Source organism: Cololabis saira, chromosome 3 (assembly GCF_033807715.1).
Source record: "Cololabis saira isolate AMF1-May2022 chromosome 3, fColSai1.1, whole genome shotgun sequence".
NCBI lineage: Eukaryota > Metazoa > Chordata > Actinopteri > Beloniformes > Belonidae > Cololabis > Cololabis saira.
This window is the reverse complement of record NC_084589.1, coordinates 32288195-32430354: the sequence shown is the minus strand read 5'-3', so window position 1 is coordinate 32430354 and position 142160 is coordinate 32288195. Positions and strand designations below refer to the sequence as shown.

General features: G+C 40.2%; 3 protein-coding genes across 6 annotated transcripts; 2 read left to right on the top strand and 1 right to left on the bottom strand.

Moving 5' to 3' along the window:
• Positions 1-43782: 43782 nt before the first annotated feature.
• On the top strand, positions 43783-62767 carry thrap3a (thyroid hormone receptor associated protein 3a). 2 transcript variants are annotated; one of them, XM_061717265.1, is made up of 11 exons: positions 43783-44010; positions 48642-48786; positions 52902-53801; positions 54848-55534; positions 56716-56888; positions 57928-58039; positions 58362-58446; positions 60586-60767; positions 60864-61041; positions 61147-61290; positions 61433-62767. In XM_061717265.1, the coding sequence occupies exons 2-11, from the start codon at positions 48665-48667 to the stop codon at positions 61667-61669; spliced, it is 2820 nt and encodes a 939-aa protein (XP_061573249.1). In that variant the 5' UTR covers positions 43783-44010; positions 48642-48664; the 3' UTR covers positions 61670-62767. The 2 variants fall into 2 exon arrangements, with proteins under 2 accessions (XP_061573249.1, XP_061573250.1); XM_061717266.1 differs by lacking the exons at positions 43783-44010; positions 48642-48786 and adding an exon at positions 50480-50568.
• A 5792-nt stretch (positions 62768-68559) lies between these two features.
• sh3d21 (SH3 domain containing 21) lies at positions 68560-87900 on the top strand. The gene is made up of 17 exons (XM_061717264.1): positions 68560-68767; positions 70119-70276; positions 70367-70424; positions 73763-73872; positions 74281-74371; positions 74456-74517; positions 74602-74641; positions 75027-75121; positions 75785-75886; positions 76277-76328; positions 80847-80897; positions 80993-81110; positions 81864-82032; positions 82478-82558; positions 84905-85092; positions 87033-87096; positions 87254-87900. The coding sequence occupies exons 1-17, from the start codon at positions 68764-68766 to the stop codon at positions 87284-87286; spliced, it is 1476 nt and encodes a 491-aa protein (XP_061573248.1). The 5' UTR covers positions 68560-68763; the 3' UTR covers positions 87287-87900.
• Positions 87901-92550: 4650 nt separating this feature from the next.
• Positions 92551-111821, bottom strand: eva1ba (eva-1 homolog Ba (C. elegans)). Of its 3 annotated transcripts, none has more exons than XM_061717261.1 (4): positions 111513-111821; positions 97578-97739; positions 95468-95558; positions 92551-95378 (listed from the first exon to the last, which is right to left on the bottom strand). In XM_061717261.1, exons 3-4 carry the CDS (start codon positions 95532-95534, stop codon positions 94948-94950), a joined length of 498 nt encoding a protein of 165 aa, XP_061573245.1. In that variant the 5' UTR covers positions 95535-95558; positions 97578-97739; positions 111513-111821; the 3' UTR covers positions 92551-94947. The 3 variants fall into 3 exon arrangements, with proteins under 3 accessions (XP_061573245.1, XP_061573246.1, XP_061573247.1); XM_061717262.1 differs by lacking the exon at positions 111513-111821 and adding an exon at positions 99181-99253; XM_061717263.1 differs by lacking the exon at positions 97578-97739.
• Positions 111822-142160: the final 30339 nt, after the last annotated feature.

Sequence of the window (142160 nt, the reverse complement as noted above, 5' to 3'; positions counted from 1 at the left end):
TGTGGTCGTTTGGCTATATGTGGTCCTGCCTTTTGCTAGTAGATCCTCGTGATGTGTGAACTTCTTCAAAGGCAGCCCATAAACCTCGGTGAGGCCAAAGTCGTTACGTTAGATCCTATAAACAACATGTTTTTTCAGTGCTGCTGTGGAGGTAGGTATGACTGTATATGACTCAGTGGTGACAAGTGAAACAATCTCAATACATCCAGATCTCTATGGACTGACAGCCTCAGTGCGTCTTCCCCTGGGAACCGCCGAGCTCCCCAGCAAATGTCAGGGCAATCAGTCCACTTGTTAAAGTAATGTACAAGCTGGCACCGGGCTCCCGGGAGCCGGACCACAACTGTGGCGGGCGGATGAGGAGCTGGACAACAAACAACACCCTAGAGGTTTCACATTTAAACAGTCACACAAGCTTTGATTTCAAAGATCTGTTGTCTCATCTTTTTGAAGCGCGTACACTTGCTTGGGTCGCAGCAGATCAGCCAGTCAACACACAGATGACAGACATCTTCAATTTTGCCAGCTTGCAAGTCAGGTTATTTCAGTTCGCGGGATAAACAAGAATTAGTCCCCTATGAATACTGACTGCCAGCTATGGTGCTGGCCTTTGGATCACTTTCTTCACTAATCTTTCCATTTGAATGGGCAATTTTTAAAAAGCATGGTGTGGTCATGAGAAATAACGGAGCTGAAAGGTATAATGTGCAAAGTTGAGCCTTCCCTGCTTCAGTTTTTATCTAAGTTGGCTCAGCGGGTGCTGTCCCCTTTAAATATCACTATTGGGCCACCCGCATTGACCCTCTCCACTTGTGTGTGTCGCTGTTGCTGTGACACTGTCAAACACAGCCACGCCAGTAATCTCAACAAGCCCCCGCTGACCATTTTCTTTCCGCTGGATCTGCTCTTGAGATTTTCTCACATTTTTAATTTATAGTTGGGATTTTTTAAGCCTGAATCGGCAGACACAATATCGGAAATCTATCAAGAAAACATGAATTCCTCATAATAAAAATATTTTAAAAGTCTTCAGTAAAATGTTTAAGTTAAGGTTGTGATTGTGAAAAATGACACGGAGGTTTTGTTATCCTAAAGTTGCAGTGAGGACTGTGTAAAATACTAGGCTTTTCATAGTTATTTTATAAAATGTCATTTTGGTTTCTTTAATTGGTAAAATATTTGAATGTACTGTGAACTTTTGGTGTTCTTTAACCGTGGAAGTGTCTGTGTACGAAAGCAGGCGAGGGTGTTTGGGTGACACATGAGAGCAGCCGTTGGGACCTTGTAAAGCAGAGCGTGAGCGGGGGGGAGGGAGTGAAACTGCTGTCCACCCAGCAACAGTGGCCCTGAGGTGTCAGCGCAGTCACAGAGGAAGCATTTGGGTTGTGAAGGAAAGAAAAAAAACAAAAAAATTCCTGTTTCCCACCACAAAGGGCAAGTCCACCCCACTCGGCCTGTGTGATGGGAATCACTGAAAAAGATACTGAAAGTTTGAGCATATTTACATAAAGCGTGAGAGAAAACACCTGCAGTTCAGTTTTAAATTACGCTCACTTGTTTCACCCACATTTGCAAATCTATTAAAAGGCATAAAAAGCAATCCTGAGACACAATACTGAAAGGGTGAGTAACATTTCATTCACAACAGCTGTTTTGCTCAGAATTCAGGAGACACTTGATCTCCTCACATGGAAAAGTTTTTTAGAACTTTAAGTAGTTATATATTTGTTATTTTTCAGATTTTGTACTCTGGTGAAGACAGGAAACCATTGCAAGCTGTGTTCCCGAGACTTGCAAATGAATTGTTTCTTCCTCAGGTCACCAGAGAACTTGGTGGTCTCCGTGGTAACCATCTCTGAGATGAGGGCAGGGGACTGTTTGGGTCAAGAGACCAGCACGATGAAGCTGCCTCAGAGTATTTGGCGGATGCTTTACGCAACATTTAGTCAAGAGGTAACTGCTGGCGTATAATAATGTTCAGGTGAGAAATGTTTGCATGAATGCACCGGCCCAGTGGAAAAGTGAATTATGGGAAGACAGTCAAATGCCTGGGTCTTTAATGTTGTGGCTTATCCGTGCATTTCAGCGCCAGCCATCAACTGTTCGAATGACTCATCTGGCCCATCTGCCTGCCAGAAATCTCAATTCTTTTCCTCATCGATGCAAAGAATGAATCTGGTTCTTCTGCATTCCACGTTGATTTCCAGAGGACGGTGCCAACAGATGCAGCTGACGCTGCCTCTGGAAGCTATTGGATCGGCATGCACCCGAGCACAGAAACAAAGTATGTGAGCAGGCAGAGCGACATTGTGTTCTTAGGAGTGGAGACGCCAAAATATGAATATTGTCGATTTTGCAATAAAGATTGTACTGATTTGAAAAGTGTCTCTTGGATGCTCCTCTTTGGGTCAAGGCATAAAGCCCCGCCTTTCCACACTGCCATTGGTTTGGTATGTTCTAAACCAGTTGAAAGGGCTGTGAATGATTACAATCATTGGGGTTTTAGCAAAATATAAAAACAGGAGTGAGCAAAATGGCCAAAGAAATGAAGAACAAGAAAATAAACATTTTAATTCCAGATTTATTAAAAACACTAAAGTGGCCTAATCTGCTGGACACTTTTTGCTCCATTTTTACTGTGGGGTCATTAGGCCCAGCTGGTTCTCATTCTGAGAAGTGGAAAATCCCCCTTGGCGCATCATCGGGCTCATCCTTTTTTCAGTTTCTTGCTCTTTTTTTCTACTCACACGAGAGGAAATCAAGCTTGAATGTAGTGGCGGCTGTCTGGGACCTGTGTTTGTTGCTGCTGGGTGTGACGTGGCTGCATTTCTTTTTTTTTCTGCAAAGCTGGTTCAGGCCAGATGTCTGGTTTCGGGAGGTGTTCAACACTGACCCTGTTTGAACTCCGTCTTCAATGTATAAGGTTTCATTCATCTGGACTGAGCACTGCAAATTGCTTGTTAAAGAGCATCTTGATTATACATCTCCGACATAAACCTATAGCCTATAATCATTTCAAGGGCTGAAAGTGCAATTTAACTCAAGACAGATGTACAGAAAGATTAAAAATGAGAGGAAAAGAGGACGTTCGGAGAAGAAATATTGCTCAAACTTGAATCAGCAACAATTCTTAAATGAAAAACAACTTTGACATTGAGGGACAGATTTACTGTCACTTTCTAAACTGGAAAGTTACCATCTGAGTGTATTTTTTTTAAATAGCCGTGTTGCATAAGTGTTTATTCAATTATAAAATTTAGGGTCCAGATTATTTAAATGAATCATTTCAGAGTAGTAATGAATATTATGGGTTTCAAATTAGAGTTCACTGTGGCATTGTTTGCCACCTCAGGTTTTTCACTGGTTTCACTGGTTTTTCACTGTGATAGTTTGATAGTTACTGTGCAGAGGAAGGCCCAGGAGGAAAGAGGCTGCAAAAGAAGCAATTCTCCATTGGAGGAAATGTAATTGTAGTGCCAAGTGGAAGACACACAACAACTGCCACAACCTGGAATCTTAAACTAGAGGGGTCTACCAAAACGTCTTTTGATTATTTTTGTGTTATGTTCGTTTCAAGGAACACACTATTGTACTTGAGTGCAGACAAGTACTATGTTGCTGATGCTGTGATGTACCAGCAATTCTGTCAAAATTCAATTTCCTTCCATCCATCCATCCGTCCGTCCGTCCGTCCGTCCGTCCGTCCGTCCGTCCGTCCGTCCGTCCGTCCGTCCGTCCGTCCATCTATCCATCCATCCATCCAAACATCTGCCAATCAAGTTGTGGGTATACATCTAGTGCTACCCAATGAAACCGTAGAGAGACAGAACTGTGTCACAGCATGGGGCATGGTGGTGCAGCCGCTTCACACCTTCAAGGTCATGGGTTTAGCTCTCACATATGTGGGTGCGGAGGCCGTGTTTACTTCCCCCATGACTTTGGCACCAACACCCTGGGTGGGGTTGGCGAAAGGGCCTTGGGTAGCTAATGTGAGATACCCTCACAAAAACATGCAGCAGTCCTGGGCTACACACAAAATAAGTATATATGTATGTATATATATATATATATATATATATATATATATATATATATATATATATATAAAAGAAATGTCTAGAGGAAGACCACAGAGGAGCTGTAGTGAAAGAGGAAACAAAGTCAGTTGGTGTGAGATAAAAGCTTGTTTAGTAATGATTGAAAAGGTGGCTCGATGGATTTGGATTTTTATACATCATTTTTATGTTTTGCTTTTGTCTTGTTTTGTGACTCTTATTTGCATTGCAGCGGCTTTGGTCATTGCTGAAATGAAATCTTCGTCCCTGTGTTTGTTAATCGTCAAAGGACAACATCTGCAGAACCGGATTCTCCCATCAGAACTACTTTTGATTTGAAACCACATTCTAATTAACATAGTAAATCTCTACCCCTGAAAGATTGCTGTCTTATGGTGAACATGCAGTCACATACATTCAGGACAGATGGTAACAATATGGCAACCATCAAAATGTCAAACGTCAAACATTTAAGCTGTAATGTTTGTTCATGTTTTCCTCAACAGCCAACCAACCCTTCACTTTAATACTCAAAGTTTAAACCGTTTCAAAACGCCTACAAAACAACTATTTATGTCGATGCGTGACATTTTAAATTATTATCAAGCTCTGCATGTGGCAGGCTACTGTTTACACATAACTGTGGGTTTAATCTACATGAGCTGTTTTCCCCTACTTTTGCATTATGTTTGGTTACATTTAGGGAATTTAAACCACGTGGTTATGTTCAAGCACCAAACACAGTTGGTTAAGGTTTGGAAAACTCTACCCTTATAAAAGATGCTCACAATGTTTTCCAGATGTGAAAGATCTTTGCTGACATTGCACTGATTAACCATGTTAACCAGCCCAAAAGAAGCTTCACAGTTAATTCTGGGACACATATTTCTTTCCTTCTCCATCCTTCCAGACCAGCACTAATTAAAAATAAACAGCAGCTGTAGCTGCAGTACACCCACAAGGTCAAAAGATTATTGTCTGCACCCGTGAAAAAAGAAAAAAAGACTACCCTCATTTTTAGAAAGTAATCTGGCGGAGGACTTTATTTTGATGGAAACACCATCAGTAGTCCCTCAGCAGGACTCTGACCTGGTCATCTATTTGCTCTCCGTTTCTGTCAGCTCCTCCGCTCAGTCGAGCAGACCCAGCAGCTGACCCGAAGTCCACAAAAGCCGGTCTCTCCTGTTCCATTACACTTAAGACGTTAGACATTTCCTTGTATTGTAGAGAAATGTGCGGTAGTATACTGCCTAATCACTTCAAGTGACTTCAGCCTGCTCGGATTTAATGAGTCCTGCAGAGGTTTCTGTCCGTGCGCTTACATCGCCAAACAAGGAAATATGCAGGCCTTCAGGAAAGCAGTGGGGTTGGCATGGAGGAGATTAAGCTGGTCCTGGTTACTCAAAAGAAATGACTTTGGTCTTGAATTAGTTTCTCTCAAACTTGCATAACTCAGGTCTGTAAAAACAGTCAGTGCGGCCAAGATAGACTGCAGCGAGCCAGAGAAATGCTGCTTTTACCAACTCCACACATGAACCAGGCTGCGTGCTGAAGCAGAAGCTCGTCAGACTTTCTGCTGATTATTATCCAGGTCTTGAGAAGAAACAAAAAAAGAGCAGGCTGTAGCAATCTGATGGGAAAAGTGTTTGTCAACAGTTTTTTTTTGTTGAGGATGCACATTACGGTGAATTATAAAGAGGAGAACAATGTGTCACCATGTGTGGAATTCTCCCTTTAAAAAGAAAGAAAGAAAGAAAGAAAGAAAGAAAGAAAGAAAGAAAGAAAGAAAGAAAGAAAGAAAGAACCTCACAAATGTCTCATAATGCAAGGAAAGTATTGCAAGTTACACTTTTTTTTGATTTATGTTGAGTGAGGGATAAAAGAGTGGAAATATTAAACATATTTATTACAATTGTTACTAAACGACACTCTTAAAAGACACATAATAATGGAAAAACTTAACTGTGTAAGTGGGTGTCGGAAGTGACTACCAGCCTCGAAAAACTCTGTCAAACAAGTATATCTATTAAAACTCAGTAAATGTTCTGGATTTTCACTTTACTACACTGAGCTGGGCCTGTGACATCACAGAATACATCATACACCTGGCTCTTCCAAGTTTCTGCAAAAACCAGATGAGGGCAAGAATTCATACCTCAGTAATTTGGGGATTAATAAAGTATTTTTGAATTGAATTGAATATGTGTTTGCAGTAAAATGGCAAATTAAGTCTTCGCTCAAGCCTCATCTATTCCTGTTGGCTAGTTTGTGCTGAAAACTGGCATCTGATGGATATTTGATTTACTTTTCTGGGTTTTTCTGTGGGTTTATTTTAATGTTGTTTGATATTGGCCGGAAAAGCACTGTGGTCATTGATGATTGTTTTTAAATGTGCTTTATAAATAAATCTGACTTGACTTGAGTTAACGTCAAGCCTGAACCTGGTCCAGCTCCATGAGGATTGTAGACTCTGCAGGGGTACACAAAACTGGTACACAAACTGGAAACTGCAAGAAGGGAGTTCTTCCTCTTCATTTTTAACCTGCATTCCGTGCACACGCAGGACAAGGAGCCGACTCTTTGGAGATTCGATGCAATCCGGTGATTTTCTCAACTAGATAACTTGTTATAAATGAATACTTTATAATACTTTATAATATCATGCCTAATGGGACCACAATGAACCATCCATCCATCCATCCATCCATCCATCCATCCATCCATCCATCCATCCATCCATCCATCCATCCATCCATCCATCCATCCACCCACGGTTCACGACCATAGATAAGGGTAGGAATCTAGATTGACCAGTGAACGCAAAGCCGTGTCTTTTGGCTCAGCACATCTTCAGCACATCAGACCAGCACAGAAACTATTGAACATGAATTATTCGATTCACGTTTAATGATTATAACACTTTTTTTTATTATTTGGGTGTACTGTTTAAAAATAAACTTGAATTATATACGTGTATACTTCCTGTACAGCGTTTATAGATTGGTTCTATTTCAAATGACAGGAAAAAGACAACACCGAAGGATTCAGCCATCTTGCCTGGGAAGGACTTTGATTTATCAAATGTCGGGGCTGGTAGTATAACAAAGGGTTCATTTAATCACTGGCCAAGTATTTGTATTTATTCATTTTATTAGAAGTTCTTGTCCTTGGTCCAAATAGTTTTTCACAGACGTGATTCTGTCCAAATAACCATCTGGCATGTCCGTTCTGTGTTGTTTAGGAACCAGTTCAAATATCTTTACTCGTGTTTATTTGTATTGTGTTAACAAAAAAATAATTACAGCTCCTTTCTGTACAAAAGAGAACTGTCCTCCGTTTTTTTCTCTCCCCCAAGTTCCATAAAGAGACATGGGAAAGGGATGCAACAGAACCGAAAGTCCTCAACATGTGGTGTTCATCTGGTATGAAAAAGGCACTAAATCCACACTGTTGAAAAAAATGGGATCTCAGCATGCTGTAAGACGTGTGAGAGGACAAAACCCCCACAAAAAACTGAACTGCTGGATGGAAACTCAGATCTGGAGGTCCAGTGCCAGGGTACTTCTGACATGCACTTGCAAAAGCAACCAGCTTTGCACATAATGATCATAAAGACCAATTTCCCAAATCATTAATCATGTACAATGCTAAGGACAGTGAAACGATCTTAGACTTGTGCAACATGTCGAGTTTCAATAGGACAGAGGGGAAAATGTACCAGAACTGGAAGAAGACCAGAACCTGTTGTTGAATCTCCAAAAAAGCCAGATCCCTCCACACACAGTCTCTCAGTGACGGACTTTATTATATTCGAGCAGAACGAGGCAGGCAGCCATTGTACATTTTGGCTGCTCTTTGCCAAATACGATTTCACAAGCAGTGAAGATTTCTAACACAAGCTAAATCACGACTGGTAAAAATGATTTTCTTATGACGACTATATTAAGTCAGGAAACACGTGAGTGCTCTTGTGTGCAACGGCGGCAGGTGTGACACAATTTAAGAGGTGGCAAAGTCAGTGCCCTTCCAACAAACCTGTTGATTTCATCAGTCAAGCGTTTAGGTTGTTTACGAGCGGAACGATGTCAGAGTGCTGTGCGAGTTTGTGAAGGTGTGGTATGTCTGCATCGTTATTCTCTTGGATGTTCTGCTGACTGACAGCTCGCTGTCTTCCCCCCCTTCTATCGTTGTTCTCCGCAGCAGAAAGAGAGAGGAAACTGCAGATGCTCCTGGTGTGTGTTTGCGAGCTGGAAGATGCTGTGTGTGTCAACATGAGTACACAAGCGAGAGAGTGATGGAACATGGGGGGACAACGTGGCTGCTCGCAGCATGGAGTGTAAAAGAGCGTGTACGGACAGGCCGCGCATGTGTCTGCAGCGCAGATCAGACAGAGACGGGGGAAGGAGGGGAAATGCCGCTTAACTGAGGCCTGGACCTGCACCAGAAGTAAAAAACGCAGCACTGGATCCAGCGTCTCCGAGCCCCATGGAAACGTCTAACAGGACAGAAAAGAGCAGAGCAGAACAATGACTCCTTTCAAACAAAGGCAGTTTCCCTGGCACGAGGTCAAACGTGCCTAACAATAACAGAGATGACAGAAAAAACACAATAAAAACAGAGGAGAGCCTTATCTGTCTTATAGTTCACTGAAAAAGGAAACAAAAATAAAAGAAACACCTTTTAATCGTATAACCATGAAGGAGAAAACAAAATAATATTTGGGTAGAAGCTGACAGGCCTCACTTTTTCCTGGTGGAGTTGGTTTTCTTTCTTTTCTTTTTTATGATGTGGCAGAAACTGGAAATGTTTCCAGTTTCCACCTGAGTGAGAGTGGGAGAACTCCTTTGCCTTTCTTGCGCTCACCAGCTAGAGGGCTGTAAGGTAACGTTTTTTTGACTTAAAAACAAACAGATCTAACAGTTTGAAGGAAAAAGAACCTGCATGGGAATAGCTCCCAGATGCTTGCAGTAAATAGCAAACTTAGGTAAAGTAGGTGGAGGATGAAGTCACATATGATGCATATGCAATCACAACCGCAAACACCTTTACGCGTGTGTGCATTCAGTCGTGCAGATATTTGAGAAACTCCATTAGAACATTATGAAAATAGGTACAAGGTAAATATTTCTTTGAAAAGTAATAGCGAAGAACCAAGATTCTTTACATTCAGTGCAATTCAATTCAAAATACCTTCTTAATCCCTGAAGGCAAATTAATTTTATTATTATTTTATGTTTATTTGATATGGACATAGCAATTACATTGGACAAACCAGATGCATTGTTTAAGTGTTTTAGCACAAGTGCTAATTCGCAACACTTGTCCATAGGCAGCTTTTGAAAAGAATAGAGAGCAATAAAATATTAAGATAACAAGAATCGGAAAAAAATTAAAATAATAAAATAAAAAATGAAAAAACAAACAAAACAAATTGGAAAGGAAATCAAAGAAATACAAACAATTTTCAATTAGAAACATAAAAAGACAACAAAGCAACCAGTCAACAAGTTAAGAATAAATAAATTAATTAAATGAACACCAATTTAGATGATCAAATCTTTTAGGGCTTTTTAACCAACTAAAAACCGGTGCGAGTGCTCGTGCTGGTGCTTGGCCAGCAGCGGAGTCAGTTCCAAACAGGTTCTGTGAAGAACGGCCTGCTTTCCACTGGCCGGAGAGCACCGGAGAGCCAGGACCCTACATCATTTATTATTTCCCCAAAGCGGAAGCAGGAAATCCGTAAAATGACTGTGAAACCACTCAGAACAACAACGGAAAAGGAAACTTTTCTTTGAAGTCTGGAATGGACTTCGTGCAACTCTCTGCCATCGTGGTAGCCCCTTCAAATTCCTCTCGCACGCCAGCTGACGACCAGAGAGTAAGTAGACAATTTATGTCCTCTTCACTCCACTGCTTCTTCTCTAGATTAAACGGTTCTACTTTTTGCTGTTGTAACTAAACTAAACTGTCAGAGGTTGTTTAAATATGGCAGTTGTACTGTTTTTGGTTGGTTACAAAAATGCGGCCCTATGCCCATGATATATTGGTTCTTGGATCGAGCCCAGCAAGGTTTTTGGGCCAGTGTAGGACCTGTTTTTTTTTTTTTTTGGCACCTAGTTGGTGTGTTCCTTGATTGAAATGATTGAATAATTGAAAAGCAAAAAAACAAACAAAACAAAAACATCAAAGTTGCGCTGGAACCACATTGGTCGAAAAGCCCTATTACTCAAACAGGTATCTCAAAAAGTCCTTTTTATCCAGGTATGTTAGTTAGCACTGATGTCATAATCAATCTAAATAATTCATTGTAGTTATAGTTAAAGGTACAAGGAACACTCCATCATGTGAGAACAGCTTACCACAAATAATTACTATATAACTTGTTATCATTGGCTTAAAGAGACACATGAGGGCTATTTATCTGTCATTAGTGGAGTACGAGTGTGATCTATGCTCTTGATTAGATAGTAGAGATAAAAGCATGCAATTCTTTTCTAACACTTTGAGTAAGGTAAGAATTACATATATGTCCTTTATTTATTACAGTTTTCCTACGGTAAATATTAGGGTTACTGATGGATGTGAAATCATTTTACTTAATCTAGCCGAGCAAACAACTACAGCAATACTTTTTACCATTTATATCTAAAACTTTCAGGTGTTTACAAACAATTACATTTTGTATTCTGTTTTTTTCTTCTAAAACAACATTATTTGTGATGAATATTTTATCATCAAAACAAAAAAACAAATACAAACTCCCACTAATTTTTATTGGGATGATGCACACTTTGTTCAGAAGATTAGGATTGTGGAAGGTTTGATAGTTATTTTTGCCAAAACTTAGTTTGATGCATAAAACTGTTTTATTAAGCAATTGGTAAATATGCACATAGCTTATTAAAATGAATCTGGTCTATCATAAAAATCTCTCCATCTGTATTTTGTATATTTTCACAATGATTAGCGTGATTCATGTATATATGTATATACATATGTGTATGTATATATAGATAGATATATACTGATATATATATATATATATATATATATATATATATATATATATATATATATATATATATATATATATATATATATATACTGATATATACCATATATATATGTATATATATATATATATATATATATATATATATATATATATATATATGTATAAGGATATGTCCAGCCATTTTCCATATATATATATATATAATATATATAAATATATATAAATATATATATATATATATATATATATATATATATATATATATATATATATATATATATATATATATATATATACATACAAAGCCTGAGCAGAATTGAACAGTTTTCCCTTCCCTCTTCATTTGTAATCATGTACAGAACCACCTGAATCCTGGAGAGCTATCAGCTCACAAAAATGAGCTACATTGCAAATCATTTTGCAATGCCAGCACATCTGGATATTAATGCTGACTATCAGGGACTGCTTATATTTAATATGCGAATAACAATGACGATGTGAGTCATCATCCTAATTTTAAAACGTACAATTCCCAAGTTTGTTTTATTTTTATTTACAACTTACGTTGTAAACTGTACATAGAGAAAAGAACAAGTTCGCCTACAAAGAGTACTTGTTAACAGTGGGGGAGAATTACCTCAGTTTAGAAACATGCATGCAAGAAGGGAAATCAGGTCCGTTCAGACAGATCCGGGGAGAGAACGTGCACACAGTATGGGAGACAGAACCAATGGGATAATCCTGAGGAAGTTTTCATCGTCAGCCCTTATTTTATAAACTTTCACAATGTGTCAATTAGTGTAATTCATCTGAGGAACAGGTCCTTAGTTTGCAAATATTTCAGCCAAAAACAAAAATAAAGCTACATCACCTGACTGAGACAGAAAGAATATGCAATATATTCAAAACAGTTTCCATTATGTAAATCTGATTTCATCTTTATTTTCTCCTAAATAATCAAATACAATGTTGTTATTCAGTTTCTTTGTCAGTATGGTACCAAATGGCAACTATTGTAAAAAGGTTATTTCATCGTCAGTGGAGGTAGTGATTTCCTTTGATCGTACCAGCGTGAAACCGAGCCGTGCTGCTGAATACAAGACTGATGAATGAGCCGGTGCGGTGCTGAAATCCGATCCTCCTTTTTTTGGCTACGCCAAGATTAACACTGCCACAGATGTGTGTGAGGCGAGACTGTGGGAGAGGCAGGATTTGGTTTTAATTTGGGTTAAGCAGAAACACAATCTGGTTGTAGTTTTGTAAAGAGTGCGACTGTTGAGTGGTTTAGAGTGACTCATTTTAAATTAAGAGGATGCTTTAAAATCATTGTTTCTTAGAAGAAAAAAAAAGCACAAGGTTAACATCACTGAATAATGCTCAGGGATAAACTTCTGTGCTCTTTACGATCTTAATTCAGTTTAACGGTCTTAATGTTGCAATGTAGCAGAATTTATAAGCACAAAACTTTGTTTTCCACTTGGACGACTCAGCAGATATTCATAAAGGTGTAAGTGTTGAGCATAATTGCAGTCAGAGGTGATACGTCCACAGTTACATGGATTTCTACTCTTCTGCGCCGATGTACGACCACAGTTTTATTTTTGTTGCAGTATTGCATTGTGGGAAAATGAACAGCAAAAGAAAAGTGGACAGGTAGCTGCTTAACTCCATCCATCACTGTCAAGGCCTTTGTGGTGAGGACCCAGATGCAGGAGAGCGAGGCAGGAGTTTGCCACAAAAAGGGTTTATTCCAAAAGAAGCAAGAGGCAAAAAACCAAAATCAAAGCGCTGCTTGGCAGGATCAAAAAAACTAACAGGAACAGGGATAAAAAAACTAGAAGTCATGGAGCACATGGAGGGAAAACCAGTACGGACCAACAGGGAACCAGTGTTGCAAACTCCTCAGTAAGGAAAGTCGGTATTGGCTGTCCCAAAAGTCGCTAGAAGTCGCTAAATGACGTCATCGCCTAATTTGCATAATTGGCAATTTGCATATAACTGTAATGGACGCTGTAGGAGAGAGGAATGATGTCGTGGGAGAGACAAAAGTGAGTAAAAAACACCCTAAATATGTTTAGAACTACAAATGTACAAAAATAATTTCAACATTAACAACATTTAATGATTTCAATACTTTGTCTAGATCCACATTACACACATCAGTTTTGTCCTGTATTATTAAATGTTATAACAGCAAATTTAATCCAAAGATTGTTATGTAGGGTGAAATTGCTAGCTCTACAACCAACCTTCCTCCTTTATCCGGGCTTGGGACCGGCAAAGTGACCCAAAAGACGCACTCTTGCAGAGATTTTTTTTTTTTTCTTCAGTTTTTTGTTATTTGTTTTTTTTTTAGGGGGGTTTGTTTAGTTTTCGTTTATAACTTAATACTCCACTTACCTGTAGGAGCCTACAACAAGTCACAGTAAACCATGAACATAATTTGCAACAACAACAACATGTTTAACATTTTTTTGTATAGACGGTTTTAACTTGACAACATTAATAATCTAAATGGACCAAAAAGAGACAACAGAAAAAAACTGTCAGTGGCAAAGAAAATGATAACTAGTTTGGCCCTAATTCAGGTTCATTGTTTTTACAGGTTCCTCGGCCTCTCCACACACACGCGCACACACGCACACGCACACGCACACGCACACGCACACGCGCTGTCTCTGCGTCGATTTAACGCGGAACCATAAATCAGGCTTTACCCATTCATTTATGTGCGCTCGGCGCAGAGCGGAGCTCAGCGGCGGACGAGAGGCCGCCTGCCGCAGGGTTTGCGCTGGAACATTGTCTCCAAAACACCAGAAAAAGTCGCTAGATTTGTCGCTAGTCGCTTTTTTGAAAAAAAAGTCGCTATAGGGGTCTGAAAAGTCGCTAAATCTAGCGACAAAGTCGCTAAATTGGCAACACTGCAGGGAACAAGGGAATGACAAGACCAGATATACTCAGGGAATAACGAGACACAACGAGACACAGGTGCAGACAATCAGGGCAGATGGGACACAGGTGGGGCAAAACAGAAACTCAAAGACTGGGGGAGAGAAGTCTCAAACCCTGACAACTACAACCTTAAATCGGAAAAAAAACTGTGATTCTTAACATTTGAGGTGAGTTATTTCCTTGCAGGCACGATAAGCCGAAGATAGTTTTGTTTTCTTCCTCAGTAACAGCACATTTTGCTCTGAAGTCTCATCACAATGTGTCAGCATTAATCCTGTCGGGAGAGGCATATAAATAACCTTTCCCAAGAAGACAGTAATACCACCACAGAGGCTGTTTTTGGATTAGTTGCTCACAGCCGTCTGGATGGTCCTTTTCATCTTTGTGATGTTTCATCCAGATGTGTCTGAGCCAAGAAATGTTGAAACTGCCTCTGGACAAGGTTAGCTCAAGGTTTACTTTTTTGTACAGTAAAGAAAGGTTTTCAATTTTCAGTTTTCAGTGTTATTTGTTGATATAGTTACATAAAGATTTTCCCAAAGTAGTCTTGGCCTTAATCCATCCAGTATTTCTGTGAGAAATATTATTTTTCAACAGTGCGTTTTCCTTATCATGGTTTTGTAATCAAAGCAGAGATCTTCCGCCCATCTTTGCTCCCCAGAGACTCAGACCTCTCACGGACGCTCTTTCTGGACCTAATCCGGAGTACGGTTATCTATTGCTTTTTTTCTTTCACCCCGTTGCTAGCACAAAACTCCTGTAGCAGCTTTTTTTTTTCTAAAAATGTTACAGAATAATAATAAATAAATAAAATCCATCTTTATGCAGATGACACAGTTATTCATTCAATCGCCCCCTCTCTTTCCCAAGCCATCAATGATCTCCAGTCTGCTTTTGAACAGCTCCAGACATCACTGACTGAACTAAAGTTGGTCCTTAATGCCAAAAAGACTGTTGAAACTGTTGAAAGAGTACCATCATATAAATATCTGGGTATCTGCTTGGATGACAAACTGTCATTTTCAGAACATGTGTCTCATCTGCTAAAGAAACGCTGGGGAAATGCTGGGGTTTTATTATAGAAACAAAATTGTTTTAACATTGTTGCCAAGAAAAAACTGGTACAGGCAACTGTTTTAAGCACTCTGGACCACAGGGACATTATTTATATGCATGCTGCCTCCTCAACACTTCATTGCCTTGAAACAGTATATCACAGTGCTTTACGTTTTATTACTAACTCAGCGTTTAAGACACATCACTGCTCTCTATTCTCTGGTCTCCTGGCCCTCACTGACCCTGAGGAGACAACACCATTGGATTATTTTTATTTACAAAGCCATCCTGAATAAACTTCCCTCATATCTGTCCAACTTGTTGTCTCCAGCTCACAGTGTGTACAGCTCCCGCTCTTCCACAAGGAAGCTGTGTAAAGTCCCCAGGATTCATACAGAACTTGGCAAAGCAGCTTTCTCCTACGCTGCTCCTGGTCCTGGAACCACATTCAGAACTCTTTTCAACTTTCTGGACTCATCTCCTTGGGTGAATTCAAGGTTCTTCTTAAACAGAAACTAACAGAAATGTGCACCTGCTATTTTTAATGTAAGGTATTGTAATGTTGTTTGCACTGTGTTGTTATTGTTTTTGTTGCTGTTAAATTGATTTTATTTTAAAATTCCATGGCCCTCAACTCTGGAACTCTTTAGATAGGTCTCGTAAGTTTGCATCATCCTTAAAAATGTTTAGGACCAGCTTGGTGGGGTATCTCTTATCTAGGCCAAATTAATAGGCTATTGTAATTGAAATGAAATTGCCATTTTATGGATATTTTTTGTTTGTGTGTTTATTGTGTTTTTCTTTGTTTCTTTTACCTTTTCTTTTTTCCTTTCTTTTTTTCTATTGATTGATTTGTTTTTGTGATTTTGTATTGAGGGGGAGGATTTTTTATAAGCCCTTCAGGCTTCTTTTCCTCTCCTGCACAATTATTTGTCCTTGTATTGTTAATATAATTACTGTTTTATCATTGTGCATATGAATAAAATAAAATAAAATAAATAAAATGTGTTGTTATTGCACCAGTTAAGCCTCCTGGCCAGGTCTCCCTCGCAAAAGAGATTCAATCTCAAGGGATTTTCCTGGTAAAATAAAGGTTAATAAATAAAAAAAAAATTATAAATACAGGCCTAAAATGCGGAATTTGACAGATATTTACGAATTACGAGTTTTTTCATTCACCTATTTTTTTTCTTCTAGTTTTAAGTTGCACAAGGTTGTTTCAAATCAGTATAGTCATCTGATGGCACACGTTCAGAGGTTGGAGGTGTTGTAAAGGATGACTGGTGTATGTGTGACAGATATTTGAGCCTGGGGTTGTGTTGGGAGCATCAGTAGGGCGTTTTGACTTTGAAATGTTGAGGTTAAATCCATCTGCAGGATGGAATTTACAATGAGTGTGGTTACATGCACATCTAAATCAAGCTATTGGCAACAGTCTAGTTTAGGATTAAACTGGAGTTTCAGAGAAATCTCAGTATTCATGCGCGAGAATTGATCGATCGATTATTGAGTGAGGTGCATTCGGCTCTAGGTGGCCTCACACGGACTGGGCGTTGGCGTTCTTCTGGTACAATTAGTAAACAAGAGCCAAGAGGACAACAACATGCGAAAATATGGACGCTTACGATGCAGCAGCTCTGTACAGCCTGATCATGTTGCAGGTAAGATGCACACAAAGTCTCCCTCTTCTTCTGTTACCGTGTTGTTGTGATTCCGTGACTGTTGTTATTCCTGCACCCGCGGCTCGTCACTTCCGGAAGGGAGAGTCCCGGGGCAGTCAGTAGCTCGGCCAAGCCGAAATAACTCGAATTAGAACCGCATTATCTGGCACTAAAAGCCTGATCTCAAGAGCTTCAGTTCGGTTCGACAACAACCGGCTAAGGTGTATACATGGCTTTTAAAACTTCGATATCGGTAACAACTAAGGCAACAACTCGACTTTCTGTTAGTGCATGTAAATGTACTGAATTATGTATCTGAAAGGAAGTAAAACACAGGTTTGTTTTTTCTGAATCATTCTGAGAATTAATGTCCCCTAATTTTGATAATATTCAACTGTAAAATGTTTAAATGCTAAAATCTCGGTCAGAAACTGGTCAGAAAGATCTCTGCCAATGCCATACAGGAAAATCATATTAATAGTGTTTTTCTGAGCTGTTTAGATACATAGACAATAACTTTGCACAAAAGTGTGAGACAAAACTTTTTTTTAAATTAAAATCTCGATCTTTACTGTAAATAATTCATATTCCTCGTCAATTTTCAAAAACTTTTAAGTACTTCAGGATGCCCAAAAAACTGCCCGTCCAACCTGAAATACCATAACAAGATCAAAAGTTGAACTCGATATTCTTATCTTACTCTATGAAATTATCCAAAGACATCTTATCTTAAACAAAAGACACATATCTTAAAGCAGCATAAAGGAACTTTTGCCTTTTTTTTAAAAAAAAGCTCAGCTGATTCCCCTATAGTTGTAGAGGTTAAATCTCTTTTACAACACTGCAAGATTTAATCGTATTCAGTCTCTCTTGGCTACTCTCTCATTTTCTCTTCCATCATTACTTTCTTGAGTCTTTTAATCTTGTCTTCCTTGATTTTCTCTGTAGCTCTGTGAGTGAGTTTAATTATTTCCATGAGACCGTTCGCAGCTTCACAAGAGACGACCAGGGCGGGAATCCAGGGTTACTTTGGCTGATTTTCGCCAGTAGTAGTAGGAACGAGAGCTCGCCAAAGTCAGACAATGCGTCCTAACAATATTTGATTATTGCCTCAAATGAAATGAAAACAAATATTTTAACAAGGGAAAACAAAGGCTCCTGTGTGCTGCTTAAAAATGTCTATAAATAGGAGGAAACGTAGCAACGGTGCAATCTGGTGCACTAATTGTCCGACTGCGTTTTCATAAATATGGCTGCATAATAGTGGTCCATCTGATGCTAATTGTAATTTTAATCTGTTTTGTATGAATGGTAGGACTCTAAGAAACCATTATCTTCAGTGTGGGAGGGAAAAAAAACCCAGATGGGAATCTGACTCATCAGCAGTTAGTGGGAACAAATCCAGGAAAAGAACAGAACACCAAACAGAATTCCTCTTTGTTTGCCTCTCAAATGCTCTTCTTCTTTTTCCCTTTTGCCTTCCCTCAGTTAAAAATAGTTTTTATTATTGCGTTTTATAAGGTTAAAAGAGGTGCTAGGTTATCAGGAGCATTCAGAGCTGGTGCCACATCGGCTCCTGTTACCTATCCTCCATGTGAATACACGTTCTTCTTTTGCGGGCTGCATATTTTAAATAGTTGCCCTTATTTGACCAACAAATCCTGGCATTTTAGGATAGCTTTTCCATTCCCATAATATTGAAAGAGTTTTGATATCTCCGAAAATAGTGAACCCTTTGATCCACTGTATCAAAAGTTAAGACATTTGTGGCATTTTTATTTGAGGACAGTCACTCTGAAAAACTCATTTCCTTTAATTGGACATGTTTACGCATGATTTCTTTACTAATACAATCGTTTTACATGGTGTCAGGGTGATCTAACAGAAGCACAGGCTATTTCCTGCTTTACCACAACGCCTCAAATGAAGGCTCAGTAAAATTTGTTATGGGGACAAAAATATCCTGTACCTTGGCAAGTAAAAAAATATTAACGGATGGAAAATATTTCCCTCAGAACAACAGGATTTGATTTTCCATATTAAGTCTCACAGCCGTTCTGCATTTATCCGCAGCTGATTTGTTTGTGCATGATAGTTTGGCACACTTGGTTGACACTGATTTCCCCGCTGACTTTACCTATTAAATGATAAGCATCATGATCCTCCTCACGGGAGCCGTGGGACCTCAGTTACAGTTACAAGTCTACTCTTGTCTTGGTCGCATCAAAGATGGATAAGAATAGCTCATCTACACAAAGATGTACAGCACAGTAAGTGATTGATTGTGTTTTCATCATCAATATCGGGAGTGCACGACAAAATGCAAAAAGAAGAAATGGGAGTAAGAGAAAAAAAAAATTAGCATGCAATTTGTTGAAAACAACAATTTAACTGAAATGGGCTGTTCATTAGCTGATCAAAAGTTTAAGACCACAGCACAAGAAAGCCCTTAAATGCCCTCAAAACAGAAATTAAAGGGTAAAAAAAAAACACAGTAATGAGTAGCTACACCATTCTTGTTGATCCCTTCAAAAATGTGATTGATGCCAATGCGTCTAGAAGGCTAATGGGAAGGTTGTGCCAAGTGGTGAAGATGGCGTCACCGAAGGCTTCCACAGTCTGGAACTGATGTCCATCTTTGTAAACTTCCCTTCACCAAATGTTCTCAGTTGGATTTAGCTCAGGGGAACACGCAGGATGGTCCAAAAGAGTGACGTTATTCTCGTGGAAGAAGTCCTTTGTCAGGCGGGTATTGTGAACTGCAGCATTGTCTTGTTGAAACACCCAGTCATCCCCACACAGACGAGGGCCCTCAGTCATGAGCTGCAACATCTCCACATAGCCAGCTGCTGTTTGACGCCCTGCACTATCTGAAGCCTCATTGTTCCATTGAAAGAAAAAGCACCCCAGATCATGATGGTGTCCCCGCTACTGTGCCACATATAGAGAATATCCCAGGTGGCATCTCTTTGTCATGCCAGTAACGTTTTAAGCCATTTGGACCATCAAGGTTAGATTTTTTCTCATCGGAGAATAACACTGTGTGTATTACTTATTTATATTACTGTTTTACCCCCTTCCCTGTGTGTCTGTGTTGCTGCTACGTGAGTTTCCCCGTTGAGGGAGTAATAAAGGACTATTTTATCTTATCTTATTATTATTGCTTATTATCAAAAGTGGATAGTCTTTCCAGACTAATCTATCCAGCATTCTCCTTACCCATCTCAACAAGAATGACGAAACAATAAATCCAGTTAATTTTAGGTTCATATGGAGAAGTAGATGTCAATATATAAGAAAGATTAACATGGTAAAAAAATGTATTGTTCCTAATATGATTCCAAGTCATTCATTCATTCATTTGCAAGTCATTCAATAGTATTTTTATTGAAAAACAGAGTATTTAAAATAAAATAAGTCCCGTCAATTGACTCCTGGCTCCCGGCTCCGGGAGGCACCGAGGCTCGGCGCGTACCTCCGCCGGGGCTCCGCCGGGGCTCGGCCGGGGCTCGGCCGCCGGGGGTTGGCCGGGGCTCGGCGGCCGGGGCTCGCCATCCGCGGTACTCCCGGGGACTCTAGTCCCGCAGCACCAGTGAGTATTTTGACCGGAGAGATTATAAAATACCGGACTTCGGCATATTTTACCGGACAATGGAAACCCTGGGGGGAAGTTAAATATTGCATAAATATATGCACGGGGAACTTTCTCCAGGGGAGAGCAGCATAATCATGCCAGCTGGGATCAGACCGGGAACAGCGATACTAGCGGCCAGAGCGAGAACTGCAGGTCGCGTACGCGTTCAGTGTCTTTTTGAGAACGTGCACGTCGACGCGTCAAATGTACGCAGGATACGCAGGATACGCGTGACGTGACGTCACACGTATCCTGCGTCGCGCGTACGCGTTCTGAACGGCAAGTATATACAGCCCTTTACAATCCTTGCACTGTTATTCTGTTGAGTAATATAAATATTTTAAGTTTGATGAATGAAAACGTTTCCTCTGTGAATTTAGTGTCATTAAGATGTAGAATTGCTTGAGTAACTGGATTGTTGGGGGGTTAACCCCGCCACCCGTGAGACCAGAGGCCGACAAGGAAGAACCCGGAACCCAGGCCACCAGCAACCCCACAGAGGGGAACATCCCTAATTCAAATAAATTGATCAAATTTGCTTGGAGTCAAAGTTTGCATAAGTCTGTTGATGACCCCTTAATATGAACCAGGTGCTGGAGGAGGGAAACACCATGCAGGGCAGTGGCACTTGAGGACTGCAACTGAGAAACACTGCTATAAGCAACACCGGGTACAAAGGTAAACGGTATATGAAAGCAAATTAAAGGAGCCGGCTGTAAGAAATGGCTAAAACTGGTACTGCAGTCACTTTCAAAATATTGTTGAGCGGCGTGTACCCTCCCCCTCCTCCCCCCGACCAGAGGTTGCCAGGTAGGCTGCAGAATGCAGCAGGAACGTAAGCTTTTTTTTCATCCAACACGTTCGTAGCGGTTGCTGCGATAATTAGAGCCGAGCTGGCAACCCGGATGCCGAAACAATACTGACTTCGTGATTGGGAGATAGATGGAGGGTGGAGCTTCAGGCCAAAACAAAAAATGAAAACATCAACATCAGTTGAGGGCTGCAACTCCTCTTTTTAAACTGGAATATCCTGGCTTGAGTGCTGTTGTCAGTGACATAAGTATTTGAAATGAACATGATTTTTAAATGTCTGTTGACATATCGCTGTCATTTTATGATTCGTTTTATTATTGCTCTTACATACAGCTCCTTTAAATCACATACAGAAACGTTTTAAAGGGGACCTATTATGGCATCTAATACCTGTTTTAAACAGGCCTTGGATGTCTTAAAAACAAGCTTTTGATTGTTTTTGCTAAATAAATTTGAAATTCAGCCTCTGAGCCATGTCTTTATCTTCCCATTCTCTAACCTCATTATCAGTGTGGGATTCTGAGTGGGCGGGGAGGCTATGATAATGAGACACTGTGCTGATTGGCTGCCTGAATGACGTGATACACCGCTACGAAAAAAATGGGGGAAGCTCCGGCCGGCGGAGTTACCGTGTCCTAACTGCATGTAATGCGAGCAAGCGTCAGCGACAAAATCAATTCCATTTGCTTTATTTTCTATAGGACTGTCCTGGCTGCGAGCAACGCAGCACTGTGCAGCGCGCCGTTTAGAGCTGAACATTTGTTGGACGCCCTGCTTCTATTCTCTTCCTGTCACTCGTGTTGAAAGCCGATTGAAAGCGCTGTAGAAAACAGTTAGTTCCAGTTAGTTGAAATGAGAAGTTATCTCTATGATAGCTCCTCATTTCACTACAAGAACCTCAATAAAGTGGCAGCTGGCTGGAGGGAGATGGACAGAGAGCGTCAGATGTCACGCAGTGCGACGCGATAGTCGGACGCTCGCATGCAGTTACACGGTTTTATAGTTGTGGCCGTGGTTTGCATTTTGGTTACGTAACGAAAATGTGCAGAATCTGAACGGCTCGTAGAAGCCACATCACACTGGATGGCTCATCCGGGCGGCTGTACAGACACTGCAGAATTTGGTTGCTTTCCTCCTTCTCTGAGTTGGCTGACGGGAGACCACTTTATGTTAAAGCAAGAAAAAAACGTGTTTTTCATGATAGGTCCCCTTTAAGTTTGGTTTTAAAGAGTTTGGTTTTAAAGGTGGAGGTGGTGTCAGCTTCCTTAACCTAAATTGGACGTTGGTTTCATAGACAGGGCTGCCCCCGACTGAATCTGGGCCCTAAGTGAAATGTTATTTGGAGGCCCCCCGCCCCCGTACCTCTCCCCAAATGTATCATAGGTACAAAATGACAGTATAATAACATGCCATTTAACTTGACAACCTTTATCAATAATAACAAATGTACTCTAACTATAGATACAGTAGTTTGAGCTGAAATAAATAAATATATTAAATAAACTTCAACCTGAAATAAATAAATATTAAATTAAAAAAATTAACCTGAAATAAATACATATTGAATTAAAAACGTCAACCTGAAATAATAAATAAATAAAAAACTTAAAACAGAAATAAGTCACAAATAGCCATCACTCATCAAAAGAAAGTACTTCCACCACCTCAATCCCAAGAAAAACTGAAAAGCAGGTCTAGCAGGTTTGAAATCAGAGCTAAACCTTTTACAGATGTACACGTCTCCATTTTGTAAATGCACAAAACTCTTAATTTCTTAACAACATAAATTGACACAAAACTATAGCCAATATGTTAAACATTGGTAGCTTTTATACAACCAACGGGTAATTCTACCACTATTTTTCCACAGAGGTTGAAGGGCGTTAACAAGGCATTCAATCAATGTTCATCAAGGCCGCTGGTAAAACTAAATTCTCCAGTCTAGACACAGACTGGAGACAGAGATTCCTGTCTAATGACTGGCAGCTTACTGTAGGTGCTACAAGTTTTATTTCAACAACATACCCACCTTCAAGCGAGTTCCCTTGTGTTTTACCTTTCTTTTTTTCTCTTGCTTGCTCCAGATTCGTGATGTCTTTTGGACGACATGTTGAAATCTCACCTTCTGGAGCTCTGCAAGAGCCTGCCTGCACGCGCACCCCTCTGATTGGTCAGATGTCGAGTGCCACCAATCATTGAGCTTATGTGATACCGTGTAAATGTGTCCCCCTCGCGCTTTAGGAAGGCCCTGTCCACAGTAATGGTGACTGATAGCTGAAGGCCCGTCCTCCAAATCTACATTTATACTCCAGGAACTACGAGTAAACCTGCACTCTGAGAACGGACAGCTCTATTAGGAACATAAGGCAGTGTAAAGTCTTGCAAATATCGCAGAGCTAGGCCGTTTTGGGCTTCATACGTAAGTAATAGCATTTTGAATTGAATTCTAAGTTTTATGGCGAGCCAGTGGTTGAAGGCTAAAACAGGACAGAACAGGACAGTCTTTCTTGTTGATTGCTGTCAGCATTCACGCTGCTGAATTTTGGATCAGTTTTAAGATTTAATAATAGATCTATAAGGTTATTTTATTTCTAGAATGTTAATTAATAGGGGTGTAACAATATATCGTGTCACGAAATTTCGCGATACAAAAACGTCACAATACGTGTCGTGGAGGTGACAAAGTGTATCGCGATATTGGATTATTAATATTAATCTATTGTGTTGACTAGAAATGCGCATCAGACCGCGACCGCGGCCGCGACCGCATCTCGACCCGCGGACCAAAATCTCACTACGCTGAGAAGAAACTAGTCCCGTTTTGCGGTCCCGTTTTGAGCTCTGAACTTTTACTTATGTAAGGCTGGTGTAGAGTTAAGCCTTACCTTATTAAATTAAACCTTTTTCGGGTCGTGAGTATGATAAACACGGGGACAACTTCTGCTATGTTCCAGTCTACTTTAATGTCCCTCAACAGTGTAGGATTTTAGAGCATCAACACAGCACCTAGTGCTGTATCACTCCGCCCAATCTAAAACATATTAACAACTACAGATAAACTGACTAGTGTAATTATAGTCCCTGATTTACATCAGAATATAAAAGATATATTTATAAAATAATGAACCCTGAATTACCAAAATAAACTTCTTAACAAAAATAAATCTCCTTTACACTTATAAGGTGAGCATGAATCAATCTTTTTTATGATGTAAAATTGTATGTATTTATTTACTTTTATTTATTTAATTTTAGTTGTTAAATTAGAAAGAAAAAAGTCAAATCATACATGAGAGAAACTATTCAGTTTGTGGCAAAATATTTGTACTTGTATGAAACTGAAGATGCATAATGCAAACCTGACATTTACTTTTAGTTCAGTTTGTGGAAAATGGTTGGCCTGGCTTTCTCTTTAAAACTTAAACAGTTATAAAACATTACAAACTGTAACAATAGGGCAAATGCACAGCATTGTTTTGTATTTTGTGTCTTTCAAATAAAAGACAATTTTTTCCAGTCATATGTTCCTCATTCAAGGTTGTTAAAAAATACTGCTATAATATCGTATCGTATCGTTATCGTGACCTCAATATCGTGTATCGTACCGTATCGTGAGATTAGTGTATCGTTACACCCCTATTAATTAACCACATGTTCTTTAAAAGCCTTCCAACCTACCAAATGAGCGGATGGATCTAGACTTTCTTTAAATCATTCAGTTTCACTGTTTACTCCAAACCTGTTTAGTCACACAGACACTGCCAGTTCTTCTCCATGACACCCAGCCATGTGCCATTAAAGTGTGTGCTTTCCTTCTGTCGCTTCAAACCACATCCAGAGCCCCTGTTTTTCTGTCATCAGCAGAAAGCAAGAGGTTGTATAAGGCCAAGATGATTAAGCAACATTTACCATGAGGAGTAAATGGAGCCAACCATCACGGAATATATAATTTTTGCTTCATCAGTTTAGAAAATACTTACAGTAACTGGCAAACAAGAAGTTTATTTAGCAAGTTATTATTTAAACAGTGGGAGGAGCATGAAAGCAACACTCCCAGCATATTTGTTTTCTGTGCTGACTCAGTTTTGTTGACCTCATGCCAGTTTCATCTACGTTTGCTGTCAACAATGCAGGGTCTCGAACTGTAGCATCTTTATCCCACAATCCCCAAAGCAGGGCAGCTGCACATCTGCTGTACTGGCTTGCTTTTTAAGAGGACCGATCAGACGCTACACCAAAGACTCCAGAAAATGACAAGCCATTATAGTGTCAGTTAAAGTGGACCGTCAGCTCTGGTGTTTATGTGGTGTTTATGGGAACATTGTGTAGATGTAGCCTCGAGGTAACACACTCAACAAATCCAATCAGCTGACAGTAATGTCACTTATTGTGCTCTGGCGTATTCCTGCAAGTCCCTCAGCATCTTATTAGTGCCCCAGAGTTACAGAACTGGCTTGAGACCAGCTGGGCACTGGATCTAGTTTTTAAACTGGGGAGAAATGTGAATGAGTAAAATTTTCCATTTTTCACCAGCTACTATTTACATGTCTTGACACGCTTTTGAGAAGGGAGCTTTACTGTACCGGTAGTGCCATCCAGCAGGAAACAGTTAAAGGCTGTAGATTTTGGACGGAGCTCGGTGATGAGTGAGTGCCACGATATATATTTAAGGTGGACATGACTTGAAAGAAGCACGGCTGCGACGCAAACCTGTCCTCCCACAAACAAATGAGACATATGCAAATGAAATCGGCGATGCGTAAAGGGACAAATCTCACTTAAAGTTCGTGCTGAGAGATTTACTACATCATTTCCAGGCTCAGTGGGCACATAAAATCCGAGGCAGCTTTATTTTGGTGCTGAGAAGGCACCTGAGGTTTAGGCAGCTGAAATAAACCACACTTCTCGGCTCAGGTCACAGCCTGTTCTGGCTGCTGTGTGCAACATTCACACAGCCAAATTATTTGGAACAACCATAACTGACGACTAATGAGAGTGGAAAACAGCTAAATTGGTTTGAGGTGTTCTCATGTACACGCTGAGCACAAAAGGCAGTTTATGAGAAAATGTTTCAGCTAAATATAAGAACTACTTTTGAATGAATCTCAATGAATGTCATAACAAAAGGCATTACAGTTGTTTCTGCCTTCAAAGTATACTGTATAAGGGTATTTAGAAAATGAATCAGCATTGTGGGATGTAGTGATGTGTAAGCCGGTCCCCCAGAGACATCATTTGGGACTGGAATCAGCTGAATTACTATTCAGCTATAACTATTATGAACCAACAAATAATCTTTTTATTAAATATAATACCTTAAAATTCCATGATATAGTAGAGCAGAAAACTGTTTTATTTGCTTTTAAAGCCCAGCAGAAACTGCTTCCAAACTGCATTCAGGACCTGTTCCAGATGAAAGAAACCCGCTATGATCTGAGGGGGAAACTCATGTTTGAGATGACGACAGCAAGAACTAATATTAAAAAGAGATGTACATCAGTTAAGGCTAGAGAAATTTGGAATAGTTGTAATAACAACCTAAAAATGTGTCGCTCTATCGTCAAGTTTAAGAAATTGTTTAAAGAAAATATTGTAAATAAATATAAAACACTATAATTATAAAGTATACTATCAAAAACATTCTAGGATGTGAAATGTCAATTTTATATTTTGTCTTACTTATTTTTTTCTTCTTTATGTATTGTTTGTTTTCACTGAGTAAAAGCTAATGTCTCATATTTTTGCTGATCAAAAGAAAAAAGGGTAGGCACTATAAGCTACGGCTTCAGCCTACACCTTTTTCGGCAAAAGAAATGTTGTTTTTTCTTTCTTCCTTTTCATCTTGTTCTGTACAAGCCGAAATAAAGAAAGATTCATTCATTCATTCATTCATTCATTCAGAATTCAGCCTGGACAGGCTCCCAGTCCAGTGCCGGGCTCATACAGGCAGTTAGGTAGCCACCATCACACCTACAGCCAATAAGCTTTCGGCTTGTGGCAGGAAGTAGAAACACGTGGATAAAGCCCATCCAGACACAAGGAGAGAATGCAGACTTCCCAGTTTCAAAGCCAGAGGAAACTGAATCACTGAACCACAGTGTGTCAATATTGACACAATTCCCGGTCACTCCAACTGAGAATAAAGTTGTGTTTCCAGTCAGTGCTGAAAGTATGATAACATTTAATAGCACATGCTCATTTGGGTGATCTTCGATCGACCGCATCAAAGTCAACCATCTTCTGTAATATTGACCAATCATCTTCTGTAATGTTGATGTAAAGCAATTTGAATTACCTTGTGCTGAAATAAATAAACTTGCCTTGCCTTCTGTGTGTGACAGAATACTGAAACACTGCAGCTTTATAGGATGGTGTGATCAACTGAACGTGACTTAGTCTCAGAGAAAAGCTCTCAGATGCTGTGTCAGCCGACATGCATTTCATTTGTCTTTCATTGCCAGGAAGATTCTTCACTTTCAAGCAACTCAGCACTCGAGTCTTGACTAAGAATAAATGTGTTTCAGCTGTTAAAGACTTTTCAGATATAAAGACTTTTTCGAAATGGGGTGGAAAAAAAAAAAAAAAGTGAGTTTATGCTGAGGTTGTCTCTCTGACCTTTTTCTCATCCGCTCATTTCATGTGTAGCGCCTGTCAGCGAGGTGTGGAAGCTGCAGTGGCCAATCAGAGGTGAGGAATCACAGGGTGCTGCGTCATGAACAGCTTTGCAAAAGTCGGCACGGTCGAGCCAAAACTAGTTTGAACTTTTTTTCTTTTTACTTTTTCTTGCCACACGATTAAATGGATCCACATGTATATTCAGCTTTCTGGTCCAGTCCGGTGTTTAAGGTGAACATTGCAAATGCTTAGTTATTTCGTTTGTTTTAGGGCATCTGTCAAAATAGCAGATGCACAGTCGTGGGAAGTAGAAAGTATACTCACTTTCAAATTGAATGTTTTCTCTATCAGGAACTAATAATAATGATACATGTGCAGGCCTGGAAGAGAAGAAGGATCAAGACTATTGGCTATGCACACAATTGTTTCTCATCATGTCCTGATGTGAAAAGCCTTACAGCTGAAAGTGTGTACTTTCCTCTTTCTGACTGAACGGGGCATTTTGTTCCGTCTGGACAAAAGTAGAGTAAACAGGCTGTTTTCTCTTTCTCCCAAAAGTGACTCATTGTGGTCTTCCATAGGCATTCCTCTGCTGCCCTCCACTTCCTCCAAGCCAATTGCAGAACTAGTAAAAAAGCAGCGAAATCCCACTTTCGTTATTGTTCATTGATTCATGTGGAGTATGATGTTTTTGTTGCTGCGTGTTTACTTTCATAACAATGTTTATTCCTGATCTCCTTCAGGATAAGTTTTATATCAACTCGCACTACAAAGTGGTTTCTCATCAATAGGCATCTGCGTCTATTTAATGGACCAAAGACTCACTTGTATCCACTCCAAACTCCAAGGAGGACTTTTATGCTCAAGAAGTGTATTGTATGAGATCCAAAATACAGGGGTTAACATTATCCAGACTTTTCCATCAAATGTAGAAGTAATAAAATTACTTTCATCTTTGTCACGGTTATAGGCTTTTTTTTTTCTTCAGGATTCAGTAAGGATGTATTTGCACACTGAACAAGACTAAAAACTCTGTCAAACAGGTGTTTGTGGAACAATTGTGTTGTTTCACATGATGAAACAAAGATTAAACTAATTATTGAATCCAAACTGTATGTTGTAGAGCTGTTGTGGCTCTTCAATTAAACACACGAAGGGTCCACTGCATTTGCCGGTCATTAGGGGGGCAGCAGAAGTCTTATCAGGCTGTGATTTAGTCCCATGACTCTGTCTGAAGAGTGTCGCCCCAATTCACCTTCTCCGCTACAAGGCCAACCCAGATCAGGTAATAGCAATAGTCTGTTAGCTGTATCATCTGTTATAACCAACATCAAAACAAACCAGATTATCCTTAAATGAGACTTATTGTCCCTTCTTTGTCCAACGTGTGGTTTAGGTGCAGGTTCTCCTGTAGGTGAGGAGTAGGGTTGCCACCTTTCAGAAATAGAAATAAGGGACGCCCTGATTTCAGCAGCGCAGGAGCCAAAAAAAAGCCCCAAAACTTCTAAACTGCATAAAAAAGTGTTTATTTTATATGAAAAAACAAAATGCTTTGATTTAAAGTTTAAAGTGCTTTAATAGCATTGAACTTGCATGGCTGTACAGATAGCCAATCATACTAGTAACTGAAATAGCCTGCTATGCTACGTATGTAACATCAGCCCAGATGTAGAATATAGTTACAGGTGAAGAATATGTTGTAAAAGTTAATTTATTTCAATAATTCAACTAGAATAGGGTTTAAAAGTTAATTTATTTCAATAATTCAACTAGAATATGGTGTAAAAGTTAATTTATTTCAATAATTCAACTAGAAAATGGTGTAAAAGTTAATTTATTTCAATAATTCAACTAGAATATGGTGTAAAAGTTAATTAATTTCAATAATTCAACTAGAATATGGTGTAAAAGTAAATTAATTTCAATAATTCAACTAGAATATGGTGTAAAAGTTAATTAATTTCAATAATTCAACTAGAATATGGTGTAAAAGTTAATTTATTTCAATAATTCAACAGAATATGGTGTAAAAGTTCATTTATTTCAATAATTCAACTAGAATATGGTGTAAAAGTTAATTTATTTCAATAATTCAACTAGAAAATAGTGTAAAAGTTAATTTATTTCAATAATTCAACTAGAATATGGTGTAAAAGTTAATTAATTTCAATAATTCAACTAGAATATGGTGTAAAAGTTAATTAATTTCAATAATTCAACTAGAATATGGTGTAAAAGTTAATTAATTTCAATAATTCAACTAGAAAATAGTGTAAAAGTTAATTAATTTCAATAATTCAACTAGAATATGGTGTAAAAGTACATTTATTTCAATAATTCAACTAGAATATGGTGTAAAAGTTAATTAATTTCAATAATTCAACTAGAATATGGTGTAAAAGTTAATTAATTTCAATAATTCAACTAGAATATGGTGTAAAAGTTAATTAATTTCAATAATTCAACTAGAATATGGTGTAAAAGTTAATTTATTTCAATAATTCAACAGAATATGGTGTAAAAGTTAATTTATTTCAATAATTCAACTAGAATATGGTGTAAAAGTTAATTTATTTCAATAATTCAACTAGAAAATAGTGTAAAAGTTAATTTATTTCAATAATTCAACTAGAATATGGTGTAAAAGTTAATTAATTTCAATAATTTAACTAGAATATGGTGTAAAAGTAAATTTATTTCAATAATTCAACTAGAATATGGTGTAAAAGTTAATTAATTTAAATAATTCAACTATAATATACAGAGCGCAGCAGGTCCTGTTGTCCCGCCACAAAGATTTTGCTGGCCTTAATGTTTTCTGTGTTTTATTTTGTTCATTATTGTTAAATTTAGTGTTGATGTGTGTGTGACAGACGTGTGTATGGGGCGTTAATGAAAATACGGGACAAATTGCGTCCCGTATTAGTTCAATACGGGACGCAACATTTTTTTCTCAAATAAAGGACAATTCCGTATTTTACGGGACGGGTGGCAACCCTAGTGAGGAGAGGTTGTAAAGACAATGTTTCTTGCCATGGGGATGCTTTTACTATTAAATACTGATATGCTGAACTGAAAACATCAACTTCATTTAAATTCTGTAGTCACATAAGACCTTTTCAAGTTCCCACTGCTGACATGATTTTTATTTACATGATAGAAGAAATGATATATCTTGGAGGAATTAGAAAGACAGAATAAAGTAAAGAAGGTGGGGCAGCATCTCGGGTGTCAGGCCATTATATGCGGGTTTTACGATGAGGCTCCCCACTCTCCGTCTCCTGCTGCTTATCCTCTCAGTTTACCCGTGACCCACTGGAACGCTAACTGTAAGCGACACCGTTGACAGCCTGTAATACTGAGTGACAGCTTAGAAAGATGGGGCACCACGAGAGGCTGCAGATAGAAGGTGCACGGCGCGATGATGGGGCTGACAGGTTTGCATCTTTGTAAAATAAAACAAAGTATGCATACGGGTAAAAGCTAATCTCTCTCTCTCTCCTCGTGTGACTCACAAAAGTACCCTGTTGACTGCAACTTGGGAGAATTAAACTTGTAATCCATTTTACTGGAGTAACAACATGGCTAACGGTCCCTGAGCCGGGCTGTGGATGGCTCGGAGGTGAGTGGCAGCCTCAGCTGCTGTGTTTCATTGCACATCATCCTCTGGGCATCTCGCTGCCCGCAGGGATGACTCCTGTGGGTTTGAGCAAACACGGAAAGTAGCTTGAGTGTTTTTCATTGTGCACCATGAATACCCCTGTGCATTTCGCATTTCACAAACAAATGCATCCACATGTGCGGGAGTCACTCCCCAGCTGATGAGGGGTTGTGCACACGCCTGCAGCTTCAGATGTTTTTAAAGTTTCTTCCTGCAAAATAATTGAACGATTATTTATTAACGATTGTTCAGCATAACAAGCACTTCAAGCTCAGGTAGCGAGGCTCGCAGTTCTTTCCCACAGTGGGCTGATAGAATATCAAACTTACTGAGCGGTAACTCAGCAGAATGCAATCAACCCGTCAAAACCTGTTCCTTTATCTGTGAAGTGCTACGGGAGGTTTTACGTGAGTGTATATCACTTACTGGCCATTCATCTCTGCTTGTTTGTGTGGCCTCAACAACTGCTGTCTCTTCCTGCAGAGTTGAGTTACAAATGAACTTGTTATAAATCAAATCTCATTGGAGAGAGAAGTGCACCAGCAGCCAGCCCACTCGCTCCAGTGCTACTTGGCAGTTCGTGCCGGTCATGTATATGGCTTTCATTTTTAGCACTACATTTTCCAAATCCCCTGGTACTGATTCATCAAAACCTCATTCATGGAAACCTTGAGCCCCTGACCAACAGGCTTTGTCGTGAGGCAGATCAATCTTAGCTGTAACTTTAACTGAGTCAGCTGCAGGGTTGCATGTGTGAGCAACATGCATGGAGGGAGTTCCCCTCTCATAACAGTTGTGATGCATCATATGGGTCGTGTTTAGGTTTTCGCTCCTGGCATGAACTCGAGGTAAGGGCTTGAGAAGTAAACTTGGTAGAAAACAGCTCTGATGGGGAAAGATATAAAATGATTACTTATGTGCCTTTTTCTTGTGCTTTATTGCTCAATCTGGAGAGGAAATGGTGGAGTCCTAGAAGAGAATGTTCTAGAAAGATCTGATCTGAGGCCAGAAGAGTTTTAATTCCAAACACCAAATAAAAGGGGTGATGATGAGGGGGGGGCAGAGAAGTTAAACCAAGTTTTTTGACATGCGTCTACGTAGACTTGCTGCAGGAGCTTTTCAAGCTTCTGCCATGGGCTCCTTGTTAAAACATCGGGATGACTCATAATAAGAAAAAAGTTTGTTTTTATTTTTGTTCATTTTCTTTCCAACTGTTTTATCCTAATCTACAATGCAAAAAGAAAACTTTTATTTCCTGCTGCTCTGCTTTATAGGTAAAAAAATTGGTAAAAATTCTCCTGCTTTTTTATTGACCTCTCAAAGCCTTTCTTTGAAAACAAAAAGAACATCTAAATCTGACTGGTCAGAAGGTTTTTAATTCTTGTGTTCCGCTCAGAAGGAACAGTTTGCAGAAGTCGTAAAATAAGCTATTCTCTTAAATCCGTTTAAAGCCATTTTGGAAATAAACTTGAACTGTTGTTGCCACTTTTGCCGGTGTGTTTATTTTCATTTTTCAGTTTCATTGACCTTTGATCATCTTAAATACATTCTGATCACGATGACCAGACCCTCAGTCTATTTAAAGTATTGATATTACTAATAATATTACATTTAATATTATGACTGCATACATTTAATTGGTGTATCGGCAACATGCATTACATGGTTACGGTTGGAACGAAACATGAATGTGCAGAATCCTTGGGAAAGTAGCCGGAGCTTGGACTCTGCACCAGACATATGCTTTCAATGCAAAAATACATTTTTAGAACACACTGGCTTCATTGATATGAGTCATATTCTTCATGTTCTAGTGTTTATGTGGTCTAGTAGCTTCATTTAGTGCGACTTGCTCAGAAGAAAAGGTTGTAATGAAAAGCAGAGGGCTAATCCTCGATTTCAGTTCTTCTAAGATAAAGGTTACCACATTTCTCTGTGGTAACATGTTTTCTACTTCTCGAAATTGCAAATGAGAATTTATTACCTTAGACGCCCTGCCTAATCTCAGGCTTATGTTCTTTTTTTGGCATTTGCCCCTTGTAATGCGGGCTCCAGGGTATAATTTCACACTTTGGCATCTTAAAATATGGTTTTGAGGAAATTCTTTTTGTTAAAAAACAATTTAGGTTATAAAATGTTAATTTTATAACCATAATTCCAAATTTTAGCTTTAAAGAAGAATCTGCCCATCTCTTTTATCTCGTACAGGTTCTGCTGTGTTCAGGGACACGCTGACCTCTGTATTTGGTTCCACGGGGAGATCTGAGCTAAATTTTTATGACTTTTTGGCTCGACCAATCACATTAGGCTCCTGCTCATAATCAGAGCTCCCACTAAACCCCCTGAGCCAGCAGATCCTTCTTGGGTTCCCATCTTTCTCATCCATTACTGACGCAGGGTGTGATGGGTAAGCCTGGCGATCCAGGCCCCGCAGAAACATCAAGAAGGTGATAATAGGCTCTGGACGCGGGTCATGGAACCCTCCCGGGGTACGGGCAGCTGTCATGCCTACGTGTTCATCTTCTGAGACTCATTTAGGTCCGCTCTGCTGACAACAAAGAGGACGAGAAGGGTATCCATCTAATGCTGGAGGGGTTTCAGATAACCTGACGTTTATGACAGCAGTAAAGGACAGCACACGCGATGCATAGCGAGTGCCTTTTCACTTTACGGCTAAATATGATCGTTCATAATACGGAAAACTGGATGTGAAAGGATACACCCCGAAATTAAATGGACATTGTGCACCAAAATAAGATGATCGTAAACACCTCTCGCATTTGACAGTGATAGTAGTGTGGACGGATTTACAGTGGCTGAATAATACAGTAGATCTGTGCTCCATGTCACCAGGAGGAATTAGTTCATGGATACATCCAACAAGTTGCCAACACATGATCTGTTTTTCCTGAAAGAAGTGATGCAACTGCTGTTTTATATTCATCTGGTAACCTTTATTGACATGGTAAATTAATGGACTGTATTTAAAGGTATTACTTATAGGTGAACCATAGAATTTTAAGCAACTTTAACTTTTAACTCCACTATATTAATGAGCTACATGCTGTCATGTTGAACCATCACATACTGTGTCACTAAGGGTGTTTTCTAACCATTCCATTTTTTTGAGTCTCAACAGCCAAAATTCATATAAAATGCAATTTTTCCAAACTGCATTGAAACCACATATACAGATGTGGTTTCAAAAAGGATTGATGTAGGTGCATCTCAGTCTGAACAATCTGGTCCATTTTGGTTTGTTTACATCCTTTTTAAGTGAAATATTCAACCCTGGTTGAGTTGGCAAAACCTTGGTAGCAATGTAGGTAATAAATATTAATACCACAAGTTGCAGGAATCGCAGACATAAACTTGGACTTGGACATCATAAGACCTTTAAAACAAAACAGTGATCCGTTGAGTGATCAAGAACTGGCAAATATCAACATTTAAGAGCCAGGATCTACAAAGTAGTCCTGAAGCATGTTCTCTGAATACCAGTGGTTCGCATTTTCTTGACCACTTTTGGCTATATACATTAGATGTTTATCTTGATTGCCAATGTCTGATGATCGTAGGTTTAAAGGATCACCATCAAAGCCAGTTTGAATGTAAACTATTCTGGTACCACATTTAAAAGGCAACCACTCGCCCTGACTGAGGAGACACGCATGGAAAATAGAGAAAACAAGGCACTAGGATGACCAAATCTCTGCCATACTTTGTCTGATCAACTTCAAACTCGCTACAAACACTGACGACTCAGTAAATCCTGTGAGCTTCATTCAGATCAGTCAAACGGTACACGTACAGTACCTCTGCACTCGTACAGTACCTCTGCTCATATTCAAAGGTAAGGCATTAGTGTGGAAACAGTGGCTTTAGTTCTGGAAGAAGCACTGACTCAGAAGGTAAAGCTTAGTTAGAGTCCTTGTATATGAACCAGCAACCTCCCAATTCAAGTGTGCACACCATTTATGTACCAAAACTATCCCCGTTTGAGAAAGATGAACAGTGATAGTCTTCTTTAATGATTAGTTTGTTGGTTGCAAATTTGTGGTACAACTCTAGTTCTCTCAATAGACATTTGTCAATTCACATGAAAAGTTTCATGTGGTTTTCCTTTAGAGCAGTGTCTCCCGACCTGGGGTCCGGCCCCCCCTTGGGGGTCGCCTGAGATCTCTGGGGGGGCGCGAAACTTTGTCTGCTTTGAGGATATGCAGTTGTAAAAATTATATTTGCGCATGTTAAATAAATAAAAATCATAATAACACACCTAATGTAATACTGTAATCCAAGTCCGTATAAACCCACGTAGTATTTTAAAATGACCAAAATATGTTTCTAAGTAATTTAGCAGGATAAAAACTTAATAAATTATTATTATATCATTATTCAACATTTAATCATACTACTACTCTGACAGGTTGTTAAAGGAAAAATGTTAAAAAATTTGCTCTCATATTAAAAGAGACATTTTTCAGTCATTATTTTATGTCCTTGCAATTATTTTCTGTGCGTATTTTATACATTGGTGACACAAAATGAAGGTGAGAAAGACAAACTCATACTGTACGTAAACCAAAGAGAAATGTATCACAAAAACATAATTAATGTAAATTTTTTCAATTAAAGATTTTTAACGAATCACTAAACGTTAGAGCATAAATACTTTAATTAATCTGCAAGAATTGTCACAAGAACTATTTTTCTCCTGAAAAAAATACTTGAATCTTTGCTGTTTCAAACACATTCGGAGGCCGTTTAAAATCCAGTGTTTAGTGTTAAGAGGAGGAACATAAAAATGCCAGGTCGTAGACGCGGGAGAATGAGATAACCACTGAGCTGGGAACTAATGCACGATTTCACACAGACTCATCCTGTTTAGTCATACTGAATCTGTCCAAGTCTTTACACAAGCTGTGACTTTTTATTAGACACAGTGGAAAGCATTTGGTCAGTTGTACGGTGAGCAATTGTGAAAGTTTCAGTTTGAGAACAATTGGAGCTTTCTTCTTAAAAGATTACATGTGGAATCAGCCAGCAGGGTCATCATTAAGACGGGGAACTCTGCCCAGGAAGTAACCACAACCATATACAAAGGGATTTTATGTTACACTGAGGAAAAATTGCCTAACAAAAAAAAACAAACAAACTAAAGTGGGTTCTGAGAATTAAATCACCATCAGAACTATATTTCAATATTAATACCTACCTGCTATGGAACCAAAATTACTAAGAACCATTTACTTACTTGCCAACTTTACAGCGGCGTTGACAACGTGTGGTTTACAATTTTCCGAAGTGCACAACCCCCAGGGGGATTTGAAGTGCAGTTATTAGAACTAATTTGGAAGCTCTGTGTGTTCAGGCATGTCAGGCGAGGAGACGGACAGCTCCAACAGGTGGGGAGGATATAAAGGAGGCGTCGTCCTAACTCTTTTATCCAGGCACAGTGGTGTCAGAGGGATTGCCAAAAATAGCCCAGCTGGTGTGTGAACAAGGGCGATATGATGCAGAGCTGCTGTGAGAGATGGAGGGGAAGGGGCCTCGCTGCAGACCGCAGAGCCGACACAGGTCTGGCTTTCAGCACACACAGACTCAAGGTTGTTCATGGCAACGGGCAGGTTGTTGAAAATGTAAATACACGGATGAACCAAAGGCGTCATCTTTTGGCGTTCGACTGTGTCACTTTGCCAAAATAGGCTATGTAGTGTCTCGGAAATGTACAATATTTCCTCCGGCGTCAGCTGTTCGAGGCTCCTGCTGCAGCAAAATTAGACAAGGAGACCAAATTCTTAATCATTATTAAACATTTATGATGAAGAAATGATGAAGTTATCATAGAGAAGTTGGATGGGGAAGAGGTGAAAAAATCAACAAATATCTATCTATCTATCCATCTATCTATCTATGAATAACAAACAAACTAACAATAAAAGCCCTTCAAAACTAAAAACACGTCCTGTTTAAAATACTTTGCGAAAATAAACAACACTGATGCCTCTGTTCTTATCTGTATTTTCTGTATTTCTTGACTTTTTCTACGAAGTCACTTCCTGGAAGCTGTATTTTGAATTAATAAAATGAGCAGGGTGATGTAGGTGGCAGTGTCCCCGCACCGCTTAGGAACAGAGGCATTTACAATGCAAATAAACACGGATGTAGTTTATAGTTGGTGCATGTCGACAGACAGGGAGATAAGCGCCTAGATGCAACTTCTGTTGTAATACACGCTGTATAAATAACATTGAATTGAATATAGATTTCTGCTCGAGACATGTTTCCTCAACACCTGCGGCTACAAAAAAAAGGAAGCGTTCAACAGTTCGTATCCAATTTAGAAGAAGGAAAAAACAAACAGGGCCGAGGAGTGCTGAAGAGGGACAACAGTTCTGACCGAAATATCTGTTAAATTCAGCAGCTGAAAAGCAACTGTTAAACATCTTAATACTTTTATATGGCAGCTGTATTTAGGAAACCCTCATGTTGTCTCGTACGCTCTGATCCTCTGAGGTCTGTCCACAAATTTGCAATAATGCTGAGGTCGGGAGACTGTGGGAGCCGTGGAGCAACCTTCAGCTGCAATTCTTTATGTATTTTATTGTGACTTACAGTATGTTTGGGATCATATTTTGGTGTAGAAGCAATCCTCTTAGGACCGAATTATCTGGCACTAAAAGCTCGATCTCAAGAGCTTCAGTTGGGATTGACTTCAGTCCAACCGAGGTGTAAACATGGCTTTTAAAAATTCGATATCGGTCGGATTAAGGCAACAATTCGACTTTCTGTTAGTGCATGTAAACATACCGACTGTAGATAATATAACACTTACTTCACTTATTTATTTTTATACCTTTCGATAACTTTTTTTTTTAGTTGAGTGTTTGTTATGTTGTGTTTATTTATGGATGTCCATGTTTACGTTTATGGACATTGTGAGCTCAGAAAAATCAAGTCAAATTCCTTGTGTGTTCACAAACTTGGCCAATAAAACAGATTCTGATCTTCATCCATCTCCTTTGCAGACATTGTGATGCTTGCTTGCAGAATTTCTTGGCATTTCAAATCTGATCTTCCTGCTCCCAATGAAATTTGACATGTGCATACTGTATGTGATGACTGATCCATGCCCATGTTTAATAGTTAAAAATCCATTGTGCTCTACTCTGCCAGTTCTGCAGCCTCTTTTTCTCCAAATAAACGATTTTCCCCTCCATTTAGTCCAGTTTCAGCTCAAGTCTTTAAGCTCTAAATCAATTATCGGTTGAACATGCAGGAAAAGGTTTCTGGTGACTCAACGGCGAACAAAATCTTGCATCTTTGTCTTTTACATTCAAAAAGGGTTACAAAGCTCCTCTCCCGCCTCTAGACTTCAAACAAATCTCACTAATTTCTGTCAAAAAGGCACAGATCATTTCATCACTAACCGAGGAAATATCTACCGTACTTTAAAAAAAACACATTGCTGTCTACTTATATCCTTTCTCTTCTTCATGAAAATCTGCTTTTTTAATTAAATAATCAGATTACTTGATAGCTGCTGGACAAAGATCGAGTAATTACAAATCTTTTGATGGACATCATTAAAAAAAAAATTGATGACAAGCCATGCTCACCTCAGAACGTAAGTGTCTATGAACCTACTTTTATTTTAATGTTTAAATAAGGATTTTATTTTTATCATTAAAAAGGTTACGCATAGAACTTTGGGGGGGGGGGGGGGGCAAAAAAAAAAGCAAATAAATTACTTTTAAAAATGAATTTGTGCTCTAAAAAAACATTCAGAGAAACTGAGCTTTTGATTATAGCTTCATTTTCTTCTCCTACAAGATACAAGCGCTGTGGAGGACTAAGACTGAAGTTACTGTGACCTGGATGACTGAGGAACAGCCAATAAAAGTTATTTTTGTTTGAAAAGGGCAAGCAAATTAGATCCACTTCAGTAAGTCCACACAGGTTAATTGTTATTCACGTGAACTTTTTCCCAGTGGTATTTTTAATGTGGCTTTTAGGAATACTAACACCTTGTAAACGTTGTCTGGTTTATGTTAAGATTTTTTACGAGATCAAAAGTTCAAATACAGGAGTTATTTTTCCATCCCCGAAATCCTCAACTATGCATTTTATAGACACCATCGGCACGTGGCAAGATTTTTTCTTTTTTACATCTATGCCTTATTTATACAAAAAAGGGGTCATAAGATTATGCTTTCGACTTATAGGCCACTTTGGTCTTTGGATCCTTCTTCTGACCTGAGTGGGATTCAGGTCTGGATTCTAGCTGCAATACTTCGATTGAATTATATTTTTCTCTGCTGTTTTTATTTCTTGAACACCTTGGACATAGATATCTGATTATTCATGTATTTCTCCAGGGGCGGATCTACGGAAGGGCAGTTGCCCCCCTCACTCAAGAGCCTTGCCCCCCCACTTTAATGTTCTTAAAAAGATACTAAAAACAAAAGACTACTCTGCTTAAAAGTGCCCCAATGCATTGAAATAAGGCATGATTTTTCTTTTAAACTATAAAAGATCATCAATGCCAACACTAGACCTCCTACCACCCCTTTGCCCCCCCATGTAAAATAGACTGTGTTTCTCTAGCCATATGTTTCTTGTTGCAGAATTAAATGTCGTTGAGGGAAGGTTTTTATTTCTTATGCTTACCAATATTTTTTTTTATGTGAAAGACACATCGGATTGAAAAGTTTGGCAGATTTTGCATCTGATCATAATGGGTTAACACAGCATATCCGTACAGCACTTTCCAACACAGAACATTTTCTTGTTCATCCATTCAAATGCATATTATAATAAAAGTGTCATGGGAGATGGTACATGCCTCCTGGAGTAACTTGAAAGTCATAAAATATACATATAAGCATCCTTGATGTGTAAAATGGTCCGGGTGAACCTGTACCGACTAAATATTTAAGAGAGATGGATGGATCTAATGTTCCCACTTGCTTCGTCATAAATACAACTGCAATCTATTAGATACTCACACTAGTTGCCAGCCAGCGTTCCCTTCATCTGCTGCGATGAAAGACGCCACTGTAGGCTAACTCGAAACAGCTTGAGGCCCAGTCCTTTTCATAACTATTAATCACACGCCAACTTATTTTGAAATACTGTATATGCCAAGCCCCCAGCAAGAAATATTTCACACTTTTCCTGAGGGTATTCTTGAAGGTGGTAGCTTAAAAATCAGTTGTTAAACAGGTTTGGATGGATAGAGAGGTTTTTTTTTTCTTTTTTTCAGCAGTATAATGTATCCCTGCTAAATATAACATACTTTTCAGCAGCTGTTTCCTTAATTTATTACACAATGTCATCAAATGCATGAAATGGACGTGAGCATAAAATCTAAGCTAAGCAGCTGCAGATGGGGAGATGCTGCTGAAAGAGCAAAAAAGACAAGTGGGTGGATCTTGCATAAATGGACACTTTACCAGATAAATCTTTACAATTTGCTCAGCTCAAAATAATTGCACAGGACATCAATCTTACATTGTAATGCTGGGTTTTGGTTGATGTTATCAGAAATTGAGTACATTCAGTTCAACAATTATTTCTGAGGTCACAGTGAAAGAATTTGTTCCATAAAAGTTACAATGAGCTAAATTATAGTGTTAGAGAGCTTCTGTGTCTTTTATTGAAACAAGGTTTTCTTTGTTCTGGATGAAAATAGCATGAAGTAGATAGAAAATGAGACACTGTGAGAATGTAAGTGAAAAACTGTTTCAAATATAAATTATAATTTGACTGAAATGGATGGCTATTAACTGGGCTTCATTTTTACTTTGTTTAAAATGCCTCCAGAAGGCTTTTTGTTATGAATTGACGTTATACAACATTATTTGATTAAAAATCTACTTTTTTCTCTTTAAATTTTGATAAAAACTGAACCTGACCTGTCTTCCATAGAGGGACAATATTTTGAACAAAATGTGAATAAAGGGATACTATATTGTTGCAAACCATGAAACAGGTTGGCTATCCCCAATGCCAGAATGTCTTCTAAGTGTTTTGAGAGGGAATTGTAAAACTTATAAAGGAAATAGTAAAAGCCAGGCCTTCCAAACTAGTGAGACTGGTTGATTACTCTGCTGAAGGGAGTCCATGATGCTTCACTTAACATGATTTTCAAACATGGGATACGTGCTGGAGTTTTATCGTTGGAATGTTTTTTAGCTTTTAATACAATCTTATTTAGGCCAGACGGCCCCAAGAGCAGTTGGAGCCATAATCTTGTGAGCTGGATTCTTAGTTCGTAACTAACAGGACTGTGTACTGTCACCTACACAGTCAGGTGAAGAATTAGTTTTAATGGAGCAGTGAATACTACTTCCCATTGTATTGGAGCCCTGAGTATCGTATTTCATGTTTTAGTCGATTTTAAAGCTTTAATTAGTTATTGTTTTAACCTGCTTTAATGTTTGAGTCTACTCAAACTTTTCTACTTGTGTTCTCTTTAAGCTGGTATGCTGTGACATGGTACACGTCATCTGGCTGAATAATGAATCTGCCTGCAGTGTTTAGGGTGTGTGTGTGTTATTTTGAGTCAAAGTAAATGTGACAATTATGGCATGTCACATATGGAATGTGACAATTATGGATTTGTTTTTTTTCTTATTATCTATATTGTGCCATTATTTCGATATACAGGACTGTCTCAGAAAATTAGAATATTGTGATAAAGTTCTTTATTTGCTGTAATGCAATTAAAAAAACAAAAATGTCATACATTCTGGATTCATTACAAATCACCTGAAATATTGCAAGCTTTTTATTATTTTAATATTGCTGATTATGGCTTACAGTTTAAGATTAAGATTCCCAGAATATTCTAATTTTTTTAGATAGAATATTTGGGTTTTCTTAAGCTGTAAGCCATGATCAGCAATAATAAAATATATTAAAAGGCTTGCAATATTTCAGTTGATTTGTAATGAATCCAGAATGTATGACATTTTTGTCAGTCCTGTATATTGTAATAGTATTATTATTGGAAAAAAATATATGGCACCCATTCATGTGGATTCGTCACCCATGTGCCTGAGTATTAACCATTGTCAATGATCACACCAATTTATTATTCATCAGGTCAAAAGCACTCAAATTCATGGACCTGGTAGAACAGCAAACAGCTTTGCTTATGTTTAAAGCCAGAAAAAATGTACTTCCTCCCAACATACAAACCATGTTTAGAGAGAGAGAGGGGGGTTATGCCTTCAGAGGCCAATTCAACTGGAAACAACAGATCTGGAATACAGTTGCGAAAAGTCGGTGCATTTCTGTTTGTGGCGTGAGGTTATGGGATGCATTACGGGAAGAATTAAAATATAGCAAAAATGTGTTAAATTTAAAAAAAAGGTATAAAGGCATGATGATGGATAAGTACAGACTTGTTCCCGGGTAATGGAATGATGTCATAAAGAAAAGAAACAAAAGGATGGGTACATTGAGTATTATTTTGATAAACACTTAAGTAATCCTTTTTTTTAACATATGTGTGTACAGATACATGCATGTATGTAAGTGTAAGCATGTGTAGTGTACATATGTATGTGGATATGTAATGTGCTTGTATATATGTACATGTATTGATATAGGTGTAGGTACGTCATAAGCAGATAGGTATGCATGTATATGTGCATATGCTTTTTGTTGTTATTAGCTATTATTCATTTGTGTTTATGTCATATAAGGAAAATGTCTCAAACATGTCAGACAAAAGAATATTTTGAAATGTAAGAAGGGGGGGCATTCACAAGCCGAGGCTTCAGCCCTGACCCTTTGGTCCTAAGTGTTCATGCTTGGTGGTGACCAATAAATATCATTCATTCATTCATTCGTTCATTCATTCAACAACCCCCATAGTGCAAACACAGACCCCATGGACAGTCACACAAGAACAACCCAATTTCAGCCCATTTATATCTCAGATGGGCACCACATACAAATGTTAGCAGGGGCTTCTAAGCTTAATACTTAGATGGCAGGAAAGTTTAACAGATTTATCTTAGATTCTGTTTTTTGCAGAGGAAATGGTACAATGTTGCACTTTAAAACAGTTAAAAAAAACAACCCCAAAACATCTTAAAATACTACACTCAGCCTACTGTGCTGTAATATCCAACACAAACACATATTAAACGCCACAAGGACAGCATCATGCACAAAAAATATCCCCTGTCCGAATATGGTTCCTGCACGAGTGACAGACGCTAAAGAGTGGGATCTTTCTCCCTCTTGTATTTCTAGTTGCGCTTCTCTTCACTGTCTCAGATGCATAATAGGTGTTTGGAGCGACGGCGGTGAAGGCGGAAGGGAACATGAGCTTGAAACCAGCGCGGATCTGTCACACCCCTTTTCTCTGAACACCGCAGACCTTAACCGAGACACAAACACTCACACTGGCCGGTCCGAGCTACAACAGCGCGAAGGCACGAGCGAGCCGGGAGAAAAAAAGGCTCTATCTGATTTTTCCCACATCATTCCGGGGTCCCTGAATGTGACGCATTGACCGACAACGCCAACCGGTAAGTTGTTTATTTCTTCAGTTTTGACGATTTTATTTCTCATCTTTTTTTTTCTTTTGATAATAGTATTTAATTTGAGCTTACAGTCCACGAAATGAAAGTTTAACAGCATGTCGGAAAAATATATTTTGTATATATCATCCCATAATTGCTATTAGGACGTTACCTTGGACACATAATACAACCTTGTACAGTGTCAGCATCATTATAGAGGGGATTTATTCTTACGTGTCCTTATCTAAACGTGTCTTTTATTGGATTCCGTGTTCTCCCGATGCATCATGCACATGCAATGCATGCGGGGGACACTCCAGGATGATCCCCCCCATCAGGAACAACACAATTTGCTACAAGATTGTGCTATTCAGTAGTTCACATTTTGCCTAGATCCTGCATGTCTTTGATATATAGTTTTCCAATGTGCAACCTCAGACCACCAGGGGGTTTCAGTAAAAGGAGCTGTTTAATTTGACTATGACTGTTTTTTTGAGTGCTGTTTTTGGTGGTTTGTCCAATGAAAGTTGTGATTACAGGCTTCACTGACAGTAAACAACTAGAATCCCGAGTAAAGCCTGCCAGATCACACAGCTATAAGAATTTGCTCATTTGTGTGAGTCTCCTGGTCCAGCATGATTCTTATTCTGGGGACCACTTGATGGAAAAAGGGAGAAAAAAAGAGGAAAACGTTTGAAGACGTGATGGATCCTGTTTAGCTGGCTGTGGGATCCTGGTTGAGGTGGATCGTCATCAGTAAACACCCCCTGCACTAAAAGAGTACAGTGACACATGACAAAAGGGTGTGCCTATGTCAAAGAATACTGGCTCAAACTGGGGTTGCAATACAGCCCAGTTAGTTTTCTTTCCAGTTGTAACTGGGTCATCCACTTTGGGAACACATGTGGGATAACTTGACTTGAAAGTGAAAGTGGCAAGAACACTGTGACTATTATTTTGGGTGTCTACGGTACTTTGTTTTGTTTTCAACAACAGAGGGAAAGTTAACACCTGACTTTTTCCACGTGCTGTCATACCCCTCTCTCAACCGATTGAGCTACAGTAGTTTCTCCAGAGTAAGAATGAAAGTATTCTGATGATCCTGATGAGCAGCATTATTGAAAAAACTGTTAATGCAGCTTTACCCGGAGATGCCAAGCCACATAAAAAGCAAACAAAGATGTATTTTGGAAAAGCATACTAAAACCACAAGTCAGTATTTTACCAAGTTGTTCACAACAGACCAAAATAGAGAGGACCTTTAGCTGCCGAGCTGCCTCTTGTATGCTGGAGAGCTCCACGAATGCGGTGATGACAGACAGCTCCGAAGTATGTCGGTGAGAGGATGTCACTGTTGCGCTGCCATTTTCCAGCAGCTTTTTCACACATCACTGAAACTGTACAATGGCTGTTGTTAACTGGGCTGATTACCGTCATCAGAATGAAATTGGGACGTTACAAGTACCAGATCTTTCCAGAAGACAATTGTCTTGGATGAGGATAGTGAATTAGCAGTCAGCAGAAAGTCGACCGCAGCTTCCAAGATGAACGGTTGCTTGTCTGTCAATGTGGATGATTAGTTAATAATAATGTTGCAGGAAATCCCTGCGTGCAGTCAGTCCAGCAACGCCCTGATGACAAAAGTCGACTGTTTTGCAGCCAAATTCTCAGGATTTATTTTAGTGAAAACCCCTTTAAGGCGGCAGCTGGTTTTATCTTGTCTCTCACAGCACTGCAAGTAGCCTCGCTATCCATTAACTGCCTCAGCGTGCATGTGACACGTCACACGGGAATACTAAGGGGGCCTGCTACATTTCAGTAACCAAACATTTTGCCAGTTGACAGTTGCAGTGGCTTTTCCGAAATAGTGCCTGGGGTGTCCCAGGGGCACGTATAGATAGCAAGTGTGATTCCAGCTGCCACTGTGGCATCCCACTGTTAATGACAGGACGCCTGATTGAGTGGACTGTTTCTCCTCAAACACTTTGAGCTGTGGCTCGGGTTGCACGACTATTGTTGATCAGAGCTTCTTTTGCCGTTACATGAAATAAGCAGCTGATGAGGATTACGCAGCTGTCGTTGTCTGCCTTGAAGGCAGTCTTAATTATGTGCTTGAATACGTGCGATTGCATCCCACTGGACCGGCTCAGTAGCTGTTGTTCCGGTTCTCATTTAGGCCACGTTCACTAACCATACTCTGATCATATTTGCTTTTGTTTCCAGTTCTTCTGCTGCAGGCTGTAGACCTGCTTTTCAAGTTTTACATGTTATTCCTGGCAATACTATACTGTTCTTGTTTTTTTTGTTTGTTTGATTTTAATCTTATTTTTTCCAAATGTGGCAAGAAATTGTAAAACGTCAAATATGAGATAGTCTATTTTTGATTTAGCTTAAAACATATCCTTACCATGTGTCTCCTTATAACAGTATTCCACTCTCACATCACAAAGAAAGTAAAAATGTCAATATTTTGTCAGACTAAGAGCTGACAAAGTGCAGTTGCACCAATTATTACATCAGCGAGACATAAGTGACGATGGTGAAGCCTATGGGGTAAATGAGAAAATTAGTGGAAAATGAAGAAAGAAAACCGTCCTCGCAGATCCATGAACATTCGTGTAAATGTGTGTCAGTAGGCGCACTGGTGTGTGGAAATGCAGAAGCGGGTGATTAAAGACCGAGCTAGCCGCAGCCCTCGCTGAGAGGCTGAAATGTCAGTGATTAGGACAGCGACCACACAGCGAGGAGCAAAGACAGCTGCAGCCATAACCCGGCTCATTGTTCAATTCAACCAGTCAGAGGCTTGCACACTTCATCCTTATTCTTCTCACAAGTAATACACGAATAAAGCTCTTGTGTGTTCATAAAGCAGTCATAATGGTGGAGTATCTTTAGCTGAGCATACAGTAGCGCCTCGCCGCTGACGTCCATTCAGAACCTTCGAGGTTGCCTTTTCCAGCCAAATGAAAATATCTGAATCACACATGTTTATTTGAGCTATCTAATTACAGATGCTTCTACTAATTCAATATAATCCACTAAAATTCAATTTTTTTTCTCCTCATGAGCCGCCTGCAAAGTTAACATTGTCTGAAACATTACGTCAAAAAGCAACAAGCCGTCACAATTTAAAGAATCCCGTCTTTATTCACAGAGGGGCTGGAATCGGCTCCATTTGACTGCCAGTCTTGAAATGTGCACAGTAAGCTAAAGCGGCGGTCTGTTGAGGCTGGGTCTTCAGGAAATTATTCCCTGGAAGCCAAAAACAACAAGCCGCCTGGAACGAAGAAAGTGGGAAGTTCACAGAGCATGAGGAGGAGGAGGAGGAGGGGGCGGAGGAAAATTGATCTGCTCCAATTCTCTCCAAAATAGTAGCAGGGATGCAGACTGGGCCCACCATGTGCTGGGGTGTGCAGTGTTTGAAGTCTCTGTTACGTGTAGTCGGCAATTTCCTCCCTCCAACGTCCCCCAGGACGAGTCTCATGAGGAGAGATGCATGATTTAATCCCGGGGTTTCACATACTCACGTAGGATTGTATGTCACAGATAATGCCCTGTGGACCTTGGCGGTGACTAGATACTCATACTATACTATGCCAATAATTCAGTTTTGGGGTGTACAAGTGAGGCCCTGCAGGAGTTGAGAAGCTCCTCAGTTGAACTTTAAAGAACAGTATCAGGAGAGATCATTAACCACAAGTAAATGTCTTTCAGTTTGCCATTGGAATAGCTGAATGTCTTCTCGTTAATGTAATGGGGATGGGGAGGTTTAAACATTTACGTTTGGCCGAGTCAAGGTCGCGTTTTGTCAGAAAGTGACATAGTGAACGAAAAACACAAAACAGCACTGTTGCAGTTTAATGAACCGTGCTGCGCTGCTTCCACCTTTTACTCACTGAGCTGGAGCGAGCATTGAATATTTTGAGCAAAGGCATTTTTCGTAAATGAACATTACTTCTTCAAAATACTCAGTTCAGTTATTTTTGGTTTTACTGGAGCAAATCTGGTCACGTTAAACCATATTTTTCTTATTACAGTTGTCACTTTTCCATGACTAATCTCTTATTAAAAGATGCTTCATGCTGAAGCTAATATTTTGTCTCTTAGCACCCGGCTACTTATCTATAACCAGTTTTATATTTCCTGATTTCCTAAATATACAAAGGTCTGGGAAATATAAGAAAACTATGGTGCATGTTTGTTTTATTTTATTTTATTTGATTTCATTTCTATGCAGTCTCAAAAGCCAAGAAGTCAGATGGCTGACAGAAGACGGCCCTTTATGCAAATGACCAGGGACTAAATAAAAGTGCTTCTGTTGGGATGCCCTGCTCTGCACAGTGCCCTCTTCCTTGTTCACAGCTGTTGTCTTTCTTCACTCAACTCTGCCATCGGGTCCACTGTTGAACCGCATCTCGGATGGTTTATCTCGGCTGCAGATTTTTCCCACACCGGATTTTTTTTTTTTCAAACTCAAATTGGATGGAGCCAGTGCTTTGAATAGTTGAGCTGATAAACTTATTTTTTATTTTTTTCCTTTTTCTTTTTATTCAAACACATGTGCTGCTTGCTCTTGTACTCTTTTTTTTTTTCTTTTTTCAATCCTAACTGGACTTTACAACGCTTCTGTGTGACAGTTTGAGGTGGGCTGAATGCAGTGATGTCCAGATTCACTAAATCCACCTCGAGATCTCGCAGCCGCTCGAGATCCCGATCGAGGTCACGTTCGTCCTCTCGGTCCAGAAGTCGCTCCAGGTCCCGGTCCAGGAAGCATCGCTACAGGTACGAACAGTCGTCCTCTCCGGAGGATTTTTTTTCCTGTGTGTTTGTGGCTGAGATCAGATTTCTTTTATATCCGTAGAGAGTATTTTGCACACTTCCTTTTATAATACATTTACAAATCTGTGCTTTGAAAGCCCTAATTCAAATGACTGACTCCACGGTCACGATGAAATCCCCGTAGCAGGTGGTTCATTGAGCACACACATTGATCTTTCCCTGACATTTGCAAACCTCTTTTATCTGAATTCTTTGCAGTAAATTTTAACTCTTTGTGTACAGAGTGGATGTGGAAGTACACCTTGTTGTTATGCTTTTAATAGCTCATCCTGTTATCTGTGTATACTATGTCAGACCTTGTCTCTGCCTTCGGTGAGGCTGTGAATGGACAAAGCTGGGGTTGAGTTATATTGGATTCTAGTTTTTCCTGGACTCTGGAGTAAAGAGGAAATTGATTTGTTTGAGAAAGAGTTCAAATGATGGTCAGGGACTTCAGCAAAGCCAGGTTATATTAGAGGACTGTTTTCATCACTTGTGAAAACATTTAGCGTTTAGTTCACTTTAGGAACATCTCTAAATATTTATCAAGCTTTTAATCAAGAAGGCACAGCTTGTCCTTTGTTACTTCAGTAGAAAAAGCTCAGACTGAAGAGGGATATTTGTGCATTTGGAGGAAACGGTGAGACTCTGCTGATGTCTTTGCTGTTTCTGGCAGGGTGACTGTGGCATCGCAGTAAAATGGCAGGTTTGCTCGTTTCCTGGCAGAGCTGCAGAGCTTGTATTAAAATTAGCGTGAAGAAGACGCATGGAAGGAATCCTTTGGTTTACTCTTGTTGAACCCGCCTTGGTTTGTGTGGTACGAAAAGCCGGAACCAGAGAGGCATGAACGCACACATTTGCTTAGATTTAGGTCAACGGATATTTACATACCTGGGGGAGCAACAACTGCACATGAACACATACAAATGTTCTCTAGTCCTACAGCTCAAGTACAAGTTGGTCCCCAAAATACTGCCTGAGAAAGCAGTTTTTTTTAGTTTTTTTTGTTTACCTGATATTATTTTTTCTGTTACCACCTTTGACTGCAGTGACACAAGCTGCTGAGTAGACATATTAATAGATTGTCGAAGTTGGCGAGATGCAGTGAACAGTAAATTCTCTCTTCCCACTGTCACCATCTCATGCTTATTACAGTGTCACCTCGTCAGACATGAAATATGCCTCAGTCTGCATAGATTGGCAGCTTTCAGCGAGACAAAAACCTCAAGTGAGGGTTTTGCTTTCCCGGACATCACGCAAAGAAGCTAAAGAGTAGAGTAGCTTTGTGCAGTTTGGAATAAAGATAGACAAGCAAATCTATGCATTCATTTTCTCCACCTGCTTCATATTGCTCCGGGTGTTTTGGGGCTGTGGGAGGAAGCTTAAAGAGCCACAGAAATAACCTCCCCACACACACACTGGGAGATCATGCAAATGTTAACCAAGAACCGTCCTGCAGTGTCATGACATCACTTTCACGCTCTGCGGCCCTTCCAGAGGCAAAACACCAGTGATTTGTGTCTAAATCATCTCTGAGAACTCTTCTCCCCCTAATCCTTTCGAAGAGCTCTTGTAAGTGGCAAACATAGGGTCAAAGGATTCCAGTTTTTTTTTTTTCCGTCCATGTGACTCAGTGCTCCACCAGAGCTACTCAGAGCGTCTGTAGCTGCTGCTACAAGTGTGCAGTGTTGTTCAGTGCGCTGCCGTCTCTCAGTCGCTCTGTATTCCAATGAAAAAACACACTAGGTGAGTTATGTGCTGTCGTTTTTGGTCTACGTACGTGGTTTTGTGTGCTTGCATGTGCTGTGGCGGTGCTTTGCTCTGACTTTGCTTTGCTTTTCTCAGTTTATAATAGTGTTATTCAAGATTTCAAAAACTATGCATTTCTTTTTACAATTAAACTTCGGTGGCGTTTTATTTTCGGAGAGGATTTTAATAGGAAATATGACTTTTCTAGTTATAGAATTAATTCTTGTACAGCTCAGTTAGTTTGATGTCTGTTGTGAGTTTGTAGCGTCCCATCTTTCTAATCACATCAGCAGAGAGTTGTGGGGTTAGTGCTGAAAAGAGGACAGAATCAGCAGATTGATGTTGCAATTAAACGATTAATTTGTGGAAGAGAAGAGTTTAGTTTATGGTGATATAATGTGAAGTCTGTGTGTAAGGTCCTGGTTATGTAGAGCCCTGCTGCCTATACAAGGTATTATATAGGCAGCAGTGCAGCTGCGCCCCCGTGTGGTCGACTCTGATATTGCAACTTGGCTCAGCAGCACAATCTCTGCTTTTCTCCTTGCAGAACTCCTTTGTGGGCCTCTCAAACGTGGAAAGACATATGTTATGTACCATCTTTTTTCCCCTTCTGTAGCTGCTATATTTTCCCATAACGCACATTTTATGAGATGTATAATTCCTGTGTTTTCCTTTCCTATCTTGTTAAATAAGCACTAAAAGTTATTCAGAGGTTCTTTGACCAAACTTTACACTGCAGTTTTCATTTTTGGGACACGGTACGCCTCCCTATGGACGTGTTCAGGAGACATCATAACCAGATGCCAGATTACCTCCTCAACTGGCTTCTGTTGTTGTGGAGGATGAGCGACTCTGGGTCGAGTTGCATCTGAATGGCGGGATTTCTCACCCTCTCTCGGAGGGGAAGTCCAGCAACCCTTTGGAGGAATCTCATTTCAGCTGCTTCTATCTGCAGCCTCGCTCTTTTGGTTACTACCCATAGTTTGTGATCACAGGTGAGGGTTGGAGCGCAGCTCAACCAGTACACAGAACCATGTTCATTTGGCTCCATGGGGGATAGATGGTGGAAAAGTGCCATCTAACATGTTGGTTTCATTGTTGTTCAAATGATCTGGTTATTCACAGATCTTATATTTTTTAAACACTTTGACACTTTGTCCTCATCGAGTGGAGACGTTGTCTTTCTGAACAAGGCTGATATCACTTCAACATAAAAACTTTCACCAAAGTATAAAGATGATCCTTCATATACAGCAGGGATATTCAACTGGCGGCCCGCGGGCCACATGCGGCCCGCCAGGAGCTTTTATGTGGCCCCTGGTCATATTTAAAAAAAGGGGGTGTTTGTTGGAAAAAAATAAATAAAATAAAAAATAATTAATAATATTTTTATAACTGGCTACTATGGACTAAAATGGTTGTGCTCAATGCTTAATATAATATTCAAATAAGGAAATCTTGGTGGAAAGTGGTGCTTTGTCATTATGGCGTGTTTCATTAAAAGTAGGTCAATATCAATTTCATTAAGTTTGCACAATGCATGGTTTCAAAATGAACTTGCATTCAAAATAATATTTCTTTATCTGAATATTATATTTAACATTCACAATTACTAAATCTGGAGACAATTAATACATAATTCATATGTAAACTAGATATATTCAAATGTATAATACAAATGTATTTACATAAGTCTTCGTCTTTGAGTGCAAAATACATTTTGAAAACCCCCACATTTTCAAATTGTGCGGCCCTCTCCATACAGTCCTTTTGCAGATGTGGCCCCGGCCGAATCTAGTTGAATACCCCTGATATACAAGACTGTCTCAGAAAATTAGAATATTGTGATAAAGTTCTTTATTTTCTGTAATGCAATTAAAAAAACAAAAATGTCATACATTCTGGATTCATTACAAATCAACTGAAATATTGCAAGCCTTTTATTATTTTAATATTGCTGATTATGGTTTACAGTTTAAGATTAAGATTCCCAGATTATTCTAATTTTTTGAGATAGAATATTTGAGTTTTCTTAAGCTGTAAACCATGATCAGCAATATTAAAATAATAAAAGGCTTGCAATATTTCAGTTGATTTGTAATGAATCCAGAATGTATGACATTTTTGTTTTATTAATTGCATTACAGAAAATCACAATATTCTAATTTTCTGAGACAGTCCTGTAAATGAAAAACTAAAGAAAATGTTCTTTAAAAGTTGGGTTTAGGGACTCAGCTTAGGATTTTTTTTATTTTGTTGCAGTTTATACATATCTCTCTCTCTCTCTCTCTCTCTCTCTCCTTTTCCTGTATTTCTTTTTTCTTTCACAGCTCCAGGTCTCGGTCAAGATCTCATTCTCCTTTCTCCAACCGTGAAAAGAAATATCCGCGGGGATACCAGAACAGCAGCCGGGAGTTCCGGGGATACCACCGTGGCTTCCGGAGGCCCTACAACTTCAGGGGCCGAGGACGGGGCCAGTTTCCTCGCGGGCGCTATCAGCGTGGAGGTGGCGGCTACAACTACTACAACAACAACAACAACAACAACTACCGCCCCAACTGGAAAAACTACAAGCAGCATCCTCAAAAACAGCAGCAGCAGAAACGTCAGCAGCCGCAGCCACACCAGCGGCAGTACAACAGTTCACAAGGACAGTCGCAAAACCTGCGTAAATGCTCCGAGAGCCCCACTCAGGGCCACTCCCACCGCTCTGACAGATCCTCTTCCCCCTTGTCCAGACTCTCTCAGCATTCTTGCTCCTCATCACACTCCTCCTCCCCAAAATGTAGGCCAGCATCCGTGCTGGCCAACCCGGCCTCCAAAAATGTCATAGAGGACCAAGTGGCCTCAGCAGAAGTCCAGAAGGGAGGACGGGGAGACGAGGAGCCAACGGAGCCTGTTGATTTATTGGCAGGAAGTGAGAGGGAAGGTTCAGGCGGTGGGAAAACGGAGGGGAGCTGGCATGACCTGTCAGACTGCAGCAGTACTCCAAAGAAAAGCAGCCCCCTGGCCTCCGCTGTGACTGCCGGTCAGAGCAGCCAGAGTACAAGTCAGGCGAATCCTGCTAAACTCCCAAATGATGCGAGCAATGGCGCCCCCATGTGGCAGATGGCAGCAAGCAAAAAACCCTCACATGAAGGTCTGAATCCCATGCTGTCCAGCTTTGACTTTTTCTCTCCCGAGGAATGTCTGGATGGAGATAAAAAAGCAATCTCTATCGCCTTCAGGAAGTAAGGCCAATTTTATTCTTAATTTCTTCTTTTAAATCACAGTTTCTGTTTTTTTGTTTTTTTGCAAGGTTCAAGTCAAATATGGTTCTAATAACAGGGTGCACTCATTTTCCCAGATTTGGAATGATTGAAATGTACAATTCAAATTAAAATTCATTACAATTCATTATGATTTCATGAAGGGCTGTTCGATTGATCGATTTTAAATCGTAATCGCGATTATGTAATTAGAACGATGTTAAAACGGGAAAATCGTAAAATCGATTTTTCACTTTTTTTTTACACCTTGTCTGCACACATATTAATGATTGATACCATATTAATGATTGATGGAAATACCTCTCAATACCTGCGACAAGTGCCCCATCGGAGAGGCTCTTTAGTGTAGGAGGGGGCGTTGTAACATGCCACCGGGCATCCCTCAAGCCAGATGCGGTACACCGGCTCGTGTTCCTTGCAAAAAACTTGCAAATGTGAACAGTAAATGTAATGACTGACATTACACACCTCTACCTCCTTCATGGGTTGCATTATTATTTAGCATGCAAAGACCCAGTTTAGTTTAATTAGAAAATGTCTTGTTTTATTTAATTGGAAATATAACTTACTATATGTTTGCAAGTGCTGATTTTTTTTTTTTTTCCAGAGATAAAACTTTATATTTTATTATATTTTTTAAAACTTTTTTTCAACTTATTTTACAGAGTTTTGCACTTTATTCATTCATTTTTGGTTTAATAAGAGAAAAGTTTGCACTTAAAGCCCAATGGGGCAAATGTTCAATAAAAAAACAGCATATTTGAAATCATTTCTTTGCCTTTTGTCAATTCACAAAATAATCGTAATTGTAATCGAAAATCGGATTTTGAGAGAAAAAAATCGAGATTTTATTTTTGGGCAAAATCGAACAGCCCTAATTTCATGTCTTTGATGGGTAAAATTCTTAAATTTGACTATTTTAAAGAAGTCTTTACTCAAATGTTTACATTTTTCTCTATAGCAGCATGCTTTGTAAGATACAGCTCCTAATTTCTTTCATTATTTAGGTTTTTGGAAGAGGAAAATAAAAAATCTAACCCTGCCTGGGAAAACGCAATGAGCACAGATGCTAATGATGTGGATGTGGAGAAGGGGAAAGTAAACGGCAAAGCATCAGCAGCTGCGTCCGACCTGAGAAAGCACAGAGAGGAAAGTGAGGATGTGGTGTCTCTGAAGAGCTTCTTAAAAGCTTCCCCTTTTCTGTCGGCCGAGGAGGAGGAAGAGGAGGAGGTGGTCGCTAAGCCTCCTTCCAAATCACTCCACAAAGGCCGGCATAACGGTGAAGAGACCTCCAAGCCGAAGAGCAAGGTCACTCACTCGGCCAGAAAACTCTTTGAAGAGTGCTTTGCCAAGTGGCAGACTGCGGCGTACTCGCAGTTTGTGAATGGCGACCTTGACGCCGTGGGAGCGGAGGCGTATTTCAGTGGGAAGCAGGATAAAGCAGAGAGGAGCGCTGCTGCTCTTGCTAAGAAGGAGTTCACCAAGAAACTAGAAGAGCCGTCTGCAGACATGAGCAGTAAAGCAAGGAAGATGGCAACGAGTCCCTCCATCCCGGCCTTTACCTCAACAGTGAGGAGGAGCGGCGACAGAGAACTGCTGACGGTCGGAGGACAGGACACACCTCTCATGTCCTCAAGAAAAGACAAGGCAAAATTTAATGTCAAAATGGATTTCCTTGGAGACGGCCTGACTAGGTGGGTATCATTAATAATGATTTTCTTTAGCATTACTTTTTTTTTCCATTGGTTTCAATAACTAAAATGTTGTCTTTGTCCTATTTTTTTACATTTCATACAACATACTATTGTTTTGGGAGCAGGATTGTAATGCTAGTAGGAATGGGCGATATTTTACCGTTCACGATAAACCGTCAAAAATATTCCCCACGGTAAGAATTTGTCATCTCGCGGTAAAAATGATAAATTGAGGAAATGAGCCTGAAAGAAAGAAAGAAAGAAAGAAAGAAAGAAAGAAAGAAAGAAAGAAAGAAAGAAAGAAAGAAAGAAAGAAAGAAATGAGCCTGAAAGAAAGAAATGAGCCGGAAGTAAGGAAGGAAGGAAGGAAGGAAGGAAGGAAGGAAGGAAGGAAGGAAGGAAGGAAGGAAGGAAGGAAGGAAGGAAGGAAGGAAGGAAGGAAGGAAGGAAGGAAGGAAGGAAGGAAGGAAAGAAAGAAAGAAAGAAATGAGCCTGAAAGAAAGAAAGAAATGAGCCTGAAAGAAAGAAGAAAAGAAAGAAAGAAGGAAAGAAATGAGCCTGAAAGAAAGAAAGAGAAAGAAATTAGCCTGAAGTAAAGAAAGAAAGAAAGAAAGAAAGAAAGAAAGAAATTAGCCTGAAGGAAAGAAAGAAAGAAAGAAAGAAAGAAAGAAAGAAAGAAAGAAAGAAAGAAATTAGCCTGAAGGAAAGAAAGAAAGAAAGAAAGAAATGAGCCTGAAAGAAAGAAAGAAGAAAAGAAAGAAAGAAGGAAAGAAAGAAAGAAAGAAAGAAAGAAATTAGCCTGAAGGAAAGAAAGAAAGAAAGAAAGAAATGAGCCTGAAAGAAAGAAAGAAGAAAAGAAAGAAAGAAGGAAAGAAATTAGCCTGAAGTAAAGAAAGAAAGAAAGAAAGAAAGAAAGAAAGAAAGAAAGAAAGAAAGAAAGAAAGAAAGAAAGAAAGAAAGAAAGAAAGAAAGAAAGAAAGAAAGAAAGAAAGAAATTAGCCTGAAGGAAAGAAAGAGTATTTTTTTTATCGTCATTTTTATCGTTATCGGGATAAATGCCAGAAATTATCGTGATACATTTTTTAGTCCATACCGCCCATCCCTAAATGTTAGAGGAACATTTGACCCTCTCTGTCATGAAGAAGAGCACTGAACCAGAGAATGTGTGTTTGTCATTTCAGCACTTTGGACATTTTGGCCGAAGAGCGACAGTTGTGTCAGGACCTTGTGCAGTCCTCGAAAAAGAATCAGGAGTTTCGCTCCATCTTTCAGCACGTTCAGGCCCCTCAGTCGCAGAAGAGCCCGTCTGAGCTGTTTGCTCAGCACATCGTCGCCATCGTTCACCACGTTAAAGGTGAGTATCACTGCTCGGCCGGGGGACCTAGGGAGTAATTCAATTTCAAGTCAAATGGTGTCCATGGTAAAGTTGGATTAGTTACAGGTTGTGTTTGACTAGTTCCTGGTCGCTAGAGTAGGGGGCAATGAAGTGAACTCATCAGCAGAGTTTACCTTCAAATACAATTTGCAGACGGCACGGTGGCACAGCTGGTCCTGGGTTCAATTCTCGCGGGGGACACTGGGTGAGGTTGGCAAAGGGCCTTTCTGTGTGGAGTTTGCATGTTCTCCAAGTGTTCCCTTGGGTAGCTAATGTGAGCTACTCTCACAAAAACAGTCCTGTTTACTCCTCAAGTAAAGGAGGAGACTTGAGCTCAGAGCAGGGCCTCCCGGGGTTGGCAGAGGAGAGCAATGACCAGGACTGACTTAGGTAGCAGTCCTGGGGGGGAAAAAATGGGAAAAAATCAGGGATAAAAATATAAAAAAACAAATATGATTTGCATAGAAATTCTAGATTGTAGAAAATAACTTTTCATGGGAAGAATTCACAGGTGAGAAGTTCCTCTTCATATGTTTTTCTTAACAAGACTATAGTGAAAATATTTTTTTTTTCCCAACTGCATTCAGGTTCTTCAGGTAAAATTTCAATTTTATTCTCTCCAACTCCCATATATAATCCTGTTAATTGCTGCATAATTTTGCAACCCTAGCCGTTCCTTACGACACAATGTTTGATTTATTCACAAAGCGTTTCTTAGTAACAAATGAAGGCATCTGTTTTTGCAGAACCACACACCATGATGTTTCTGGCTCAGCCACTGGCTTTACCCAAAGTGAGCTTGAGTTGATTTTCCAATCCGCGTCGCGGATGCTTTTTTCAGGAAGAATAAGCAGCGGATTATAGCGTAATTTGGGAGGAATGTGTAACCACACAGAGGACACATTTTGTGATTATCAATTAGGGCACCGTTCTATGGATCGGTGCAGGACGCCAGGCAGTTGAAAAGTAACGTGCCGTTTCCACAGATTCAGTTATCTCTCATCATTTACCCTCCCAGCCCAGCACTTTCCGTCTTCTGGCACGACTTTAAACGAGCGATTCACCATGTACCAAAGACAAGCTGCAGAGAAGGAAATGATGAAGCCAAGAAAAAGCCCAGAGATACACAGGTAGAGTCGCCTATTGAGTGACCCTCTCACCTTCAGTGTGCTGTGGCTTCACGTCTTCTTTTAACAGCTTTCAGGTATTTCTTTCCCCTTTCCTTATCTGAAAAAACGCAGATTATCTTTTTTTAAATCTCATGCTTGGTGAAGGTCAGTTTTATTTTTTTCCCCCCTGCATTTGTTGTCTTTTTTTTTTCGCTTTTTTTCCCCATTTTGTGTTTGTTTTTCTCAAATTCAGTGTAGCTTACAGTCTTTGACACCTGCTTATTGTTTGCTTGTTTATTTGCCATCTTAATTCTCTTGTCTCGACTGTCTCCCTTTGTCACAGGCGAATTGACGTTTCACCAAGTGCTTTTAAGAAACACCCTCAACTTTTTGAGGGGATGAAAAGCTCAGAGGAAGGCACTTACAAGGTGACTGAACACTTTTCAGTATGACATGTGTTGGAAAGACAAACAACAAACAAGATGCCATTAGACTGCACTCTTTTAAGGCCCGTGGCTCTCTGCGAGTGGCAGCGGTCTAAGAAATGAAAAAAGAGGGCACTTTGACTTTGTTGTCTGGCCTATGTGGTGAATTGTCGGTATTGTGGGCACAAGCCTGACAGAGGCTAAAAAGAAAGACAAAAAAAAAAAATCAAATACGGTCAGAAAATGGAAGCATCTCAGACAAAGTTTGCCAAAGGACTCTAAACAAACATTTTTGTAAGTATTATCCACGAAAAAAACAAAGACAAAAGTTCAATAAGGAACATTTATAACCCAGTGCAAGCACGCCGTGCACATGTGCTTGTGTTTACATGCATAACACGCTGAGTCATGCCTCGTAGAGTTTCTTTCATTGTCGCAGCGAAACGAAGAGCAAACACAACCGACTGAGCTTCAGTCAGCATGAACAATCGTCATGCTCTGTTAGTCCTGACTGTTAAAGGCCTCGCTGCACGTTGTGCATGTCTTAACCAAATCCCCATTAAGCACATTTACACTGATATTTTTCAATCATTTCCCAAAGCATATCTCAAAGTTCACCGTCGCTGTAGCAGGATAAGCAAACGTACAATGAAACTTGTTTGACGCAGGAAACCGGTTAGAGAGGAGTGGGTTTTAAAAGTGTTGTGTCTTGAAAACTAAGTACACTTTGTTGACTACATTTGACATTCTGAAATGTGGAAACCAGCTGTTGGAGGGTTGTAACCCTTAAAATGATGCAACATTGGTGGCACTTGCTGCCTCAAGAGCTGGATTTTTATCCCACATTCAAAACCCTTCCTGAGCACAAAACTTTCCCCCTCTCCATGATTGGATGAAACCGTGTTTGTTATGGTTACAGGCAGTACTCGAGTTGAGGGGGGATGAGGGGGGATGAGGGGGGATGAGGGGGGATGGCATCCCCCCTGAAATAAAAACGGTCCAAATCATCCCCCCTGTAAAACTGCCATCCCCCCTTTCCATCCCTTATGCCATTTCATCAATGAATGTGGTTTTACTGCTATTTCAACATTTAGAGTCATCACCAGAAAAATAACGCCATAAAAATAACTTATTTGACAATTTTCACCTGTTTCAAGTACATTTTCACTTTAAATAAGTAGGAAAATCTGCCAATGGGACAAGATTTTATCTTCTTATTACAAGCAAAAAAATCTTGTTCCACTGGCAGATTTTTCTACTTATTTCAAGTGAAAATCTACTTGAAACAGGTGAAAATTGTTGTTTTTTCCAGTGATGATTCTTGTTTTAAGTGTAATGAGATTTTTTTTTTTACTAAAATGAGACATTTTAACTAGAAATAAGACAAATATTCTTGTTAAGATTTTGAGTTTTTGCAGTGATCCATTTTACTTATCCTGTGAAGGACAGAGTCATATTGATAAGTTCAGAAAACTGTTTTTTATTGTTGTGTTTTGATGTATTTGGTGTAAGCCCAGTGGATATTTAAAGCTTACAGAAGGCTGTATTTAACTGCTGCTATGTCATTCCTGCAGTATTCCTGCAGGTGTTTTGATCAGTGCTATTATTTGTAATATATTATATTATTTGTAATCAGCACAAATTATCTGTCCCTGTATGATAAAATCCACCATCCCCCCTGAATTCTTTTTACAACTCGAGTACTGGTTACAGGGGTGGGCTTTTAGAGCCAGAGCTGTGTATGAAAACATTTTTTCTTTTTTTCGTCTACAGCGTACTTTTGAAATGAACAGCTCATAGATGCGAGAAGATTTTTGCTGAATGTGACAACACGTGTTCTTGGTTAGGAATCACGTTAACTCGCATATGCTTTGGAGAATGGTTCAGAAAATACCACAAACAGATATGAGAAAAAGAAAGAAAAAAAGGTTCGGCCTTTTCAATGCATTGGAAAGTTCTCACCAGAGTGGCTCCATGTTGTTCAGGCCAGCTGGATGTCAGCAGATTTTTTTTTCCCCCCTTTTTCTCACAGAGCTCACTGTTTAATCTACAAACCAGCTTGGCTGAGAGCAGACTGATAGCATTTACATGCTAATCCAAAGTCTGTCCACGACGTTGTGTTCTGTGTTTTGGTTTGTTCAGGACGGCGGGGAAAAAGCGAAGGCTGACCCAATGGACCTCCGTTTGGACATTGAGCGTCGAAAAAAGTTTTCCACCTATGAAAGGGATTATAATCAAGAACGTGGAAGAGCTGTGGGGGAATCCTCCGATTTTAGTAGGGAGAGATCTGAGGAAAAGCTCTCCAAATATGGCAAGAAATCAAAGTATGTGTAATTGCTTTGTCTACAATTCTGTTAAATAATGCTGTCCACATATCTTGCAAAATAAGCATCTTGGCATGACTGAATTTGCATTTGCAGGGACAAGAAGCGCTCTCGCTCCAGTTCGTCCTCATCTTCCTCCTCATCCAAATCTCATAAAGATGAAAGCTCATTACGTGGCAAGTCTGAACCAAAAGATGAGGTGGCCGACAGGGCGAGGCCGGGTCAGAGGGAGCCACCAGCTCCAGCTGAGGGAGGATGGCCACATGGAGGATTTGTGAGTTCAAGCACACGTGTACTTTGGTTTTCACTGTTTTCCTCTGTGTCAGCTCATTCTCAGTTTCTTGTTTTTTTTGGGGCGTTTTTCTTTCTACAATTACAGCAAATACGAATCTCTGGAAGAAGCTGGAACAAAGATAACTTTCAGGGAAACAGTTCCCATAGCAACCCTCTGAATGTTGCGTCACAGCCCAAAAGTGCAGACTGGGACCCAGAGTTTACTCCCAAGAGCAAAAAATACTACTTGGTAGGGTTGTGTACTTTTGTGGGACTGCTTTTTATTTGCAAACTGATTAAAATGAATTATAGCATTTATGTCAGTTGAAATCACATGAAATCAGTCACTTTGTTGTTCTTCCTTGACGCATCTTTCCTTGTTAACTCTTCAGCACGATGACAGAGACAAAGAGCCTGAGTGCAAGTGGATGGACGGCCGAGGGCGAGGGCGGGGAAGCCTCCCGAGTGGAAGGGCACGATTCATAATCCGCAAAGCCACCGGCGGTGCCAGAATGAATAGCCCCAAATGGGCCCTCGATAAGTTCCAGGCCAATGGGGAGCAAGGTGGCAAGGAGGGAAGCGGCGCAAAGCAGGACCACAAGGAGCCGGAGATGGGTGGGGATACTTGAGCAGCGGAGCATGAAGGAATCTGCTGGAAATCTTAAGTCTTGTTCATCCACCACAGCGGATGCAGAAGTGGCGGTTGAAATGCTTTAATATTATTGTTTCAGTTTCAGAGCAGTTTTGACAACAATCGGGACTAGCAGAAAACACTTTTAAATGCCGCTTCCTATGAAACTTCAAAGGCTGTGCTACTTTTTGTTCTGTTTTTGCTTTTTTGTTTTGAATTGTTTCATGCAGCCTTTTCCATGACGGATGTTTTTCCCATCGAGGCGGTAAGAAGAGCGCTCCTCCGTAATGGCCCTGGTATTTTGAAGCAGCAAGAAATGTACTTCTCATTGTTAATCAACTAAGTTTGTGCCTTATACTTGTGGAAGAGAAGGATTCTCTGAAGTGTGGTCTCGTCTGGATGAAAACGATGGCAGGAACACTGTACTTCTACTAATTGTTGACACAAGCACAAAAAGATGACCCTGGTTTGACAACGGGACCAAACTCTGCCGGGTCGAAGGTCGCACTTGCTGTCCGTCGCTCCGCAGCATCCGATTGATAACACTAACTGGCAGCACAATTCATCTGTCTTAGGCTGACTACTCGTGCATTTAATTTGCTCATGAAACTTTTTTTGCCGTATCTTAGCTTGACCACAAATGCCACTAGAATGTATATGATTGGCAAACATGACACGTTTTTCCTGCATAGACATTCATTTTAGTTTTTGTGTCTGACTTTACTTTGAAAGAGGATTAGTGTTTGTTACCTTAGACTTTAATGTATTTTCTCTGTGTTTGCAAGATTTTAATCAGTTATAAAACATGAAAATATTGGGAAAAAAGCTTATTTTATATGGTAGTTTCCACAGAGATGAGAAAATGCTTGATGAGTGTGTGTATTCTGTGCTAAGCGTTCTTTTTTTTTAAGCCTGGGATAGAACTGGGTTACATCATTTGTTTGCCTCGTTGCTTGTAAATTAAAGGCCAAACAGACAGAGATTCCTGTTTTGATTGTTTAAAGATGAACTTTTGGGGGAATATTCCTTTTTTTTCCTGTTTAGTTGTCACTGTTTTCTAGACTGTAAATTAAAGAGACACAGGATATTTTGATAATTGTTTTCATGTGTCTTTCATTGAACTGGATCTATGTGATTTTTCAGACCAAAACAGATAACAAATATCAGTTGAGTGTTAACAGGTTCACAAGTTAATCATATATTGAGGTGAAAATGTGTATAGAAAGATAGATATTTATCTAAAAATGTGTGCATGAGTGGGTGATCATTAAAAATGAAGCTTAAAAGTCTCAGCTGGCAGTTTTCATGACTCCATTTAGATCCGTGTTTTTAGAGGTATAGCTAAGATCCGTATGAAGAGGAAAAGTAAAGCTACTAAACCTTGTTCATTTCAAACAGTTCAAATAAAGTCTCAATTAAATTCTACATGTTCCACCAAAAGTTGTTAATGTTTTAAATACTCTTTGGGGTGTCCGTGCTCTTTTACCTCTGCAGGAAGGTGAGAAGGTGCTACTTGCTTAGCTCATTAGATCACAGACATGAAACGATTCTTGTTTTCTTTACTTCGCTGCTTCTTACCAACTAAATACCTTCTTGGCCATAATGGCAACAAACTCTACAGAACAATGAACTGAAATAAACAAAAAGTTCCTTAAAGCTATGAACCTCCACTTTAATATAGGATGAATTACTATAATTTTTTATTTACATTTTCGGAAATATACAAAAAAAGTCAACCAAGCCAGAACCTCAGAACCCCCAAGTGTGCTTCATGGAGGTCTGTGAAGACAAATCAATAACTCCCTAACACATTTTCAAACGGTTTGGTTTCCTACAATGGCCCATCTTCATGATACGCGGTGCATTTTTCAAAGTGGTGGTCAATGTCAAAGTCCTCCCAGTTTTATTCTGACTCAGGATTATTTGCAGTTGCACTTTTTGTATATTTGGATCCATCTGCTAAAATGTTTAATTATGAACATTTTACATTAGAGTACTGAAACAAACAAAGATTGCACTGAAGACTGTTTAAGTTGTGCAAATATAAACCAGTCCAACGTTTGGACATGGGACAGTGTGTCCAAGCATTTGACTGGTAGTGTGTATATGCAAATATATATAAATATATATATATGACATTGAAATCTTAATGTTTTCATGTTTAGGACATGTTTAAAGGAGCATGAGGCTCCTTTTAAGAAATGAGACTCAATAGCGCTACCCTTCGCCACGACGGCCGTCGGGGGTACTGCAGCCAACAGCGAAGCCGGCACGAGAGAACGGGGAGAACGTGCATGACGTCACATCCGCAGGACAGCGCGGGAACTTCGGGCCCAGAATTGCAGCACATTTTGCAGCACACAGCCTGTTAGTACAGCGGATTACCAAAAAACTGTGCACTTTTTGAAAAAAGCATGAAACTTCTACCACTCTTAGATGATACCATGAGGTTTATTTTCAGATGTGGAGGACAGTCAGATCTGACCCCTGAGGCCCTGGAGAGGTCAAATTCAAAATGGCCACCAAAAATATTGACAAATGCTTAACTTCGGACCAAGCGCAGTAGAAGAACATTTAAGATGTCATTTCCCACTAATTTTCTAGGTGCCCATTCAGTTGGTGGGTTGGTTTTGAGACCAATAGAATTCAACAAAATTCCTTCAGATCAATGTCAAGGTCAATTTATCCAGACAAAGGGAGGCGAAAGACGGAGAAAGGTGGTTTATTTCCCAAATAATGAAAGTAACAAGTGATTTTTTTGATGATGACAAGAATTATTATAATAACTTATATTAATACAGCACCTGTCATAAAACCTACTGTAAGGTTGCATAATAATCAAACAAACAATCAATAATGGATCACATAATGGAAATCAAATTTCTTAGTCATGAAGGACTAAACCCTAACACAATCTCCCGAACAAAAACAGAGATCAGTACACGCAAGTGCAGCTTTGACACATGTGCACCGTCCAGTGCACCCTTTGCGGCAGTTACACCGGATCAGCTCATGGCAAGATTTTGATGCTTCAGGGAGAGCTGTCCAGAATGGCTGCCACCCAGTGGATTCTTTTCTCCAACCCCAGTCAGATGGGTCTGGGATGTTTGGATCCAAGACCAGTGACTGGTTCCATAGGTTGGCCTGAAAGCAAGTCCTCTTGATGTGCTCCTTGAGGGCTGCCTGGGTTGGAGGGATGTTCTCCAAAGTCCTGGACTTCTGGGAGAAAAGATATTTCCTGGCATCGTTTACCTCCATGCATGCACTGGTTCGGTCGTACATCAGCACCACAAATCGTTCGATCAGTGACCTTGATCCTTCACCCTCCCAGGCTGTCTTCTTTCCTCGGCCAGCAAATGCAGACACAGTGTCACACCCAGTGAAAGCATGAAAGACGGGGAGAGTCAGGCACTTGGCAGGAGTCATTGTGGCAACAATTTGGTGAATAGGAATGTACCTGAAGCTCGGTCCAACACCAAAGGCAACCCACAGCTCATCAGGAGCTATTTTGCTGAAAGAAGACACTGCCAATACAACCACGTCTGTATCAACTGTACGTATGGTCACCTTCTTACAACCCTTCTGCACAGCATCTGCCGCGTGCAGAAGTAGTCGAGTGTCAGCCTCCTCTTGCAGGCATGGGGCAAGGCAGGCCACACATGAGTCAGTAAGAGAGCAGAGCACTCCAGTTCCATCAGTTACATACAGTTCCTTGCCCTGTGCAACAGGCAGGCGAATGGCTTCTCGTGTCAGGAAAGAAAACAACTCTGTTTTGTTGTCATCGCATCGAAGGAAGTCCTTCCAGTTCTTGGGCATCGCATTAAGGGATGCCGCTCTTCTCCTCATGCCCTTCCCCCTTTTCTGCCTTGTTGAGGCTTTCAGACTGGCAGATAAGTATACATCCCAAACAAGGTCAACACGGGAGCTTACATCAAGTTGAGCAGAGATGTATGGTGCAAAAACAGTTTCACCATACTCTTGGAATGTTCTTGATGTATTTGGATTCAGCATTTGAACCACAGCTGCACCATCTAAAATAACTGCATCAGCCACGGGGACACTCTTGTTTTCGGGCAGATTTGACTCCAGACATCGAAGAAGATCAGCTTTAACCCCAAGCCGAAGTTTTCCTCCACTTGACAGAGCTGGGGGTGCTGCCGGGTTTTTCATGGGAAAAGAAATTGTTGATGTCGCCATCTCTTGTTTGACACGAGATGTACATCCTTGAAAAAAGACCACAGTCACTCTTCAGTGCAGCAAGTTGTGCCTTCTCTTTTGACTTGACCTTGACAGGTGGCCTGCTGAACAGTGGCAACTTGTTCTTTGGAAGAGGATGTGTGATAGGTGTTGTACACTTATCCAGCCTTTCAGTCACAAACTTAGGGCCTGATTTACTGCGAGGACTGCGCCTCTCAAATGCGCACAATAGCACATGCAATTCATTTAGTACTTTTGCCCTGATGAATAATCAATATGGGGCGTACCCGCCAGAAATCGCTAAATACTGGGAGGGGAAGATGCAAATTGGTCCATTTACCACGCGCAATGAGATTTACCAAGCCTGAAAGTTTTTGCGTGGATTGTGATTGCGTCTGTATTTAATACGTTCGAAAGGAAGGTGCTAATCTCCACATGCAAAAGGAGAAATATTTTATTTGAATGTTAAATCGAGTATTATTCAGCAAAAGGTTGCCACAGGAGGCACATTCATATTTGTATTTGTGATAATAAATAAATCACGTGTTTTCATGGAGAAAAAAGTGTTTCTTATTGTGCGCCTGTTCTGCAGTCATACCCCGGTGTTGTGCCGTATTCAGCCCCCCTGCCGTGAAAAGCACCCCCTCGTCTGACAAAAATTATATTCTCATTCCGTGTCATGTTCTGTTTAGCGTCCAGTTTTGTGTTAATGATTCATGTTGAAATGCGCTCATGGATTCCACAATAGTCATACTTCCCACAATCACAGTCACAGATAACAAGAATCGGGTAAATGGTTATTGATGTCATTAATTAATAGCCTGCTTACTGTGTTGTCTTCCATAATATTTGTAAATATATATAATATAAACTCCTAAGTATGTGTTTGTGTGAGTGTGTATATATAAATATATTGAAGTGTCAGTGTGCTGTTTTTTTTCTTGGTCTACTTATCATTGAATATACGAGGGGGTGCTTTTCACGGCAGGGGTGCTGAATACGGCACAACAATTTGCCTCTTCCACTAATATCTCTAACTCCAACTCGTCAAATTTCATTTTGCGCTTGCGACTTTATCCTGCATTCCATCCAGACTCTCCATGGTGCAAAGTTTGCGCCGCAAACCGTAAGACGCGCAACACCTCATTTAAATACTGCTGTTTGCACCTGTTATCAATTGCGCACGCAATCTTAGTTGATCACCCGCAAAACACACAACAACAGCACGTGCAAACTTTTTCAGTGCACACGCAATTTAGTACTCTTTATTTAGGATCTTAGTAAATCGGGCCCTTAGTGTACTGCTCCTCACCAAGGGTAGCAATTCCTCTTACAGTGTCAGCTATTTGGGTATCCACAATGTCTCTTGTGTCAATGACTAGAAGATCCTGGCTGTGTTCTAGAAAGGGATTCTATTCTATAGCATCTATTCTGGATGCTAGAAATAAAATCACTACACATCATCATAGTTAATAATAACAGATAGTAAAAAGTTATAGAACATTTTGGGGCACATGGATACAAATACATATTTATTGCGTTTTTACATTTTTTTTTTACCTTGACCTTAAATAAAATGCTTTTTCTTGAATTCTATTGGTCTCAAAGGTATCACCAGCTGACTGGGCACCCAAAAATCAGTAGGATATGACACCTTAAATGTTCTTCTACTGCGCTTGGTTCCAAAGTTAAGCATTTTTCAATATTCTTGGTGGCCATTTTGAATTTGACCTCTCCAGGGCCTCAGGGGTCAGATCTGACTATGTTCAAGGCAACGGACAGATACACTAGAGGGCTCATTCATTTTGGTTTGGAACGCTTCATCTGACATTATTACTAGAAAACTTAAAACATATACAAATTTTTTCATAAATCCTGCCTCAATCCTGCCTCATGCTCCTTTAAAATGAGGTTACAACAGTAATCAAAGCAGTTTTTTAGTTAGAATATAATACAGTTGGTTTATTTACCCGTCTGCTAACATTAATTTGATTAATGTCTTTTTGGTTCCTAACAAAAGTTTACACTCTTTAAATTATGAAAGGTTCCTTTTACACTGGAACGCTCCTTCATACCTGCTGATGATATTTTATAGATGTTTTTTATCCCACAACTATTCAGACAGGGACATGTGGGGCCGAGGATGAGGCCAGGCATTTTTTTTTTTTTTAAACATCAAACTACAGAACCATTTGAAATGGTTTATAGGAGTAGTCCCCAAACTTTTTTGGTCTTGTGACTCTCAGCAAGATGACATCTGCAGTTTTGCATCTCAAAAGGCTGGATGTGACATCTCCAAGGGCATGTTCATGCTCCAACACCAACCATGAATATTTGATCCTCCAGCGAACAGGCTATAAATTAAACATTCAAAATGACTGATTACTTAAGAGGGCAACAGTCAGGACTTTAAGCAGTCTTGTTTGAACAAGCCTTAATCTATCTTTTACAGCTTTTAAACACAATCAAGTTATTTGATGCTGTTAATATATATCCAGTAATTCATCAATAAAATGTCGTCATGCATTCTGACTTTTTGGCTGTGTTGTTTTGGCTCCTGCATTATTTTTGGTATCACAGTAGCTTATTGTGGCTTTTGTTTTCTCACTGCAAACCTGTCTTACCTGTTTGCCTCATTTTTTTCCCTTCCTCCTCGTGTCTTGCACTCTGTGACTCGTCCTCCTCCTTGCTTTGACTTGCCATGACTAGCCCCAGGAACAGTTTCTCAATGTTAATGTTTGACAAGCAGGAAGAAGGGCCTCGGTCTTCATATCGCTCAGTCAGACAGCACAACCGCACTCTTTCAGTTCTCCTTCTCCCCTGGACTTTCTTTGTTTCACCGTGAAGGATTTACACAGTCGATCTTGGGCAGGAGGAGGTATAAAAAAAAAGATCATGGGTGAGTCGTCATTACCAGGCTGATGGTGTTTCTTGGATATGTTGATCATCCATTGAATTCATTCTTTCATTTCTTTTTCTTGGAATTGTGACAAAACTTTAACCACAAGGAACAGCTGATGAGTGATGGCAGGAGTGTTTGTGTCAGACTGATCTGATCTGAAAGGTTTTTAGACAGTTGCCTACCGATCTTTTAGTCTGGCATGCAATTGAAGTTACGTATAATGCTTTGCATAGTGAGTCTAGATATATATTTATTTATTCTTACTAAGTATTCACACATGTATTTTCAGTAATTCAGAGCTCTTGGAGACCTCTATTGAGAGCTCCAGCTGGCTTTTCTTTTTTTTTTTTTTTTTTTTCAACTTTTTTGAAGTTTGATGCCTGTATGCAGTACTCGAGTTGTAAAAAAAAAATCAGGGGGGATGGTGGATTTTATCATATGGGGACAGATAATTTGTGCTGATTACAAATAATATAATATATTACAAATAATAGCAGTGACCAAAACACCTGCAGAAATACTGCAGGAATGACATAGCAGCAGTTAAATGCAGCCTTCTGTAAGCTTTAAATATCCACTGGGCTTACATCAAATACATCAAAACACAACAATAAAAAACAGTTTTCTGAACTTATCAATATGACTCTGTCCTTCACAGGATAAGTAAAATGGATCACTGCAAAAACTCAAAATCTTAACAAGAATATTTGTCTTATTTCTAGTTAAAAAAAATCTCATTACTCATAAAACAAGACTCATCACTGGAAAAAACAACAATTTTCACCTGTTTCAAGTAGATTTTCACTTAAAATATGTAGAAAAATCTGCCAATGGAACAATATTTTTTGCTTGTAATAAGAAGATACATTTTGTCCCACTGGCAGATTTTTCTACTTATTTCAAGAGAAAATTTACTTGAAACAGGTGAAAATTGTCAAATAAGATATTTTTCTGGTGTTATTTTTCTGGTGATGACTCTAAATGTTGAAATAGCAGTAAAACCACATTCATTGATGAAATTTCATAAGGGATGGAAAGGGGGGATGTCAGTTTTACAAGGGGGATGATTTTGACCGTTTTTATTTCAGGGGGGGATGCCGTCCCCCCTCATCCCCCCTCAACTTGAGTACTGCCTGTATGGTTGTCAGTGCAGCAGGAAAAGATGCTTTTAGGGCATGTAAGGGAGGATATAAGGAGGTTCTCTCAGTCCAAGTCCTTATCTTTCAGTTTAGCTTCCACTATTAAGAGGTTTGACTTGGTTTTTAAAGTGTCAGGACGCATCACTGGTGAGGCTGCAGCGTTTGTGCAAAGAAGTGAATTTTCTGCCCTATTTGTGGATGTGCTGCAGAGGTGCTGGTGCTGATCGACTTTGAGGGCAACATGAGCGACGAGCTCACAGTGAAGATGGGAGATGTGGTCAAAAACGTCACCAAGGCCAGCGAGGAGGGATGGCTGCAGGGGGACCTGCAGGGGAAAAGAGGCATCTTCCCTGCTAACTTTGTCAAGGTCCACCAGCAGTATGATTTAGTTTGCTGACTGTGGATTGTGGTTTTACACATGTGTGTTAATATGTCTTATTTGTGTTTTTTATCCTAGGAGGTGCCAGTGTATTTGATTGGAGGCAACATGCGGGAACCTCGAAGCTTGAGAAAAGGTACAATGCTACATTTAAATGTTAGATCTTTGGGATTTTTGGGAATCAAACTTTTCTTGTTTTTGACATTGAAATATTAGCCACATTTTGCCACTGTCGACCAATTTAAAGGGGACCTATTATGGCATTTAATGTATATTTTAAACAGGCCTTGAATGTCTTAAAAACAATCTAAAGCTGTTTTTTTCTACATAAAACAGAAATTCAGCCTGTGGGCCATGTCTCTAGTTTTACCGCTTCTAACCTCTTCTCTGTGAGTGATCCTGATGGGAGGGGAGGTTATTATAATGAGGCTCTGCCCTGATTGGCTGCTTGAATGACGTGTAGCAGGGGAGGGAACAAAGCCTCTCCGGGCTGAAGAGCCGGCTGCGTACACAAAGCGTGTCCGCTCCCTGGCATGGCGACAAAAAATAAATTCCATTGCTTTATTTTTTTGTATTAGACTGTCCTAACTGGCCGCGAGTTTAACGGTTTCAGTGTGGACAGAGAGCGTCCGATGTCACGCAGCTCGACGTGATAGTCGGACGCTCGCATTCAGTTACACGGTGTAAACGGATCTTAAAGCCTGAATTACGGTTCTGCGTTAAAGCGACGCATACCCTACGCCGTAGGCTCTGCGTTGGTGTAACGCGGAACCATAAATCAGCCTTTAGTTAGCTGAAGAGGGATCCGGGTCACCTCGTCTTCACACTAATTCACACAGGAAGATTTAATTTAATTCTAAACAGGTACACCTCAGTTATTTACTGCGATTCCTCATCATTTCATTTCTTATGTTACAAGACAAATGAATCATGTTAACTGTAAAGAAATCACAACACTGTATGTTCACAAATGGCAACTTTATTGTTAAACTTTATTGTTAAAAAAATAAAAGAACATAAGTTGTATATAAATAACATGTATGCACTATTGCTGGCTCAAGGAAGGACCGTGCGTCTTCTGAAGGTGTCGTTGAACAGCTTCAGGTGCTTGGAAGATTTGAAACCATAAACAGAAGAAAAATGTATTACTAATAGAGCTCCGGCTCCTGTTGCTGGGTCCGTACTGTGGGCACTGATCCTTTTATGAGGGTAAGTGTCGATGCAAAAACTGTCCCTCGCTGTGGAAACAGCCACACGATTCACCGCTTCCAAACAATGGCGGACGCTCCAGCCGGCGGAGTTAGATGTGGGCGTGGTTTCAGCAGCGGAGGCCGACCTATGGAAATCTGCTTCCGTCGTGACTCACGATGGGAGCAGATTCTGAACGGCTCGTAGAAGTCACATGACACTGGACGATTCAGCCGGGCGGGGTGTGCAGACCATGGATGTATTATATAACTGGATACAGGATCGAAAATGGCCGCCCATTCATTTCAATGGAGTTTGCTCACCCAGCGCATCCGCCGAAAAAATTTCTGACTTCCTGGTTTACTTCCTGGTACACGGGCCCATAGAGCATGCGCAGTTGAGTCACCTCCCATGATGCTCTGGGGCCTCCCATCATGCCCCGGGGCAATGTGAACGAGCGCTGCGCGCTCTGGACAAGCGCTGCGCGCTCATGAGTCCTTTAGACCGGTAATGATAGATGTACACAATGAAATTAGGGATTTATAGGGCAAATCAACCGATGCTGTTCTCAAAGTCATGGTTATAGACTATACATGGTTCATTTGTGTGTTTTTTTTAATTAAAGATAAAACGAGTCATTTTTATTTAAGATGAGACACCCCAGGTTAATAGGCTAAAATAGGGTAAAAATGTAAATAGCAGGTATCACCATGAAACTTCCCAAGTTTATTACTTACATTAAGACAAATATTTTTTGTATTACAAGTTTTGTCAAGTATTATGTTTAAATATGTCAAATATTATGTTTAAATGTGGTTAATTTGTGGAGTTTTATTTTTTTGAGTAAGGATAAAACGAGTCATCTTTATAAAAACAAACAAACAAAAAAAACACATGGGATTCCCCACAATAACACAAGCTGTCATATGCTATTTATCTATATACCTTTGGGTAAATCTTTTTGTCTATTAATGATCGTGCAGTCCGAATGTTAGGCGTAATTAACTTTGCATTTTCTCTGATTCTTTTACAGCTTCTGGGCTCACATTAAGTGTTATTCCTGCCTGATATCTTATTTTCACAAACCATACACCGTTGGCTACAACGGAAATGTTTAAGTACAAGAATGACAAACCATTATTATTCTTGCTATTAAACATTTCCGTCTGTGATCCCCCTGGTCAGTGACCTGAGCGTCCCACCTGAGCTCTGTGCCATAGCGCGCAGCTCCAGCTCAATGAATGACAGAGGGTCTCCTGCTCAGCTGCTGCTCAACACTGATCAGAGCAGCTCCCCCTCGTTTACTGAGGTTTTATTATAAACCCAATGTCTTTTGTCATGGAGAAAAAAAATTAAGAGACCACAAAAACACACCTTTGAGCCGTGTTTTCCACTTTTCTGAGTGATTATTCCGCCGAACGGCTTAGATTCAGCCATGCTCGTTCCCGAGACACACACGACCGCGCTTTGCGAGTGCACGGACAAAGCCGTGACGTCACGCCCAGAAAGAGACTTTTCTTTGACTTTTCTGGCCGTTATAAAACATTTTTGACGGATATAAAGTCCATGACTTAAAAATATAGAATACAAAGATTAGTAATTGCCGGTGATTACAGCTGGAGGTGTCCTGTGAACAGTTTTAGAGGCTTCTCTTTTACTATTGCGGTCTATGGGAAAAAAGCTTTCTGGGCCCCATGGGATTTTTTGTTGCAGTACCGCGGCTGGCCACTGGAAAAAATCGGCGTGCCTGCTGAGCGCGAGACTGGGGGCCTGGTGCAGACCCTGCAGAATTTCGTGACTTTCCATCTTTTCTGTGTTGGCAGGGTGAGGGGAGACCACTTTATATATGTTAAAACAAGAAAAAAACGTGTTTTTCATAATAGGTCCCCTTTAAAGGTAATCATGTCACATTTGATACAAAGAATAAATATCCCAATGAAAATAATTTGTTTATACTGGAATTTTTTTCAAAATAAACAACGGCATTGCTGTTAAAATCTATTCAAAACTGGTTGGATCTTGTATTGTAACTTTTATAATCTAAAATAAAAACAAAGAAGAGAAACAAAGAAGTGATCAAGTTTCTGCGGTACATGCATTCCCCCAGCGAGGGCGTACAGCCAGATGCTAATATACATTTATTAATACATTTACCACATCCATGCCACACAGAATTCAGCTGTACAATATGGAAACGTATCCGACAAACTGTAACTCTGAGGTGTTAGGTTGTGAGCTTTTTTCCTCTTTCTTGATGAATTTATTTCCTTTGCCTTTGTTTTACAGTAAAGAAAGCAATGCAGACGCGGAAATGCGAGGTGGCCTTTGCCTACAGTCGTCAGAATGAAGATGAGCTGGAGCTGGTGGTCGGAGAGACCGTTGAAATCATCAGAGAGGTACAGACGTGTGATTGTTCACGGATCCAGTGATTGTGTTAGAAGTCAGATAAGCAAAGACTGACTCAAAGACTTTATCTGCCAGAAAACTACAATGAGTTACTGACTGGAAGACCAAGCTTGTGCCAGAACGAACTCTCTGCAGAGGCATGAGGAAAAATACTTAACTACTGTTTACTGTAGCTGCCCAGGAAAAAAACCTGCCAGTTCCTGAAGCCAAAAGCCTAAATTAAATTCAAATCAGGGTGTGGGGGAACGTTGGCTCTGCCAAGCCTCATTGGTATTTATTTTTTGGTTTTTCTTCATATTAGGGGCCAAGCTTCTTCTCCAGACCTAATCCAGTTTTACTTAAATACATAATTGACCTAATTCTGTTTTCTCACACTTTTTTTTCCTTTAACATGACAGATTGAAGAGGGATGGTTGATGGGGTTGAAAAATGGCAAAGTGGGAGCATTTCCCTCAAATTTTGTCAATGAAATTTTTGTCTCCCCCAAAGGTTTGTGTTTAGTTCATTTTAAATCAGCTGTTCTTCCCTTTTTCCACACGCTCAAGGCTCACTTTGATCACTTGCTTCCAACAGATGCAAAGCACAGCGAGGCCAAGATGAGACCAAAACTGTCCCATGCCGTGTTCAGTAAGGGGGTACGTCGTTTGGCCATGAACTTCATCCAAACCTGAATGACGTGTCTTCTGTCTGACTTTAATGTTGCTTTCACTCCCACAAAGCTGTCCCAGAGAGCCAGCGTGAGGAACAAAGCCAAGAACAGTAAGTTTGCACATCTCTGAACTCTTTGCTCATATCACAGACAGACGGCATTCCATCACTGAAAACACTTTCTATTTTAGAAGCAGCAAGACGGGTTTGTTTACTGTTTATGTCGACAGTCAGTGTGTGAGCGGCGGTAGTTATTGTTCTTAAATCTGTACGGCTAAGGTGTGGTCAGATATGAATATGAAGATATGAGTTTTGGCTCAGAAAGAAGCAGTGTCAGGGTTAAAGGTTTGTAGCTTATCTCCAGTTACAATACCTGGGAATATGGCGGGTCCAGATGACATCATTAATCATTAGTGAATCCTCCTATTCCAATCACACGTGCAGTGTAACAGTTCCTGTTAAGTCAGTAAAAATGTCCTGTGTTTGATCACCTCAGCTGTGGAGTGCTGCCAAGTCATGTTTGACTATAAGCCCAAAGCAGAGGATGAGTTGGAACTGAACAAAGGAGACGTTGTCGTGATACTGAACAAGGTTTGAGCATCCTTTTGTGACATGATTTTTCACGTGCTTTTCTAACGTGTCATGCAGGTTTTTATTTTTTAATAGACATCCATTGACAGTAGGGCTGCATTGTAGCGTACTGCTCAACCGGACAAACCAGTTGTGTTCCTTTCAAGGAAAAAAAATGTGCCTCCGTTCACAAGATGTGTTAGCACAACTTTAGGATGTACTAACACGTAGATGTCACGCATAAGCTTAAGGACTCTTTGTTCCAAGTGTTTCTAAATTAAACACACAAAACAAGATGGAAATTAGTTGAAAAAAAAGAAACATACAGAATTTGGTGAATGTTTGTAGATGCATCGTACCACAGGTGCTTTCTATTGTCCATATCAGCTCTGTTTAGACAACATACGCTGCACCAGTTTGCACCACAGCACTGGAACTGCAGCCGCAAGAAATAAGACGACATTTAGGGAGATCATCAGCTTGAGAGAATGTGGCTCCATGAATTCGGCCTCTTTGCATTCAAACTTTCATGGTATGAACATGAGCAATTTCTCTGAAAGGATGATAATAAGGAAGCCATGTTACGCCTGACCTTTCTGCAACCTTTTCACTCAGCAATTTCACATCCCAGAGGACGGAGATATGTTGCAGCCTCTAATGTGACGCTTTAATCTCCATCTGAAGGAAACAGAAGATGATGGCTGGTGGGAGGGCGAGCTAAACGGTTGCCGCGGCTTCTTTCCTGACAACTTTGTCATGGTGATACCACAGATGGAAAGCGAGCAAGTGAGTGAACTAAAAAATGTCTGGGACTGAACCTTGTTGGGCTTGAGTTTGCACATCCGAGAGGACTTTGAGCATCCTGCTGCACCGCCATGAAACCGTGGGCATGCTTCACAGTAAATAACATCAACTTTTACTTTATAATCATTTAGAAATATTTTTGAAAATTAAAAATGATAATATTTTCTGTTGATTTCCAACTGGCTTGTGATGCTAACAAAAGTCTGCAGTTAGTATTCCATTATGACTCAGGCTTGTATTTCAGCGTCTTCTGTTTGGGAGTTACCCACTGAGAATTTCCCACAGTGGAAAGATTGCGTAGAGTAAAGTTGCCTTTAAAGCACAAGGGGATACACTCGCCAGCCTGCTTAAGTTGTTATTCTCCTCCTCTAGTCTGGCAGCACAAACCAACCGCCTGCACGCAGCAACAGCAACAAAGTCTCAGGTAAGAGAACATCATGTGTTTCGTATCAATAGAACGCAGCAGCAGCAGCAGCAGCAGCAGATCAGGTTGGACTGCTGGAGTCTTAGAGACTTGCCTCCAACTCATGCATGTGCTGACAATTTGGACTGTTAATGCAGATGTGTTAATGGGCAGCATGATTTGTTTATTTATTTGTTAGTCTTTTCAATGGCCTTCCTGTGGAACAGCCGAAACAACCTCAAACTCATACTTGGCTTTACTTTTTAAAATAGCTACATTTTTTACATTTCTTTTGTCTTTCTCCATTGTCTTCTGTGTTCTGGTGAGTAAAAGACAGGTTGAAACAGTATCATACCGGAGCATGAGCCAAAGAATTCAGCAGACACATATAACAAGCTAAGACGTAACAGATATCCATCATTTCACCAGAGAGAAGACTGTTTGCACTAAATGTGCAGACACCACAGGCACATAAGAGTTTCCGGAGCATGCATACTTTTTCCATAGAAGTTAACATGGAGAACCAACCAGCCTCTTCCTTTAGATTACCCATAACCTATGTAATGGTGTTGGTGTCACGGTTTCTGTTTAGTTCAAACAGAGATATCACAAGGTATTCATCTAATCACCATGCGGGAGGAAGTTGGACGTGCACACGTTCCCTGATCTGCAGCACGTGCTGAACATACTCAACTGAACCAGGACTGCAGTCTCTCAATGATTCATCATCAAAATAACAAAACCTTTGCAACATTGGTCCCGTTCAAATTCTTACAACATTCATTTTTAAATACAGTATTAAACAATCCTTAAAAATAATGAATGAAATGCTGTGTTTTACCCAAGTAAAGCTACAACAAAAGCGAATGTTTCCAACATATTTACATATGAAAAGGCTAGAAAGATGGTACAATTTCAAATTTTTTTAATCCTTATGTACTCTGTTTTATTGTGTGTTTTCAAATATGCACAGCAATGCACTTTGAAACACCAAGATGCAAAAAAACCTACTTTCGGCGTCTCACAGAGCAGGATGTGGGATGTTTAATCTCATGGGTGCCGTCTGTAGCAGCGGGCAACATCAACAAAAACTTTTCTCTAAAAGCTTTCACACTCTCAAGTTCTCTTCTTGGTGGCAAAGTCAAAATGAGCCTAGCTTGAACCTACCAGGGAGAGGAAAAGCTCATGCCGTATGTAGTGTCGACCCAGATTTTTATCTACATTGAACCGATCCGTTATCTGTTTTCTTAATGTCATAATTTGCAGTGCGGCATCACAAGAATTTCACAGGATGTCTCAGACTGTAGTGAGATGGGGGGGGTTAACTGGTCATGTGACACACTTCAGAAGTCTTGGAGGAAACAAAGGGGGGTTGTGGGGAGGGAGAGAGCACTCTGTCACAGAGATTTTTCACAACCAGCGAGGAACAGCACTTGAGCCACGGCTGGGTTTGCTAGAGAGGGAGTGTTGCACAATGCTCTGAGCACTCAAGGTAGGATTCTCCGTTATTCATCTCAGCTGACTGTTCTGAGGGTAACACAACCTAGTTTTCCCTTTGGTTTGGGGACAGCAGTGATACCTGTTACGATGATACTGATATTAATTTATTAAGTCTGTAATCAGGTTCTTCAATCTCATCTGCCTCAAGTAAACAGTTAACTTTCATGAATTCTAGTGATAACAAAGGACTTTCATAGGTTTTATTCTTCTCCACTATATCAAAACCATGACTCTTTTTCTTTCCAGTTGCGTTATGGTGCCATTTAAAAATAAAAATAGCTAAAATATCACAGGATAACGACCATATAAAAATGTCACCTAAAAGGAAAAATATCCCCTTAGTTCACAAGCTGAAATAATTTCCAGATGTTTCTATGACATGTCTCAATTCCCACAGAGACACATTACAACAGTTGCCATTTCTCTTTACAGCTCATTTCAGGTGGTTTGACTCTTTTGTGTGTAGAATGCAAAGATAAAGTTGGATGCAGTTTATATTCAGTAACCATTGGAGCAGGTAATATACTTGAAGCAGCAACATAAACTCGTCTGGAAGCTCACACTTGCACATTCATTACATAACTCACAATACAACACAGATATGCAACCTTCACACAAAATATCACTTTTTAAATCTTTTTTTTATTATTTGATTAAAATCCTAAACTAAAAAAGGGGTAAAAAAGAATGATGTGCCAAGTGCCCCCGTACTTCAATGACTTGTAGATCCACTTTTAGCAGCTTTAACTTGTAGTCGTTGCTTCCTGTATGACTTTATCAGTCTCTAACATCACTGGTTCATTCTTCTTTGCAACATTGTTTCAGTTCTTTGACGTTCTTGTGCATTTACTTTGTACGGCTGTCTTAAGGCCCTGCCATAGCATTTAAATCAGATTGAGCTCCAGACGTTAGTTAGACTATTCTAAAACCTTGGTGGTTTTTATTTTATTTTTGTTCCAGCCTTTCTGACCTAGATTTGCTAAATACAGAGTACATTCAGAGTGAGTTCACAGCACACCAGCTTTAATGTAGACAGGATATAGTGTTGTATACTCTGTATAACGTAGATAAACAGCAAGCCAAACTTGTGTTCACTAGCCAGGATCTGAGCGAATGGCTCCTTTTTTAGTCTCCTTGAGACAGCTTACGATTTAACAATATGGCTTGAAAAGGTTGAGTGAAACTGAAATACATAATGCAGAAGAGCAAAAAATATATACATTAGTTTGGTATTGGTAAAAATAAATCCATCAGGAAATGGCGCCAAAATAATACATTCAACTTAACCAAAAGTCACAGGATTATCAACAGTTATATCGATCCATTGGTGCGCTAAGTGGTTTGTTAATACACATGAATAGCGCGGCCCTGATATGCTAAATCGTTACAAAAAGCTAGCGGGATGCGTGGGCAAAGTCTATTTCCTGGCAATAAACATGCACTGAAAGACGATCTCTAACAGAGTTTATAAATATTAGTTAGTTATTTTTATTGCATTAGCTATTAAACACTAATTAAACTTACAGCATTGCTTTCAGAGGTTTGGGCAAGATATTAGACACAGGAGCAACTGGGACATGAGAAGACAGGGTTATATTAAAAAACGTTCTCTCTGTAAAGATGGAGTTGTGTTAATACGACACAACTCGAATGTACGGTACTCAATACGCCTGAAAACGTTGTAAAAAACATGCCGGGCCTGTTAGTGCTGCTGTGATTATATGATGGATACAAGTGAAAACAGCCGGCAAAACATTGGGTATTCACACTTACGCAGAAATCTGTAAACAGATAACTGCGAGTGACATGCATGATGCAAGTTTCTCAAAAGTTGCGTGAGCATAGTTAAAACGGACGAATTATTATGATTTTTTTTTAACCTTTTATCAAACACATTTTACTGAGGGCAGAACACAGGACGTCATAGTCAACTCAATGCACAGTTACTGTGGCTGCTAGACAACCCCACATATCATCATCCCTCCACCACCATGCTTGACTGAGGCCTTGAGTTGTTTCTGGGGAAATGCTGCATTTTATTCCCTTCAAACCTGTTGCTGAGCATTGGTGAACAATCTTGCTTACTGCCTTACTTTAAATTGTTTATGTGCAGTAACAATTCCTTCTCTAAGACAATTGCTTTTGCACTGCAGTTCCCTCCTGGCGTGCACAAAGCATTATTACGGATTAGAAAATGACCAAAATAGATTCTTTTATAGAGGTCTGCATGTGTTGAGGATCAGTTTACAAAGGGGCTGATCGTTGATGCCCTCCCTATGGCGTCATATGGCGTTAAATAGGGGATACTTTGTATTACCTCAGTTATTTTTTTTCCCCGTTTTTTTTCACGGTATTGCACGCTGAATAAAGTTGTTTGTTATTGCCCATCTGACATTGTAATTGTATTTGCATATACTAAGACCCACTATGATCAGATGACATGTATTAGGTTTACACACACACACAACTAATAATAAAAAGAGGGCATATATAATTTTATCATTGACTGTAAATGGTGATATAGATGAGGAGACACAATAATTCTACTCTGAACAAGCCTGTGATGAAACAAACGCCTCAAATCTGAATGTTTAACTGAATAAGATATTTTCAAGCCCAAGCGGCCCCAAAGTGACGGGTGTTTTACTTTAATTTAAAAGGTTTTGAGACAGTCATCACCTCAGCATATGTTCTCAAGACAAGTGTACGTTGCTCTCATACTCCACATCATGCACAAATCCTCGTCACCCTCTCCAAATAAAAGACTGAACTGTAAGTGAGGCTGTTTGGAGCAATGTCAGAAGAGAATATCTCTGATGAAATAGTTGGTATAACCCCATAAAGCATACTATAACCTCCTTAGCGCTGTTCAAAAGACTGATACGTGCACATTGAGAGGATCTTCAAAGCAACCGCTTACAAAAGAACGTGCTCAGTTGAAGAATCAATGTCAGTGCGGAGCTTCACTGCTTTGCTTTATGTTGTACGTGTTATGACACCCACTTTCAGCTTTTGGTCCTTTCTTTCTTGTTATTTCAGTAAACACAGAAGCTTCGATGATGGAGAAAGGTGGTCCAACGAAGACAAAAGGTACAGATGGATCTGTATTTTCTTTATTTTTATTATACTTATTTGTGCTCATTCCTCGTAACAATGTTTTTGAGCAATATCTTTTTGTTTTACAGATGACAAACAAGAGCCTAAAGATCTGAGAAGCAACCCTCCAACCAAAGTCAAGTTGCCAATCATTAATAAGCCCAGTCCACCTCCAGTCAAAGATAAACCTAACCGGATTTTACCAAAGTGAGTGACCCCCCCCCCCAAAAAAAAACCTCCAAAAGAATCTCCATTGTTTTCACTCATTACTAATCTCAGCGCAAAACCGCTAGAGAGGCCTGGTGGGATGAATAGATTGAAGAAATGTCAGGAACACCTTCTTTCCTTTGGTATGGTACCAGAAACCGAGCCTTTAAATGTTAAAGGTTTTGGTCGGCGCCACTTGTTGTCATGGCACCCTTAAAGAAGAATGCCAGGATGCCTGACATTTAGTAGCCAGTGGAAACTCTGGGATGAGTCAGATCAGACCGAAACAGATGAAAGCAGCCCATTTCCTGTTTCCTGAGCAAAGTACACACAAACAGTCACACACACTGAAACAAGAAGGCAAGCATCCCTCTCTCAACGAGGTTCCTGCTTTTAAAATGATGTGCAGTCAGGAGGTCCTCTTTCATTGCCTTTAATGATTCCTTTAATGTTTATATATGTTAATCAGCTGAGATCCGTACACACGTAAAAATCGGAAATTGAATAAAACCAAGTTAAAGCTCATAAAAGTGGAGCTGCTGCACTCTGCTGCACCTGCACCCATTCAAGTTCAGACAAGCGGAAAACCACATTTAAACACTGTTTTCCTTTTGAAAATGTGAAGTAAGGACCATGCACCGTGCACCAGATTTCGTTTTTCAAATCAGCAGTTTTAATGAACTGATGTTCCCTACTTCTGTTTACATCTAAACCCTGACCATTTAAACCTTGTGTCAATCTTAAATTCTGCAGAACCAATGGCCATGCAGCAGCTGCCTTTTCACCAAAACAGCCAGAGGAGAAGGAGGCAGATCAATTCGATGGGCTGGATGTGCAGAGTGAAAAGCTGAGTCATCCCACAGCAAACAGAGCCAAGCCTCCACAGAGGAGACCACCTTCAGCCCTGCCTGCAGCAGCACAAGTGACTACTTTAGATTCATTACTTTATTTGGGAAATGCCATCTTTTTTTCCTGCAGTAATACTGAAGTGAAAAATGTCATATTTTAGTTTCAAATAACAGCCTGGGTAGTGTTACCTCATATATGCATGGACAAAAGGGCTTTTATAGGGACCCCACACAATTCCTCCAGTAAGACAGGAAAACATATTACACAATGTGAGCTGTGTTTTAACGAGACACAAGTTATTAACAATGATCCAGCATTAATGAAGTGAATCTCAGACTGCAACAAGTTCAAGCTTGATATATATCTGTGTTATGAAGTCAGTCTGACAAATGAAGGAATTATTTCCCTCAGGTGTAATTTGGGTTTGGACTTGTTGCTCAAAAGATAAAAGGATAATGAAAGTTTGTAAGGCATGTTTTGAGGAAGGATTGCCATAAAAGCCTGTTCCTCTTTTGCAGCCTGAGAATGAGACAGACCAGACAGAACCAGAGCCGTCACCAAAAAAGCCCCAAACAGACAAACTGTCGGGCTTGCAAAAGGTTTGTGGATGTTTGTTTCAAGTTTCAATGTGTCAAGTGTGATAATGCAATCAGGCTAGACTGACTTTAGGCCTGATTTAGAAAAGAAGATTTGTCCATGTACAGTAAGGGTAGGGTTGCTATTTTAACACTCAGCCTTTGCACTTGTTGCACGCTTGCAGGTTTGCTATGCTCTTTCTGCAAAATGCAAGCCTGCTCTCAGGTATCCGCTGTTTGCACAAACATCTTCTGTTCAAACGCGGCATCTTTTTCTATTGTCAAGCTCTCAAGTTGTTCACATTTCTTCACAAACCTCTTCATAAAATATCAACATATCATAAAACCAAGTGGCTGGGGTCCACCAACTGGTCTGACTCTTAATTGAATGTAATTTCCCTGGTCTTAGTGCATGTTGGATTTATTTTTTTCCTCTCGAAGCTGTGTGGTTAACACAGTGCTTAAACCTCCTGTGTTTACCTTCACATTTCCGTTTGGCCGTGCATTTTGTCCCTCCAAGTTGTTTCCATCACAACCACAAGCGCGCCCGTCTAGCTCAACGGGATGAGCAGGCGACTTGCGTACAGCGAACGCGGGTTCGATTCCAGTTGCGGCATATTTTGCACCCACTTCCTACGAGTCTGTCTTTCACTGCACTTATCAAATAAAGTTGCAAGAGCCGCATGACACCGGCCAAAGAGCCGCATGCGGCTTGCGAGCCGCGGGTTGGCCAAGTGCGCCTTTACGTCTGTACGGCAAGCTTTGAGCATTAAAACACCTTAATCAACAAATCCAACCTGTAGACTTTGGGGAGATCGGGGGGAGTTACTGACTGATGGGGAATCTGGGAAGAACAGTACCGGTACGCGCCGCACACAGTAAATCATTTCCGGTACGCTGATGGGTACAATTTAGAAGTGCCGGTACTGCGTACCGCTCTGTACCGGCCCACTGGGTTAACATCACAACATACAACATATTTACAATTCCAAAAGAAGGGCAAGTGGGAGGTACGTAAAGTACATCAAAGACTTGAAATGGGAAAGAGAATGAAGACAGCTAAAGCAAGAATACCAACCTGTAAAATATGCTCTCAAACAGTAAGAAAGAAATATTCATCTTCACCCCTGTGCATGATTTATTGTCTATTTAAGGTGGAAGAAGTATTTGCCTCTTGCATGCCCGCTGGTCTCTACCATCCACCAAGCTTGCTACTGCTCCTTAAATCTAACCACCCCCCAGCACATTCCTGCATGCTACTGATCTGAGGATTGGAGCGGTTTGGTTACGTTAATCATCCCAAGTATCTCTACGTATGCCTGATAAGTTGGTATCAATGAGATCAGAGCCTCGACGCCAAATGCCTCAAGTGTTGTATTTTAATAAAGCAACCGCGGCCTTCATTGCAGAAGTTGACGGAAATATTATTGATCAGTACCGTATCTGGGGGATTGTTTTCAGTTCTTGGGAAGAGTCCTTTGAACAATGGAGCCATTTGTTTAGACAGTTTTAATTTTGATGCATCTGCACAGACCCGGTTCTTTGATAGGTGCTGACAGTTGAACTATCAGTGAACTGATTGCAGTGACTTCTTTCACCTCAAATACAAGACACACAACTTTTCAGTTATAATTCAGCAGATTTGTTTCTCTGAATGCCTCCCTCATTGAAATGACAATCACCTGGGACTGTGCCTGAACATAGTTACTTTACTCAGCTTACATAATCACTGTACTTTCAGATCGAAACACGTTGGCTACCTGGTGAGCAGAACCGTTTTAAACATGCAAACAGAGGAAACATGAGAGTAGGAAGGGGTTAAACTGAAGCACAGGAAATCCAATCTGTGAAAGAACAAAGGCTGGCACAAGATGTCAATCTGACAATAAGAAATCATGTTCTCAAAAAGAACAACTACAGCAAGGGCATATACAGTACCTGCACGTTAGAAATGATTTCAGAGGGTCCAAGTCTGAAACTTCCTCTGTCAGCAGCCTGTTCTGATTTGCAGGGTTCTGTGACATCACAGACCCATATTAGTGTACCACGATCCAGCTATAAATATCTACATATCCACTCAGAAGCTTCCAAGGTGAGGTCCATTTGCTTCTGATGTAGGTTGCACAAAGTTGTTATGTTGTTTTCAAAAAAGGCCCACCTCACAGAAGACGGTGGTTGGGGAGATAGCAGTTGTTTTGAACAGATGCCAAGACGTGATAAAGAAAAAGGAGCTGTTGCAGTGCATCGCTTCCTTTTTTTTTTTTTTAAATGAAGGATGTCAATGTATTTTACCTTTTGTTGACTAACTAATTGTCATCAAGCGCAGCTTTATTGTTTTTCCATCTTAAAAACAGACCTAATTCATTGCAGGACAAAGAAATGGTCCTGCAAGCACCCGCCAAGCCAGAGCATCCAGCCAGGACGCCGCCTCCGCTCCGACCTAAAGTGTCTGTGGGCAACAGAACTGTGAACAGTAAACAAGAGGCGACGGTGGAAGGCCTGCAGGCTGAGATCAGAGAGCTGAGGATGGCTCTGGAGCTGCTTCAAACACGACACGAGTACGTACTACTCTTTTGTAGTTTTGTAGCTTTAACCCTAAGAAGCAGCTTCAGCTGTGGAAAATAAGCTGCTGTGTTTTTTTTTCTTATTTTACATTGCATATATTTGGAACATTTGAGTTTGTCTGTTTGTGTGTGAACATTTTAGCCCTCGGAAAGACACTTAACTGCAAAATACCAAACATACAGTTGCAACCAGAAGTTTACAATACAGCTTTGAAAAAGTCATATAAAGTTTTATTTGTTTATTTATTTTTCCACATCTGACAGCAAAGTTGAGGAAACTTCCCCTGTTTTTAGGTCGGTGAGGGTTTGCTTTTTTTTTGGTTGTAAAGTTTCAGTTTGCACAGAAAGATTTTAACTTATTTTTTGAATGACTTTCCTCAAAGTCAGACGTTATCACACACTTGGTTTATATGTGGCACGTTTGCCCTGAAACTGTTTAAACAAGCTGACAGATTCGTGGTCCTTTTTGTTCAAGTGTGCCTTTTCAGCGACTCCTAAAAACCAACTGCACAGCTGAGGACAGGACTTTCTGATGACTCCTCCAATACCTGCACTTTATTTTCCTGAGGTTAAGGTCCTTTTTCATTTGGAAAACCAAACGAAGCCCAAGCTTTAACTTTCTTGGCTAATGCCTTGAGACGTGACTTGAATACATCCAGGTTATTTTCTCTCCTCCATGATGGTCTCTTTTGTGAAGTGGACATTTCCCTTCTGCAGCAACACAGCCCACAAACTGATGCTGCCACCCTCGTACTCGGTGTTTGGAGGCTGCAAGCTTCCGTCATTTCTCAAAATAAATGAATAAAATAATGATCATTATGGCCAAACAGTTGAGTTTTAGTCCCATCAAAATCGTTTCCCCGTGTGATCGGCAAACTCTAATACAGTATGTTTGTTAATGGAGCGTTGGCATCCCCTTGCTGATTGGCCTTTTAGCTCATGTTGCTTCAGAATTGATTTTAGTGTGCATGATACTATTCAGTGCTTTAGTGAGCATCTCTGAGATTTTTTGCTGTTCTGGGTTCATTTGCACATGTTGCACCAAAGCCCACTGGTGTGTGGAACAGAGAGGTCGTCTCATTCCTGAGCGATATAAAAACTGCCTGCTCCCATGGTGTTTATACTTGTGTGTTTTTGTCTGAACAGATGAACATGGGACTTTTCAGGCTTCTAGGAACTGAACTAAAAAAAAAATGTATGTCTTATTCATTTCTTTTTGTATATCATATCATGAAATGAGGCCTTTGAATTTGAAAACGTGCTTGAAAATACATCCAGATGTGCTGCTTCAGTTACCTCAAATTATTTCATTTCAAAAGTTTCCAATGCCCAACCATCTATAACATCTGTAATCTGTAATTCTGTTAGATGGTGTACATTAACCTTTGACCTGAAGAAAGGCTTTAAACAAATCTTGCTCTCATTTCATATTTTGACATTTTTTGATGAAGCAATAAATAAATAATGGCAGCAGTTCCTGATTCTCTAGAGCGGTGTTTTTCATAAAAACGTAGGTTTAAAAAAAAGAGGAATCCTATTGTTCTAAAACCGTAAAGGCTTCCTCAGCTTTGCTGTCAAACCTCTGGTCGCAATTATATATGATCCATTGACATTAAAGAAAATGGCTCATTCTGTGAACATATAATCACTTTGACATAAAAATGCAGCAGGCGTGCTCTGCAGACATGACCTCAGGAACGTTGAGTTGTAGAAACAAGAAGGCTTGACTTATTTAAGCCACTCAAATCTGACATCTCAACCACAGACTCATCTCAGGGCGTTCTGTTTCTGCTGCAAATGACAAGTCCAAATGTCAGCGCTGAAAACAGACCTGTCACTCATTTCACGTGACAGGCTTGGGACAGCGTAGTCAGGCCGTTCAGACATGCCCATGTCAACGAGCTCCTCTTTTTGTTTTTGTCTCTTCCGATAAGTCAAGACATACAGGAAGTGAAAGAAGCGCTGAAGGAGGAAAGAAGCAGACGACTGACTCTGCAGGTCAGTGAGGCATGACTTACTGAGTGGCTTTTTGCTGCATATCCAACCAAAAAAGAAACGCATATATACATACATATACAGAAGTTGTGGTTCTCAAAACAAATGTGAATATGTGCTATGAATATTTGTTTACAAAAACAGTTGTCCTCTATTTCAGGAGAAAGTGGACAGCTTGCGGACGAAGCCTTAATCTCAACACGGACTGGGACAGAACTGCTCGTCTGTGCTACAGTGCTCAGGCACAGATTCAAGTTTTACTGGTGACGAGAGGAAGACGAGGGGGAGGAAATGCTTCACCTGAAGACATACAAGTGAGGCCCATGTCAGACAGTAAAACTGGAAAAAAGCTCCACCTGCAATGGACTGGAGAGACCTCAAAAAGACTTTCCCCTGACATGCTGTTGAATGAGCCTGTTCGAATGCTGGAAAGGACCAGACTCAGTCCTGAGTGGGTTTTCTTGGTAGAAAATTCATGTCCTACACTGTTCTATCTCTGCTGTCACATTTTTTTTATTGTTGGTTTCATATTTTTAACTGATCAGCAGAATCTGTAATATCTGTGGATGTACATAAAAGAAAATATTTGTGATGTATTTTGCAAAAAGAAAGTTATTTTAAAGAGACATTCCTACCTGGATGTTAATAAAGGAAACTACTGTCAAAAAACTCTGATGGAGGTGAGTTTAAGGCAGTTATAAGGAAACTTGTTTTCCCTGGGATTGCTTTTGTTTATTTATTTTTTAAGATAATTATATATTCGATCAAAGATGCTATTAAATCTCAAACCTGAGTGGTAAATTAAAAGGAAGTGAGTTTTGTTCTTCTTCAGAGATTATAAGGATGCACAATAACTGCTAACGTAGACTATTCAGGCTGCTAAAGTGCAGATAATGTTTTGTCTCTAACCGTTTGTTTATTCTCAGGTTTTATAGTAAATTAAATAAAACAAATAAATAATCCTGCAAGGCAAGAATCATTTTTGACTTTTCAACTATTCAGCTAGGAAAAGAGCCAGTCTTCTTCTGAATAGCTTTTGTTATCGCTCTGTTTATGAGCAATCCAAGCTGCAACTACAGACCCCAAAAGGGTTTTCTAAAAGGTGTTCTGCTCTCTCTAGACATAAATCATACATTTGCAGTTTCTCATCAAAACTGCAGGTGACGGAGCCGAGCCATTATCCAGTCATTTTTGAGGCCTTGGTATGTGAAGCAGGCTCTGACGTGCAGAAAGATCACGACTTTATTGACAGCTCTGGACTTCTCCCTGCTTGACTGCTTGAAAGATGCTATCCATCAATTAGATAAGAGGTTTAAAAGATTATTTTGAGCTAATCTTAAACCTGAGAAGGGTTTATCTGACTCATACATGATGACAGCAGTGCCGCCCTGCAGGCAGCTGACGTGCAGCACCGTCCATCAGTCCTTCCAGCCACATGTCCGTTACATAAAACTGTAAAATATGTTTTGAGGCTCAGTCTTCATGCTTCATTTTTAGTGGTGGTCTCGTTCCCTGACATTTTGACACCTTATACCTCTTATACGTCTGTATTCTCCTTTAAAATGGTGGCATTGAAGGATAAAGGCTTCCTGTGAGCATCATATTTTATTTTATTTTTTTCTTATAACGTTTGCATTTTCATTTTCACTTTTTCCCTCTAAATGCTTTATGTGATCCTGTGAACTATTTAAAACAAACAAACAATTCTTATTCTGCAGTTCAGTCATTTATAAGTGTATTTAATCTTCCTGAAGACTGCAGTTTTTAATATTTGATTCTTCAAATTTAGCCAAATATATATAGTGTGGTCCATTTAGTCTTCACAGTTGTGCCCGCCCAAATGAGCCATGTGCATCACGTTAGGACATATCCACCTTCATTGCATCAATACATTTGGCAAACAATGACTAAATCTGTCAATGATTCCAAGAATAAATGTATTATATATATAATGTACTAAAATATACAAGAAATCATCAAATTAGAAGATTAATCTCATTCATCTGTGTATGTATGTAATTCTGAATGTATCCACTGGATGGCACTGTGCAATAACTTCTGCAGAAAAAGAAGTGAAAAACTTTGCAGCGAATGCAGGACTGATGGAAGTGACCTGGCAAAGCTTATCTCTCAGTAACAAAGTTATTTTTGAGCAGGAGAAGAAGAGCAACTCTGTTGATATTTAATATTCATGTAAAGTTCTCATGTTAATGGATATTGCCTTTGGACGAGAGTAACTCAGAGGTGTGATGACATGAACTTTGAGCCATTTGGAGTTTGGTGTCATTCTTGCAGTAAAGTAGGAAAGGCAACTCGTGTCACCCAGCAAAATTGACTCACTCTGAAAACCCAGAACACAGTGACTCATGCCTTTGGATGCAGAAAGCGTGGGAATTGAATAACATTTTTTGCACTCATCATCGTCGCGTCTAGAGCCTTTGAAAAATAAAACAAAAACATGATTGACTCTATTTAAACCCTGTCATCCCTACAACATGGTGTAGATATTTGGTTCTGGCTTCTAATGATGGTGATGGTAGCGACGGTCGCATCGTGTTCCTCGTAGTTTTATACAGTTGAACCACATCTGGACGACAGCTGGCGCCCATCGGGGCCTGGGTGCTTCTGAGATGTCCACAGGAACGCACTATTCTCAAATACTCTGCTGAATAATGGTCATTAAGAGCATGTTCCCTCTTGAGACAAGGAATGAAGAAATGAGGGTGGATCTGCACCCAACAGAGGATGAGCTGGTGGTGCAGGAATGTCCATTTTTAAAAGATAGTGAAAGTCAATGCCCTTTCTGTACAGCTCTGCGTGCTCAAGATTATGTAATTCTTTCCACTGACCTCTTCAGGGGTTAATAATTTCAGCAATGACGGGGGTTACTATTTTACCGCAGGGACAGTAATATATCATAATAAACAGCTTACAAATATTTAACTTACTCTGAACAAATGTAATTCTGTCAGTCCCAGGCGATGAAAGCTCAACACAGTGAGCTGTAACACTGATGGAATTTTAAACAACTGAGATGAGTCTGTAGGGAGAACCGAAAACTGAGTGTCGAAACGTTTTGGAGCTCAAATGTCATAAAAAAAATTTTTTTTGTAAAAAAGGTTATCCGAGCAGATATTAGAGAAAAATGAAAGTGTGTGAACAGTGCACCTCTGTCAGAAAGATCAACTCATCAAATCAAATTTGCATCCGTCCAAATTTTCATCATGTAAAATCAATTTGAATTTTTTGCTCTGAGGAAAAACTATGTCGATTTCCTCCACTATTGCTTAAGAATTTCTGCATGCCTCCGCTATCGCGCAGCGCTCAGCAGAAGCAGAAACAGAAGCCTGCACCAACTCTCACATTTCCACTCTCACCCATGTTGCATGGCAACATGGTATCAGATATACATGCGATCCAGGAGCACATATGGTGACACAATTTCAATCTGAAGATTGGCAACTGGATTTCTGCGTCCAGAGAACCCTGACCAAAATAAATCAGATACAAGTCATAGGGATGGGCGGTATGGACTAAAAAATGTATCACGATAATTTCTGGCATTTATCCCGATAACGATAAAAATGACGATAAAAAAATACCATCTTTCTTTCTTTCTTTCTTTCTTTCTTTCTTTCTTTCTTTCTTTCTTTCTTTCTTTCTTTCTTTCTTTCTTTCTTTCTTTCTTTCTTTCTTTCTTTCTTTCTTTCTTTCTTTCTTTCTTTCTTTCTGTCTCATTTCCTTCCTTCCTTCCTTCCTTCACGTACGTTGTGTGTCGATTTAACACAGAACCATAAATCAGCTTTACACAAAAACGTCATCAACGGGAATTTATCGTTTTTACCGCGAGATGACAAATTCTTACCGTGGGGAATTTCTTTGACGGTTTATCGTGAACGGTAAAATATCGCCCATTCCTAACAAGTCATATCAATGGAAGACAAGTATTACTTCAGCCAGATAGTGTGTCACTTCAACATGTCTCATTAGAATACAAAACATGCTAAACACAATTTTGGTGTATAACACTACAACTATAAAACAGCTTAATAGACTCCACTACAGTATGTCAAAGCCACTGAAGCACCACATGGGAGGTTTCTCCAAGGCCTCAGTGGACGCTTTGCAGAGCGAAAACAAACCTGACCCCCCCGTCTGATTGTGCTCTGAGGACGACTCCAGAAAGCATTGCTTCCATCACCCCGCCCCCAGCCCTGCAACTACACCAGCATCTTAAGTACAAGGACATAAGAGGTTTCTGGCACCAGAAAGGCTGACAGGAGGAATGTTGACACATGCCATACACTGATGAGAATTTAGTAAGTTTTCCCCCCTCGTGTGGCTTTTACTTATGTGCCAAGAATTTATACCTCATTTCTTGTAAATCACCAGACCGCCATGGATAGACTTGTGATGATGTCCAGTACAAACATTCACCCCAGTGAAGCCAATTCATCAGCGTTTCAGTAAGTCTTTATTGGCGGCTAACCCACGTTTCGGTTTGCCAGCTCACGTGGAGCCGATTCATTTCTCAAAGTTGATCTTGGTCATCCAAACGCCAACATCGTTGTTCTTTGCAAGTATCAGAGCCGAGCAACAGAGTTTAGGGAGTGAAGATAACATACTTTGACTATTTATGTAGAGTTCATTTGCTGTTGGACATGGGGCCAGTCCTGGTTTGGTTTTGGTCATTCAACTCAACCTCAGTCAACAAACTTAGTGATCAATTACTGGCAACCATAAATGCATGGACAAGGAGTTAAACAAGCAGAAAGTAAAGAAACAGCAGCACAGATGTAGAAGAAGAAGCAAAACCAGGAAAAAGACAAAGCTACTCCAAATGTAATAAAAGAAGTCGGAAGAAAATGTGAAAATTGTTAGCGACCTTGTGTCCAACTCGACACATGCTGAGTTTCCGATGCAGTCGATTTTACAGGAAGGTAATTACGTTAATGAGCTGTGGATGAAGTCATGTTTATAAACCCAGTGTACAACATTGTCCTACTAGAAAATCAAGTCTACAGGAACTAAAAAAAGCAACACAGTATGATAGCTAAACCAGTTTAGGCCAGAAAATATAATGCACACAAGAGAAAAGGCTCCTGGAGGAACTCACAAACCCAGATACTGCACACACAACAAAGGTCAACAACAAAGGCAGTAGCTGAAGCAGCTCTGGCCCTGCCTGGGGTGGAAACTCTCTGGTTCGGCCTGCAGAACCCTGCAAAAACTGAGACTAGACCTTTGAGAGTTCTACCGTGTTTTACCTGATCTGCAGCGAAGCCCGGACCAACGCCACATTGGCAAAATGCCAAGAGAACATCACACTTCATATGTTCAAATGTAACTTGTGTTCAGTGGTTTTACTGTTGTGGCTGACTGGAAGGAACGGGAATAACATCTGGCAGCAGATTTACAGGAGCAGTATAGTCAGCAACAAGCATTTACAGTCAAGTGTAAAAGTTAGGAACATTTATTGGCAGCAAGCATCAGTTGCATAAGAGCAAAAAATAGCAAACAGAAGTTGGAAGGAATGCTAGAGAGACAGCAGGGTTGGCAGTCTGACACACATGAGAAAAACAAAAAAACAACTTTATAAACACACAACTCTATAAATTGCATAAAAGCAAGACATAGAAACATGTAGAACTTTGAGCTCAGAGGCGCCCCCTACAGTTTTCTCCATCTTCCTTCTTTCATGACTTTATTGAGTCTCTTCATCACATCTGCCTTGATGTTCACTGTAGCTATGTGAGCTAATTTTATTGTTGTTAATGTGAGACCATTAAGCCATTAAGCAATACAAAAATGTAACAAGAGGTGACCTCAAGATAGTACGAAGTTATGCTACATTCAGAATTGAAGGAACAAATGATACCTGCCTTGCGAAAGGGCTATAGAATGGTGCACGTTTGAAAGTTCAGTCTTTAAAAGTTGTTTTAAGTCACGGCTTATTGAAAATAATTGGCCAAAGTGACGGTGTGGCTTTATCGCTCATAAATTCGAACGATAAATCAGATATTTACTTTCCTCACACACGGTTTCTCCTTCTCTCCAGTCATGGTTTCGTGGTAGGTCCCCTTTTCCTGAGGACATCTTTTCTACCTCAAACCAAACTGGGTTCAAAGTTAGTAATAATATGGCAGCATTGTCAACATGCACCTGAATGCAGCATCGCTCTGGGTTTTCTTGTGTCAATAGTTGGGATGGATGACAGCAAGACCTAGAAGGCACTTCCTGAAAGTAATCCAATGCTCCTTCAAATTAAACTGAAAATGATATTTCAACATGAATAAACAACTTGGAGATGCTAATAATAATACTAAAAGCTGTAGAAAAAACAGCAGCAGCAGTTGGAAACATTTCATGTAAACCCAGTTATATAAATCTTGAGACAGTAAAGTCATTGTGATTCACCCTCTACATGAGTTTTTGCTCAGGAACACTGTTGTTTTTGTTGTTGCTCGATGAAATTCCTCTCACTATTTACTCTGCAGTACCATAAACATGAAAACAACACTTTTTTTGGTCAAAAACAATACTGAAGTACAAAAAAGTCAGAGGATCCCCGAAGAAGGCCTGGCATCCATCTTTCAGAAATCATGAAGGGCCGTTGATTGACTGAAGAACACAAGGAGCAGCCTGCGGAGCCTCAGCTAAAGCATGTAAGAAACATCATCACACAAAAGCCAGCATCTGCTTTACATGATGTGTTTAAAACAGCCATAGGGTAGCCGTGTGGGAGGAAACAGTGGAGCTCCTCGGTGTGATGGTGTCATCAGCAGGTGAATGAATCCTAAGGCACCAGGTGTTGTGTTGAAGTGTATTCAGATATCTGATCTGAACAATGACTGAAGCGAAAGGCTGCAGGGCGAACAACCTGTTTTTTTTCTATTAACACTGCAATAAGGCATATTTTATGCTGCACTGATGGACTTATTGGTGGTTTTGTGTTGGAACGATTACAGGAGTAAAAGCAGCAAATCTCTGAAAGCTGCAACTGAGGATGTGCTTGTCATGCATCTACCAATACGTGAACGCTCTTCCATACTTTTAAAGAATCCGTCCATTCCTCTCTGTTATCAGGAAATCTTCCCTTACAGACCAACTGTCTGACTTGATCAGGCTTATAAAAACAACCATCACCAGAGTTTTGGGGGGTTTCCCAGAGATTTTATTATAAAACTGTATTTGTCTGAGCTTTTAGGCCCATATGAGGGGCACTAAGAAATTACAAGTGACACAGGATAAGCGCTCCCTTTCATTTCCTCAACTGTCTGGCATTATGAAGAGGAACAGTTTAAATTTAGTCTATTTCAGTTAAACTTTTTAATTTTGTCATTTCCTTTGGTGGAATTATACCTGAAAGCATTTATCTCATGAATGTGTACATAAATTAAAGACACCAATTTAAGTGCTTTTACGTAATACTGTATTTTTCTGATTCCCCAATCTGTAACAGCCCAAGCCAGGGTTTTTTTGTTTGTGTATTTTTTCTTGGGTACATTTCATTTTATCAAAAACACAATGTTCGATATATTTCTGACATTAAGCACTACATGTTTTAATAGACTGATTTTTCTAAGAAGTCCTTCTGCTCCCATGATCATAACACACCGTGGGAGTAAAGTAGCCATTAAGACACATCTTGGTTCATTTAAGTGTAGGCAGTTGAAAATAGTCTAAGATGCTACGGAGGAAGTGCAATATCTCAAAGTTCAGCTCTGTCAGAGCCAAATATATCTTGTGTGGCACAATGACGAAGTTTCCGGGTGTCAAGTACACTGGGCTCTCCCAACAGTCTCATAGCTCCTCCACAGAGCTGGCAGAGTTCCCCTTTAAGCCTAGTTCATCCTAGTAATAGTGCACTCTTCCAATAGTCCCCGTCCCCGTCCCTGTCCCCAGGATGTCGGGCTGGCCGTTCCTCCAGATCTCCCGGATGATGCGTTCCCGCTCCTCCAGCCGCTGCGCTCGCTCCAGCTCTTCAGCCGAAGTGAACACGTTGACGCTCAGAGTCCCGTCTGACTGGGTGGTGTGATTCCCCACGGGGATTTCAGTGCTGGGCAGCGGCAGAGCTGCCTCCACGTCGTCTCCCTCCTCGTCCTCGTCATCGTCGCTCTCCTCGTCTTCCTCACTGATGTCCTTCAAGTGCTTCTTCTCGGGCGTGGAGGAGGCGATGTTGGTCCTCGGCTTACAGGAGATGCGGATGACCAGGAGGCAAAGTGTCAGCACCAGGCCGAAACACACTCCCAGTACAAAGTAGAGACCGAAGCTCTCTGGATTTGCTAGAATTGGTTCAAGACATTGGAAAGAATTAGATTTGGAAAGATGATGAATGTATTATTCTTAGTTCTGAAAAATGCAGAAGGTTTACCTTTGATGTGTGCTAATGCAGCTATGCTGTTGCTTAGGAGGTCCATTTCTTTTTTCTTGACATCCATGATTTTGTCTTCACTCTTTCAGACCTGAAAAACATGTGCCAAACCACATTCAGCTTGACTCCGTCATAGGGATGGGCGATATGGACTAAAAAAATTATCACAATAATTTCTGACATTTATCCCGAAAACGATAAAAATGACGATAAAAAAAAAACAATTCAACTCCACCTTTTTAACTATAAATCTATCACCACATTCAGTCTTTGGAGCCCCCAAATCACTGCTCCAAAAGATATTTAATACTACTAAACGTCATCAATGGGAATTTATCTTTCTTTCTTTCTCTTTCTTTCTTTCTTTCTTTCTTTCTTTCTTTCTTTCTTTCTTTCTTTCTTTCTTTCTTTCTTTCTTTCTTTCTTTCTTTCTTTCTTTCTTTCTTTCTTTCTTTCTTTCTTTCTTTCAGGCTCATTTCCTTCCTTCCTTCCATCCTTCCTTCCTTCCTTCCTTCCTTCCTTCCTTCCTTCCTTCCTTCCTTCCTTCCTTCCTTCCTTCCTTCCTTCCTTCCTTCCTTCCATAAATCAGCTTTACACAAAAACGTCATCAACAGGAATTTTACCGCGAGATGATAAATTCTTACCGTGGGGAATTTTTTTGACGGTATATCGTGAACGGTAAAATATCGCCCAATCCTACTCCGTCATATAATACACCTCAATACCCAACCAAAGCTCTCACGGGTATTTAAAAAGTGAGAAAAGTTTTCCCGATCTCCATTCCTCCAGTGTTCTGTCTCTTGCAGCTCCTGAATGTCAAACCCACGGACTTCTTCTTCGTGTGCCTCCCTCTGGATGGGTGGGATGAGGCCCTCAAGTTTCCAACAAAAGCTCCTCTGTGTCCCTCTGAAATGCCGGCTTCAAGTCGCATCATCATAATGCGTTTGGCACATGGCACCATGCCTCCGCTTCTCTCTCTGAACCATGACAATCCTCGATAAATGAGGTCAAAAGTCAGGTTTCCACGTGGCCACAAAGGGCTCCTTCCTTTCCGATGGACCTTCCAGATCAATTTGTGAAACCCAGAGGAAAAGGCCAGTGTGTTGTATTGTTTTGAATGTTGTGTCCCTGACATTTAAGTGGTCTATCCTCCTAGCATCCTGTCAGTCTGACGGGCTCTATTGTGTTCGTGTCCATTCCTACGTGCAGTCATGACCAGGACACTCCCTAGGAAGTCTTTCTTAAAGAAAAGCCAGTGGAACCATGCAGTTGATTTTTTCCTTTGTTCTATCAAAACCGTTATTGCTATCATCCTCGATGTAACCTCAATACAACCGCCCCACTCAGTGGCTTTTGTCTTTAGGAGAAACAAAGCTGTTTCCAATCTTGCTTGGAGCATCGTGGCAGGGTGACGTTGTACTGATGGGCCTTTCTGTATTTCATTTGTTAACCTTTCCAGCTCCTGTCCTCTTCCCCCCTGTGGCACTCTCCTGCTGACTCTGGCTTTTCTCCGATGCTCTGCCATTTTCCTCAACAGTTTCCAACTTCACCTTTCACCTTCATGACATCATTATGTTGCAACATCAGTGGCGCCAGAAAAGTGTACCAGTCCAACAGTAAAGGACTTGAATCCCTCCGGCTATAAGGCTGGCACCAGTCCTCTTTAACATGTGCTTCATGTTGTGGCAGGATGTGGAAAAAAAACAAAAACATTCTTCTCGTGTGAAATGATGACGAACTGTGAAGCCCTCCCACTCTAACCTATGTGCACTGTTTCTTAAGTCAAACCACATGTCACAATGCCTGTGCACGGATCATATGGATGTCTTCAAATTACACAAACCACATGTTTATGTTTGCATTTACCTCTAAATTGCAACCCACTGATAACTTCAGTGCTTGATCTGCATCGTGATATGAGAACCTCAGTGATTTATGGAGCATTTATGCTGAGTTGTTGACGCCGCTTTTAGAAAAATCACAGCAAAAACCACATGTTTAAACCACATACAAATGTGGTCCACTGATGAACTTTATAACAGAGCAAAACATTCTCCTGTAAAAGAAGAAGTAGGTACAAAGTGGAGTAAAGATTAAGTCTAAAACTTACCACGAAATGAAACCACAAAGCAAGTACTCAGTCCCAGCTCATAATGCAAAGAGAAGCAGTAGAACGAATGCAAAATGTCCACGCTCCTTTCTTTCCCTCTCTTGCTGTTGGCTCAAGGCCCGTGATCTTTGGTCCTCAGGCTGAACAGTTCATTTGGCCACCCTAAGACAAGAGCAAACACACACACAGAAACACACATTCAGACGTCAAGCTACATTAGACTCAAACTCACTGAAGCGTTTGCAACGCAAACAACGGCGGGCCTATCGCAGAATATGCGCTCCAGCGAGAGGCTGGGGATAGGCGGCTTCTCAGCTATTAGTCTTTCAGCTGTGTCCACACAGGCTAAAATGTATTTAAGTTGCAAAAGCATGGGGATATCCAGGTAGAGACTAAAGTACTAAAAAAACAAAGTAAAAAAAGACTTCATGTTTAGATTTGTTCTCCAGGGGAAGTGACTGTTCTCAAAATCTTCTCTTTGAGTTAAATTTATTAAACCTGGACCAAAAGTAGCTTTTTATGTTTCCTAAATGGTGAAAGCCATCCCTCACAATTTGTGGGTAAGTGTTTCATTCATGAAGACTTCCACTTGACTTAATTTATAAAGTTACATCATGGAAAAATGTCCACAATGGAGTGGCCGCATCAGAGCTCAGAGCTCAGGCCGATGTGAACTCATTAGTTTAATTTGTCATTAAATGCAATCTTATCTTCATCTAAAGCAAATTAAAGGCCAATCACAATATGCTTAAGCCGATGATATGTTTTTCTGGCTAAAATTTCCTACAGGGGCAATTATTTAACTATTCCACTTCCTGGAACGGCTTCAGCTCGGACCCATTTTTGATACCTGGTGTGAATGGATCTCCAGGTTTTTTTCACAGCATCGCTGATGGGTTGAGGTCTGAGCTCTGAGGCGGCCACTACAAGAAGGTATTTTCTTTTTCTGAGGTCATTTTGTAGCAGATTTCCTTCATCGTCCTGCAGCGTCATTCCACTTCCACCAAGCTTCCGCTGGCGAACAGCCACCTCACACTGTTATTTTGGTAAACTTGGAGGTGAATTTTCTCCTCAACAACAATAAGTGGGCCAAGCCCTGGGGCAAGTGGAGCAAGGTGAAGTCATGATGTTTCCTCCTGCACACTTCACCACAGCAATGATGTTTTGACTTCAGTAAACGTTTTGCAGCAGCAGCATACATAGTGGCAAGTATAGTTCCCAAACAGGGACCCCTCGGCTTTATCACTCAAAAAAACATTTTCCAGTAGTATTGCAGATTGCCAAAGTGCTTTTCCAGAAATTAACATTGCAGGTGTGCAACAACCCTCGGGGATGTTTCAGAGTACCACTTATGGAAATTTTGTCTAACAGTGGACTGATGGCTGCCTAAACATTTAGATGATTTCATATCTTTTCTCCAGCCTGATGAAGGTCAGTTCATCTTAATCTTGATGAGTGTGTTAAATAAAGAAATTCCAACTGCTTCTGTGTTATCAGATTAAGTTTATTGCATTTGCCTTCTCTTGTGACATAGATGAAGATCACATCACATTGTACAGAAAATTAAAGCAGAAAACCAGTCAATTCTATGGGGTTCACATACTTTTTCTTGCCAATTTACTTGTTGCCATCACAACTGGATACATAACAAATGGATACAGCCGCCAGGTCTGAAAAGTGATAAAACAAACAAACGAAAAAACATAAGTGAGCTCCACAGTCCCATCATAATATTTAGTACACCCCCTTGGGTTATTGCTGTACCTGCCAGGTGAGGAATTAAGTGCTATAAAAAAAAAAAGTGCTGAACTGTCATGTTTTCTAACGTGTACCCTGGAGTAGGAAAAGCTCCTCTGCCAGCTGCAGTTGCTTTAGCTGCAGTTGCTTTAGCAGAGCCTGTGCATTCCTGGGCACATTTTGACTTTGCTGACTGCTTGCAGATCCTGTTCACTCCGAGCAGCAGCGCCTGACTAAGACAGTGTTAAGGGGGACGTGAGTGACAGAAGAGACGCTGTTTGGCATCATGCTGCCTCGATGGCCCTGGCGGGAGGAAGATGATGGCAGTTTGTCTCAGTGCCACACTTTAGGATGTTGGCTGATTTCCACTGTTTCTTTTGGTTTTTTTCAAAGTAATGAGTGAGCCAATCTCCCCCTCGCGAGGGCTAGTGGAATCTATTAAAGTTTATCCAAGCTGTGTTAAAAAAAAGTAAAGAAAAAAAACAAGCTTTCAATGAGATATTGTGTTTTTGTCTCGGGGGTAATAAAGTGAATGGCTCAAATGACATCAGTCCCTCTTCGGGCCAAGGTCAAGGCAAATGACAGGATAGCGCCGGCTCTGGCTTGGAATGCTGTAAACCTGTTTCAGGGCCTATTAGATCTATTACCGGTACTTAAACATAACTGGAGATCTGTTTAAATGTGTCAAAAAAACACTAATTACCCCGCTCTGTTGTTTTGTTGTTTTTGTTTTACCTAGGTGAGGAAACTATTAACAGATCGGCTCTGCCCCGGCTACAGCTTGTTCTGTCAGAAATTACTCAACTACAAGTCATTTTTTCCTAGTGACTCAGCTTGACTTGCTGTTTCAGGCCTTGGCCTAGCCTTCAGCATTAAAAGTGAGACCTTCATTATGACAAATGGTCATGCACTTGGGGCTTCTTTTATCATCTCATTTCTTAATATTTAACTCAAATAGATGGTGTATTTTATTAAGTGACTGGCGAATGTTATGAAAGAAAATATTAATCCTCTAATCGTGGTCACATATCAACTCTAGTTTTAGTTCACATAGCATGTGTGGACAAATGAATCATTTATAAAAATAAATGAATACAATATAAAAAGCTGGTAAAGGTTTTTAGACTGCTCTTTCTGGGAAGTAGTTGTTGTCGAAAACGTTTCTTTTTTGTCTCAGTCAAAACAACATTAAATTGCATCTGTGAAATTCTACTTTACATTTTCGCTTCAAAACTATCTAAATTAAATATATAACACAGCCGAAACCAAATTTTCCAATAATCCATTCAAACGCCCACCAGCACTTCTTCACGTATTTCCACAATCCTTGACGTCCTGCGATGTAAATGTTTAGTCCTATTTTTTCTCACTATCGGCTTATCACTTGCTCTTTCCTGGCCTCATATCCTCAGGTCAGCCTCTCAGGCTTCCTGCTGCACACTGTCAGAAATCCCTTAACCAATCCAGTCTTAACTCTGGGAAAAATATATTTCAATATCAAAATGAAAACTGAATATACAGTAACTGTCTTAGTAAACGACAGGCTCAGCTCTACGAAAGTCATCGGTCAGCAATGGGCTATTTATGTCAGGGTCGCAGCCGAGGCCCACATAAGCAGAGTTTGTTTTGTTGTTGTGGCCTGGGAAGGTCATGAGCCATTTCTGACTGGAATTGTTTGCTTTGGTTTGGACTGAGGACCTCTGTGGAAGAGAAACTCCAAATGCAGAATGGTATTTTTGTTGTCATCCGCTTCGAGATAACCGCAAGTGCTCTTCCTTTTCACGAGGCCTATCCCTTTCTGTAGGGACAACATCCAGGTCAGATGCTTCCTTCAGCATCATTTTCCATTGTCTAAAATAAACAAGACACAATGACTGAGCTGTTTACTGTATACAGATGTCATCTGGGTGATTTATCACCTCAGCGCAACCCAAGTTTATCTGTACAGCAGTGTGCAGAGCAAAGCACAAATGCAAAACAGGAAAACGATGAGCCGGATTGACGGCACCTAAAAACTGGCACCCTAATTGAAATAGGAAAGTTTTAAAGTTTGGTGTTAAAAGAAGAGACACTGTCAGTGTCCAGTTTCATACTGGGAACAGGAAAAGAGCCTGAAAGCTGCTGTGTCCTTCCCCGCACTTTACATACCAAGAACCACAAGTAACCCTGCAATCTAAAACCAAATAGATGATGATGTGTGGTAGCAGGGCACAATGAGGCTGGCCACTGAGGGATTTGTATGTGAAAAGAAGCATCTAATTTTACAAGTTGCCAATGTAGAGATGCAAACAAAGTAGAAATATTACATTACATTATATTTGACTGATGCTTTTATCCAAAGTGACTAACAAAAAAGAGGAACACAATCAAGCCAAAAGGAAAGGGAAACTATAAATTTGATCTCCTTTTAGTTATTACTCTTGCGTCAGCGTTTTGGCTCAGTAAAGATTTTCAGGGATATATTAGAACAATAAAATGGCACTGCAGTGTTGATTTGGCAGTCACATGGACAGGTTTTTTTCATTTTGGTAGGATTATTGGAAATGAAAAATAACCCCTCTTGATATGTAAAATGAAGACTTGGTCAGAAAACAACTCTCAGAGTCCTTTATGTAACAGTAAAAGCCATTCAGAATCAGGAAATGGTTGGAAAAGGAATTTCTGTGGTATTTTGGAGAAATGCAATAACCTTGGTTTGTTTGAATTTAAAGATAGAAACCTGTGCCTTCAGTGCCCGATTTGATTTCGATCAGGCTTTACACACAGTTGGGTATCAGCAAAAATGTCACCTATCACAATTCCTGATGCCATTACTCAAAGAAAGCATATGCAAAGTGAACAGAACAGGTCATATTCTTGAACCCTGTGGAACACCATACATACATATTTCTGGTACATCTAGGGAACACATTATTTAAGTTTACAATCTGGAATCTACCAAATGACTTTTGATCACAATGAAATGTTAAAGTCCTTATAAGATGTTGTGGTGGATAAGGTCAAATGCAGAAGTAAGATCTAAAAGGGCCCATGAAGGCACAAGACTCTCATCAGAGGCCATAAGCAGTAACTTCAACTGTCACAGATTCACTTCTCCATCTTTTCCAAATTCAAGGAGGATCTTTTCGTATACAGTAGACCATTGAGGTAATTTGTAACTGCAATAAATGCTGTTTTAGTACCATCATGCCCTCTAATTCCAAACTGAACCTCTCCTAACTAAACATTAGCTAGGTTACTGGCGTCTAACTTAACATCTTAAAGCTGAATTCTAGCTCTATGGCATATTAGCTAACATCAGTCCTCACAGTTGCAAACCTTCACCCAACCAAAATACTGCTCTTCTACAATGAAGAATGCTAAGTCATAACCCTTCAGTGGAATTTATGGAGGGAGTCAAGCCACATTTGATTTATACACAAACCATGAACAGGTCAGATTACAAATGGGAGCTAGTCTTTGTTATTTTCTCATTTGATGACACACGCTGAAGAGGGGAGAGGAGGAAATGTTTTCAATGCCTCAAATTTCAGTTCAGCTGCAACAAATGTTGCTCTCCTGGGATATAATTTGACCAAATGAAAATAGCGATATTTATACTTAATCTTATTTTATTGTTTTAAGTCCACACACATGCTCTCCCCAGTGAGCAAGATCACAAAGGCTGCCATAAGGATTTATAGCAGCAAATGTCTTTGCTCTTGATTATGTTCATTTAAATGGTTCTGCTTTGATTTTGTTGGTGCTACTGAACCAAAGGTCTGGACTTAATGATGCACAGCATCAAACCCATTAACCTGGGTCATTTATTCACCATTTTCTGCTTGCAGGACACGTTTAAAAACACTGCAAATCTCTCTTAAATAAATACACTGATTCAGAGCTTGGACTTGGCTCTCAGTCTCCCCACAGCTGATAAAACGTTAACAGAAACCTACAAACCGCCAAAGAATCTGAAACTGTATCGCAAAAATATCTTCTGGATGCTTCACAAACCATTTATCAAACACCTGTAATCAAGCCATTGAATTGTGTCCAAGCTGTAAAACCCAATGGAACTTCAAGTTCTCCCCAAAAGAGCACTTTCCACTTGGTAAACAGAAACGTGGCCAAAAGCTAGTTCTCTGTTTACGGTGTCTGTAAAAGCATTCATAAAGGTGAATGGGTTGAAAACAATTTCTTGTGGATGTTATGGGGAGTTTTTTCTCAGATCTATAAAAGTTGTGAATGGTTGGAAAAAGTACGAGTGAATTTCTTCCCGAGTGTTCTTGACATTAAGATCTTGGGTTTTAAGCTGGTCTTACTGCTAGTTCACCGTTCCTGTTGTCAAGGCCTGCCACGGTGTCTGAGTGAAGGATCTGAATCAATCACATATGAGTTTGTTAAAGGTGGCCGCTAAAGGCAGGTCTGAAAGCATCTCATAGACCTCAACCTATTATTCTGGCTTAAATCCTTCACGCGTCATTCTTTTCATTCATCTCTTCTGTACACCAGCAGAGGCAAAATAATGAAAAAGATGTGAATGCTATGGTGACATTTTGTATCACTACAGGATCAGATCCCAATTGCAGTTGCAGCTCTCCACTCTTCTCAGAAAAAAAGATATAAATAAAAATACAAATGATATGTGTTCAAAGAAGAAGAGAAATGTTCTTTCTTGCCCCTATAAAACTAATGAAAAAGTCTTAATTCTGGATTATTATTTTTTAACCATACAGTGTAAAGCTGTTGACAGGACCAAATCACATTTTCAGACTGTTCATGGCCCCAAGGTGTTTAAACTTTCCATCATTCTGGAAACCACACAGGCTTCAAACTACACTTCCAGATGATGGCAGTGTGACCATGGCCAACAAGTACCTTACTGCAGTGTCACCTTGACAACAGTTTTAGATGGCAACAAATATTTTTCAACAAGTTACAAAATTGAGAAATCCATAAGGTACTTAAAGGAGCTTGAGGCTGTTTTTTTTATTTGCAAAATGTGCTGCAAGTCGGTCCCGATTTTCCCGCGCTGGGCTGCGGATGTGACGTCACATGACGCTGCATGCACGTTCTCCCCGTTCTCCCGTGCCGGCTTCACTGTTGGCTGCAGTACCCCCAACGGCCGCCGTGGTGAAATGTGGCGCTAGAGAGTCTCATTTCTTAAAAGGAGCCTCAAGCTCCTTTAAAATCATGTTCAGTTGTGTCATTTGGATTAGACTTGATTTAAAAAGTTGACTTGACATAGTCTCCGCTCAGACTTTTCCTTTAAGAACTTAAACTTGACTTGACTACAACACAGCTATCTTTTATACAACTCCCTTTTTATGTTAATTTCTACATTAGATTATGAGCAATTCCTCATGAGAAAAACCTTCTCTGAACTAACTATGAAATCCGGTCCACAGATGCGACATGAGCACCAAAAACCTCCCCTGACTCTGCAGCTGCAAATAATGTGCAAATACTCACTAAAATGTGAAAAGTCCATTTAAACAGATTTATTGTACAATAGCCTTTTAAAAAATGCAAACAAAAGGACTTCAAGCTGAGAGCAGATGTACTTTCATTTGTTGTTTATATGCATCAAAACAAAGTTGCAAAGTAATAAACCCCGGATGTGGCTGTAACTTGAAATTTCAAAGTCTGTGCCTCCAGTGCATGCCCCTACAGGATGTTGCAGAAGTAAAGCAGAATGGGGGACACGCACTCTTACTGTAGTTCACTTCATCTTATATGCAATGAAGGAATTTCAGTGTGATTTTTGACTCATTATTGCTGGCTGTTGTGATAATTTAGCGTTCTTGTCTTCAACAAGCCCATGAAGGCCCATGAAGGATTGGAAACAGAAATGTTTCCAATCTTCATGACCTTCTGAAAGCCGTCAGATCTGTTCAGGCTGAAAGAGCCCATTGAAAATTACAATTAAATACGTAACTGGTCCTCGAAAAGAGTCCTTCAACATCTCTCAAAGAAACCCTTCACTTCTTTAACTAACCAAAAAGTGCTTTTACGAGCAGGTTTTTGAATAATGGCGATTCTAATTCAAATCCTACTCGACGCTAATCTTTGCAGCAGCAGCCAGCCATGATGATAAAAGCATCTGAAAGAGTCAAATTAGAATTGGTCCGGTTTTTATCAACTTCCGCTTTTGAGTGGGTCTTAATTTGAATAAATTCAGATAAAGTCTTGCGTGTCTTATCACTGCATTGCAAGAGTAAGATTTCTTTAGTAGACTCCAATAGACTTAGTTTCTGAGTTTTCCATGAAGCCAAAAGAGCGCTCTGTTGCCTTTTATAGCTTTGGGTATGTGCATTATTTAACAAAGATTCGATGAATAACAGCTTCTCCTTCAAAGACTAACATTTTCCAGGAGTAAACACAGATTGCAAAAATCAGGCAGTTATTTAGTTGCAGCCATTGTACTTTTCAACAAAGTTTGGGTTTTAAGTCAAGATTGTTGAACATGTGATGTCAGTTTGACAAAGAATGAAAAATGCTCTGCTGGCCATTTGAAGACCATGTTTTGTCGGCCGTGGCAGGTAATAGGAGGGTAATAGAGATGCAGGCCTGAGCTCCTTGTTAGGGCAAGTGGTTAATAGGAGCCAGATGTGTTCCAGATGTGAGTCTGAATGACTTACTATTTAAATCAGGAAGCGTTATCCAGCGTTCCGTCTTCACACAGACGATATTGAGAGACTATGAAGTTAAATCAAGCAATGTGGCTGTTGGGAGTCAGCGTGGAACAGCTGAGTGTTTACGTTTGCTGACAGGATTTAATTGTGCACGCACGTGTGTGTTAACAGTATATCCTAGTGTTGACACTTGCAAGTTGTCTGTGTGTGCTCCTGTATGATAAAACTGGTTCAGATGAAGTAAAGAGGGCTTCCGAGCATCCTACGTATATTAAGCTCCAGCCGAGATCTCACCATCGTCATCGATCTCAGCAACCCTCCGGCAGGATGAAAACATCTCACATTGTATCAGTTACATGGATCTTTCTAATTACTCTGTCACACAAAACACATGCTTGCTCTTACTATGAGTCGGCCCTGAAAAATCTCAATGAACTACTCACTAATATGCTGCAGTTCCTACAGATGTAGGAGGTTTTGCTGTGACACGACTGTCCTTGTGTAAAGAAAATGTAGTGAAAGCTGTTTGCATGCTTGAAGGGCATCTAATTCAGTGTCTTTAACTAAGATTCATTCAAAATTACCACCAGCACAGGCTGTCATTACGACACTGTAATCATAGTTTTACAGTCTGAATGAAGAAGTAACTCTAGTTTAAAGTCTTAACCATAGCAAAATATCCATAAATATATTTAGGACATCATTAAATGACCTAAAGCTGTGGATTTGTCTTTTCTATTTACAAGAAGGATGACATGTCTATGATGAATGTTGGGAAAGTAACACTTAATAAAAGAAACATCAGTGCTGCTTGTTATTAGCATGCATCCTTATAGTATGAACCAGTACAGTTGTCAGTTGTTGCATCTAGTGAATAAAGCCTTCAGTAAGTGTTTAAAATTGTTTTAAAAGAAACACAAACAAAAGATAAACTATTAGTATCTAACTGCTTTGCTAAATGTCTTGTTTTACTTTTAGTATCTTACAGTGAACCAGTTAAATCCATTTATGCAGTGAATACGATCACATAGTAAAATTGCCAGGTCAGGAAGCAACGAGGAAGAATATGTAGTATAGTATATCCAGTTAGTATATCCAGATTGAACCTAGATAGATTTTTTGACTGTCTGAACAGGCAAAAACTAGATTTTCTTTTCTATACCAGATTCAGATCACATGTGAAGGTGGTTTCAAATGTGATTCCAGTCACATTTGCACACTTGTTTCCCAGTCTGACTGATCATTTCACTCAAATAGGATTTCAAATCGTCTCCAAGCCTTAACTGTCAGATAACTAACAGCTAACATGCCTGGAACCGTACACACTGCTGTGCTGACGTACCGACGGCGACAGCTGCCTGGCATAGAGTTGGACACAGAACCGGCAGCCGTCTCTAGTGCATTTTTATTTTGTGACTTGTAAAAATATTTGCCACCATTTGTGGGAGTATAAAAGCCAGTTCCCAACCCTCCATTTTGGTTTGTTTACAGCCATTCCATGCTTGTAGGCTACCATAGCAACCATGGAGATTAGGGGAATATCAGCAAGGACCTGATCAGTAGCAATGTATAATTTAAATTTTTCCGTTTTTTTTCAATTTTTTTTTTTAAATTGTCAGTTGGAAAGATCGGATTCTGGTTGGATATGCAAAAAAATTGGATTTGTTCCAGCAGTGAGAGGATGATCTAAGTGATTGTGGATGCTGGTAGGTCAGAAGATGAACACAAGTCATGGCATCAGTGCATGAACCGACAACATCAACGAAGCCTGATGAAGTGAGGCAAAGGCTGAACACTTTCCAGAAAATAAATCACTGATGAAGAACTAAGATTCTTGGACCCGTGCTAAAATAAAGAAGATGCAGTATGTTGCTTGGATTTTAAGATAGCTACTCCCTCCTAAATAACCACTGTATGTCAGCAGTTAATGCAGAGATAACACTTAGTACCAAATCCACATACTTACATAAAAATCCAAACAAAGGTGTTCATGTCCGTGCACGTTCAAATGGAACTTTTAAGAGCATTTCAGTATTTGCATGCATCTCTTCTCACGTGTGCAGCTGCACGTACAGTATCACTCAAAATATTTTGGATGAAATTCAGAAAAAACAAATGGATTTGTGTATCCTAAATGTTAGCTGATGCTATATTTGTGTTCCTGCATGTTTCCAAGACAGGAGCGTCACCTCATCCCACCTCTCTGGGTTCGGCCTGTTACACATCCATCAACACCTAAACAGATCTGTGGCTGTGAAGCTTGGACAGGAGAGAAAACAACCAGCAGTCACAGCTGGAAATAAAAAGCCAGATGTTTGAAAGATCCTGTTTGGTTCGGTTGGTCTCGATAGCTGGGGGTGGAAGAGATCTGCTGATGATCGTCTGATCTGGTATGACTTCATGCTCCATGAAACTATTATCACACACTTTCAGCTCTCCATAAATAACTTTTTGTTGTGTGCTTCTTTAGAAAATTTGCAGTTTGGGGCTATTTGAGGCAGTGAATCAAAACTTAACCCCAACAAAAAAAATATGTCAAACATCCCAAAAATACAAGATTTGGAAACTGACAGTTGGTGAGATGTTGGACGAGGCTGGTGAGATTAAAGTCCACTTCAAGTTACAGTTTATGTTAAAAATATGAGGAGCCAGACGTTTAATGGTATTCAGCCAACCCCCCCCACTTAATATTGCGATCCAGGTGGTCTGTGGGGAAACCTGCCTTCTTGGGTCTGCAATCCAGCTTTAAAGTAAGTACAATTTAGGATGGGCTTACTGGAAGGACTTTTTAAAGAGCTGGTGTTCTCATTTTCCTTGACATTTTCAGTGGTCTGTTCCAAAGAATCATGGGGGGAAATTGAAACCAAAACTTAAGCCAGCCAATTCTAAAATTCTCCTGGCAGGTAAGTAGATGGGCCATCTATCTATCTATTATTGTCTATAATAAGCAAACTTTGAGTAATGGCATCCATAGAGTCGAGCCAGTTTCTTAAATCTTGCAGATCCCACTTTCCTTTTTTTCCTTTCTACTGGCTGTCATCACACCTAGCGACGGATATTCCTGCTAGTGAAGGACACGGATCCCAGCCTCTTTCCTCTGGTTGCAAAGACAAAACTCGAAGATGCTGATCTTGCAAATCTCTCAAAAATCTAGCTGTCTAGCGAGGTAATTTCTGACTGTTCTCGAAATGCAGATGCACATACTTTCTGACATTACAGAACTTGATCCAGTGTTATATAAAAAGGACAAAGAGAGAGTCTAATTGACTCATAGGAAGTGCAGCACAATTATGTGCAAAGTGTGTCAGTGTGTAGACTTGTGGTTGGGGTCTCTGGTGCACAACAATCGTTTCTCTGTTCTGTCAATGTAAAGCTGTGGGGTATCATTTGTTTTCTCAGTGTCTAAAGAGTTTGGATTATTAATGATTTATTAATGACCTTCTTTGACCATGGTTCTTCTGACTGCTGAAAAGTAGTAAAAACTCACAGGGCAACTGTTCATTTTGAACCAAAATGAGACATCTTGACACTGAAACCACCATCATTCAAGGTCTCAAAGGTTGTTACCATGTAAGTAAATTCTTGTGACTACAGCTGTAGCAAATTTGATTTCACGTATATATAGCTACCAAGGGTTTCAAATGACCCTTCTCCTGCTTACATGTAAGCACACGTTTCTGGTCCAAGTTTGTCCGGTGGGACGAGCTGGAGGACGGAACTATTATACTTTCATTCTGGCCTTTTCAACTTCTCCCAAACATCTCCTTTATCATGTTGATTTACAGTATGTCTGCTCTAGGTTTTTACAAGTTTTTCTTTATAGACGATTCAAACTTTAATGGATTTTTACATAATGATGCAAAACCTGACCGGCCAACTCAATGCAGTGAGACCCTGTTACAACCAATAACGTAATAACGGCCAATAACGTAATAACTGCCAATAATGTAATAATTTTGGCCATTTCAAATGTAATAAAGCCAATAGTGTAATAATGTGCCAATAATGTAATAACTTTTTGCCGATAATGTAATAATTTTGTAATAATTTTTTAATACCAGGCCAATAACGTAATAACCAGCCAATAATGTAATGCCTTATTACATTATCGGCAAAAAGTTATTACGTTATTGGCTCAAAAGTTTTATTACATTATTGGCACATTATTACACTATTGGCCTTATTACATTTGAAATGGCCAAAATTATTACGTTATTGGCAGTTATTACGTTATTGGCCATTATTACGTTTTTTGGTTGTAACACATGTTTTTAGCTGTTGTTTAAACAATATTTACCAATAGCCTATCTGTAGTTTGACCCCCTTCCTGCAGAGGCTTGTGTTTGTTTCTTGTCATTTCTTGTGTAATGTTATCTATGCTAAAGGTTTTTCCTCTTTACACACTCTGACTAAACTTCTGTATCTCCACAACAAACAGATTGGTACCATGGGAGTTTTGACAAGCAACTCAAATCAGAGAGCGACCTTTGGCCTGTGGGAAAACAGAGTGTGCTAACTACCATCCTCAGAGCAGATAAGACTGACTGACTGATAAATGAGGCAGTGGGCTTTTGGGTAAAGGCAAGTCTGCTGCCTTAAACAGCCTGAAGAGGTCACAGAGAAGTCAACACTTCTCAGCTGGCCTTGGAGGGGGTATTTAACCAGCTTTCCACTCATTCACTAGATGGTTGTCAGATTGGCTGTAGGAGGTGCAGATAAAGGTGCTGCTTCCCCACTCACATGGTGTGATTGAATGGAGACCCCAGAGGGCAGCAGTGTCTGGTCTCCACCCACATCACCTCCATCTCCCTTGCCTCACTTTTTCTCTGTTAGGAGGTGCTAACCGCAAACATCCAGCTGAGATAGAGGGAGATACGGGAGCTGAAGCATATGGTCGACTGCCGTCAACCAAGAATGTTTCAATGAGTAAAAAACTGAACCAAAATCAGAGCCATATGCAACAAGTGTGCAGTTTTTAAAGAAAATCCTGTGACATCTGATATATCTGCTCATCCTGTGCTCAAAACTAAATAAATAAAACAAGATGTCTGTTCTTACTGTACCAAAGTAACAGCTATTTCATCATTGCACACTTAGGCAACGATGCGCAGCTGCACAGGGAAGTCAAAGGCAGACTCTCCTGTCCTGTGTCCACGAGTGCTGCTTCAGCTTTTTACTGGCACTGGTACGTTCAATACAATTGAAAACACACTATATCTATCAGAACTACACAAGGATGCAATGCTAGATCAATGTAGATGAGGGATAGTGCACAAACATTGTGTATCACGCTGTGATATGTCATCATGAGCATCACATCCAAGAGTGGATAAGTTGCTTGTTTTTACAAATTCTTACTTCTCTGTCATTTTTAACACAGCTTACTGAAATAGAAACAAAATTAGCTCATGAATAAGATATCCAACTTTATAGTGCATGGGACTTTTTCCAAACACAAGCAAATCTTTCTAAAGTTATAGTGATCATGTCACTATTTCAACTGTAACAGTGGGCTACTGTGTCTGTGTTTCACAGCAGCCTCTGCTGCAGCACAGACCCTGAAACAAACCGTCAAACTCACCAGTGAGGAATGAGAGAAAACGTCCTCCTGAAGTTGTTCACCTTCACACTGAGAGGGTCAGGTTGACTGCAAATCTCCGTCTTCTTTCCCTCCAAAGACCGTTACAAGCAGTGCAGACTGTTTCACGACTGTTGCTGCTGTGGTCCAGTCCTGAGGAGCCTTGTGAGTTTCCAAGTGTGTGTTTGTGTGTGTATGTGTGGAGTCTGGGGAAGAGGTGGTAACTTCCTTTCAAAGTTGGAGACGGAGTGAGTAACAGAGTTTTCTCTCTCCCGAATCCAGTCCACAAGAAGCAGGAAAAGCTGTCTACTATCCTTCTTTCAAATGAGAGAAAAAAAAATGAAAATAGGAACAGCCTAAAATGGGCAGGCTAGAGGAAGAGGGGAGGGAGGAAAGCTGTGGTGTGTGTGTGTGTGTGTGTGTGTGTGTGTGTGTGTGTGTGTGTGTGTGTGTGTGTGTGTGTGTGTGTGTGTGTGTGTGTGTGTGTGTGTGTGTGTGTGTGTGTGTGTGTGTGTGTGTGTGCTGTGGCTTGGTGTGGGAGTGTATGGGGGTCTTTCCCTTTGTTGTTAAGGAAAAATTGAAAAAAAAAAGGCAATCTCAGCCAAATTACCCAGAGTTTTACATGTGAAGAACTATGTGACAAGAAAAACAACAAACATGATACAAACAAGGATCTCACATTTGTATGTAAAGCTGCAGTAAAACTAATATGTCTTTTCTTCTCTCACCAAAACATGTAAATCCAGGATTGGAATAAGTGAACAACAGTAGAGAAATGTGTTGGGTTTTTTGGTTTGTTTTTTAAGTTAAATTTCACTTTCTGTTCTTACAATATGAGATGATCTATTCTTCTCTCATGACAGTAAATGCTAAACCTTTAAAGTGTTAAAGAGGGCTCTATTGAAATTAGTCAATGTATCAACAACTGAACAACTCTAACTGATTTGTTTCTTCAGTTTTATTGATAAGTAGAGCTCGGCACAGGAAAACCCCGTGGGAATGGAAATACACATAATGTTTCCAGATGTTTTTGCTCAAAGTAACAATGTGTACAGAAACTAGAATTGGTCCCAGTCCAGAACCCAGCGGAACACCATAAATAACTCTAATTTATAAATAACTTATGTGTGCATGACACATTATCCATACATTAAAACTAAAATCTACAATATAAATATGAATCCAGCTACTTTGACACGGTCTTTTCCACATGTACATTTTTTATGCTTTATTAGTTTGCACCTATGTAGCAGGAGTTTGTTTAGCTGATGATTGGGTCAATGACTAAAAAGTTCAATTCTTCTCAACTTCTGATGGGAGAAAGGTTTCCAGTGCTACTAAACAGACCCACAATTTAGTTGAAAATACATCATTCAAAGTTAATAGACAACAATGCTGTTGTCTTTCCCAACACATACATGGGAACTGGGTGTAAAACCAGTTAATAGCAGTACCCTTGAGGAATTAAGCATATGATTTTCCATCAGTATGGAATGATCACGCAGGTCTTTTCAAGCTGGAAACTTACTAAAAATCAATTAGAAAAACTGTCAGTTTTCTAGAAGAGACTCTAGTCCAGGGGTAGGCAACCCTGGTCCTCGAGTGCCACTGTCCTGCAGGTCTTAGACAGAGGTATCAAAAGTATTCATATTCATTACTCAGGTAGAAGTATAGATACTAGAGTTTAAAAATACTCCTGTAGAAGTTGAAGTATCAACTCAAGTTTTTTACCCAAGTAAAAGTATAAAAGTACTGGTTTCAAAACTACTTAAAGTATAAAAGTAAAAGTAATGTAAGGGGGAAAAAAGCCATTAAGGACAAAAGCCATTGAAAATGAATGCATCTTAGTATAATGCAAATATATTAAAGAACCATATATGTGTACTATTGAGCATTAACGTGTGTTTCAGAGAGCAGGAGATATGATGACTAGTTGCCTATAAGTATTGTAATGGTGCAAAAAGTCAAACTTCAGAGGCATGTTATCATTTATCCTAACCTTTATTGGAATGTACATCCAAGTTTAGTTGCAGGAATCTGAGGGAACGATGTAAGAACAAAACTGGACAAGAACATCTGAAACAACCACAACCAAATTCACTCTATCCGGATGGAGCAATTTAACTGGATAGTTGTTTTTTAAATGCCAAAATGAAATAGAGTAACGAGGCTGTTTTTAAAATGTAAGGAGTAAAAAGTACAGATAATTGCGTGAAAATGTAAGGAGTAAATGTAAAAAGTCGTCTGAAAAACAATTACTCCAGTGAAGTATAAATAACCAAAATTTCTACTTAAGTAAGGTAACAAAGTATTTGTACTTTGTTACTTGACACCTCTGGTCTTAGATGCTACCCTGCTTCAGCACACCGTGATAAAAGTACCTGTGTCATCAACAGAATTGTGCAGGATGACAAGCAAGATGATTCATTAGAATCAGGTGTGTTAAAGCAGGGTAGCATCTAAGACATGCAGGACAGTGGCACTCGAGGACCAGGGTTGCCTACCCCTGCCCAGTGTTACAGATAGTAGTGTAGAAGATCATGATCTTTATGCAGGATGATGTTCCATCATTTACATCAAAGTACTACATTGTCAGAGGTCTCAGGGAATGACAGGTAATGACCCAGCCCCCTCCTCATCTGACAATCCTATCTAGGCCTCGAGAGCCCATTAAGAAAATCATAGCCCTGGGTCCAGCTAGACCAGGGGTCGGCAACCCGCGGCTCTAGAGCCGCATGCGGCTCTTTAGCGCCGCCCTAGTGGCTCCCTGGAGCTTTTTTTAAAAAAAATGCTTGACCTTTTTTTTTTCTTTTTTTCTTCTTTTTTTCTCTTTTTTTCCTTTTTTTCTTCTTTTTTTCTTTTTTCCTTTTTCTCTTTTTTTCTTCCTTTTTCCTTTCCTTTTTAATCTCGACATTTCGACTTTTTTCTCGACATTTCGACTTTTTTCTCGACATTTCGACTTTTTTCTCGAAATTCTACTTCAACATTAATCTCGACATTTCAATTTTTTTCTCAACGTTTCGAATTTTTTCTCGAGATTGTATTTCAACATTAATCTTGACATTTTGACTATTTCCTCGACATTTCGACTTTTTTCTCGACATTTCGATTTTTTTCTCAACATTTCGACTTTTTTCTCAACATTTCGCCTTTCGCCATTTGCCTTCATTCCAAAGCTTATACAAGACTTTTCATTTTTTGCGGCTCCAGACATATTTGTTTTTTGTGTTTTTGGTCCAATATGGCTCTTTCAACATTTTGGGTTGCCGACCCCTGAGCTAGACGTAGTAGCATTGGGGTCTGGATGTACCAGGCCTTTGTCACGTCCTCAGCAGAACATCAACTTAGCAGGACCATTTCAGAAGCAGAGCCCTTCTGAGCACTGCCCTGTGAGATTATGAGTTTACCTGAAAGGATCAGGATCATGTACTGTCATCCTTATAAAGAGGATGGGTGGTTTCAAGGGCAATGCACTTTACTTGAAAATAAACCTCTCCACATTCATTGCTGTATTCTCCTCTGAGACACCTAAACGTGTTCACCTGGGGCCTCCACAGACTATCATGATGTCATCGTAAAAGTCAAAGTTTACTTCTTATGAAAGAAAACTGGATTCTTCATGCTATCTTTTGGTCTGACTCCTTGCTAGATCAATCAATTTGAGGCTGAGCTGCTGTTTGATGCAGTTCAGCCGCTGCTCAAAGCCGAATTAAACTCAGAGCTCATCTTTAACAGAGAAGAGTGGAGGCTCAACTCCGGGACACTTCTGAAACTTCTGCTGGGACTTCCCTCAATGACTAGAGTCAACTGTGAAGCTTCTGCAGCTGGTGGGACCCAGAGTTTGGGGTTTGAGAGAACAAAAGGCTTCTGTGATAGTTCTTGTTCATGAAAGTGGATCATATACAGATGAAGACTAAATGACTCCATGAGCAAAATGTTTATGTCAGTTCCTGGAAATAAGACTGTCTGCACTGGTTGCTGAATGATTGATGAATAATCATTTTCTTTGAATTTTCTAACACATAAAAATGTAAAATGCTGCTTTAATTTTGTATTTCAGATAGAAAATGTTAGCAACATTTGCAGCATATTACAGAAGTTTCCCTCCCCCCATGTTCAGCTTTAATGAGACTAGAACATGGCAAACATGTAATCACAATAATATGTCAACTGCTGTGCTGGAGGAGCTGACATGCTAATTGCAAACAGCTGTCAGCTGAAAAAAAAACAACAAAAAAACTGTCTCTGGCTCAACAAAAAAAAATGTCATCAATAACTGATCTTGCAGTGAGCTGACCCTGGCATGTCATCCATCCAAATTCACAACACACACTTTGCAAATGGTTTTACTGCCAACGTTTCCTGAGCTGTATGCAGTTTCAGTCGGCTCAGCTGTAAATATTCGAGGCCACCATGCTCCGCTTTGACCAGATTTTATTAGAACCATGTACTTGGGAGGGCATGGCGACAGTTTTCATTAGTGTTGCTCCAACTCTTGTGGGGAAAATGGGGAAGAATAGCTGACGGTGGTGAAATTAAACGTTCATTTTACTCTTTTGGAGGGTCAGTGCTGGAGCAGCTGCACCCTGCTGTAGTGCAAAAGTACATCTTGGTCTAGATCCCACATGTTTTACCCATTATCCTGCATGCTAATGTGAGCAGCCAGCCTGTGAAAATCTCAGGATAGTCTCTTCAATTGATATTCTATATTAATGCACCCACAGGACTCTCAGGCTCATCACTCCAAATCAAACATCCTCCCACTGCCTCTGCCTCTCTATCTCTCTCTCTCTCTCTCTCTCCACTGTTCCCGCTCGTCTTATAAATCTTGGAAGCAAGCTAAACTATAAAAATAAAAAATAAAAAAATAAATAAAACCCATCTCTCCAGTAACCAACACCAGCTCCGTCAATGAGGAGGAGGTGTGGGAGCAGCAAGGGGTTTTGGGTAAAACTCTGTCCTTTTTTGCCAAGATTTAAATATTTGTCTGTGCTGCATCAGTGATCACATTCCTCGCTGTATCTCTTCATAGTTGGCAGATGTCCACTGGTCCGTGGGGGGGATTTATCCTTCACTTGCTCTGAAAAGAGTGGAATTTGTCGGTGGTAGGTGAATGAGGGGAAACACAGGAAGGAACAAAGAGAAGAAGCAGATAGAAAACGCAAATAAGAGGGAAGGAGGTGAGAATTAGGCTTAAAGAGAAATGAGAGAAGTATAATTACGGGGCACCTATTACTTTCTGGGTAGGCTTTTCCCGGATAATGTCAGACAAACCCGAGCCTGCTAGCGCAGCGTTCAATGTAAATACACAGCATATCATGATAACCCTCTGTGGAGGCGGAAACAGGCTGGGTTATCTGGTTGATGACTGGGGAGGGTCTGCCTGCAGGTGGGGAAGGATGAAACAAGAAGTGAGCATTTATGTGTGAAGACTGTGATGGATGTGGGATCTAAACAAGATAGCACTCGTCCACAAAGCTCACCGCCGGCCTGAAGTCAGGCAGTATGGCCCAAACAGGTTCCACAGTAACGCGAGCTAACCACAGCATTCACCCCAGATTAATATTTGTTGTGCATTTTCATGAAAGACTTGCCTCGCCCCACTCTTTTTCCAAAGGTTGCCATGTGCAGCCTTTGTTGCTGCTCCAGCAGGTACCACAGGGAGGCTGAGTGAAGCTTCTGATGAAAGACTGGGTTTGGCTTGTTGAGACTCAAAGCTGAAGCTCAAATAAAGAGAAGTACTTACTCAACAACATCGAAAAGGCAACGACAACACAATCCATTTAGAGGAAAACTCATTTTTATTAATGAAAAACAATTGTCTGAAAACCGAGATGATCATAATTAAAGCTTTGTCCTTCTGAAAACAACCTCAGAGAAACAAAGCACCAGCCACAGATGACTCATTTGCACGCGGAACACTGAAATGAATATCCATGGAGAATGCCCCCAGAGAATTAGCATCATTCTTTCTGAAATGAAAAACACATCAGTGAGCTAAAATGGGTCATGAGAAACCCTCTCATGTAAGAGTTCTGATATGAAGGGAAAATACCGTAAAAAAGAATGAGCGAAGACAAAAATGTGATGGAGTGAAAAACATTTTCTCTGACACTGTGAATGCGGGTTGTCATGCTACGAACACTTTGGCGCTGACAAACCGCTCATTAAAACTTCTTTGGCAGGCCTGTGGATGGATTTAGTCAGTCTGTCCTTTCAGGTACTCCCCACACCTTCTTTCCAGTGCATGAAAACACATGTCTGTGTCTTTGGCCCCCGTGCCCCTCCATAAAATGTGCACTGGAGCCATCTGCCAGCAGAGACTACTTTATGGCACAGATGGGAGCTCTGGAGCGCACTGTTTGGTTTGTGATCATAAGTCTAATCTCTTTTCAACTCCCTGAATAAAATAATGTAACACATACACTTTTGCCATGTGGAGACACATAGAAACATGAGAGTAGATGTCAACAGGAGATCAAGGACGTACTGTACAGTACGTAATATTTACTTTGTTCACTTACATCTTCCATAATAAAAGAAAATAAGTTATTTAAACGCAATGTCTTTTCTTAACTGGATAAGCAGGTCATTTTGTTTTTTTCCACTATTAAGGTAACTTTAATGTTGGTGTTGGTGTTAAAAACATAGAAAAATTTGAATCTGCTTTTCATTTTTGAAGCAAAATGAAAGAAAAAAGAAAAGAAAGAGCAGGCCTGCACGATACCGGCACATCTGATACTGTTTTTGGTGTAGTCCAGTGTTTCTCAATTCTAGTCCCCATCTCTGACCTTGATACCAAGCTAATAAGGACCATTAATGAGAATCAGGTGTGTAAAGCCACATCTAAAACATGCAGGGGGGGGGGCTGGAGTTAAGAAACACTGGTGTAATCTCAGTGTGCTGAGCTAAGGATAATAATGGTGTGTTTTCACACCGCTGTTCGTTTATACTTATTTATTCATTTGTGTACTCGTATTGCTGCCCCCCCTCTGACTCATTTGTACTTCAGCGTGTGAATTAATGCGAATCATGTGAATGCAAGACAACCTGAACCATCTGCTTCGTTTCAGAGTCAACATGCTTGAAAAGATCAGTGAACATCGTGCAAGGTGGTTCTGGACATTCTGGACATTTTGCATTCAGATGAACCACCTTAGATCTATTTTAGAAGCTTATACAGCCTGTTTAAAAAAGGTTCCCACTAAGAAAATCAACCGGGATGCAGACATTTCTCAATTTTTGACTTAGAAGGTCATGGGAACCTCTTTAAGGGCATACACTGCGCTATATTTTAAATCGTTTGATTCAGCCCCATCTCACACTGCACGACTAGATCACTGAGTTCAAAAGTTTGCAGCCCACGATTTATGGTCTCACACTGTACGTCCCGATGCTCTGATGCGACCGGTCTGCTCACACTATACGTTCATAATCCTCACATCTGACTGTATACCGGAACTGCAACGTCAAAAAGAAGTAGAAGAAGAGGAGGAACCCGGAAGTGGGAGACACCGAAGATGCTCAGTAAAAACAAACGCGCTGCCTTGGCAATTTGTGCCATTCTGTGTGGCGATAAATCAAAAAAGAAAAGACGACGTCGTGTTTGGAAAAGGAAGACGTGGGCAGTACGGTGTTTCAATGCTTCAGCGAGAACTGGAGGTAAGCAGCAAGTTGTATTGGTTTAACGTGCTATATGTAGCCGTTGCTGCCAGCAACGGCTACATATAGCACGTTAAACCAATACTATCTACTGTATATGTACGTTTTGGCACTTTTTCTGTCTTTTTTTTATTGCGCATGCTCTCTGCGAAAGGATGAGGCCAATTGGGTCATAGCTACTTCAACTGTGCGATACCTTCACGAGGAGCGACCAGGATTTGAAACACGTTTGATTTCCTTGCGAGCACACGATTCAAGATCGGGAGCTCGTCGTGAGGTATTAATCTCTCGTCGAAATCCGGCCCGAACCAAAAAATAGTGGCACAACTGGAAAATCAGTTCAAAACGAGCCGACAATCGCACAGTGTCTTCCCGGCGTTAGACCCAACTTCAAAAGTCCCCATGGTTGCCTCATGAATATGAAGTTACCATCTTTGCACTTGCTCTTTTCTCACTTATTTTCCACTTCCACAAAAAGCTGTACGGCCTTTTATATCAACACATATGGTGTTTGTGTTTCTAAATTACAGCGTTCCAAATTAATAACAGGTTGTATTTCTTAAAAAAGCCACACTGGAGAATGAGCCCAAGAATCTGAAAAACCCATTGATTTTTCTATCAATTGCAGACGGAACAGCTTGAGTTGGATTTCCTCCCGAGCTCACAGCTCGTACTTCCAAGGCAAATGAAAAGCAGCAGCGTTTTCCTTTCACAGCCTCCTTTGCCTGGTTTATATTGCTTCAAAATGACAGGTCAGGGGTTGCAGGTGGCGTTGTCACGATGGTCAGGGAAACATCCTGCTTACATTGTGGTGGAACTACATGTAGGAAACAAAGTGTCTATCATCTATACCAGGTAGTGCTTACATGTACCATACCATGTAATAATATTGTCTAACAACCTTTGATAGTATTGATTTAATCTTTGGAAGACCACTGACTCAAATATTGTTTGAAAACACATTTTTGTTATATGGCCCAAAAAAAAGAAGAGTTTTTTTAACTCTTTCCGTGAACTCTTTCAACTTATCAGGCAGAAAAGAAAAACAAAAATCTGTAAAGTCTCAAGCATGTGTATGGTATACCATTAGATAAAATGAGATTAACCTTCATCTATCCCCATGGAAATTGCAGTGGAACGGATTTACAAAAAAATAAGTGTAAAAAAAAAAAATAAGTGTCCACATGTAAAATAAAAATATACTTAAAGTAAATATAGTGGAACATAAGAAATCTGCACGACATAGGAGAAGAAATAAAGTAATTTTAACTAGCGTAATGATTAAAATTGTGTAAACATAAGGTCAACATATATGCTCTGAAACTAAAACTACATGCAACAACTAAAAAAGTGTAAATATTGTGTATTATCTCATTATCCAGCTTCCAGACTGAGGATTTAGGAAGGTCATTCATGTCTGCAGAAGGGAGATAGTCAGGAGACATTCATCGTCTTTTGTGGTACGATGTAAATTTAAAGTTCCAGTGCAGAACATGTTAAACCTTCATACAGCAGCAAACAGATGCTTGCTATGTTAAGTTACAGCTGACCATTGGTGTGCACGGTCTACCACCCACTTGTGCCTCTTATTTTCTCGCTACTGTTACTAGTGTCTTGTGGGGCATGCATGTGAATAGCATCTCTGTTCAAGTCGACAAAGTTCTAGCTTTTCCATTTCAAACCTAATCATGAGATGTCTGAATGACTGGACCACAAGCTTCATTTTCAAAAAAAAAAGATGTTGATCCCAAAACTAACACTGGCAACAATTGACAATTATCTCTCTCTTTCTGGCCTGTCACTGACTTGTTTGGACTACACATCTATACTTAAAAAGAAATGGATGGCGTCATGATGTTTAAAGAGAGCCATGCATATTAGAGAAAGAATGCATATGATCACTTTTTGCATATAAATAGGATTACCCATGAAAGTATAATTCTACGGTTCTGGCCTCTGGTATGGAGGACAAAGTGATGAGGTCAGGAGTCCTAAAATTCTGATAGGAACAGGATTAGAGTTGATCTGTTCCCACTCAATGTATTCTGTATAAAAGTGATATTTGTCTCACTGTCAACTGGCCATGTCACCAATATCTGGCCTTTTGAAAACATGGCAAAGGTTATTAAACCTCACTTCCAGCACATGCTGGCAGTGCCGAATAGAAAGGAGATTGTGTTTGGTTTTCAGTGGGAAGCCTTTGACAGGAAGTCGTTCAGGATTGCACAGAGGCAATCCATCCACACAAATGACAATGACACCAGTGTTAGAAAAAGGCCCCAGGGTCCACCTTCTCTCCCCTCTGTCACTCAGCGCAGAGGGGTTAACACGGACTAAATGGGTGGAGGTTGAGCAGATACACTGCAAAGGTTCAGGGGTGAGACAAGATAAACATCTCAACACCTTGACGATTGGACCCAGTGCTCTTGACCTCCTCGATTACACTTCCCCAATCTCTCCCATCCCCTCCACTCGTTCTCTCTGCTCATCTAACTCCAAGCACTTTTTCTTCCCCTTGCAGCCCTCACATTTTTCCTACTCAGCTTATCGCTACAATCATCCCGCTGTCAAGTGAGCTACCAGTACTTTAAATAATAAGAGAGTCATTTCACTCGTGACAGCTTTCCTCTGAAAACAGGAAATAATGTGCTTTCTTTGGCATGGAAGCATGAAGCATCACAAATGAAGGTGATTAATTCCTGCGAACCTGCTGTCGTATGCAGTTTGTATTATCATCTTCATCTGGATTGCTTCCATCTCCAGTAATAATTTTATATAAAGACAAATACTGTCAAAAAGTCCCCTCTCATTGGGCCTACAATGACTCTGGTGTTTGCTCGGGTGTCTCTGACCTTTGAGCCGGCAGCCTCCCCGCTGCAGCGGAGTGACAAGATAATGTGTCTTCACAAAGCGGATCATAAAAATTTACAGGGTAAAAATAGTTTTCACGGATGCCCAGCAGATGTTGTCAGCATTATTTTGGTTCACTGAGTTGAACGGGGTTCAGCTGTGAAGTAATTCATGTGCTTTAGCCTCATCGTTAACCAGGCGAGCCAGACGCTGTCTGGGACATGTCTTCTGTTTTGCTGCTGAGCTTTCTGAGGCACCGTACTGTTATCTGGGATTGTTGGTTCGCTACATATAATTTTCACTTTTCTTTGTCAGCATATTTTGTTAGTTGTTGTAGAATTTGCACTACAATGAATGTAAAGTGAAATTAATTTGTGATATAGGTCATCATGGTATCATAAGAGAACATGAGTGTGACTGAGCCAGACACCAAATAAGAATAAACCCGAGTCAGTGTTATAAAAGTGACTTAACATCAGTGTATATAGAAAGAACATCTTATGAAAGAAAAAAAAATAGCAGAGCTGCCATTGTGTCACTTTAAACATCATCATTTTCAAGATGAGTCTTAGCAGTTTAATCCATGCATCTCACACCAAACATTACTTTCGCCAATATTTACCCTCATATGCAGGTTGCTCCCTCAAAAAAGACCAAGAAACAAATATCAATGTATACTGTATCACTTATTCACTGGGATCATTACACAATGTAGAATAGTACACACACACATGCTCACACACGGCTAGACATAAAAGGCAATGAAATCCAGCGCCAGCTCCATTAACGCCAGCAGGACCAGCAGTGGTGTTAAACTTTTCTTAGCACTTTGAAGGAAACAGGCTTCGTCAAGGCTGTTGTTCTTTCATGTCTTTCCAGCCACTCAGTGCCCTTCACAGTGTTATAGCATATCAAAAATTATGATTCAAGCGCAAGCTTTATGAGACGATTGAGATGAAACCATCACATCAGGTCCCTCTGAAACACTTTAATGATAAAACGAGTCAATAGATTCAGTGAATGAATATTGGATCTGGTGGATATAAAGTCAGTTTTATACTGTAGGTAAAACAACTGATTTACACAACTCCTAACCTCCATTTACTCTCATTAAATATAGTGCAACATGAAAATGTTTCGGAAGCATCACAAGACTCAATGCATTGCTTCACAGAGCCATTTCCCCTCAGCGATGTTTCTATCATCTAAGCTGTTCACATCTGAACATTAGCAAGACTGTCGAGCTGACCGCAGCTGAAAAGGCTTATTTATAAACGCATCTTCCTTTGCATGTTTAAGAAAAGCTCTTTGTGTGTGTGCAACACATGGAAACTGTGATGGACCAAACCTCCTCTGACAGTCTCAAAGTGTTGCTTAAGGAGGCTGAAGGGGTCAAATCCTGCAGCGGCCTTCCCTGTAAACTCAGATTAGGTTTCACCAAACAGGTTTATTATCGTTTGGTCACATTAATTTACCTCCTAACTTCCTGGGGTGCAGAGAGAACAACATCGAGCAGAGAGGAAAACAGTCAGTTGCAGTCCAAGATAATGAATAATTATTTCCACTTCTGGCCACCTCTGCCTTTAGAGCCCCTCCTAGCAACACCAAAACTCCCCAACTGTTTACACACCAGGCATAATCATGGACTTTCTTTTGCAGAGAACTGTAAAAGATGCTAAATATATACCTCAAATTAAGTTTAAACAATGCTGCACTGTGTGTGGCTCCCTTCATGAAAGCACTTAACTGCTGATTCAGACACTGAAACTCTCATTTCCATTTTTACTCTGAACTTTAAATAAAATTAAAGTCTATGCTGTATCTTTGTGTTTAAGTGTGAAAGAATGGCCTTTTTTATTAAAGCTAGGGAAAATCCCATTATGCAAGAGACTTAAATTTGAAGATATTCATCAATACGTTCTCATATTGCTACGCCACATGTAGTAATGAAAAGCCGAGCTGCCAATGCAGGAAAATTGCAGCCAGTACATTTTAAAGATTACAGCTGTTTGAACAGAGCAGCAAAGATTACTGTGGCGTATATGCATACCCACAAACACTTCCACAGTATCGCATTTGAGGCAAACACTGAAAACAGCAAGAGCTGTGATTATGGCTTTGACAAAGACTTCAGCTCCAGAGATGGAGCCAGTTTGGTCCTGCGTCTTCCACACACACATTGATCCAGAGATATATAGAGAAACATAGAAAACAGTTGTTAAGTGGTAAAATAGCAGTGTTTGTTGACTGCTGCCACACTGAAAATATTCTGGTTGTTCGGCTCTAAATGTCGTCCCACCACCACCACCACCACTACCGTTGATCTGGTATTTCCTCCCTGTAAGTCCAGCATCAAAAAAGAAAAACAGATGCTTTCCAAACACTTTGATGGAAATATTCATCAGAAAAACACAAACACAAAAACAAACCTCAATGAAAGAACAGTAAGGAAGTGGGAATAAGACATAAGGTTTGCGGCAGAAAGACAGTGGTGGTTATTTTCTAAAAATATATTCATCAATAAACAAGAAAAAAAGAAATTTGAAAAATACTATCAAGGAACCAAATTGTTTCTGCTTGCACCTTTGAATCAACTTTATGAAATGCAGCAAAGAAAAGATTCCCAGCTCTTTTTCAGATAAGGTTTAAAAAAAAATAAAAATAATTCTTTCTTGAACCCTCCACCCACCCGTCCTCACTAATTCCCAAACTCCACGATGAACATGTTGCACCACACATGTTGCCAACAAACTGCAGCGTGGGTGCCCTCTGGGCTTTTCAGAGGTACCCATTTGGGTTTACACATAAACAATTTGAGCACACTCTCAAGACTGCAGTTGCAGGCTCCTTTAACTGCCCACAATGCACAAAGAGACCAGAAACATGTCTGAAAGGAAAACAAGCCAGAGCAGTTATTAGCCTCGAGTCCCTCATGGGTTTATTAAGATAACAACGGCTTGTTGGTATAAGCAAGGGATGCTTAAATGCTTCCAAAAACATTTTGGTCTGTTCTGTCTGTTGTAATGCTTCACACTTTTCACCAATTTTATTATAATTGAGATGTAACACATTTCCTACACATCTGCAAAGCATTTGTATGCAACTAGTCTCATTGTTGCAGCTGTATGCTGATCCAGAATTAAGTTCTGAAATGACTGGAACTGGAGCAAATGTGCATCATGTGGTGGACACTCAAAATAAGTTGGAAAAAACCTAAACGTTCCAGATACTTTCCATAATTAGAAACAACTTTAGTAATAAATACAATATGAAAGGTTGTCCATGTCTCCATAGGCTGTGAATTTTTCCTGATTTGCTTTACAGACATTAAAGTGAGAGTGATAGCTTTCACACTTTTTTTTTTAATTGGAATATTGACAACTTTGTGAAATGTTATCCTTAAAGGTTTTTTAATTCTTTTCCTGCATGTAAAGGACAGCTTTTTCCCCATCCCTCAACTTCACGGCCCATGGTTACCCAAAAGCTTGTGATTGATGACTCACTGCTTTATTCAGTCAGCACTAAATATAGCATGGCTCCACCTAAATGCTAACAAAAATATACATACTTTCTAGGTGGTTGTTCCAGTTGGACACATGCAACAATGGTCCCCTCAGTTTTGCAGCACTCGCTGGTTGGCCTGAGCAGATGGAGCGTTCCCCCAGCTTGCTAACCACAGAGACAGAGTTCACTAACTATCCAATGCCCAAAGCTGTCAAGTTTTTCCTCCACTTTGTCTTTAACCTGCTTGTAACTTGGCGAGGTGTTTTGTCAGGTCATTCATAACAAGCCTGCAGCCTGAAGATGTGGCCCAGAGACAGCTGCCACGCCGTTTCTCATCATTTGATGGACTCATTTAATCCTCCGTATGGATTTAGCAGCCTAGTGCGCTTGTTACAGCTTCCAACACCTACATCGTCATCCATACACCAAGCAGGTCACCCGTTTCGCTCCGTTACTAGCTCCCAAAGCTGAACAGAGGCATAATTGCGGCAGAACGAACACTGTTCCTCCTCTGTGTGTTTCACATGTCACGATGGGGCAGACAAAAAGGCGCTACGGTGGGAGAAGAAACTTGAGTGAATGGAGCTTCTGTCTTTCTGACCAACAGTTACCTTAAACGACTGAAACAATGAGGGAATTGAGACGCAAATTGATCCACTGATTCCCTCCGCGGTGAGTATTCACCATTTACAACATGATGGATCTACAAGTTTTTAAAAGAAACTTCAGCCAAACAGTGACCCCTTTTATAAGAACACTGCTACTAGACCGCATACGCACTTTTGCAGACACTCAGTGTGTCTTATTAGATCTGAGCTTGAGCTTGAACTATCCGACAGAAGTTAACTAGAAATACCAGCCCTCATTGGTATTTATGACTGCTGAGAAGAATCTGAAACTAAGTAGAAATGTGGCACAAGCTGTTTTTATGCAATACCCAGAGATCAATGGGAGGAATTAGGTGGGCAATATTCCTAAATGCATGTGGATAATAAATACGATTGGGCTGGTATTTGTGCCTAAATATTGCACGTCAAAGTCATTATTCATCTTTTTTACTCCCTCTTATTAGCGTGGAGATCACAGGCGTAGGCTGGAGGAGGGTAACCCAGGTGAGAGCTACAGAGCTGGAGATGGGGAGAAACCCTGCTGCATGTCAAAGGGCAGGGCAGGACCCAACAGGCCAAAACACAGAGAAGAGAGAGCAGATGTGACAGGTGGACACAGTGCTAAATCTTTTTGCCACACCTGTGTAAATCAACTTCTTCTGTGAAATGTGTCCAAAGGATCATTTAATCAGATGAAAATTGAATAAAGCTTGTGGATTTTTATTGTTCTACACCTTTAAAAGTAACTTAGATAACAGGGCATAGGCGCTCATGCACGTCAACGTAAGAGTCTCGCGCACGAACACTAACGCTGTAATTACAGCAGTCCGCACCCACTTTAGATGGTACAAATGCTCACTTTTGTCCCTCTGAATCATTCAGGCATCTGCTTCCTGTTTGCCCCCATCCCACAAGCTTCACCCCATGAAATCACTCAACACTGCCGCACTTCCTCTCCTCTGTCCGTCCACCCTGCTGTCCCCCCTCTGTTAGAAACTGTTGACTCATGGTTGACTAAATCAACAATGTCAGAACAGAGTTATCCATGTGGACTGTGCTCGGAGCTGAGGCCTGCTGGTCATTTACCTCTTTACCGGAATAATCCCCTGCAGTTACAGTCAACACGCTGACACTTGTGATAACAACGAGAGCTGCTTTTCATTTGAGAACAAGCACTTTGACAACGCTGCACAGTCGGAGGAGCAAAACGGTGTCAAAAGCGCACGAAGAGCTTGTATTTTTTTTGCCAGAACAAGTTTGTCACGAGCTCTGTTTTTATGACCGAGGGGTTTTGAGGAAGCAGGTGCTGTTTCCATGGCCTGCTCTCAGAAAACCAGCCTGCTAATAAATGTGGTTTCCCTTCTTTGAATTGATGTTAAAGCACAACAGGAAATTTAGTTGGTTGCAAGCCAGCAGCTCCACGCCAGAGCAAGAGTGTTCGTACATCTTGACTACATGCATTCACATCTTTTAAGCTCACAGGTGAAGTAGTTAATGATTTGCTTCTTCCAGTGAAGACCTGGAGCAAGAGCAGACATGCACAGAGCAGATGTGTTTATGAGCACAGTCAGCCCATATCAAAGCATGCTCCTTCTCAGATTTCTTACTTCAGGGACTGCACAACTCAGAACGTAAGTTCATGAACCACTGCCTCTCAGCAGGACAGCAGGACACCGCAGCACAGACAGGTCAAAGACAGGCTATATACTGTATTTGATTTCAATAAGTGACAACGAGAGAGAGAAAGAGAGAGAGACTCATCTTAAAAGCTGAAATCGGTACTTTACTGACATAACAAAAGTCCAGCTGTAATATTCTTGCAGAACTCTTTTATCCTTCATGATCTTTTAGTACGGGCATCATCACATAAATCAATGAAGATCAACACCTGAGAATTCCCAGACTGCGAAACATGTCTGTATAAAAGTACTTCAGCAAATCTGACAATGAGTAAATGCTACCATGTCATACGTATGTGCTGCATTCATTCCTAAACTCCCCCAGTGACAGGGGAATGCAAAAACATGACTCCTTAGGAGTGGGAACCATCTGCTTCACTTGTAATCAGCTTGTGCAGGGTCGGGGTGTTTACACTGAAGTTGCATGCTTGAAAGAAAACCGAGAAAAAAAAGAAAACCCACCCATTTAGGACATCATAAATCAGCTTCCTGTACAAACCCCCACAGTTAATGCAGCATCAGCAGTGTGTGATGCTTATCACTGGCCAAATGAAAAATGTGTGTAATGTGGGAAACTACCAGGCTGCACGAGTTACTAGCATAGTAAATATGCTCATACGGACCTTTTGCTCTTAAACGTTTGCAGTCAGTTGTGGAAACTTCAAATGTTGTCAGAATTCAAAACTCATGCCTCTTTAATTCGACTTGAGCCTAAATAGATTAGTGGGGAAAATGATTGATGAGGCTTTGCATTTTTATGCTGAACCTAACACCATTTTTTTTCTCTAACGAGTGAAATATAATAAACACCTCTAAACTCCTCGGAGAGAAAGAAATTCCACAGCTGCAGCTGTTGCGTATGACAAAGCTGCAGCGATGGAGTAGTGCGTGATTCCCACCCTCCCAGACCTCTCTCACATCACGCACTCCCATGCTGTTGTTTTTAGATCAGGAATCTCCTGAATCCAATCGGATGGGAAGCAGCACTCGCTGTAACGCGAGGACGTAGTCGGTGTATTAACAGGAAATTAAACAGATGAGTGAAACATTCCTCCAGCGTAAAAGACTAATGATGATATGATCATTTCTCTTTGTGGAGTCCAAGTCAAACATTTCTCTCTGATTAGGCTACTGCAGTGAACACTAATTAGATTTAGAGGTCTGATATTTAATGCAGTATTTGGAGAAGTTCTCCAATGACAGCTGCACCTTTCCTTTCTTTTTTTTCAAATGGACTCAAAAGTCTTTCTCACACAGCCTTAAAACATCAGCCAATTTCTTATTCAGTATCTGAACAGCATGTACGGTACAGGTATTTCAAATATGCATCCCAAATGCGAAAAGTGTATCTTTTATTAGAGGGAGTTATTTAAAAAGGCTCAATATTTTGTACAGATTAATAAATAGTTCCTTGCTTTGTATTATGTCATTTCAAAATACAATTGAAGTGTATATGGGATAACATAAAGATAAGATAAGATAAACCATGCATGCAGCCCCTCAATTGGAGTTAAGAACTTGACCAGAACTCAACCAACTTGATCACAAACAAATTCTTCCAGCACAGGTGAGTAACTTCCTCAACTCAGCAAACAGACGCGACTCTCTTGGCAGTTTCAGCAAAGTTTTGGTTGACGTTTTCTAGAATACTGTGTGAGACCAAGATTTTAAAATATATCAGAGGTTCCCTGCCCGTTCTGTCGGTCATAAAGGTACTGGAGATGGAAAAAGGGCTGTTAACTCAGTCCAGTTGTGGTAACTGAGCTCCAGTCAGCTTCTCGGTCCGCCCGTTCTGCCTATTTGCAACATGGCTGGAGGAGAAAGAGACTTCAAAAGCAGTCTCCAGAAAGCATGAGGGGATCGAGCATCACAGGGGGTCCAGTTCTTCTTACAGAGTCTATGTAGTTTAGGTTCAGTTTAGATTCAGACGGTGTCATTGACCTTCACAATCAAAATGTGTTTCGCTAAAAAACTGTTTCATCTAATTTATAAGAGTTAACATTCAGCTGCTTCATTTCTGAAACAGGAGATAAAGCTGTAGTGTCAAAAGCTGAAAAAAAACAGACATGTATATGCTTTCCAAGCGCTTACGAATGAAGTGAATGAAACTGACAGCGTCAGCGGTGCTTTACATGTGTCAATAATAAAATGACTAGTCTTAAAAGTGCTGAGTGTCTCCAGAGGTAAGAGTTATGATAGACTGTATTTACATACTTTTCTGGCCTTGTTGACCCATCAAAGTGCTTTTAGGCTGAAAGCCACATTCACACAGTACTAGTGTCTAGAGCGCTGCCCTGGCTTCCTTTCCTACTGTACTGCCCGTGCATTTCATATCACATGGTCACACATGGATGAACGTATCAAGGGCAGCATGGGGTTCAGTGTCTTTGCAATTTGACTTATGTACTTCTAGGCTGGGAATAAAACCATCAACCTTCCAGCTCGCAGACACTTCACAACCTCTAGAGCCATCCCCAAACCCATCCCTGAGTGGTTTTTGTTTGATAAACTTAGAAAAAAAGACATTTGGTCTTATTTTGGAGTACAATATGATGCATTCTTGTCCATCTGTGGTTGTTTACCTTCAGCATTTTTAGCCCACGTTGCGTTGACTCATTGTTGTGTCATTTTCAGCATCCAAAAATAGCAGCCACCGCTCAGTTTGGCTGGACACTTACAGTGCAGGAGGTTATGTTATGCCTGGAAGCTCAGAAAGGAGAGCTTGACTGCTCAGTTCACCCCAGGGCATACTGAGAGGAAAAATAAACCATTCCAACCTCACAAAGTATTCGCAGGAGGCCCCATTTATAGGTGTTTGTGTGACAGAGTGGGAGATATGATGCATTCAAGTGTTTGGGAATAATAAAAACAGCTGGAAGTCCTTACAATAAACTGGGTCAGTTTTGATACATATAAAAGGAAAAAAATTCTAACAATTGATTTGTGCTTCACAACCTTCTAAGAGTGGATGATGACGATGATGACTAGAACCGAGTGGTGGAGCTACCAGTTTAACATTTAATCTAGGGCTGGGCGATATGGACCAAAAGTCATATCTCAATATTTTCTAGCTAAATGGCGATACTCGATATATATCGATATTTTTTCCGTGCCATAATTGGGGTTTCCCCCAAAGCATTATAGCATAGCATCTCTGTTAGCTTCATTTTTTTCTGAGGCAAACCCTTAAAAGTTTTAAGTTTCAGTTTTAATACAAAGCCTCGTGCCAAATGTCACACAGGTACATTTATTAACAGAGGTCTGCACAATATCAAAATGTATAAAACAAATGAAATAAAAATAAACTGCCTGCATATATAGAATAAAAATGCTTCTTGAATAAAATAAAACAAATATCCCTTTCTGCATAACAATTAAATTAAAATACACTGCGCAATTAATACAATGTAGACAGTAACAGGCAGACTTTTCCACTGAGGTTGACAGTTGTGCAAATAACAAAACATTTGTGCAAATCTCAAATAAAACATTCAAGTCAATTTGTCACAAAATAAGCTATATCAAAATCATAAAAAAAAAAAATATATATTATTATTTTTTTTTTAAATCGATATAAACGATATTGGCCGGGTTTCCCAGATCAGTTAAGTAGTTCTTAACAGTGAAAGACTTCTTTCAAACCTTCTTAAGGAGCCTGTGAAAGAAAATCGCGTTTCCCAGAGTCGCTCTTAGCTTAAGTATCTCTTTCATTAAGAAGGAAATGAAAGATGCTGCTGACCCAGTCTTTACAACCATCTTAGTGAACAAAGACTCACAGATCCAGCCGCGTCAGGCAAATCAATATCACACCAAGCAATGAGATATTAAAACAGTGCACCCCGCACAAATTTTGATCTATTTTATACTTTAGATTTATATTGTTTAGCATTTATTGGTGACAGCAAAGGAAAAAAAAAAGAAAAATAAGGAATAACAAGTGTGTTCCTGTATATGCTTTATGCTTTACGCACAAATAAAACGATCATCATGAATATCATTTATTTGATAATTTGGCTGCTATACAGCATGTTCTCTCTGCAAATCAACCGCGTCGCCGCGCGAAGCAGAACTGTTTTTATGAACGCATTCGTGCGTCAGCACTTCAGTCCCCTGGACGTGTCGGACCGGGCTGTCAGACCGGGACACCTGCGCCGTGCCCGAGCCCGAGCACCTCTACGTGTGATGACAGGGAAGCAGCAGCTGAAGAACGAGATCCTTTGATGAATCGTTCATACAGTCTCAAATATAATCAATGGTGTCGGTTTATATTAAAGAATCTTTTTGCCCAGAAGAAAAAAGAGCGAAGACAACGACCCATAACTATTTTCTTCTCTTGAAAAAACCTGCACCGCGGGGTTTAGGATAAAAAGACGCTGCCGCGCGAGTCGGGATGCAGGGTCTCAGAAGAGGAGGAATACGTGCGAGGCGGGGCTGATCTCTGCAATCTGAAGCGCTCTATAATTGTAAAAAGAATTTCACTTATCACGGGTTCTTTTTGGAACATAACCCCTGCGAAAAACCAGGGATTGCTGTAATTCCACGTTGCGATTTGCGAAACTCGCCTTCTCTTGGCTCATGTTTTTGAACACACACAAACGCCCACCCCGTTTCCTCCCGGTTTCTGCGTGTGGGGAAAAAAAGCCTCACTGTAGCCAGAAATAACGGAGTAACGCACCGTTTGGATGAAAAAGGGTCATTGAATTATATTTATCATCTTAATTTTTTATTATAACGCACAGGCAGCAGTGAATTAGTGCGTTAGGCAGCAGTGCTGCGTGTGAAAATGCGCTGATAGTGATCGGTGATCGATTTGCCTGGCATCGATTCATTTGGTTTCAGAACCGGACAGCTGCTCCAAAGAGCTTCTGAAAGAGCGAAACTAAAGGACGGTGTTAAGAAGTCATCTGGGAAACCCGTATCTTAGGGTTCTCTCTTAGTTCAAACCTTCTTTGAACCTCTCTTAAATCCTTAAGAGAGGTTGGATCTGGGAAACCCGGCCATTGTCTCGTACCATATCGCGTTTGAAAAAATATCGATATATATTAAAATCTCGATATATCGCCCAGCCCTAATTTAATCCTGAAAATATTTGCACCAAAACGCCAACAAATTACAGACTATTTGTGTAATGTGACAATTTAATGGCATCATGGGCCTCTTGTATAGCATTATGTTTGAGGGGAGGATAAAGGTGACCTGGCTGAGTGGCATCTGCTGCAAAAAGCCTCTCCTTGATATGGACTGAGGGTCAGAAAAACAAGGGAAACAAATATGGGTTCGTAAAACAGGAACGATTACAAAAGTGGGGCTGCCTGCTTATCTTCTAAACGCGCAGATTGTCCGTCGCCTCAGATACACACTCTCGTCTAAGAATGCAGGGAGCAAATATCGGGGTCACAGAAAAGTCCTTGATCAACCTAACAGCTTCAACTCCAGCTGAAAGGAGGTGAAGGAGGTGCTCAAGTGGGCAAGGAGAAGAAACATTTTAATGGACCTACCGGTAATCATAGATTTGGTCGACTCATGATGAATGTTTTATCATTTTAAGGACAATCACAGAAGTCTCTGGACAATATGGATTCATCCCCAGCTCAGGATCAAATCTGTACATGAGTCGTTGTTGGTGATTGTCGCTACCTGAAACCCGATCAACTTCCCTTCACTAAAATGTGCACCATATATCACTGTGGTAATAACTGCTCACATGAAATAAAACTGACACATGAATAAAGATAAACAATTTGTATTGATTGATCCCATTGGTCAGACATTCCGGTCATTGTTAGCTTATCATGTTGCAGATTATCTGAGCATTTCTTAGGGCAGAGGATTGTGCAGCTGAAAGAACTGAGTTACTTTCAGCTGGATCAGCAAGCAAGGCAGCTTCTTTCCTCTTTGTAGAGGTTGCCACAGCGGATAATCATGTTCCTCATGTTGATTTGACATCAGTTTTACATCAGATGCTCTTCCTGACACAACCCTCCATCTCATCTGAGCATATAGGACCAGCACTGTGACAGAACAGACATCTGAAGTGTACAGTCGACGTGAACATGACACTTCTTTAACTTAAAATCAACAAATCCTCTCTAAAATATAGCTCTGCAGAGTTTTGAGACTAAAGTAACACCATGTTTTGTGGGTTGGATCCTGTGCCTTTCCATGATTGACTGTCAACAACCACAGAACTGGTTTTCAGTTGGGCACCAGCTATGAAGCGCCACTGAAACAACTTGGCCCAGTATTGCCATTGATGTTGTTGCTATGCAACAGCTTCAGAGCTATTGTGAAGCCTTAAGGGGGAATTATGGTTTATTAATGCTTGATGTACTCATCATTACACCCACAAATTGTGATCTTAATGCAGTGCCATACCAGCGCTCTACTACTGCAGGCTTTAGCTTATTGATGCCCAACACGCAAATGCACTCTTCTAAGAAAACTAATAGAACTTGTTTTCTTGCTGATTGCTCTTTGTACATGATTTTTGGATGATACAACTATATTATGTGTACCTACCGACTAGGTATTAATGGCCACAGAGTGCAGATTAGAGGTTTTACACCCAATTTTCATTGAAGACTTTTACATACAGAAGCTTTTGTGTTTGGGCACAATTGAGACAATTTGTCTGTTTTTTGTTTCTTTAAATCACAATTGTTTTACAAGCGATTATGAAAATCATTAGCTACATGGACAGTGGTAATAAAAGTAAAGCCCCCATCAAAACACATATGGAGCATTTTACTTTACCTGTAAAAAGAATCAAAGGTAGAGGCTGAAATAAGCTCTGGTTTAAAGTAACGACTTATCGAGCTCCCAAAATCTGCCGTTTCGTGTATGAAGACTTGTGAAGCTTTCATACTAAAAGATGTCCAAATTTGAGAAAGAATTCACAACATTTTCAGATGTACAGTATAAATCAGAGCGTATGCTTGTTCTTGTACATATTTCCTTGATTCATCCCAAATGATGGGGAATTGAGCACAGTTGTATGGAGCCCTTAATTGTCTCCTCCCATTAATAACTATGCAAATAAGTAGAAATATATTTCATGCTTCCCCTTTTTGTCCAAATAACAACAGCAAACAACACAAAAAGAGTGAAAAGAGTGAAACCGGTGTGTTTGAAGAATGTGGGAGGGAAAGCTAACTTTGGTCAACATGGCTGAACCCCGTATGAAAAAAAAGCGGTCTTCACAAACTGATGGGTCACATGACCTAATGCTTCGTCCTTTGTTTTATAGTCTATGCGTCAGAAGTTGGGGGTTTCTGATTCAGATATATTATCCAAAAGTACATTTAATAAAACCAGTGTTTAGATATTGCTGAGTCACATCAATTAAACCAACCAAATGTTTAGTAACATGATAGATTCATATTAGACTACATGATGGATTACATGCTCTTTGCAGCGAATTGCATTTCAATATTTGCCTGTTCAGAGTGGAGGAAGTTTTTGCAGCTCATAGATCACTGCTTGTCAGCCAACTCCAGCTAAAAGGCTCCTGTTGCTGGTACCCGGGCATGATGAGGACTTGTACTTGCACTTGTCATGGCATGACTCCTCCCAGTCTCCCTTTGTAACTGGGACAGTTCAGCACAGAGATCCAGAAAGAACCTAAATCAGCTGCTCGTCCAGTCTTCGTCCCGGTCCAGCAGGTCTGCGTGGTCCCTGATGACACGTTCCATTCATACTCTTATAGTTGTACCAAAGCTGCAATTGTTGCACAATTAGGTGCAACTTCATGCAGCTTTTTTTGGGACATGTAATTGTCTGAGCTAGAGATTCTCCGATACCATTTTTTTCACACCAAGTAGCCTACGAGTAGGAGTATTTTAATTTTTGTACTCGCCGATACCGAATACCGATACGATACTTCTACCACAAAAATAAATAGGCTAAAAATGCAATGAAAAATGCAATGAATTGGAAGACAGGTTTTATTTACAACAGATAAATTCAATAAAAATAAATAAAATGAGTAGAATAACTATTTTAAACAAAACTCAGCCGGCTGGGCTTTCCTCCGCAGCTCGGCCACTCGCCGCGCCGACAGCCCGAGTCCCAACACGGCCCGTGGATTGTTTCTTGCCATTGTCTGTCGCTTTTGCAGAACCTGAGCTAATGTTGGCTGTTGCGGTCTTGCAGTAGCATTAGCAAATTCTGTATACTCAGCTTTATGATGCGTCTTGAGATGTTTTATCAAGTTGCTGGTATTAAACGACGTATTCTCCTTTCCTCTCACTCATGGGTATCACTCTCTTCTCATCACCATGCTAAGCTTAGCCGACTAGCGGCTAACCGGAACAGCTGGTTGAGCAGCGGCGGCTCACACGGGGAGCCACGGGGCGGCTCAACATCTCCCCCTAGAGTCACTAACCAGTAACTACAACAACAATTAAGTGGTATCGGTGCGAGGTATCGTAGAATTTTTGCGAGTACTGGTACGAGTATATGAGAGCAGTATCGGCCCCGATACCAATACCAGTATCGGTATCGGGGCATCCCTAGTCTGAGCATGTCGATTTTGGAACTTACCTTATGTTAGTTTTTCTTCAAAGATATGACCATCTGACACTGTTTTTGCCTTACTGAGAATGAAAGTTAATTTAATTTCTTGTGTGTAATGGATGTCCGTGGGCTTTGCAACCAATCATTCACTGGTGTGTGTTAATGTCTTCAGGTCACATGAACAGAAAAAAGGTATAAGTTGACGTGGGTTTATGAGTTCATCATTTTCATGCATAAGGTGGAAAAATTAAAGGGGACCTATTATGAAAAACACGTTTTTTTTTTTGCTTTATCATATTTAAAGAGGTCTCCCCTCAGCCTGCCAACTCAGAAAAGGAGGAAAGCAACTAAATTCTGCAGTGTTTGTACAGCCGCCCGGATGAGCCATCCAGTGTGATGTGGCTTCTACGAGCCGTTCAGATTCTGCTCCCTTTCGTTACGTAACCAAAATGCAAACCACGCCCACAACTAAACACCGTCTCCTAACTGCATGCGAGCATCCGACTATTGCTTTGCATTGCGTGACCCTCCAGCCAGCTACCACTTTATTGAGGTTTTTGTAGTGAAATGAGGAGGTATCATAGAGATAATTTCTCATTTCAACTAACTGGATCAGCCGTTCCTCATCCACGACCGTTTCCAACAGCACTTTCAACCGGCTTTCAACGTGAGCGACAGGAAGAAAATAGAGCAGGGCATCCGACAAATGTTCAGCTCAAAACGTTGCGCTCCGTCGCGCTGCGTCGCGCTGCGTCGCGCTGCGTCGCGCTGCGTCGCGCTGCGTCGCGCTGCGTCGCGCTGCGTCGCTGTTAGGACAGTCCAATAGAAAATAAAGCAATGGAATTGATTTTGTCACTGACGCTCGCTCGCATCGCATGCAGTTAGGACACGGTTTACTAGTGTACGCAGCCGGCTGCTCTTCTGCCCAGAGTGATGCTTTGTGTCCCCCCCACTACACGTGCCTCATTATCATAGCCTCCCCGCCCACAGAATCCTGCATAGAGAAGGAGGTTAGAGAATGGGAAGATAAAGACATTCCTCAGAGGCTGAATTTCTAATTTATTTAGAAAAAAAACAATCAAAAGCTTGTTTTTAAGACATTCAAGGCCTGTTTAAAATAGATATTACATGCCACAATAGATCCCCTTTAAGTTACATGTGGTTTGGTTTTGTTGTTAGGGTGTAAATCATAACCTGTAAAGAAATATTGTTTTCAAATCCCTCTTGAGGTTAGGAAATTTAGGGGAACATAGTTTGCTGTATAATGATGAATTTCACTGCTTTTTAGTTGGCCACTGTCAAATGATGCACATTCTCACAGCAGGTCGAAGGTTTTTGTGACGGTGTGCACAAATCCACACAAAGTTGTTTTGGTACATCCCGATGTGTGTGCAAAACATGGTATACGCAACTTGTGCACCGTTAGCACATAAGGCCCGTGGAAATTCAGTCAAAATGAATCCAGCAGCTTCTGCACTTGAAGCACTTTCTGAATGGAGACTATGATTTGGAACTGAATTGTGACCTCACCATGAACTGGGCCATATATTATCTTCAGATTCACAGCCTTGACTACAAAGCTTGATGACTCCTGCTAAAATATCATATCTTTCGTGGTGTCACATCTCGTCTTCTTGACAGGACAGTTGCTCATATAGCAATTTTATTACTTTGAAGTAAACTTTTATGTTAAACATTGTAACCTCAGAAGAAATATGAGGCTTTTCCTTACCCTAACCCTTAAATTTACATTCATTGCGTGTATAAAATAAGACTTCTACTACTGTCATTTAGCAGACGCTTTTATCCAATGCGACTTACATCTAAGAGAACAAACAAGCAAGAAATCACAGAGGACTGTTGTAAATGACAGGACCACAGCACGGGAGCATCTCTTGAAGAAGTGATATAATAATCATCTCATTCATAAATAGACTTATACGACATTTGAAATTAACTCTTTCCTTAAGCACCAACAGATGTTTTTGTAAATTCAAAATATCTCTGATTTTTTGACCTCTTGTTCATATTTCTTCTATTTGAGGCTGACTTCCTTTCAGCTTTCCCCTCCAACTCTGCCGGGTTTTTTTTGTTTGTTTGTTTTTAAATCACAAGTCGTGCTTCTTGCCACAGGCTATGAAAATAATTTGCTGCATGACCAGCTGAGACAACAGCAAAGCACCCAGCGACCCGATGCCTGTCGCAGCCATGAAAATGGCACCACTGCAAGGAAACAAGCAGGGGGTACAACATTCATACACACATACTGCAATCACATTTAACAGTTTAATTCTAAGCAGTAAGTTGTGTTTGCCTATATTCACAATAATTGCACCATTTTTTAATTTTATTTTAAATGTTGATAGGTTGTATAAATCCCTCCTTGCAGCTCTTCTATCCTAACCTTGACATAACCTTTGCATGTATGTTTTGCATAGTTTTACAAACTGTCACAGTTAAAAATGTTGCTATTATAAGGGTTAAACTCAATCATTTTAAAAACTGGTTTGCATTTCAAACCCACAGAACTACATCTTCTATTGCTGTGACTTGACTTCAATTGAGGCCACAGTACAATATAGTAATGCCACTGTGTGTGTGTTTTTGTTTTTCTTTTGGAGGTGGTGGGACAAGCTACCCATCACCCTGATTGTTATAGTTTGTTATAGTTTGAAGTTGAATAAACTTTGTCCAGGCTTTTGTTGGGTCACTTATCTTCATTAACTGCATGGGACCAAAGTCATCAACTGATGTGAGATTAATAACTGCAACTCAAAAGCCGATTAAATCTAAATGAAGCACAAATGGGGCACAAAGTCAAAATGTTCTCCGAGCTAAAATGACTCCCATGGTATCTGACTTCTGTTAACACAGGAAGAGATGTTATCTCAGTAATATTCAAGCCTCTGAAACTGGTCTTTATCCATGTTATTTCAGTGTGCTTCGCACAGTACAATCTGCGTCACTCCTAAGACGAAAAAAAAAAGAAAGAGTAAGAACGAAAGAAAAAAAGATCTAACCTTGGTGCCACATTTTTCAAATGCATTCATTTTCTCAGAGGAAATGATACCCTGTCAGGACTTCTCAGCCACTGCTGGATTTAAAAGACCGTACAAGAGTAAGAACTTCTTATTTTTAAAAGCTTGACAGCAGTAGGTTCTAATTTCCTCAGTCTAAACAGAGCTAAAGCACACACCCAGTGTGAGCATCAATTAAATCTGGTCTGTCAAAATTATTTGAACGTTCATGTGTGTAATCCGTGTGATGCATTTTGACACATGAAACGGAGGTCTTAACATGACCTGTGCTTGTGCTCTCAATGAGCGCTGGTAAACTTGAACTGAAAACATCTTTCATAACATTTTCAGAGCAGCTACAGAACACCAGGAGGACAGAAGTCCATCACTAGCTGTTTTAAAATCCAGTAATCAAGGGAAGCGGCACTGATCCCCAACCAGCCGGAGTGGCAGTGCCCCCGCTGTAGACGAATGTTTAGATCTTTCCTTTCCTTTGTTTTGCTGTTGTAACAGTCACAGTTTCATACCAAAATATGCCAGAGCAAAGCAAACCAGCAGCTGGGAGGGATCAGATCCCAGACCCTAAAGAGTCCCTAAAGAATTCATATTTGATCCAGAATGTAACCAGGATTTGGTTCGGACATGTTTCTTCTTTATGAGTAACTGGCACAGTTTGTAAATCCTGGTTTGGTTTTAGTAAGTGGTACCCCACCCATTCCTCATTAGAGCTGAAGACATAACCGCAGGAATTACACCCTACACGACTGTTTGTCACCCACTGTCTACTAGAATAACCACTGCACACTCACTTTACCCCCATCGAGTAAGAATAGACCTGAGGAGTTACTCAAGCCTTAATCTGGGAAGCCAGAAATGACAACCTCTGACTCTATTTGGCTTTCTGTGGTCAGAGTGAAGGCTTCAAGGGAAACAGAAAGAGTAGGTGTAAGAAAAATAAGACATCTGTTACTGATGTAAGTGAGTCGCTCATTCCTGTTCTCGCCTTTCTTCACTTTTATTTTTATTAATCACCTGCAGTAACCACCGCAAGTTAAAAAAGCATTACATAAAGGCTATCCATGGCAAAGAAAGGATAAAATGAATTGAAAGGCTTTTGGGATTCAATTTGTATTTTTTTGACAGGCACCTTGAAGACTTAAATTTGTGCTGAGGGAAGCAATTTACGGAGAAATCGAAAATAATTTCTTTTTATCGGAGACAAGCCACGACGCTTTCTTTACTGCACAGTAAAGAAAGCACCCGAAGAATACAGTTTATTTGCAATCTAACACCACGCGAGGGCCTAAATATGCTAACATTAGCCACCAAGAAAAGCAGGAAAAATTCCAGGAATTAAAAAGCAGCAATCTCTGCGACAGAATAATTCACAGACCTTCCCTTGTCCCGCATTTTTAAATTAGCTTATGCTAAATATATATATATCTGCACAACAAGAAATTGGCTCTTAGCACCATCAGCTTGTAAAGAAACAGCACAGCAGGCCGAGTCCAGGAATTAACAGGAAATCTGACGGCTCAGCTGTTCGAGAAAAAGCACCCAGTTCTGTGGGGTTTTTATTAAGTTGAAGACTAAAAGACTGACAGCACTTCTGGGCATTTTTTTCAAGAGGCATGAAGGCAGATTTGTCTGAAAGGTGTGTACCAAACCACTCAAGAAGTCATTAACTGACATTTATTATTAACAGTTTGATGCAGCAGTAATTACATACCATAACAAAGATGAGTGAATTACAATAAAGAGGATTTTGAAATAGCTTTGTTTGCTGTATAATCATGCCTACTAACTATAATACTGATGTGGCCTGGGATAGTCTGGCAAGCTGTATAAAGGGAAGTGGACAAACCCTCTGACATCACCCATAGGGTTTCTGAAGACGGCCTTTGAAGGCCGTTTTATAGGGTCTCCGGGCAACACCATTTTGGCAAGAGCTGACTGCTCCCAATCCCAGCTAAGCCAGCAGCGGGCCAACGGGAGGAAGAACAAGCCAGTAACTGGTAGGAGCATACCCAAAATGGCCTGACACTCTTGTTTAGACCGGTTTAAAATGCTTCTTCTTCCAAGTGAATTTCATGCTATTCAGAGATGCAGGAGCAGATTCCCAGTCTCGAGGAAAGAGTCAAATACAAAAGTGAAATCTATCTCCGAGCCCTTGGGAAAAAGTATGCATTCTGGTCTTGTCCCTCTATTTATGAAATGGGGGTTTCAGCAAAAGAATGTGGTCTAATTTAGTGTAGGAAAATCTGGTGCTTCTTTACACCCCAGCAGGGGTCTTGGAGCGTTAACGTGCACGCACCGCCTGACCGGCCGCTTCAACTCACAGCACACGAGCATGAACAGCAAGTGAGAAAAACTATTCATACCTGAAAACATTCAAGGGCAGTTGCCAAACCTCCCAGCAGTGGATGTGAAATCAAGTTCACTCTAAGGTCAGACTGCACAATTCTCAGAGAAAAAATAAGAAACAACCTGGGCACTGCATCTCAAACTCTACAGTTCACAAACAGAATGTTACCTTTAAATGTCAGTATAATTATAAAAGAGTGATAAAGTATGATTTGAAGTAGTTCCATTATGAAACACACTTACACTCAAAAGAGTAAAAAAAAGCCAAAGGTTTGTAGCATCTGAACAAACCACAAGATTTCGTAAAAAACAAATACATACGGTACATAAAAATGACACAATGTTACATGAGATATGCTGATGTTCATCTGAAGATTATTTTACTTACATTACATTCTTGGTATAGGCCAGATTTTATTCAAATTTTTTTGCAAAACCTCAGAATTGTGAGCA

Bases quoted from the DNA above. Each gene is read 5' to 3' on its own strand.
- thrap3a (XM_061717265.1), top strand. From the start codon at position 48,665: ATGTCCAGATTCACTAAATCCACCTCGAGATCTCGCAGCCGCTCGAGA. The intron at 48,787-52,901 runs GTACGAACAGTC...TTTCTTTCACAG, and splicing joins TCCAGGAAGCATCGCTACAG to CTCCAGGTCTCGGTCAAGAT. The intron at 53,802-54,847 runs GTAAGGCCAATT...TTCATTATTTAG, and splicing joins ATCTCTATCGCCTTCAGGAA to GTTTTTGGAAGAGGAAAATA.
- sh3d21 (XM_061717264.1), top strand. The intron at 70,277-70,366 runs GTCCACCAGCAG...TTTTTATCCTAG, and splicing joins TCCCTGCTAACTTTGTCAAG to GAGGTGCCAGTGTATTTGAT. The intron at 82,033-82,477 runs GTGACTACTTTA...CCTCTTTTGCAG, and splicing joins CCCTGCCTGCAGCAGCACAA to CCTGAGAATGAGACAGACCA.
- eva1ba (XM_061717261.1), bottom strand. From the start codon at position 95,534: ATGGATGTCAAGAAAAAAGAAATGGACCTCCTAAGCAACAGCATAGCT. The intron at 95,379-95,467 runs GTAAACCTTCTG...AACCAATTCTAG, and splicing joins TGCATTAGCACACATCAAAG to CAAATCCAGAGAGCTTCGGT.